The 141,587-nt window shown below is 35.9% G+C and overlaps 1 protein-coding gene across 1 annotated transcript; it reads right to left on the reverse strand.

Annotated features, from left to right (window-relative positions):
* Positions 1-43,333: 43,333 nt before the first annotated feature.
* Positions 43,334-119,804, reverse strand: LOC126850226 (chaoptin-like). Its single transcript, XM_050592978.1, is given in 8 exon segments — positions 43,334-45,371; positions 45,840-46,183; positions 47,198-49,677; positions 49,679-50,288; positions 50,901-51,210; positions 112,810-113,128; positions 113,301-113,446; positions 119,616-119,804. Coding segments are annotated over 5 exon segments (4,233 nt in total). The 5' UTR covers positions 51,157-51,210; positions 112,810-113,128; positions 113,301-113,446; positions 119,616-119,804; the 3' UTR covers positions 43,334-44,828.
* Positions 119,805-141,587: the final 21,783 nt, after the last annotated feature.

Raw genomic sequence — 141,587 nt, forward strand, 5'->3', positions numbered from 1 at the left:
CGCGCTCAACTTCGGATATATCATTCGCGACTACTTATCGTGATTGGTGTGGCGAAGCTGAAGATTCGCGCGATCAGACCCTCTCGTAATTCTTTGGTCAGCGCATTTGCAGGATTATCTAGAGCAATGTCCGACGGTGGTTTTTCGGCGAACACGAGAGGTGTGTCTTTCTCTCGATCGCGGGATTCCTGCCCGCGAGAAATATAGGGTTTGCTTTCGGTTGCGTGGCACGGTAAACGATAACTTAATCGATGAAGACATTTACCTCCGTCGGCCGCTGGACGTGGATTAAGCGCGCGGCCGGACGCCGTATATCTCCCGAAACGCGCAGCGCAGCTCCGGAACAAAGAAGAAATGAAATTCAGTAATACGTACTGGTCAGAGTGCACGTACATACCGGGTAGAAAGGACGAGTTTAGCGAGAGAAAGAAACTGGCGCCGATCTTTGCGTACTTACGCGTGCAAATCAAATTCGAGCTAGTCCCCGCTTCGCGAACAATTGATTTACGGTGTTTTGAAAAATCTTAATCTCTTAGGATTCTTCCTAGACGCCGAGAATTACCGATGAGCAATCTCCTTTCTTCGGACTTTAACAAAATTATTGCACCGAATACCTTCTTAATCATAAGCAAAGTCACTCAAGCATTTTGCGAACGCTGGAAAATATTCTTTTGATGTAGTATTGCTTATGTATTCACTTTGTTCGTATTCTCTTCAAGATGTTGAACGATATAAATTATTATTAATATAATTGATATTGCTTTTTTTGTATATCAATCAATATATTAATGGGATAAAAGGCCAGTCTCTTTTTCTCTCGCAATCCACATTTAGATGTCTATAATTGCATCCGATTATTGTATATATTTACAAAATAAGTAAAATATACAGGAAGGTATATACCTTTCTATTTGCTTTGAGATTAATTAAAAATAATTATTAATATCTTTTTATGTAACATAATATATATAAAATAAGTACTTATACATTATGCAAAAGTTATTTTTGCAAGATAAAAGAGAAAATAATTTCAATAGTTCGTCTAAAATAAGATCAGCTCAACAGAATTTATTGAAAAGAAATTAAAATGCGGAAGACTCTTTTACATCAAGCGAGATTAAATTTGCGTTATCTCTGATTAAAGGTCTATCGTAATATCTACCATTGCAGATACAACTTATAAGCGGAGAATGAACGGTGACACAAATAAATAAAATGATATGTAAAAAATAATATAATTAGCCGCTTAATATTTTGCAAATTTGATATGAGAGAAACACGAGACAAAGATTATGTACATATTTAACGATAAACGCGTAATTGGCTTTGCAAAAGCACAAAAGCACGACGATCGGAAAATAGCAACTGGAACGCATAGATTCTGCGAGAATAAAACGCATTTATTCTGCAATAAATTTGCGAAGTGCAAATCGCCTAAAGCTAGCGACAATGTCAACACGGCGCTAGCTAGTAAAGTTAAACCAATCATTTCAAAGTTATAACTATGTTTCAGAACGAGGCGGCGAGGCGTAGTGATCTTTCTTGCTTTATCGATAGATTTTTGATGATCCTTTTACTTTATTGGAAAATCGATACTCGTTAGCGCTTATCATAATTATAGTTGGGGCTGCTTTGAAACATGAGCACGATTCGTGAAACGACGCACAGTATATCTGACTATTATTGTCTTAGTGATTTCGCGAAAGTTCTCTTAAAATTGTTCGTATAACTTTAAGGGATTTCTTAATACCCTGCACATCGCTGTCTACAATCGCGTCTTAAGAAAAGAAGAAGGAAAAATAAGATTATATAAATTTAAATATATTATATAAATCCAATTACACAGCGTGATAATCATGAATACAATAACAATATTATCTTTAACTTTGAGGTATTAATTATGTTACACAAACGAACTCTGAGAAATTCAAGAATGATCTTTTACGAGGCGTAGAATGGAATACACAATCGCGGACGCAATCTGAATTTCTATCAATGTTTTCAATTCTTTAAATTTTTTTCATTGTTTATTTTTAGAAATTGTTTTTAATATTGTATAATATTTTAGTGGTTAATAACAAATCCAATTAAATTTTTATTATGTACGAGCAGCCCGGATTTCTTTTTCGTCTTCTACAACAATTCGCCATTGTCCACCTGACTTTGATACTAGCGTCGTAGCGAGGAACGTGATAGAGGAACTTGAACACAGAAGTATCTCCGGAACGAATTCATTTGTCACGATTCGCCGACGTAACACGATGTATATACGCGTATCACCGGAAAACCAGGGCGCTGTATCAAAGTGTAACAAAGCAGAAGTAGGATGAGGAGGCCGTAACCTCGGTCGTATACACGTAAAACGCGGGTCATATAACGGGGGCATTGCCGAAAGCGAAGATACATTTTGCCAGCGTATCGAAGATGTTGGTCGAGAAACAATGCAGCATACCTGGAACAATGTGTTTTATTCTCGGATGCGTCTATTATCTTTGGAGAGGAAAGAAGGTAGGAAAATGGGGAGCTTTTGAAAAAGCCCGTTTTTGCTCGATTCTTCCCGGGTTTGACATAAGCTTTAATGCAAATTGCCCGTTGAGACATAGCATTATTCTGCGAGGCATATTCGCAAAAAAGAAGTATAATACAGCTATGTAAATCGTAGTACTATGATAATGATTATGTAAGAAAATAGTTAAATAAATTATCATTATAAAAAAAGAAGTATATACACAATCCGAATAAACATTCAATCAAAGCATCTAAATAAATTGCTTTTATAAGAAAAATAAAATAAAATCGATTTCGAAAAATACTATACCAAGATTACATTGTAATATTTTTATTTTGTCTTAATTTTGATGGACTTAGTATGCAAAAATATCTCTAGAATAATCACTGGCTTGTACTCGAAAAATGTCGAGATTATTCATAGAAATTTTTCGGGCTGCTTTTTCATCCGCGTTCGCCCCTCCGCTCTATGTGATAATGTAACATATGTCTGTGTCAGGTAATTATGTTTCCAACCGAAGTTTTTACAACTCCGTAGTGGAGTGCCTGCCATGTTGACGTTGCAAAGAGGCTGAAAAATACGATATATGCATTAATTTGTTTGCTGAATTTTTCCGGACTAAAAATCCTACTGTTTTGGCGAAATATTTTATTTTAGGCAACCATGTAGCATATTAAATATTTATGAATATTTATTGAATATTTATGATAGATCACCTAAGTTATGTTGCAAAGTATTGGTTTGATTTAGCTTGAAAGGGCGATATGATGATTAAGGCTGATATGATATTATGTTAAATATAATTTACATTAATCACTATTACACATATTAATTATCAGCCCAATTTAATATTATATTTAAATAGTATAAATAGAGTATAGATTAATGCTAGTATCGCATTGATTAAAATTGAGATTATTCGTATAAAACTATTTTACAGGTTATTCAATATAACAATAAAAATTATATTTACATACGTTAAACATATATTTGTTTAATAACTGTAATAAGCATTACCTTGTTCATGTAATGTTTGCATTTAATTCATTAGTCTCATGTATGTATGCCGTCTATTGAAGATGAATCCGATGTATAAGTCTGCCTTGATTTAGCTATGAATTTAGATTGAAAAATTTGCCGACTACTCGTTATTACACTTTTTATTTTCGCTATCCCGTTACGTAGCTTCGTTATCGTACACTGCGTGGCTCTGGTAATCTATTCTCGCGAAAACAGAAAGGAGAGAAACGAGTGTCCGGCACAACTAATATTTTATCATATTTCACTTGCAGATTACGACGCCGCGGAAAAATGACAAACGCACATATCGATTTTCGCACTGGCTGATAATCCTGACCTACATAACGCCACTGCATCATTTGTCTTTTATCTGCTACAAATCCTCATAAAGATTTATTAGTGACAGCGGAATATAGTATCCCCAAATGGACGAGAGGTTGAGTAATGGTTTCGTTGCACGCGTGTATTATAAGCATGGCTAATGCATTCTTTTTCGCGCTCCGTTGTGGGATTTGCCTGGGCCAACGTCAAAACAACTTATATCATTAACCTCCTGAGACATTTCACGTTATCATACACATGATATACATGATTTTTTTAATTTCCCGCACGCTCAAATTCAGAGGTAGACGCGAAATGTAATTTACACCCCAGCGATTTCAAACGGAGAAGAATGTGTGAGGTTGTTTATTAAATATTCTGATTTTTGCTAATGAACGTATTTCTCATATACGTACGATTGATTTAATAAAAATAATTTTACGGAGCTTCCTCTAATGTATCGCTCATTCATGTGCTCAAATTGAATGTTAAAAACCATTATTACAGCTGCGCGAATTCGCAGCATGCGCAAGGGAGAGTTAATTCGAAATCTTCCTGCCCCTTATGCACTCTCCATAAATTCCATGTAGCGCGCCTTACTAAGGCAAGAACAATAACCCCGAGTTATCCCGATAATTATCGGGAAGGATCTTATTATTGATTTATCATTTGATAATTACTATAAGTTCTAGGTGCAATATTCATATACATATATCACGCAATAATCACATATTCCTGCAACGATAGATTTTTTCCATTGTCGAGTTTGGTGTTGAAATACGAAACCGTATACTTTGAGGGTTGATGTCATTTTGAACTGGGAATCGAATCGTGCTTACATCACGATTGTGGTAGTTATACAATTCGATAACATGCGAAGGGGCGTTAATCTCCGCGAGAGAATCCTTTAGCGACATGTCCCATAAGGCCGGTTTCACACGGGTTGCACGTCGGATCACAAAGAGTCTTAACACAAACGCGCCGTTACCAGTGAAAGAAGAACCTCCTATATGGAGGCTTTTACACTAAACATTTCGAGTCGTTCGTGAAAAGGAACATCTAAGTGACATCCTAATGGTATTAGGATATAGTCTAGTAGTTTTTTTGTAAGCGCTTATTTTTCTTTTCATTTATTGTTAGGATAGATTTGTTGAACTGTATTAAATTTTCCTGTCAGCATATTTATATTCTTCAATTTTTTCGACGAATTAAATATGCTGTTTTATCTTGTATTTTATTGTATATCATCTTTAGAGAAAATATTTTTAATTCAATTTTAAAACAGGATGTTTCTAATTTATCTAAATTTACATATAATTAAATTTTTTCAAATTCGCTTTTTGCGAAAAATAAAAAGCTGCCCAAATAGTTTATCGAGTAAAGAGAACATTAATAAATTGATGGTTTGCTTATTTCGAGAATTTTTTAAGCCAGTTAATATCACCGTTTACAAACGAGATAGAGTTGAAAACCGCTGGTGAAACCAATGATTCGTATGAAACTGGCTTAAATTGGTCTAGGAACGTGATGCTCCAGCGACGCTCCATGACGCTCATAATTGCGTCCGTCGGGGATAATCCCAGGCGTCGATGGATAATCAAGAGAACCGCCCCCATATACGATTATCGTCGATCGCGTGGATTTTCGCGGGGGTACGGCTGAGTACCGCGAGCGCAAAGGGTGAAGGAGATTATTATTTTAATAGGGGCTTAATTTGGCGGGCGTACAAAGCGGCCGCGCCGAATCGGCGAACGATCAGTTACGGAGCGTCGATAGCAGTGCGCCAGCCCAAATATATATTCGAAATATATCCTCCTCCGTCGGACAAATACATACACACGTACGCATATACAACCCTCGTCTCTAACGCGCGCACTACACAATCTCTCGCACGCCAGTCGAAACGGTCCATTGTGCGGACGTTCGCCCCGTCCGTTATTGCCGACTCGCATACCCTCGTTCGAACTGTTTCCCCCTTCTCACCCTCCCTTATCACGCGTCGCTTGCGAGGGGGTGTACACACGTCTCCGCGTATATATACGCTTGTCATCCGCGATTTACTCGCGCGCGACGATGGCTCGGGGGCGATTATACTATACGACGGGAAAAGAGCGCGTTTCGATAAAGCGGATAATGAATCGAGAAGCAGCATCTTTCTTTTTTTTTTCGTTTCTCTCTCTTTTTCTCCATATAGCTTGAGTTCCGCAGAGCGCTTGAAGGAAATATTTCTCGCGTGAGTGGGAGGAAACTATCAACAATGAAGCTCGTTTTGCTCGTGGCCGAAGCCGCGGGGGGCTTAACGCGCTCGGCGTGCTACATGCATTACTCGCGAATTAATTATCGCGGAGAGATGGAGATATTCTTCGTATTTTCGGCATTGTGTTGCTAGTTGGAATCATAATCATTATATGTATATTTTGTATGCTAATTGGACAGATTTTATATACAAGGAGTGAATGAAAATACATTTATTTATATCTCGTGAATATGAGCTTTTTAATAATGTTGCAATTTATGGCGCTTATTGTGCGATCTGGAATACGTATGGAGAAAATAAACTGCATTATATTAATGTAAAAAGTTTATATAATATAATAATATACGTATTCTATTTCTCGACAAATGAAAATCCGTATAAATGATAAAAACGGAGAATTCTTTTTGTAAGAGACATATTCTAAAAGATAAAGCTAACGATTATAATTCCTTGCAATGTTATTTAAGCAGGCAAGCAAAAATAATATTTTTTTATCAAACGCAAAATTGTTTGACGCTGTCATAAAATAACAGTTAAAGTCTGATTTTTAAAAAAATTTTTATCAAGGTATTTTTTTTCCTCGTCGACTTTGACAAACACGCATATTACGCGTTGGACCTAACAATAAGTGAATTTGCGAAAATATAGACGTTTATGCATCAACGCGAGGAGACGCGATCGTTGAAATTGAAATTTGTTTGTTATAAAAGTTTGTTGTCATGTTACAATATAGCAGCCGTGCTCCTCGTGACGTTTTATAACTTTAACCGCATGAAAACGAGATAAAAAGACGAATATCCTATTTCGCAGTTTGAGTTCGCTTTTTGGTGAAACACTATTCATGTTTGGATAAAAGCGCAATTATTGTTTATAATATTGATATTGCTGACAGCTCTATATTGTTGACTCTATACTATGTGTGCGCTATGTATATTTCATGCATGTGTATTACGCGTATCTGTATGTCGAAATAAATTTACATCGATAAAATTAAAAGCTTCGCGAAGTGTGCAACTCAATGAATATATGTCACTGCTAATAAATCTATGCAATGTCAATATAGTGTCATTATAAAAATAACGATAGAAGCAGATTTTACTGATCTGATGATGATTCGAGAATTCATCAAAATTTAAATTTAGTCTCACGTGGAAATGATTGAAATGTCTTTAGCAAGTTTGCAGATTAAATTCGAAGCTTCTTACATCTTTAAGCCTTTACTAGCCCTGAATTCTAAAGGACTTCGGAGTGGTTTGCCGTATCCAAAGTCGACCTTTTTTAGAGCGCTTGCAAATCCGGCCGATAAATTCGCTCCCAAAAGTCGATCGTGCGACGGATAACTTTCCCGGACGGAAAGAGTTGCGGCAGCGATTATCCTGAAACGGGTCCACGTGGCGTACTTGTGCGTACGTGCGCGGATGTGAAGCGATCCTCAGAGGATAATACGTTTGTGCACACAGGATGCTTTTTTGCACGTATATACAAACTTCATTATTAATACCGGTCTCTCGTATAGTCGTTTATGCTTATCGTAGACTTGTGTCCTGTTTCTGGAACGAAGAGATTTCTTCCGGCAATGGAATAAATGCATTTCCCGTTTTTAAGTTTAATAAACGACAATGTTCGCTGATTTTGTCGAATATCTCGAAATTCTGGCATAATATTCGAAGAATAAGCATTAAGACGAGGAGAACCGAAGGAGATTAAATAATTCAAAAGAGCGAAGGGGAGGATGCACCGAAATACAAGCTCGCGCTAATTTTAATAACGGAGATTTTCAAGCAGTTATTAACGAATTCGCTGAGTACGTCTTGTTAGAGATGATAATGGAGGGCGAGAAAGAGGGCGGATGGGGTGAGGGCAAAGCAGATAAGCAGAAAGGTATGGGGTGGCGTGGAATGAATGAAGAGGTTGTGGATGGTTATAATTCATCCGACTTCATCGTCCGACGAGGTAAATGTGGCGCTAACCGAATTGAGACGGGGATATTCTATTGTGCCGAGACTGACAATCGATTTAGATTGTTTTGTGTACCCTTAGCTTCTTATATTCAAGAGATCGCAATATGTATGTGTATAGAGATTTGTCAATATGCGGTGCAATGGCGTCGTTAACACGACTTGGAGTTGCAAGTCGAACGCGAATCGCGAAAGAGTAGAGCCCCGTGTGACTTTTACAACATTGATCGTTGCAAATTTTTCCGTTAAATAAATAAATGTCCCTTCATTATGATAATCGCATGCAACATAAATATATACATCTAATATTTTGCTTACAAATAAATATATGCGAATTTTTGTTACTAATATCAAGTAGCATTTGTTAATTGCAAATGAATTAAATTATCAAATATTACGTATGTATTTCCAGCGTAGAGATAAAAAATTTTTATTTTCAGGAATTAAAGATATAAAGGATCTGTTTGCATTCTGTATTTGTGAAGCGGTTATCGAGTTGAATAGATTTTAATTTACAAAATTTACGTTGCATTCTCACAAATTCGAATTAATTTAAAAAAGCTTATAAATTCAAACGTTTTTAAATTAATTTTATATTTGGAGTATGTGATTGAAAACGCACATAAAACAAAATTGCAATGCAATTAAATGCGTGAACGATTTTAATGTAACATCATAAAATTTGTTGGAAAATCAGTTGTTCGTGTATTCATTTATCGATGGGAATGGCAAATATTTTCTCTTTAGAAGAACATCTTTATATTGTCTTTAGACTACAGAATTCTAATAATTGTTTTTCAAGTTTTGCATTATTAATCGTATTTTAACTTAATTAATTTTAATTAAATAAGAAAGAAGGAATGCAAAAATATAAAGCGGAATAAATAAGTGGTGAGTATAATAAGAAATCGTTTATTTGTTTTCTCAACTTTAAGATATGTTGCTGTTATTTGCAAGCTAATACCTTCTATTTCCCTCGTAACGATCGTATCGTAAGATGTCATAGTGTACCGAAAAAGAGTGGCACTAATGGTTAAATGTGGTCTAACTGCCGCTTGGTTCGTTAGTTGTTGGTCGTTCCGGTGAAAATCTGGCCGTTTATTGCACCCTCTTAGACGCAACGAACCTGAACCAGACTGCAACGCTTGGAGGGAGGAAGAAGGAGAAAACTTTCTTTTATTTCTATTAGCCGTCGAAAGTTCCCCGATTCAGCTACGATAGCGGCGACCTCCGCCAACACTTCCACATAGCTTGTTTCGTTGCTTTTTTATTTTCGGTTCGAGAGGCGGACGTCCGGAGGAAATAAGAGAGCCATACTCGTACGTCAGGGGCAATTAATCCTATTAACCGTGAAGAAATTATTTAAACTGCCATCGATGATCGCACACGCACGTACATACTTAAATATTTTATTCTATTTTTATTATACTATTAAATATTTCAAACTTTTAAATTTATTTTTTTTTTTAACATGGTAAGAATAATAATTTAATTGAGATAATTTTATCTCAATTAGACAACTGGCCTAGGCAATAGAAAAATGACTGATTTGCATTTTATGTCTTCGAAATTTTTTGATAGTATATTTCATTATCGGAGATATTGAAAATTATATATATATATATATTTATTTCAAAATTTGAATAAAATAAAATAAGTTTGAAGATATATACATATATGTATATGTACAGAGAAAGGGAGATATGCCTACACAGGACATTCTCATTTGAAATAAAAAGGAAGGAAAGTTCTTCTCTTACAATTTATCGCAAGTGTAAAGATATTTAAGGCATCGCGAAATTTATGTTGAAACATGCAAATTTTCTGGAGGAAGTTAGTCACGTCGCGCACTATCCCTGAAGCACTATCGATTCCTTCGATTTCAGAACACATAGTTCCCTCAAATATAAAGCCTCGTGCATCCAATAGAATAATGCCATATTTACATTCCGTCTGGAAAACTTGATTCCATCGGATATGCCCCGTCTAACTTCACGTGCGCTACGCTTGTTCTCACGTATGAATTCGCGAATCTGTCATCGTCGCTGACGACGCCATGTACTTCTTCCGTTCTTCGTTGGCACTACGAACGTGCCTTTAAAGTACGACCCAGATTCATGAGATATAAAATTGTCGCAAAGCGGTTGGCTTTTCGATTCAATGAACATGGAAAATCAGAGTTTCCCCGACTTCGTTATTCGTGATGAATTTGTGCGGAGAAAAATGACAAAGCAAACCGATATATATATTTATTGTATGATACTTTATTATTCTATGATTCCAATGTATAATTTAATTATTTACAGATTCATATATAGAATGTTTCAAATATCGTTTTTCCACCTACATATGAGATTAATGATTTTATGTCACGATGTCTTATAATTTTTAATATTCATTAAAGTTTATACTAACACATAAACATCTGTATAATTAAGTTTAACTGAAGTTTCTGTTACATTGTAAAATTATATAAATTACAATTATATCAATAATTACAAAAGTAAGATATAATAAAGATATAAAAAAATAATAATTATTATATTTTACTATAAATTTGATGTTTAACCGTCAATAATTACGAATAGCTCATAGCTCTAAAAATTTTACAAAAAAATATTTTTGTATTAAAAAAAGAGAAAATGTGTTCTGCAAGAATCTGATGCGTTTGCATGTAACATGACAATGGATGCAATGCGTAAATATACCACTATAAATCCGCAGTGAAAAAAAAAAAAAACATAATGTTTCCTGTCAAAGTTTCAGTGCCTTTCGCATCACAAATTCCAACCCATGCTGAAAACAGCTTCCGTAATCCCCGAAGAGTAATTCGGATTTATACTTCCGCGCAGTGCCCTGCGTCCTGTGCGCAAAAACGCTCAACTTTTCCCTGCAGCTTTTTCAGATTCGCGGAGTTAAGAGGACACTGAAATATTGCAAAAGCCGCTCCTAGCGTGCATTGCAATAAGAGAAATAGTCGATAAGAAGCTTTTGGCCTAACTCGAAGTTTCAATAGCAATTCGCTCAGGCTATAGAGAAAGTTTGGCGTGAAAGTTTTCGACAAACCGTAATTTACTAAGTCAAAAACGCGGAGGTAGAAAGTGGAAACTCCTTATCGAAGGCACATAATTGCTCGAAAAATGTTTCGCGGCGGAAACTTTATACCATTGTTTCGAGAGAAATAATATTACATCACCATTTATATTGAATATGTAAAATTCAAAAAATTAATTTTATCTGCGAAATTCAAAATTAAGAATTTCAAGAGTATTTCAAAATATGTAAAAATTAAATACATGGTGAGACGCCGCGAGAGTGTAATTAGAAATTTATCTGGAGATGAATGTTTCTGCTTTGATTACAAAGAAATTTGTAAAAACTGTAGGCTATAACTGTATAAGTCTTATTTTGTCTGAAATGTCACAAATATATATATAAAGCTCTCTCTATTGTCTTTCATAATTACTTATTTTTTTTTTTTAAACTAGCTTTCTCCTATTATCCCAACGAGCAGTGTTCCGGTGATTGCGCTAACAAAATTCTGGACGCGGCTTGCATTAAAGATGCAAAAATCCACAGCGCTTTGCTAGAATTTGCCGAGCAGATCTCTATTCTGATATTCACACGACGTGAGATTCCTAACCGAGATTCGAGTCTACGGTAGATTAATGGCGACTCTCATCCTCACGCATGCCGCTGGGCAGAGCTCCTGAGAATCCGTATCCTCTTTATATATGCATGTACGGTGCATCCGTATGTGTATAGGCGCGTGCAAGCGCATATCTGTAACATACAGCTGTCGGTCCGTGAATATCGATGAAAAGTCTAAGAAAAAAAAATTTTCGAATTTTCTGTATCAATGTCGTAAATATCTGCATTTTGCGTCGATTGTTAATAACAAGTTATTCAATCCATTCTTGTTGGTTCTCCTCTTCCATGCGGAAACCTTCTGTCTCGTGGCTATCCCCGAAATCCGTCGACAATTCTTGCGGTTCTCATCTGCCAGTGTGGGATGTGAGTATCTCCTGTTCCCTCTCTCTCTCTCTCTCTCTCTTTTCCTTTCATCCTCCTTCGTTCTGCTCTATCATGTCGCAGACACTCTCACGCATTACCAACAATAAGACGAATCCCTCGTGGTGTCGTGCAATCTCCGCAAAACACGCGCAACCGTCAGTGAGCATGGACCAACTTCATTGTAATTTCTTACACACGCTGCAATATAGGAAACGAATATTTAATTCTTCATTATTGTGCTTTCAAACAAAGCGAATTTGCCGCAGTACTTCCTAGCGTACGCCAGAAGAAACAAAATTTCAACGTATTTGACATGTTATTTGAAATCGTATATCTAATATGATAAAATTTATTAATTTTTGTTTTGTTAAATTAAATACTTTAATTAACACGTTCTATTCTAAGGATTAATTGTACGAGAATTGTATTATTTTTATATCGACAAGATATTTTAGTTTGAAATTTTCCTAGAAAAACTAAAATTCTTATTTTTTTTTAAATTCGTGTCATATTATTTGTTAGACATATTTATGTTTTTAACATCGAATTTGAAAGAAGTAATACAATTGTTTTTGTATCAAGATACGTTAGAAACATATAGTATACAGTTATCTTTTGCTAAGAACAAGACGCAACGTTGCCTTTCTTACGTACATATCGAGCATATGTCATCCGAAATGTCAGGCGGCAGGTAAACATTTTATGAGGAAAATTACGGGTTATCCGTTTATGTTACACGGCGTATCCGCTAGATCAAGCATCGTCGTATTAAGGTAGTTTCTGTTTAGGGAAACGGATGGTAGGATGCGGCGAGGTTAATTGCAACCAACAGCGAAGCCACGAGACATGTACGGAGGCGGACGTGAGAGACACGTGGCACGGAAATACGTGGCGTCTTCATAATCCGGCGTCGCCTCCGGTCGTAAGATGCGAAACGTTTTGGTCCCGTGATTCCGAGATAGGTGTCTAGAATTAGAATATACATTTGAAATGCCAGCTAATCTGATTTATTAAATAGTTAATTTAGACTTTCTTGCTTCATTTATTTGCAGTTTATTGATATGCAACGTATTTGTGGTATAAAATGCGCTCCAAAGTATACAAAGTTAAAGCATTATATTGTGTGAAATGCAAACTGTCTTATGTAATAAATGAATAATTTATGAAAAATTTATTTTTCTACATGAAGAAGAGACATCTCTGATAATTAAAAAAATTTTTCAATGTTATTAAATATTGTGACGCGACAAAATTGGAATATTCTGAACAAAGAGATTATCTCTACACGCTCAGATATATTGTTATACAGAAAATAATACATGAATAAATAAAACAAAATATACGATTACTTCGGAGAATCGCAAATTGAATTGCGATTATATTTCTCATTGTCGTTGTCATCGCATTTGTCAAAAACAAATGCGATGCTTTTCGTGAAATTCATTTCGCGCACTTCAAAGGCATTTGAAGTATAATGCATTGAATTTTACTTGTCATTGTATTTCCATTGTATTCAACCTACATCAAATCATCATGCAAAGATATTAACGTGAGATGCGACCGCAATACGTTTCATCCGCATGGGTGATAGGTGGATGAAACGTAAAGTTCATCGCTTCGTTCATTTACAGGAGACCGCATAAAGTTGACGAAATATACGGATTTCGCGGCTGCGCGTACAAAACAAGACCAACTTCGACCCGACATCGAGTCGTGTAGCTTGCGGCCTTTCGTAGTACACGAACTACCGAAGCAGGACATTTCTCTTTTTGAATTTCCATGGTTAAGTATGTACCTTGTTAGTTCACGTAAATTTGGACCTCTATTTAATCGCGAATTTGAAATTAAGCTAACGTATGCTAAATGTTCCACATAACATGGAACAGTTTAATTATGTCATCGTATGTTTGAGGACACGTAAATAATATTGGGGAGTTCAGTAGCCTTCAAAATAAATTTTGACAATTTGATTTGACATATGTCAGATGTATAAATGATATTTAAATTAATTGTATTTTAAGTTAATAAAAAATGTTGTGTTAATAAAAAATAAAAATTCTATCGGCTAAAGTTCATGCACCGTTGAAGCAAACGCGATCTTTTTAAGACATTTTTCTTTCCATGTTTATGCAAGCATATAACATTTACATATATTGATGAAAATTTAATATTACATAAAAAAATGTTATATAACCGGAACGATAAATGACTGGTAAAACGAATAGTTCTTTTTTCCGTCGTAGCTATCTGTTACACATCTGTTGTAATTAGAAAATAGTTGCTCGAGCAACGCAAGGAATTATGACGAGGAACAACGATGTACTACCACTCGCGGTCTGCGAAACACTGCCCGTGCATCACTTTAATAGACAGTATCAAGATGCATCTAACGATATGCCGCATTGTATCTTGTTGATGCATTAACTATGAGATATTGCCGGGAACGCGAGACCTGTCTCTCTTGCGTACCGTCCTTATAAGGTTTCATGTGGTTTATCTACAGCAGAAATCTTGTTTGAGTTTCACACAAAGCATAAGCAATCATCATCTACGATTTTAGTGTTTATCGCTTTAAATTTCAAGCAGTTCGCCATTTTAAACGTACGATACAGAAACTTTTTTATATTCCATAATTTAAACAAATTACCATCTAATTAAGAGCTGAAGTTATACAGCAACTTTTTCTCGTTTATATTGGATTTTATATTAAGTAAATTTTTTTAAATTGTCACATTTCTTGCGCAATCATGCTGAATTATTTAATCGTTATATTGTTCATCTTTAGTCAGATTGCTTTTGACCACTTATAAAATATTACGTTCCATTTTTTTTCTCTTTCGCGGTTTGTTTATTTGTCGAAACACATTTTTCTTTTTTTTTTTAAATCGCCGCATCACGTGTTTCGCGATATACAAGTGTTATTTTCTCATTGCCACACATTTGATCCTTGATACACGCGAAGGAGTATTATAAGAACTGTGGAAAACGTTTTCCACGAAATGGGAACTGCGCGAGTGGTAGTTAAATAAATGGGATCGCGGATGGTCGCCTCGAAAATCGGGCTGGACTCTTCAAACGCTGTATAGGGAGCGAAGTGACACTGGAGGCGTCTTGCGGCGAATACCCCTTCCCCCGTTGTGAGAGCTTAGGGCGAAGTGGCTTGCCCTAAAACACGTGGCGTTCTCATCGCCAAAGGACCGTTGAGTTCTTATTTATCTGGGTTGCGTCCTCACCATCGTCATCCCGGAGAGTCTCGCTCTTGAAGGACCCTAGTTTTCATCTTGGCGGTTCACCTTCTTCCCAAATTCAACCCCGCTGCTTCTCGATACGTGCTCCACATGATCAATGAGTCCTGGAAAACGTGGTAGTTTACCTCCCTCTTCTTGGAACCCGTCCAAGTTGCTAGTTACATATTTATCGTGGTATTGTGCATCGACTTTCGGCTGCCTTTTTTGCCGCGCGACAAGTTTATGGAAATTTTCTGATACGTCTTAAAGTTTGTCGATATATCACTTTAATATCGTGATATTATGTCGATAGATAAATATTTGCACACCATTAAATTAAATTGACGTAAAAACAATTTTTGATCAATTATTACGAGACGCAGAGGTGTAGAGTTCAAGACGCAACTCGAGAAACAGGAGGAGGAAACTACCGCAGAAATGTGCCACTGAAAACTATCAAGGGTGTACTTACCGTAAATTCTGCCCCGCGTATGAAATAGGATTCACAACTTGGTGAGCATACGCGACGTTGAGAAATTGGTCGCGTAGGTTACGAGCATAAAACGCGCGAAACAATGTCCCGTACCTGCAACGGTCGCCGATTCAACGCTTTAGTGCCACGTCGTAAAAGATATTGATATTCCTTACCGGTAAAGCGGATATACATGTAATGGACGGAAGTGTCGAGGTAAGTGCGCGACGGTGCCAAGAAGAGGTGATTCCGTTCTGTTTCACATCGCTCGCAAACAGGAATAACACTCTATCTCCGCGAACACAAAATTGATACCATTCCTCCGTGTTTCTTTTTCTCTCTGCTCTTTCTGATACCGATTTCAGTACCATATCGTCGTTATGTATTACGAAATCGATATGGTAGAGGCAGTTATGTTTCATATATATTGATATGTTGCACAGAGAAAAATGTTTCACTCTTCGAAACAAGTAATGTATATTAATATATCGCAGAATACACGAGTGACTATTCGATACCTGGAGGGAAAGAAAAAATATTTCATATACGTATAAATATAACATTTTTTTTCCTCTTGTCAAATCATCGAATGATATCAGTTGCCGATATTCTTCTTTTAAAATATCGATATAATTTTATGAAAGAAGATTTATTTTTCATAAAGCTGCGCAAAAAATATACATATTTTTATACAATTTATTAAATACATGTTATATTTTTCGCTCTAATCTGATTTTTTCACGCACCATATTAATTAATTCATGCACATTTCATCTCAATGAATATTTCAGTCTTTTGAAAAAAAAAATATTAAGATATAATCCTACAAAATTTAATTTACGTAACAATGTAATCAAAGATCTTTATGCTGGAGCGTGAAATTTTATGATTCTCATATTCCATTAAAAAGGACATTTTTAGTAGATATAAAGACGAGCGCATGTGCGCGTATATCTCCTTTAATTTAAAATATGCATTTAATGATAAAATATCTTCAGGCGCGTGAGAAGAAAAAGTTCTTCGTCGTCATCTCACGGAAGTTATTTCATCTTTTCTCAGGAAGAATCGTAAAAAGATGGCTTCCTATTGAAGAGCGCGACGCAAGAGAGACAATGTATTTACGTTCGCGACAGATGTTTCATTTATACTGCCTCTTTTTTCCTGCAATTACAATTTCGCGGAATCAAATTCACATCTCGAAAACGTACGTCTCTTAGCCTCTGAAAAAACACTCCCGGGATGAGTGTGTAGAGCAATCTCTCTCTGTTCAGTATGAAATAATATTCCGAAGGAAAATCGGTAACAGGTTGTTGAATGAGCAATTCGGGATATTACTTTGCTTTTCGGGCTATTCTTTTTTTTTTTTTGACAACGCCAGATAGAGCGATTCTTTCGCTGAGCTTGCGCGGGAAGCAACATAGGAGTATGAATCGATTATATTCTAAAATAAATACGGTTTATCGGTCAGTGCTTTCTGTAAATCGTTTATCTTAGATTTATTCGCGACGTTCGGAGATTTGCTGGTGACGCCCTTACCAAGCGCACCGGCTCGACAGCACGATTAATCCGAGAATTCCGATCGATCCGTTCTCTGTAACGTATAATGGCACGTACACGAGAGAGAAATTTGCCTTCTGTTTGGTTCTTAATCTTGCCATTTATATAAAATTGTTGTTTATCAAGATTTCAAAATTAAAAATTGTTTTTTGTATAATCAATTTTAACAATAAATAAGAAGATTAAAATTAATTAATATTTTTTACGTACACTTTTAAAATGAGCAACAATAAAATATGTACATACAAATACATATATGTTTTACATAGAATTGAATTTTGGAGTGTCAAACAAATTATTCGTTATTGCGTTATTGATTTTAGAATTTTATTCGACACACCAGACGCGATGTATTGACGGTGCGAGATTCGATTAGAAAGCTCCAGTACAGCTAGCTGTCTATCGGGCTTCGGCCTTAGGCGAACATCAAGATTTGTCGTTGCTTATACCGAGGATTGTGATGTACATTGCGGTTGTAACGGTCAGTCGCCCTCGAATTACTTTGCCGCAGATTTATCCCCGATTCACCGAGATTCACTCTAATCACGCATCGCCACGGGCCTTGTTACAGGGCGCGGTATCGCGGATGTGGTTTACGATCGTTCCTCGCAGATTTAGCCCTCCCGGCCTGGCCAGCGGCCGGCCCTTAATTTACGAGCTGCGTGCAGCCCGCGGAAGAGCCAGACGTTGCTTGCCGCGCAACGATTGTTCGACTAACGATCGTGGCCAATGGGGGTGCGATGGATACATCCCGGATCTTTGAAAGCGTCATTAACGTGTTTTCTTACGTTCGCTTCAGTCTCGGCCTCGAGATATAATCGAAAAACACGAATGAACTAAAAAAGGGATGTTAAGCGCAGTCGTTCATCGCCTTCACTGCATCTTTTTTGAAAGACAACATGAAACGTGCGCTTTGCGCGCGCCATTTATTTCTTTTATACTTTTTAATGACACTATTAACCCTTTGATACACATAACTGTCAAAATATAATGACAGCTGCTCACGAAGTAAGTGCAATGACGGAACCAATATTATTATATTATATTTCTTCTGCTTTTCTTTTTCTTCTTAATCGATCTATAATTTAAAATATGACTTAATATTTCGCATATATATATATATATATATATATATATATATATATATATATATATATATATATATTTTATAGTACGTAAAATATTTCGACAATGAATTAACAATACCTAACATGGTATTCGGCCTTGGCGGCATAAACATTGGCGCGCTATTGTTTATTTTTATAACTTTGTTATTATTTATACGGAGACACTTGAATAGAATTGTAGTGGGGCAAGACGTTCAAATTCCTTTCCTATGTGTTATCATTTGCACGGCGAAACTCAAGCAATAAAGTAATAGAGCACGCGACACTCCGTCAAATTTCTTTACTAAATAGGATCGTGACAAGTATCGGAAAATAATTTGATATGATAAATATTAATTATCTTTTACATCTTAAATAATACGTCATTATATCGCAATGATAAATCTCGCGTATTTCGTGCGTGATATACATATAATCAAGAAGTGATAGGAATTAAAATTGTATAAATTATTAATTTATCACGATCTTTCTACTTCTTTATAAGCAACAATTATTTCGTTAAAAATACTTAAAGTTTAATTAAATTTCGTCCGGCTGCTTTTTTTGTTTGACTTTTCGATTTAAATATATGATTCGGATTAAGAAAGCATAATAAAACAGTCGAATCGAGGATCAAAGTAATTAACATAACGATAAGCTGCGTGATATATTAATCGTTTATTAAATAATTGATCTATAATTGAAAATATTTGTATAATGTATTATTCCGCTTGTATATACGTCATAGTACACAAACATATTTTCGGCTGCGTCAATAACATAGTGTTTGGCCTTGATGATGTAAACATTAGCGCGCTATTGTTAAAGTGATACGACTTACAATCTTGTTTATCATTCATATAGCGGCGTATAAAGTAGTGGTGTTCCGAATTTCTTTTTTAAACGCGATCGCAACAGATATTAAAATATAATTTGCTATGATTATTATAATTAACGATTAATTAACTTTTAAAAATAACAAATAAAAAAATAATAATTTAATAATAGAAATAGCATACTCTTATGAGTGGCGCATGATTTTGGCATCGTGTAAAAATAAAAAATTTTATTCTTTGTGTTCTTTTTTACTTGTTGCATATTCGACATATCGTAATTAACTGTGTTTTCGCGAGTGAATGTGATAACAACAAGAGATGAACAAGAGAAGAAAAGGAGATACTAGAAAGATCCGACGATGAATGGAGCAGAGGTATGTGTGATAAATAATTTATTACTATTTATTATATATTAATTTCAAAATATACATTGCACAGTTTTTTTTTCTTCGTTTCTTTAATGGTGTATGAGATTCAATCTAAATTATTGTATAATTTCAAGCATTTGTTTTTTCAAAACATATCTACATCACATCTCTTTTAATCAAGAGAAAAGAGGGATGCGATATAGATAATCTCTCAATTATAAAATAAATATATTCCAAATTATATACTAAAAAAAATCCAAATTAAATATTATTTTACAAAATTATATACATATAACTCTCCTTGGGCATAACCTTGACGGGGTGGGAGAGTTTAAGTACCTGAACGAATTCATAGATATTATAGATGTAAATGTAGATTGTAGATTGTAAACAGATCCGTTGCCTCAAAATGGATGGGCTAGATTAAATAAAATCAAGTAACTTTTAATAATTTTTTCTGATATATATTAAAATATATTACACAGATATAATTCAAAGTATGAATTTAAAAAAATTTGAAAAGAATATAAAATATTTTTTTCAATTGATAAATTTTAATTCATATATTTAATGAAAAAGGTGCTAGCAATTTTATTAATTATATAAAATAATAATAACGTATTTTTGTATTGCGCCAATTTTATCTTAATTTTTCATAGCTCATCCATCTATATTATATAAAACTTTATTTTAATTGATGTAAAGCCAAATTATCGATCTTTTAAATTATATAAGACACATAAATGTATTATTAATTTTCTCTTAATATAAACTATTATTATTATTATTATAAATAATATATATTACATATAATATTATTATAAATAATATTACATATTATAATAAGGTTATATATTATTATTTCAATCAATTAATTGTGATTGATAACTTGGCATTATATTAATTAAAGTTATATTAAAATGCATATAACGAACTGTCGTAATGTCTTACGACCATAAATGAGCATAAAATTATGCTCATGCACCGGCGATGATAATTAGCCGGCAACGGAAGGAATTTTTCTCCTTCATTGACCTCCGATAGATGTTGAATTTCTGGTCAGATGTCGCCAGAATCAATATTGCCAGAATCAAGAAAGGTAGGTCCAACTGGCCCAACGGAAGTTACAAAGAGTTACTTAACATATGATGCATTTTATCAAGATACACGAGTAGGGCACGCGATTAGGACACCCCCTCCAAAATTTTGGTGATCCCTTCTAATTCCCGCTGGCTTCGCTAGCAAAAGTAGAGTTATTGAAACTATTAGAACTATCTTAATTTAAAATAGTCATTTAGTTCTTTAAGATTCTTAAGGAATTAAATGCTTATTAGAAATTGAAAACATACTAAAAAATTATTAAAATATTAGCAAAAGAAAAGAATAAAATATAAATAATATAAAATTTAAATTTATTTTTAAGCAAATTTTTAAAATTAAATTAAAACTATTTTTTAGAGATAAATAAATAAATAATAAATAAATAAATAAAATTAATTTTTATATAAAATAAAAAGAATGCAAATTAATTATAAAAAAATTAAAATTAAAAATTATTAATTTTTCTACAATTTAAATTAAAAATTAAGATTTTAATTGTTAGAAATTTATATACGTTTGTATATGTATACGTATCTATATGTAATGTGTGTACTCTGTATATACTAGAAGAAATAGAAACCTGGCGCGTTGTGTTGCCAAATGGAATGATCGAACACCGATAATCTAATTCGCAACGGTTTCGTTCTCGAAGAACAAATCACAATCTGACAGAAATTTCTCCCTTCTGTTCCGGAAAATCCAACGTCATACGGTTTGTTAATTGACGAACGAGAGTTGAACGAGTTTTTCCTGTGTACGCCACGTACGTGGATTGCATAACGCCAAATTCCCTTGGCAAATTCGATTACAATGTTTTGTGAATCAAGGTAGTCGACGAAAAAAGTCGCGTTATTCTCATGATATTCGCCAAGCACAAAGCACGCGGAAGTCAATATGTAGAGGAGTTGTTTGACATATGTATATACAGGAAGTTGCCTATCGAAACCTCCATTGCATGCCCTTGCATGCGGTAGGTACGATTTCTATCCGAGGAGATCCGGGCACAGCTCGAACTACCCGTTTTATGTACGTCGGCTATGAATTACGCCCGAAACTTTTTCCACATTAAATCTGGTCCCGTCCGGCATCGTGACAAAAATATTTCCCGGTACACGAAAAGATTAATTCCCGCTGGTGCGGTCGTCACTTTTATTTCGCCGTGTTTTGCCCGTGTGTTTTGCTCGCTCATTGAATTAAATGCGCGGGGGGGAATCGCGTTTAATTCTTGACGTCGTCGCCTCTCAGCAACGTATGCATATGGTACACGCTTTTTCTTCCGGGAAACGCACGCGCGCATTTCCCGGCGATGTCTGATTCGCTCATCGCTCCGACACATTCCGTTCCCCTCGCCCTTTTCCTCTTCTACTACTCTTCGTAACATACGAACATTACTCTCAATGATTCTCGCATCTCCACAAAGCGTCCCCCAATTCTAGGCTGCCCGCGCGGCCGCCGTAGATCTCTTTCGCGGATTTTCCGCCACGACGAGGGGGAGGAAGGGACGTGTGTCGCGCGCGATAAAACTCTTGCGACCGCGTGCCGGACATGCGAGAGCATTTTAATCGCGTTATTCCATTTTCATCTTTTTCTCACACACGCCCGCCGCTCTCGTAATTCAGACATTTGGCGTGTGCACTCGCGTAGATACGTGCGAGTACGTGCCGGTGAAAAGTTTATCGTACAGAGAGAACCGTGACGATTAAAGCGTCGGAAGCTGCGATGCTTGGACATAGGACTTCATCGGAAAAAAAAAACAAACAAAAATGTTTCAAAAAATCGTTTGTTATAACATTCTTATTTTTTGAAAGTTTGCGTGCAAAAGTTATATCGCGATTTGTTGATCAAATAAAATTAAACATTAATATCCACTTAAAATTATTGTTTTTACATTTAAAGAAAAAAAAATACGTCTACTTTCACATAAGATACAATTCATATAATAAAGGATAGCGAATTTGATTAATTAAATGGATTGCTACTAACGAGAGTTAATTAATCAATTTGGCACTTTTAACAATTTCTAATGCCTTCGCGAAAGAACGAAAAACATCTTTTAATGAAAGACTAAAGACTACTATTCTTTTCGTGATAATATGTATTTTTCCAAATAATTGGGATGAATCCAATTTCTTCAATGACTATGTAATCGCGAACCAAATGGGACGGCTCTAAGGCGGAAAAATAAGTCGACAGTTTAACGATCGTGGATGCTTTATTTAAAAAATACGAGAGTCATTTCACGATACGTAAAGACCAGAGAAGAACTAACCTACCCAAGATAGCATGAATGTCTAGAAAATATATTATCTGACTAACGGGAATGTTTGTTATAGCGTATATGACACTGCACTTCTTCTTCGTTATTATTTCAACGTAAATTTAAAGTTATAATATCCGGAATGTAAAGTAGAAAAATATCAAATTATATAAATAATACTGTGTTAAATTATCAACTTTTTTAATGCCTTTGGCAGAGTTAAGCGTTTTCTACAATACAGAAAGTATCACGAACAAGATTTGATATGCTCAGCAGCTGATATTATAAAAAAAATTATGACACTCGTACAAAGCATAATTATAAAAAAAGAAAAATACTAATTTCATGAATATTTGTTATTTAATAGAAGCCCACGTGTAATACCGAATATTTCGAATAGTAACATTCGAATATTATCGTGAGATGTGACTACACAAGCGCACGTTCAAATTTATTGAAGCTTTGTTGGCTCATAGGACAGGATCTCATACGTCCGCTTTTTTATTCACATCGCGGAGCAGTGGGGCGCGTTTTCCATATGTAATACAGCGACGATACTTTTCAGTTCTGAAAAAATAATTTCTTTATTACACGAGAGACAGGCGACGTTTGCGATCGATTGGTCATGCAAAGCGGAAACGATTGTGAAATGTGTTTGCAGCGAGAACTGATGTTTCTCTCTCGTGTGCTCGAATTAAGATATAAATATGTAAAATATTTGAAACACTTTTTTGATATAACTTTTTCATTTAAAATATAGAAAAGAATAGATTTCAAATTTATTTAAATATCTTTGTTTCTTTTTCTATTATTTGAACACGATTTTTTTATCAAAAAAATTTTCAATTATAAATAACAGGCAAGTATTTCAATTAAATATATGCGCAAACTAAAGAAAGATCATCCTGATGTATAGAAGAGTGATAATTTTATTTTAATCAACCAACTTTAAACCGTAGTTAAAGTCGTTTCTATCTGGTTTCATTGTCAGCGAATCAGATTGCATCGACAGAATTAAGATTCAAGTACTTGTTTTAATCTATCCTATGTGACCCATATCGTGTTCCTCTCTCTCTTGACGGTAATGGAACTAGTCGGACTAACCGGAAATACAAATTGCTTCTTGATTGTTAAATGTAATCCTGCGGCGATTTGTTAATCAGTCGAAGAACATTCGTTGAATCGAGCGCAACGACCCATCTTAATATTCTAATTTGCTTTCGCTGATTTTACACCAAGTATTATTTGCCCGTTTGTAGTAATGCATTCGGCCGACCGATAAACGGTTTGACGTTTCTGGGAGCGTGCGCGTCTAATCAAAGTGCGTGTCCGTTCGCGCTCCGACATCGGCGCGAATATTCGGAACCGATTATGGTGGTTAGCTTAATTGCATCGACGTAATTTCTCGACTGGCTTGCGGGCTAGGGGCTCGCCGGTTTTGGGGTTGGCATTAACGTATGCTACTCGAAACAGGCCGACACGACGGCGGTTGTCGATCGTTCGATAATCAGCGCGATATATATAGCGGCGCACACGCACAGGTGCGTTTGGCCGAGATGCAAACGGGAGCGATCGATTGAAAAATGTTGTGGACGATCAAACGGTAAAACGCCTATTTGGCAATTATCGATCCGAATGTAAGTGCTTTGAGCGATACTATCATGGAATTTTACGAATTAAAGTTTAACATATGTTTTAAAAGAATAAAACAAGATAAGATAGGATAAAATAAAATAAGATGAGATAAATTAGGAATAGAATAAGAAAATAAGAATAGAATAAAGAAAAAAATAAAATAAGACAAGATAAGGTAAGAAAAATTATGTATAGAGTAATTATTTTTTGTTGAAACAAAGAATGGACACATTAGACATAATGAGTATCGCTATCGTGTAAAATAAATTTTTATAAAATAAAATCTAGGTGTCTGATAAATTTTAGAAACGTTATCATCTTTGAAAAAATGGTTTCTCCGTGTGTTTTCGGTGTTCGAACAAATGGAGCCATAAATAATTGCTACGCGATTTGTCCACGACTTTGTTAGCTTTCGATTCGCGAATTTCTCGATATTATCTCATGGTAAATCGAGAGTGTTCTGCGAACGCGTCGAGGTGCGAACTTTGACCGTTAATATTATCTTCGGTTCAGGGGTAACTTTGGGAGTTTGGTCTTTTGAGCAATAACCGATCTCACGGGTGCAAGATAATTTCCGCGCAAGCTTCCGACGTAATTGAACCAGCGTTTCAGTAATTGAACCTCGGCCGTGCAACTAAAAGCCAGTTAATAATCGCCGCTTTAACGAAGAGACGTGTCCTCTTTACGTGGCGCGAGAGATTATAGACTCGACGGGCAACCATAAGGGAGGTCGTGTCGACGTCAAATCGCTTCCTAGCCGCATACAAAATTGTATTAACGAGGTTACGCGAAATGAAATGAAATCTCATATCGTGATTTTGCGCGTTTTACGGTTGAAATAAAAGAATATATTTTGATGGCACAGGAGAATAGGCGACGAGTCGCCGATGACGGGTCGGCAATGTGCGGCTTATGCAATAAATTGCACTTTAATCCGCTCGCGTCGCTTGCTCGATAAATCGGGACTCTTCCAAATTACTTTTCCAATTAACAGCCGCGTTTTATGTTGCATTTGTCGATAATCAATCTCTCGTATATCTGTGTACTTTCCCTCTATGTCCGTCGCAGCAGAATGTGTTTGCGTGTTGATGTATCCGCTGGTACGGCGGGCTTTGCTCGTTGAGCGTATTTGGTCGTGTGTATCTCGATGCGTGTTCCGATTGCTTGCTCCGCAAATCGGCTTGTACCTATGTATCCTGGAATACGTATAGACCGGTTGTTTACGATACCGCACGCGCGCGCGTTCGCTTTTAATAATTATATTAATAATTATTATGCTCTTTAATCTGCACGAATATTCATTTCACGAAAATAACGCAATAACGCTAATTAATACATCCGAATGTTTCGCAATTACTTTCTATCGAGAACAGGAAGAGAGAGAAAGAGAGAGAGAGAGAGAGAGAGAGAGAGCACACCGTGTCGTAATTTCTTATTCCATCTATTTTGTATCAAAAATTGAATATCCGATAATTGCATCTCTATATAAAAGGGACATTTTAATTTACGAACAATGATGATCTATTCTCAGTATCTCATTCCGATCCATTCCCTTTGACATTAATTATTCCTAGTGAATTTGATCAGTCACGTTACTCCGATAATCTGATGCGTGATCTCCGAATACAAAGGCGCTTCCTGGAGATAAATGGCTTTGTGACGATGAAAGCGCGTGTCGACGCGCTTCTTGAGAGAACATTGTCATTGAAATACCGTGATCTGTCTTTCTTCTTCATGCGCATCGCGTCCAAGAAGCTACGGAATTTAGATGGAAAGCCAAATCAACTGATACCGCCATGTATTTTGCATGCTACGCGACGTGATCTTACTACAATACTTTGTAGAAGATGTTGCACGCATCAGATTTCGACACAGAATCGATCTTCACGAAGATTCCTTCCTGCTCTCATCTAATGCATCAATCGCTATGTGTTGTTTTTAGTTTAAATTGTTGAAGCATTACTCACTTTCTGAGACAAAAGAGGTATTATAAATGGAATTATATAATATAAAATCTTATTATAAATATAAAATCTTGATAAAAATATAAATTAAAAGCCAAAAAGAATTGATAAACCAAATGTATATATGGTATTTTCTTACAATATATAAAAAAAATCTAAAAATATCTACGAGTTTATTTTTTAAATAAAATATGCTCCATAAAAAATTTTGCGAAAAAGATTGTATGAAATAAGGAAAACTATTTTATTATTAATAATAATAGATTAATAATAATAATAAGATTGCATTGTCAACATTTCATTCTTCTTTATAACTGGAACAGAAAAATTTTTAGCTGAGGAGATTCATTCATTTTTTCTATCGATTTTATGTTCATTTTTCGTTCTCATATGGATACAATATGCGAACCAGGGGAGAGTGCAGTAGTATAGCAGTAAATGAGACGTTAACCGCTTTGCGCAGGTGTGTTTTTTCCAATATCCTTTTTCGCGGGGCCTTGCCGGCGATTCACGTTCGAGCGCCTGGGTGTTCTTTAAATATCGCCCGGGTATTCCGAGGTGAATTACGATTTGCTTTGGCAAATGATGGAGCGGCAAACGTATGCTAAGGTAAAGGAAGAGCGGCTCGGCTACGACGACGACGTAGAAATCGAGCTTACACGATATCGTAAGGCGATTTCCTAGACGCTCGCCTCGCAATATAAGTACCTATAATGCTCCGAAACGCGGAGCAAGCGAAACCATCTCATCGTTTATTCGCTATCGCCGCTCATTCTGCCTATAAACAACAGTCTTAACGGTTATCGGAAGATTGCTAAACCGCTTTAAAAATACTAATAACGATGTCGATCTAAGAAAATTCCGCGTATCTTCAAGATCGCGGATTAACTTTAATAGCATCGCGTAACGTTCAGGGCAATAAGTACCGTACCGGTTGGAATACGTAAAGTTGGAGCAACGATCGATTTTATTTGCGTACAGTTTTACCGAAATGTTCGGAAAGAAATAATCGAAGAGAGAGCGAAAAGCTCTCTTATTTTATCAAAAATAACTCTTAATGTAAACGATTAAAATGTTTGCGTTTGCTTGTATTCCTGCCATCTCGGTTCTTGACTATTGTTTGTTCTCGACTACTTAAGATACTATCTGCTGGCAGAGAGGAGGAAGCGCTAAGGTACATAGACGAGCGACAGAAATAACTTTTCGCCAGGTTAACGGATGTTGCTGTTCGGAAGTCAAGATGTTAGAAGGATGCAAGAGAGGTTGTGACGGTAGATGATCCAGCTTAAAGTGTATTTTCTAGACAACGTGCGCAAAAGTAAAGAGAATTGTTATTCTTTCTTTTGCACAATTAAATTAAGACGTAAAATCTGCAGAGATGATATAACCCACGTTAGATTTAAAAGATTAGAAAGAATACGATTGCGATCATAAATTTTCGCATCTCATCATCGTATTTTTGTCCGGTCGAATGTTCGTCTCTCGATTAAATTGACCATGAAAATTGAGAAAGACTCAGGGTTAGATCCAAGTTTCTCGAAAATAAAGGAGAAAGTAAGATTAGAGAAACGAAATATAGATTCCGTGGATTACTAACAATAACATACTCGTAGCTAGTGGTAGAGATGAAACTTACTTCCGTCGGTGTGTAGGAGCTGTATCTTCGTGGAGCGTGTCTCCATAATAAGATCCGAGTTTAAAAGAAGCTTTGAATGTACAGGCGTTATGGATAAAGCAATGTAAAACAGATAATACTAATAAAAGATCATAGTTAATAATGATTCAAGTTAAATTGCACAAACAATGATATTTCATACTATCGTATTACAAACAATTTGCGACGAATTTACATGCGGATTTTTTCAGAAATTCTTGACATTAGTTTTGCGATGAAAGTAACGCTAAACTATATTTTTACTTCAATATTTTATATATATATATATATATATATATATATATATATATATATATATGCAAGTTATATACAATCAAGCTACGCCTAAAGCGAGTGTCCTCGGTTCGCCGCGTTTGCTTTCATCTATAGATTCTTTGACAAATTTGACATCCATTTTTCCCTAGCAAATTCGATTGTAGCCATCTTTTCACATATGGGTTTTATAAAAAATCATCTTTCTGGTTTTACAAAAAATCCTTTGTCTCGCTAATTGTTTTTATCTTGCATCTCTTTATCATCTCATCTATTGTAAAACCATCACTATGAAATTAATTTTTACGACAATTCAATTTTTATATACTTTTATGTTCCCGTACAAGATAAGCATGAGACTTTATATTTTTGCCTGTCAGCTTTAAATTTTTATTTCTTCTCCCGCTTTTTTCGAAAAATTGTATATAACGTATAGCCGGAGAGTTTTTTTTTATAATTTAAAATATACGTTTATTTAATTTTAATAAAAAAGGCATAATAATCGAAATATTATTCGTGAAATTATAAGCGAATTTGCGTATCGCTTCGCAATGCTCAGAGCCGAATTCTAGGAGTAATTCAATCTCGGTAATGAGAAACCGGTTGAGAGGGTCGAAAATTGATTCTCTCTTGCATCTCGTATAGCCTCGCGATGATGTTTCATAGCGCATAGCGCGCATCGGTTTTGGCCTCCTCTTGTCGATAAACCCTATCAGACGCAGGTGATGAAAGCTCGGTTCACCTCGCGCTGTTCGTCGCGTTGCGATCCCACCACAATTTACATGCGTGTATACCCGCACGCACACAACAAGAACGCGTCATAAATCCGGCTGGGCAGCGACAGCGTTCGCCGTTAGTAATTAACCGTTCGTTGACTGTCGAGTTCTTCTCTGACTGGATACGGGATCGGATCGATACGTCTCCTCAATACGTTCGCGCTCGAAGAAACCGGATGGCAAACGCGCGCGCGAAGAGAGACGCCGATTGATGGATTTGATCATTGCGAGATTAGCGAGTGACGAATTGTTATTTGTCCTCGACGCGCTCTCGGGAGAGAGCGAAGCGCGCTTATATTCAGTCTGTCGATAATTAATTCCTCTCGAAGGTGAGCCTGACTAATCGTTTGGCCTTAGAGGCAGGCAGCTTTCCCGAGACAGCTCGGTCGACGCAGCTGCTTGGGGGCATGTTTCGAGAGTGCACGCGGATTCTAGATTCGAAGAATCCAATTAATGCCGCGTATAACGACGATAAATATCGTCATAGATCAATATGATGTATCGCGCTTATCATCCTCCGATTTAATTTATGTTTGTAGCAACTGATGATTTTAAGTACAGTGATGAACGATACAGCTAAGAGAAAATGGACGAATATCAAATTGATGTTACGTTGAATTCAGAATTAATTTAATAAATATTATTTACATAAATATTTTTGCTTTTTTATTTGCATACAATTCAGTTTTCAACTAATTAAAGCGTTTAAGAATCAGTGGCTAACTCTAATGATAATATTTGATAAATATGACAAGTGTACACGGAAACGTATGTATGATGTATGTAACATGTTTCGAATTTGTTTGACAGATCGTCTGACGGATAAGTGCAACCACAAATTTGAAATTCTAAATATTGCACCAGAGAGACCAGTATGTGTGCAATCGATCATTCGTAACAAGTTTTCTGCTAGGATATATCCTATTCGGAATGCTTTTACAACACTTTGCATATCTCTATTGCAATACGTAATCGTATTGCAAATCGTAACTGCGTGGTATGAGAAGTAATCTCAATATCACATATCCAAGAAATATTGCATGGCTATTAATATTTCGTGCGAAAATGCCACTTATACATTTTAACGTAATAAAGATCAAAATATACATTAAAAATTGATTTTGATAAAAAACTTGAAAGTTACCGCGTGTGTGTGTGTGTATGTATGTGTTTCTATATTAATTTATAAATAATTATGACGGCAAACTTCTCCGTAGTTTCATTATTCACGCTTATATTATATTGTTAATAAGAAGTTACATAAAAAAGCACGACGATGCATGACATTGAACAATCAAATATTGGCGAGGACGTACGCGGGAAAAGTGGCCGCAATTTACGCACGCGTAATCCGGAGGGAGGGAAAAAGCGTTCTAAAAAAAAACAAAAAATTCTTATCCGATATTCAATTTTCAGCCGGCCACAGAGTGTCGACGTCAGCTCTTATTTGCCGAAGTTGTAATGTAAAGCACCCAATATTTGCCGGATATGTGCGTCGGTGCCTGTTTCTACTCGGTGGCAAGGAATATCGCGCCAGTGCGCCGGATAAAAATAAAGCGTAACCGACAGGGCAAACGGGGTATTGGTGGAGAAGCGACGCGACGGTGTACACAACGAAATTATTGCTTTCCAGTTTCGCGGCATCGGGAGAGTCTCCCCTCCTTTCCTCCCCGATGGAGAATGAGAGTAGCGCGAAGAGAATTGAGGACGAAAAAGAAAAAAAAAAAAAAGAAGAAAAAAAAAATACGCGAGAATTATACGACAGTAGTGGTTCGGTGGTGCAGATACGGTGAGGATGTCGATGCAGCCTCTCTGTCAGTCGATCGGTTTTTTCCACCTGATAAAGTTTAACCAATTAACGTCCGCCGATTAAGTCACTTCGCGGCCACGATAGTGCCGGGGAAAGACATCGAGAGTTTCGGCTTATTTGTACACATCTGCTGGCGGGATCGGGAATTGGCTCGGATTTATCGAACTGTGCCGAGGCGAAACGTCGACGAAGGGAAATGGAGAAACGTCGCGCCGTTTGTAACCGCTTGCGGCTTTATTTACTACGGGCTTGTTTAGCGAAGCGTAGTTATAGCTATTGGAATATATTATCATCTGTGAATACGCGACATTCTAGTTAGATACGTGTGTCAATAATGTTTAGTATGCGACTTGCTTAAAATGCACGAGGACATGGCGCGTTGTGAATTTTCTCGGGATTGCAGAACGTTGCGACTGGTTACCGTACCACTATATGGCCAGCCTTGTTATAATAAGTAATATTATTATTTCGTGCTTTTATCTTGTAACCGATTATATGAACTAAATTAGTGAAAATGTTGTTGAGTAAAGTAGTGACAAGATTTCACGGAAGATCAGTATTTCACTGATCTTTAGTGAAAACACTCGCACTTTGCTCTTTGGTAATTATATGCTCTACCCTTTATTCAGTCACTTTTGTTAAAGTTTGTATACAATTATGTGGAGAATAGGAGCTTGCTATCTTATATACAACCTCTCAATGTTAAATACATCAAAATTCCTCCTTCTCTCGAGTCCTTTGTAGTTAGAAACTATTTACGTTTCGACATTTTTGCTAAGGCAAAATTATCTCTATTTTCGACAAAAAATACCACCGTGCACTTTTTACCGAATATCTCATGTTATTGTATATGATATTGTATTTTGATAAAAAAATTTTCTATTCTCTAGGCAGATAAGTTTCAATTTGATATTTCATCGAAATAAGAGACAAATGAGAGAGAAATGTAATGGGCAATAACTTTAACTTAAATTCAGTTGTGCTACAAGTATATTCATTTTTCAATTTTCAATTTTTTAATACATACATTTACAATTGAATACGTTTGTAATTGAAAAATGTTTAATATAGTACATACGTTAAAAATGTATGTTCCGGGCCGTTTGTTAATCTTCAGCATGAATTTAATGAGCCTTCCTTTTTGATTATTAATTTTAATTTGAAATTTGGCTGCAGCAACAAATATTGTGTATGTCAAATTTTAAAACTTCAATGTAATCTTTATATATTTATATAATACATACACTTATACATATTTATATCTGGGAGAACAATCGTCACAGGGATTCACAGACATTATTCAGGCGAAATGTTTCATCGTGTCAGTTCTTTCCTTGTGCCGATAGAAATATATTCCTTCATTATATTTCTAGTTGAGCATAGTCGATCGTCGACTCTATTTGCTTGAATCTCTGCACTACAGTTGGCTGCCATCGCCGTTTCGACCCAGATTTTGAAATTCCTTCAGTTACTTGCCCCGACTTTCGACGTTTCAAGCATAGAAGCGAGGTGGAAACGAGTTTATGGCGAATGGGATAGAAAAGAGCAGACATGTTCGAACCGATGGAAATATTTATGCCAGAAATTTTCCTCGGAATAACGGCTCGATTCTCGCGTTTATATAAATTTGGCCCTCGGTTTCTCGGTGTCTTGGATTTTCTGCAGAGTTTTCGGGACTGCGCTGCAAAAAAAGCCCGAGTAAAAGGTCGAGTTCGGCGATAAACTTATGCATTTTCTTACACTTTTCTTTCCTTACCGACCGCATTGTTTTTGCTATTTTACGTTCTACCCTCGGCTCGCTATCGACCTAACGCGTCACGTCTCGGGGGCATTCATAAATAAATATTAAATTTTCCGCAAATACAATTTTATAAATATAACCGCGTAATAATTTTTAAATTAGAATGTAATTAATATATGGATATTGTATAATTTTATAACGCGTTCTATTCTCGGGCTTGCTATCGATTACGCATCTCGGGGGCATTCATAAATAAATATTAAATTTTCAGCAAATACAATTTTATAAATATGAACGCGTAATAATTTTCAAATTAGAATGCATGTATAATTAAAATATGGATATTGTATAGTTTTATAACGCATTCCGAATAGACTGCGCATTGTGGAGACTTAAAGTATAAAATATTTCATTCACAAGTTACACAAATATCAATTCGGGCGTCAGTTTGGAAGTCTGTAGTCTGTCTCGCAAGAAAGCTCAGACTTCATACTCTGCGGAAAAGCCGCGAATGTCAGGTTCTCATTTAGGTATTCGTTTTGAAGTCTCCGCGAAGTTGGCCGGCACTCGAGGATCTAAGACACCTAATTTTGAAACTTCTCGCGTTACTTATGGCCGCCTGCCCATGTAATTTGTCGAGCTGCTGCAGAAAATTTATGAACAAAGCGCGGCTCTCAAATAACGAACTCCCGGAGCATCCACGTTATTCATGTGTTTCTTCTTTATTAATTCCCTTAATTTAAGTCTTCTTGAGCATTGTTTCTCTTCATAGTACCTTCATATTCAAAGAGAAGTAGCTCTTTTTATTATCAAAATTTTTTTAATCACGTATACTATTTAATCATGTATAGACTAGCTTTTCTAGAATAGATTGCATTGTTTTTTTTCTATTATATCTCATTATATATACTAATTATAAATTATAATTTGTTAAATGATGAAACAGCAAACAAGCATCTTTACTTAATTATGCGATAGCGTTCGAAATACAAGTGTCTAATTAATTTAAATGTTGCCTCGATCGTCTAATCCCGCACGTGCAGAGAACACAAGGTCGACGTAATAAATACAGACGCGTCGAAACGGTCGGATAATCCTCTCCGATCTCTGCCAGTTCTGTCTGACTTGTTAGTCTTATGAGAAGACGAGATTTACCTTTGTTCCATCACATTTTGTCGGTAATTTCGGTAGTAACGTTGCCGTTAAGCCTCATTATAATTTCACCGGGGCGTATTCCGACCACACCGTGTTACCGCGCCATATAGGAGTATTAAGGTAATGAGAGTTTTCCCACTCCCTGTATCCGTACCTTCGATATGCACGAGACCACGTTAAAGTGCAATTTTCCATTTCGAGGTAATGATTTGGTTCGCGAAAGCGCACACGATAAAGATCTGAGAGATTATAAGATAAAATTTCTTCGCTGAAAATCGCAGGCGCGTTCATGTTTGTTGTTCTATAAAATTATGTATCGTATAAGTAATTTGAGAGTTACGTACGTATATGTTATTCGCAAACATGATTATTTCACGATCGCGTCGACGTATTCGTATATAGAGATGTAGGAAATTTTGATCATTTGCTAAGTGATAATAGAAACAATCATATTGCAAATTCTCGCATTATTGTATTCAGAGTGAGCGTTTGATTGTGTTGGAACATTACAATACCGATACATATAGTATTGTGCGTTTGTTTAGATTGGACACCTCATAGGAGAATGGCGGCCATTATGCGTTAAACATTGGCGATAATTGATTGAGATTGACAAATTTAGTTGTATCAAATCTAGCGATTTGACGCTGTTCCTTTTGTAAGCTATCGACGATCGCAATTAATAATATATTTCTTCGCAAAAATACACTTCTTCGTCTTACATACGATTTTTCTCGTTGCATTACCTTTCGGCGATGGAAATGCGCGCTCGAGGAGTAAACTGCAGAGATATTTTCAAAGGCGGAACGCGCCGGCAGGCATTTACGATCAAGAAACGAAACAGGCATGTGTCGTTTTACGTAATCTCGCGACAGTGAGATTCGCTTTGTGCGACGCACAAAGCCACCGGCGCCATTTCGCCGAATGCCCGACTTTGTATGCATGTCTATTTCCCGAATACGTCGTTACGGAGCCGGAAACGTTTGTTCGAGGCTCATTGAATTTCCCGTATTTGCGAAGTTTTGTATACGCGATGCTGAAAGTAGAATATCGACGAATGTTTCGCGAATGCTTAAATGTGTTTAGTTTCCGATAACCACACGTCGGGGACGCCCTTATGCGCATGTTATTGCAAATATGCGATGCGAATATGTAATTATATGAGCTTGAATGCAGTTTTATATAAAGTTTAATAAAACGTATTGCTTATTTCGGTCAAAAAATAATGCAACAAGATAAAACTAAATATAAAAAAATTGATCTAGATTATATATCGATAAGAATTTATCTTTCACTTATTTTTTAATTCAATATTATATTAACGCACATATAGTATTGATTTTAGATTTAATTTCTAAGATGTTTGAGTTTGAAAGATCATGAAATTATATATGACTATCAAATTCAATTGATAACTATCTCTTGATACGGGATATACGCTGAATATATTTTCTAGCATGATAAGTAAAAGAGCACATAATGATAAAATAATTAATAGAATTAATAAAGCTGCTTTACAATTCCGTTTGATATGCGCGAATTTCGGAAGATGAGAGGAGAAAAGATTGGATCTGGAAAGAAGAGATGAAGACGTGATACTCATTATAATATTACCGGATAATCTCATACCCATTTCATACTAATCGATCCCTATCATTCTCGGATCTAAAAGTTAAAATCCAAAAATTAGAGCTGAGCTCCATAATCATAGATCGGAATTGCTTTGGGCGCCTGTTAGAGATTCTTCGAGAAGAAGATTTGCTTAGATCGCGCAAACAATGCTTCCAATCGCACATTTTTTTATGTATTTTTCACCTATTTACTTTGCTACTATATTATTATTATTTTTTTTACTTTAGATATACATATATATGCATATATTGCGGCATATATATATATATATAGAGTGACGTAAAAGCATACTATAAAATATTACGGCGGTTATGATTGAATGGCATATTGACGTACCTTTTGTAAATGAAACAGGACGGAGACGGGTTGCACGAGTATCACTCGTAAATTGTCAAAGCACGATCGCAGCTGCTGTCGAGGCAAAAGTTCTGAGAAAGAAAAGTCCGTCAATCGATCGTGCTTCATTGTGCGAAGCCCCGACCATTTTTCTCTACGGAACTGGGACGAGAGATCCGAGTTTTAGATACCACTCCGGGGGCGTCTCATAAGCGTCTGTGTATTCTCAGATACTCGTACGCTCGACGCCCACGCGTCTATCTAACAAAAAGTTCCTGATAAAATTCATATATTCCTCACAACATGGAGGGAAATATATATGCATATTGTGACTGACTTCCGCGCGCGTGGTGAAATATATGAATCACTTTTCGCTTTTTTCCGGTGACCCCGCGACATTTCTTTATGTATCTTCCGTTCGATTTTCCATGGTTACTAGCGAATCGCGCGCGTACATGTTTTTGCACAATCACTGTCATTCAGATCAGCATTTCAACGGAAATCATTGGTATTGTTACCGCATGGGAGCGATGTATATTTTTGGGATGCCCGTGCCGCGAGCGCTTATGAAAATGGATTAAATGTACTCCACGCATACGTAAAATTATTTGCTCTCCATGCTGATGATTTCATTGTTGTATTTCGCAAATACTTGTGAAAGCGACGAGGAGAATTACATTAAAGAATATCTCGTTGATTTAATAACTGATGAATTTTTTTTTAATCATTCCTTTATTTGCGTTTGCACTTTTACTTCAAAGGTCGATATATTATTGATAAGAAGTTGAGTCGCATTAGAACTTGAAACGCATTAACAGTAGAATAAAAACCTTATTAATAATATATTATTATACATCAAATAAAATGAATTTATTTTGCATGCTTATCTCTGATGAGATACATTTTAATTTATGGATGAGTATAAAGTCCAAGTGCGTGCAATATTCAAATATTATTTTCAGAATTACTAAATCCGTCGATGCTCTTCTGCGCTATAAACGTATGAAATATAACACTCTAAAATATAAGTTATTATTGTAATTACGGGATACAACGATATGTCCCTATATGCCTTCTATATATGAATCGGGAAAGAGGAGAAAGCTGATAAACTCGCGTATATGAATTGTATTTTATACTAGCATGATAATGGCGATTTTGAGAGCTTTACCGACAAAATTACGACGGTCGAAAATGTTATTATGCGCTTTGAATATGCACTACTGGTAATGCGGCATCCCTTTTCTCTCTCTCGTTGTCGAAATAAGCCGGGCCCGGTGATATATTAGTACCGCATAATAGAGTTACTGGTAATGAATGGCCGTAGAACGCCTCATTTTTGTTGGTTTTCGTGGTGAATGCAGTCATTGTGACATACGAAAATGTCAATCACCTATGTAAATTGTACAAGCGGGACCATCACGTGCTGTATGTTAAATTATATCCGATATTATCACGAGTCATCGCGATTAAAATTAGACGCGAATTTATATGAAAATTTATAAATAGAAATTTTGAATATTAATAATTTTTAGTAAAATAATTATATTATTAATAATTGTATTATCATTAATCTTATTAGATATGTACAATTCGCGTATATATCCTTTCTAATCAATTCCGTTATGAAGTTTGTCGCCATAAAATATCAACGATTATTTAATTCACGATGCGTAATGATAACACACGAATTCAAAGTGGTCTGAGTGTCGGCATAAATTTCACTTCGGAAAATATTTGATCTTCCGTGCGCTGCGCGCGTCCGCTGCGCGAAGCGAACTCATTTTCCAACATATAGCGAATAAATATTAATTATCCGTTATCGGACAAGCCATATATGGTGCGCTGGTTCATTCGATTTTATGAAAATATTATATGCCGGATTAATTTGCATTGACGATGCGTACCCACGCGCGCGATGTTGGAGATCGCGCGTAGTTTCTAATAAATTAAAGCATGAATTTGAAAAGCTAATCATTCTCCATTCATCTTTCTAGCTATATGAATCGATTTAATCTTTTGATATATTTGATATATCCTTTCGTAATATTTTCACACACAATCCTTCTTTTCTGTTAAATACTCTATTCATTGCATTATATTTCTATTATGAATATTGAAATTTATTTGTTAAATAAATATTGTCGCATAATTCATATTTAGTGCAATTAATTCTATTTTATATTATATTTTGCAAAATTTTTCAAATATACATGTGTAATAAATATTAAAAATATATTTACAAAGTCTCTTATAAAAATTTAGTGTAATTGAAAAAAATAAAAGTGGTATATTCGAGAATAAAGGAGGATTGAGCGCATTATATGTATTATGCGCGTTCAAAAAATTACGATCACGCCATTTGTCAAATGTAAGCTCTGCTCGAACATTTCATTTTCACGCCGTTATTCCTAATTTTATGGCATTATTCGTTTGGTACATTCACGATTGCATGTTTGCGCCGATTCCTTGATGATAAGTTAGATTTATGTAGAACTGATTGTTACTTCTCGCCAAATGAGTGTTTTCAATTGGCATCTTCCTTCTGGTCCCCATTCTCGTTTCCACGACCACTTTTCAGGTATCGGATAAAGAGAATGGAATCATTCCAAATCAGATTACAGCATGTGCTTGAACATTTAAAACGTTTTTGATCATTCTTCATCGAGAATCGTGGCGCAGACATTTCCCGATGTGAGAGAGAAACGGGCAAGAAAACGCAATCCGAGGAAACGTATCGCCGATCGATATCACAGTAGAATTTTCTCGAAAAGTAATATCTATGAAATCTTTATACACGAAGCGAATCTCGTGCCCAAATAGAAACATTCAATTTAAAACAAAAACTATATATAAAACTATAAATGTTTTATATAATATAAATTGTACAAATATGATAGAAACCGCATTTTTTAAACATCTTCACTAGTTTTTACATAATTTTTTTGTTACACTTTGCAGTAGCAAATTTATAAATATTGCAATTAGCCGAGCCAAGTGTTAGAAATATAAAACTTTTGCATTTAAATGTAATATTAATTTTATAGAAAATGAAACATGAAAGCAATATAAGTTGAAAATGCTACTAATTAAATTATTCGAGCGTAAGAAATGCGTTCATTTAAGTTCTGAAAGGAAACTTGCCAAGTGCTGCGAAACCTTTCTTTACGTTTCTGATTATTGTAGAAATTTTACTTGTTCTTTCGCTGTATATTTTTTGAATTCTATTCTACTAATAATAAAAAAACTCTACATATAAAAATATAAACGTTAACATTTCTAATTGTTAGAAAAGAACTCGCTGATTCTTTTTTACACAACGACGTAGATTTAAGTTATGTAAAAAGTAAGTTGTTCTGTTAATTGGCAAAGCAAAAATTGCGACTATTTCAATTTACGCTTGGTAGAGAATATTCTAAGAATGCAATTTGTAGCCACTATATGGTGAATTTTGCAGTAACCTCGGAAAATTACGCAACAAAGTATATGTAGATACATTGCAGGCTACCTTCTTTTCGCACAAAGTGCTGTACATATATTATACATGCACGCGAGAGGAAGAGAATATTTTATTAATTAATTTTATATTATTTCTGCAAATTTTCTCTCGAACAAAAAGCATTGTAGCTAGTCGTTAGATGTTTGCGATATATGCACAAACATGTTCCCTTTAATTACACGCCAAAGGTTTATTTACATATATGTATGCAAATTTTGTATTACACAAAAATACGTGTTCTGTTTTTATTTCTTGAGAAATAAATAGAGCGTTTTCGATCAATCTAATATTGGCACAAAGCGCAATGGCACAATATCGATACTTATATCGATTTTATTTTGTAAAATCATAACTATAATTTTTTATGAATCCGATATTTTAATCGCAAGAAAAATAAAAAAAATGTCAGCGAATATAAAATTTTCGTGAAATTATGACGTTTTTTTACTGTCAGCGTAGGAAAATACTGGCGCAATTAATGTCGATGCCATACGTGATGCAAGCGCGAGTTCAAAACTATAATATTGGTCGGACGTTTAATCGATCGATATTTGCTCTTTGACGCCGCCAGACATGCACTAATCCAACAATAATGCGACGCTATGAACCTATACAATCCGTCGCGTTTATCTCAATAAATATAGTCCCCTCGCTGTGTAGGCTGTCGCGAACAGACTGCGCCCATAGATAGTTATTTCTCTTCTCTAGATATTGCGCCGTAAAATGGTGTACACTTACGTGTCGTAGTGAATTGGTGGACTTGATAAATGTTTTTTACGGCCTGGAATGGTAGTTTTATACGAAGCTGCTGTATCAACTATTGTACCGTTATAAACGCTATCTCGCGCAATCAATCATTTTTTTTTCGTAAAAAGAGAAAAATAACTAAGAAAAAAATGTATATATTTTTAATATATTTATTAAAATATATTTATATTAATTATATTATATACTATATATTTATTATATTATATTATATTATAATTATATTTTTAAATGATTAATAAATGATAAAGATCAATTGGACCTTTATTATTCATTAATTGATTTTATTATTTGAGCCTTTTTAAATTTTGTTTGAGTATTTTATTTTATATTTTTTAAATAATTTTTAATAATTTAAAATAAATTTCTTCAATTTTAATATATTTATTTAATTTCTAATCAAGGAAATATTTTATTGCATTCTTTCTTCGAGAGCTTTTAATTCAATCCTCGTGGAGCTATCAAAAAGACATACTCTGGCATTTCATGTGAATGCCTGCCGCGTAATGCGCTATCATATGTCCGCTCTCATTCAGCTGCCAACTGTTGCGACGAGAATCTCACGCGGAAGTATCTTTTGGGTGTACTATGTCAGGTGAAAAGCGGCGAGGAGAAATACGATCGAAGACGAGTGAGGGCGTTAAGGGATAAAACGGGGGGGGGAGGGGAGGGGGAGAAGGAGAGAAGAAGAGGAAAGGGAGGAGGAAGATTTCACGGCATGCATAATTTCTCAGTCCACGACTGCGTCTTCCCGTTACAATGAGCCGCCTTGTTCGAGCGTATTATCAGCGTGTACGTGTACAATACAACGCGGGGAAAGCGTTCGAGAGTTTGTATAGGAGCGCAAGCTTTGCTACGATACACAAGGAAGAGGGTTGTATAGACACCAGGCTCCAATACAATTGCTTTTACGCCAAGTTTTCCCGGTATAAGGTATAGGCTATGCCAACTACCAACCCTGCGTCATGGCGCTCATAGCGGATATCCGCGAGCCATCCTACCACGATATAGTTACGGTCTAACGGCGTACCTTATTAATAGTTGCACTTGGAAACTGCAACGCTCGTTGCATAGCGTCCCGTTTGCGCAGCGAAAGATTAACAATATGTGCGCGGGAGTTTCTGCCGCGCTCAGGCAGAAGAACCCTCGACCGCAGAGCTGTTTGTCATGAGAAGAGATGCTTCCGAAACAAAACACCGCTGCCGTTCAGTTGTAAACTGACATTCCGGTTCATTAACGCCCAATGTATTTTCGTATCGCATATCGGTGAAAAAGCAATTGCTTTTGGCATTCGAGAGGTATTATTTATTTGTTCGTTGAGTTATATCTATATAATTTTTTTTGGCCATTCAAAAAGACTCATAGCTCTTTACTGTTTTCTTCATATATATTTATTTCCATTTCCCTGTATGAAATATTAATTGTAAAATATTACTCGGAATAAATTATATAATTAAATGGGACAAACATTATTGATAAGAATATAATTTTCATTGAGTACTTGTTATGAAACGTAGAATAGGTAGTCTAGAAGCAGAGAAAAAATTTTGTCATTGTGTGAAGGACCGGTGCATTATTAAAACAGCGTAAGATTTCATGCAAATTTTACGCTGACGTAAAAGTGTTTACGCGTTAGATTTTGTTGATGAGATCGCTGAATATGATTATGAAATAAGCGAAGCTTCGGGCGATCGCGACACATATTTACGTGCCATTTTACATTGAGATAAATTACAGACACACGACAGTTAGACGAAACTCCCAGAATTAATTAGAGTTCATAATATCGCCGCCGTTTCGCCATGCCTTTATAGCGTTTGATGTATCGCATCGACCTTTCTCGTGCTTCTTCTTGTTGTATTTTCATCAAATTTACTCAGTGATCTTACTTCAAACTTCTCGCGATACTTTAATGCTTCAATATCGACGTTGTCAACATTGCTATTCCGATACGACTATATTTAATTAAAGAGTCTCGGAATTCCTAGTATTTGTTATACACGTTATCTATTCGATTTATAATTATTGAATATAAGATAAATTAACCTATAAGTATTTTTTCCATTCTTTTAATTAATATTTAACGCGTTATAGAAATGTTATATTGAAAAGATAATGTAAATCTCTTTTTTTATTTTATGTGGATTATCCACATAAAATAAAAAAAGAGATTTACATTATCTTTTCAATATAACATTTCTATAACGCGTTAAATATTAATTAAAAGAATATATTTACGATAAGAACACATTATTTGTCGAAATAAAAGAGTTATTAATATTCATACATATATATATATATATGTATATACTAATTTAAAAAATTATTATATAATACATGCAAGAGATTAAATCGACAATTGAATGGAAAAAATACTCAGAAAGATATATATTTATACATTATATATATATATATCTATATAAATGTTAAATCTCCCGATAAAAATTTTTCGCGTATATGATAACAGTTTTTAAAATGATTTTTAATATTTACTTACCTGCTCCGCTACACCGGATCAAACACGATATCTCTGATGCAAAACAGCTGTAAAACAAACTTGCGTATCGAAGCGTGTATTATTAGAATAGATATCTCCTTGTAATTTCTACAGCTTCTCTTCTGACATATCAGATCGAAACTGATTGACGCTTAGGGATAGACCCAAGTTAATTACGTAGAAATCTACGTAAACCACGGCCGCGTTCTAAGCTGTCCGGTCTAAGCTGTCATTATAATTAATTAATTAGTCGTATGAGATGACTTAACGGATTGCCGGAGATACGCTAGGAAATTCCATTTAACTAGAATAACGGCTGAATCATAAACTAGATGCTCTGCATGTAGTTTTGGCACAAAACGAATAAGTAATCGCGCAATAAAAATGATTAGTGTGCGCGCGTACGGAGAGGAGAAAGAAATTAAAGATAATTTTTATAAAACAGATGAAAACTTCTTACTTTTGCCATTATCACTGTTATCCTGCGTTAGTGGTTTCGTAGCAATTACGAAGCATTGAAATAAAAATTAATTACTGTTAGTCAGTTTGTTAATGCGAGTTGGGGAAGTTGCATGAAAAAACAATAGAAACAATTGATTTACAGCCTTACTTTTATTAACCGAAAGCCTAAACTATAATAGAGAATGCTAATATGTATATATCTTCTATCTATATACAATAAACCGATTTTTCACGATATTTGATACACAATTAACATTTGGCAACTTGGAATCAATTATTTCTTTCTTTTATTTTTGTTTGGCAGGAATCACACTTAGTCTTCCACAATTCAAGAATTCGAATGTACTCTTTCGAGTGTCGCAAATCTGCCTCGTAACGTGATATTATCAAAATCGAGGAGGCTAAATCACAATCGTTCGCAAAATCTTCTCTATCGCGATATTTTAAGGACGACGATGTGAGCTTCTTACGCAAATCCGCGTTCTTCCTTAATTACATTAGTGCTGATCATTAGAACTATCGATACGAATAAGTATAATATTGCTTACGCAGCACTATAAAGAATTTCATGGATACATATCTGTATCGTTATGCCGCGATGTGTGTCTTGCGTTATTTACAAAAAAGAAAAAATAAAATGTGTGTCGTGCCATGTACGATACGAGTAGATGGGTCTCGGAAATACGAAGGAAATTTCAAAAGGTTAAAAAATCAGTCTTCTCGTACGAGAGATTCGAAGTTTCGAGGGGGAGAGAGTTGATACGTCGTTGTTCTATTTTTGGTAAAGCGGCGGAATCACTCGCCTTTAACAGCCGGTTTTCATGATACGCGCCGTAAAAAAAGATCCTCTTTGTGAATATTCCTCTTGGTAAAAAAAACTCTTGTGCCGAATTGCTAATTTATCGCACGCGTTTGATTCTCTTGCGGGAGGAATTCTCGGAATTTTCACGTTCTTCCAGTCTTTTGGTACAAGGTTTAGACGCACCTAAATCGCGCATCGACGCTCGCCGATGTATAACGAATTAATGTATGATAACGAATTTACGCTCGCGAAGGCGTTCTCGCAGTAGAAATCGCGCTGTTTAACGAAAGCTTTGTATTCACGTTCTTTTTTGCTTTGTCGTATTTCTCTCTTCGTACAATGAGCATAGTCACGAGTGTGATTTGATGAGATAGTACAAAAATTCCTCTACATTACTGACATATATATATATATATATCGTTGTCGATTAAAAAAATTTTACCAATTGGCGCAGTTCTGTCTTTTGATCATTTGCTACAAAAAGTCGGATATTATGTGTGTGTCAGTGTCTTACCTAGATTATGTACGCCAAATAAAAGAGATTACGTCGATCGGCCGTCGTGACGGCCGGAATAAAGTTATCACGATCATCGCACATCGTTCCACGATGTAACCGATATAATCGACGGTTTCCCATATGATTACTCGAAACGATTATGGTGCTAATAGTTTGAAGGCCCGATGCCACACACGGTCGTCTTGTTTCTTGTCACGTCTCTCTTCCGCTCGCGCGATTATTAGCTGTAGATACTGGTGCAAGTCGACACGGTTTTCAGCTCAATGTCATGTTGAGCGGTCTCTTTACGAGACTCCTTCGCCTTTTGCTACGAGCCGAGAGGCGGCGGCCCGATGTTGCTAATGAAACTCGGACACGCGTTCTCTGCCCTGTCACCGCTCTGTAAGGAGAAGTGCCTGTAAGACATGTACTCTGGTGGATTCGAGGACAATGGCTGATCTCGCTTAATCGTCGCGCGTTGCTTCTTCATCTTCATGTAACCCAGAACGGAAATCAGCACCACGAAAACGACGAAGCCCATACAGCTGCCTACGATCAGGCCTAGTCGTCTCGTGAGGATACTCGCCAGACTGCCTCTATCGCTCACCGTACCATCGCCCACTATCGAATCAGGCGCGTCCAAAGTTCTGACCTCGGTGCACCGGCTCGTAGGTGAATTCACCATCACGGGCAGCGAGGATCCTTCGATCACGTCGTCGTGTGTGGCATTCCATTGCCAGGAACCGATGTCCTCCGGTATCGGCGTACCCCAGCTGCCTAAGCCGAGTACGCAAATCAGGTATCGCGTATCGGACGCCAACTTTGTCAATCTTACCGAACGTGCCTTTGGATCCAGCAGTTTACCTCGTACCTGAAACGCCGGTGAAAACGGGCATCTTGTTATCAACATGCGCGCGGTTTCTTATCCGAGGCTTGAATAAATAAGAAATGGACGTTTGACGAAATAATGCAGTGAGTTTTAGTTTCAAAAATTACTTTTTTTTATGTGAAAATATATATGTATGTGTGTGTGTGTGTGTGTGTGTACGTAAAATTTTGTTCTTTTTTTATATTAAAAAATATAAATAATTAAATTATATTAAAAAATATAAATAAATTAGACTAAAAAAGAATATAAACTACAAATTTTTAAAATGTCGGAAAAAATTTATAATATAATAATTTCATTAATCACAAATTATTTAAAATAATAAGCAGAATCAAATTTTATATGCAATTTACTAGAGAATATTTAATTTCTAAATGGTTATCGCTGAGCAACCCATACTTTTTTCTACGTAAAATTTCTACTTTTCTCGCACAATTATAAAAATCTTACCTCATCGACATTGTCCAAGGCATGATATGCCACTTGGTATCCATGGAGGCCGGAATGATTTCTGCTTTGCCACGATACCAGAACGGAAAAGGGCTGGATGTCCTGAATTGCGAGTTTCAAGACCAGCGGAGCGGAACAAAAGGCGTGGGGGTCAAGATCGAGGAAGACGAGACCCCGCAGCTCGGGCGGCTGTTCGCATCTTAACAAACCGCCCTCGACGTCACCGACTCCGACGCCATTTCTTCCGCGGCTACGACCTCCACCGACTCCACTCACCAATTTCTGATGGTCCCTCAACCATTCCCACAACTCTTGCGATTCGCAGCCACAGTGTAAGGGGTTCTCTGTTAATAACACCATTTCGCTTTTATTGCATTCGTCAAGATTGAATTAAAAAGCGAATTTCATAAGTATATGTACACCCACAAAAATATCATTAATTATTAATTAAGCTCGAATTAAGCTTATGTAAAAATATACATATTCGAGAGAATTTAATAAGTTGTTATAATATTAAAATATTCACAAAAAGAGCTTTTTATATATATATATATTATAAGAAGAATTTTCTATATATTATTATTCCATTTAACTATAAAGCAGAATGTCGTACTCTCTTTTACTGGAAATTTAATCCATAATTAAAATCTCACATATAATAAATATAAATATAAATTTCTTCTCTCGCGTATGCTGTAACCAGTAACTGATTAAAATTAATGACAAATCTTATGCATCAGCTATTAAATCAACAATTAAAATTTATAATTCCAATTCTCTCAATACTTAATGATTTGCATAAAATATATCTGCGCGATTCATGAATAAATAAATTAAATGATATTTTATCATTGTGTTGAGATTATACTTTTCCGTAAATTTGGTTGAAGGGAAAGAATATATTTTTTTTTACTGTGATATTTGCTTTAAATAAGTTTCCGAGAAATTTTAAGATGCGATAGTTTAGTTTGCAGATACCATTAGAAGTCAAAATTAGATAGAGTTATATAATAAAGTTATATAATAATAAAATTAGATAGAGCAAACTTGTTTAATTGTTCTAGTATTGAATATTGATTCTAGATGATAATAAGTGATCGGCGATTAGTTTTCGAGTAGTAGTAACGTCATTCGGATCGATAGTCGTCGTATGTACGAGAAAACTCTCTCTCTCTCTCTCTCATATATACACACACGCACACACACACACACACACACACACATACACACACACTCTTTGTCTTTGTTCGCTTATATTCAAATTCAGCGGTTTTTATCGTTGCTCTCAAGAAAAAAGGCAAGGCGTTCATGCAAGCGCAAAATTAATTATAAATACTAGACGTGTCTTAGCAGCTCACCTTCAGCTCTCAGGCTTCTTATTTGCGTCTCAAGTGGCCTGAAAGCGTTCAGTGGCAAATTCTCCAAGTAATTTCTACTCAAGTCAAGTAGACGTAGCTTCTTCAGGGGTCTAAATGCCTCGCTGGAGATGGCGTTTATCCAGTTACCGTAAAGATGCAGCTCGACCAGGCTAATTAAATTCTTGAACGTCACTTTGCCGACGATGCCGATCTGATTGTAGGACAGGTCCAGTATTTGAAGTGATTTGAGATCTTCCGGGAACTCCTCGAGCTCTTTCAGACGGTTATGCGTTAAATTGAGTATGCGCAAGTGTTCCATACCCTGAAGCCTCTCCTTTGGCAGGATTTCTAGACTGTTCATGCCGAGATGGAGAGTGAGTAGATTCGGCAGGCTTCGAAAAGCGCCCGGTGATACTCGAAGAATGCAATTCTGCCCTAAATAAAGATGCAACAATGCCGGGAAGGCCTCGAAATCTTGCGAGGTTACTATACTGAGATTCGTGCCGGATATGTGCACTTCCTGAAGTATAGGATACATTGCCTCCGATGGCAGATCGTGGATTTTATTTAAAGGATTTCGAGTGAGATTTAGCCATGCAAGACCGGGCAGGTTCTGACCCGAGAGAGCCACCGCGGGTATTTGCCGAAATTTATTTTCCGATAGATCGACTCTTCGCAACAAAGACGAATGCGAGAAGAAATTCGCCGGTAGCGCATTTAAATTATTGTTACTGAGATCCACGGATATCAAACGTGATAAATTGGCCATCGCAAAGCCCGACATTGTTTCGATTTTATTGTGACTCAGATCCAGTTCTCTCAGATGCTTTAAGCTGGCGAAACTGGCCACATCGACGTTGATAACTTCGTTGGTGGACAGTGTGAGAATTTCGAGATTAAGGGCACTCGATAGCGCCGAGTATGGAATGTCTTGGAATCGATTGTGATCCAGACGTATTTCTCGCAACGATAGCAATTTGTCAAAGATGCCCGGTGGCAGAGTACGCAGATGATTACGATTTAAATGTAAACGGGCGAGATTCAGATTCAGCAGAAAGATAATCTCCGGCAGCTGGCTTATTTGCGAATCGTCCAGTAATAGCTCTTGTAGAGCCGGCAGCCCATTGAAACACTGTTCCGTGATCTGACTGAAATTATTGCCGGATGCCGCCAATGTCCGAAGACTGGGGATATGCAAATGCAATAGCGCCGACGCTGTGAGAAAATTGTCGTCCAAATTAAGATCGAACAAGTTATTGAGTCCGCGAAAGGCGCCATTTTCAATCATGGTTATTGAGCAGTTCTTCAAATTCAACGTTCTGATTGGCAGATCCTCTTGAAAAATTGCATCTTGTAAAACGGTGAGATAATTGTTCGCCAGATCCAGTACTTTGAGTTTCTTGAGCGCCGTCAACGCGAAAGGATCGAGCCTTCTCAAACCGTTATTCTGTAGATATAGTTCCTCGAGTTCATGCAGTTCTGAAAATGTCCTTGCCGTTACGTGACTCAGCTTGTTCATGCTGAGCTCGAGGAATTTCAAAGCCTGCATCGGTTGAAAGGCGGCGTCCTCGATTCTGGATATAGAATTGTTCGTCAGATAAAGACGCTCCACTAAAAGGAGATCTCTGAAGAGGGGCGCTTGGAGATGTGTTAACTTGTTGTGACCAAGCCACATGATTCTGACGGACGCTTGGCCGCGCAGAGAATCGTTATGCAGCACCGCCAGGCCATTGCTATCCAATTGAATGGACACCAAAGAGCTTCCGCCGGAAGATGACTCCGAGGCGGATAGCTGAAAGACGTCGCCAAGCATAGTCAATTGATTGCCCTGTAGATTAACGTGCTGTAGACTATTCAGCGTTCTTAGCGCGCCCGTCTCCATGGCAGTGATGGCGTTGTTTTGCAAATGGAGCTCGAGGAGCGCCGGAAGCGGTGTGAAAACGCCACGCTTCACTTCCGTTATATGATTATCCTGTAACCGCAGCTCGCGCAGCTGATGCAGCTTGACAAAGGTGCCCGGTTGTAACTCGCGAATCTTGTTACCATCCAGAGAGAGCGACGAGAGGTTCTCGCAGTGCTCGAGGAATTCCCGCGGCACCTTCTCGATGTAGTTATTACTCAGATGCAATTGGGCCAGCTGCGTGAGACTCGTGAGACCCTTGGCGTCGATCCTTCGAATGGCGTTCTGCTGCAGATACACCACTGCAAGACTGACGCTGCCGGCGAACGCATCTCCCGGGATCTCAAGAATATTGTTTTCCGCCAGATAAAGTTCCCTCAGCTCGGGTAGTCTCGCAAATACACCGCCGATGTAGTGAATGTGGTTATGACTGAGCTCGATCGTGCGCAGCCGTTCGTTTCCCTTAAATGTTGCCACGTCGAGGAAAACAATTTTATTGTGACTCAAGTCGATCGATTCTAGATCCTTCAACGATACGAAGGCGTCCTTGTGAATACTCTCGATGGAGTTGTAGTAGAGATAGAGTGTGAAGGATCCGACAGGGCCTGAAGCAATCTTCGGTCAGTTTCTCAAAATTGTTGCTGCTCAGATCGAGAATCAGCAGGGAGCTAAGAAGGCTGTAACCGTCGTCGGGTAGTTCCGATATCTCGTTCCACGCAAGCCTGAGCGAAACCAGGCTCTCGAGTCTTCTCATGGGAGCCATTGGAAACAGCTTCAACTTGTTTTCGGCTAGATCCAGATCGCTCAGACTGTCTTCGAGACCCGCAAATGCGTATTCGGAAATTTTCGATATTTGATTACCCTTCAGGGTCAACTTCATTAGCTTCAAACCGTAAAAGCAGTAGGACGATAGATCTTGTATCAAATTCGTCTCGAGGTCTAGAGCAGCGAGTTTCCGTAATTCGGCCAATGACTTTTGAGGTACGTGAGGTAAGCGACCGGAAACTAGTGCCAAAGATTCCAGGCTATCCTTCAGATTCGTGAAGGCGCCCTCGCTTACTTCCCGTAAGGATGAATGCGATATCTGAAGATGCCTGATTTGCGATCCGGGCGGAAAAGCGTCTTCTCTCAGTTCCTCGATGCTCTTGTCAAGCTCGTAAACGCTCAATGACTGCACCATCGTGCCCGTACCTGCAAATGGTCGTAAAGGGCACGACCATTAATTTGAGACTATAACATGGACTTTGAGTTTGACAGTAGTGGCTAATTGCACATTTCATTAGTTTTATGAGACGTTTTGAAGAAAATAATTTTCTCTTAACCCTGTTGTTCACTTTACATTAAAACTAAAAATAAAAATGTTGTAAAAAAACATGCGCGCATTTTTCATGTAAATATTAAATGAAGTGTGACGAGTAAATTTAAAGCGCGCAATCGATGTAGCCGATATTTTTATGGATACTGTTCAATGTATTTTCAATCGCAATTTTTAATTTACTCTATATTATAAAAGTTATTTTGTAGCAATTATGCGATATTAAAATATGCATTTTGAGAGAAATTTAATTTTATATCTCGATTTTTTTAGACTTTTTCTCTTTTGTGCTTTAACAAAAAAAATATATCAAAACTCATATGATTGAAATATATTGTACATTTATTATTATTTATAATATTTCATCAGATAGACGAAATATTATACGAATGTTATACGAATTCTCGGTATGTGCCTCGTTTATTCTTGTTTTAAACACATTTAACGAGATTAAAATCTCTTGATTCCTAAATATTGCTTATACTTACCGCTTATACTTAACACGCTTTGTAATGTGGTTCTTAGAGTTTCTTCCGTAGCGCCAGCGCATTCTAGAAAGAGACCGTCTTCAAAGTTATAGCAAGGACAGCCCGGAATTGTCTCCGACGGCGGACATTCGGCTATCTGAGCTAAGGCTTTAAATATAACAAAATTCTGTATTAACAGAATTTGGAGGATCATTCTCGCGATCCACTGATTTATAGCGCGAGAATGCTCTCTCCGTCGTTGCGGATCTCGCGTCATCCTATCGTCACATCCGTAATCCCGTTTTTCGCCTGACAGATTGCAAGGAGCTTCCTGAAATTGAATAAAAAAAAATTTAAACTAGCAAATTTGCGATATATTACATTCAATAAAATTTTCAAAAATTCGATAAAGTTTTTTCTAACACATTTACATCTAATGACGCAAACACAATGTTCTATAAATTGCAAATTAAAACATTGTAATTTATTTGATTTTCATTATATATTATAAGAGATTTTCATAAATAATATATTTTAGTTTATCTCATCAAGAAAACTGCATCAGTAATTTTTTCTCGTTTATTTTATAGACGTTACGATTTTCACTCTCCTCTTAAATTGATCAAAATCATATTTTTTTATCAATTACTGTTATGTCATTTTTATAATCGTATCAAATAATAAATTATATCATTATAGCTTTGGTAAAATTTTTCCTATTTCACTGACAAATATTTACGGCTGCCTTTGCCATGAGAGATTCTTGTCTGAATAAATCTACGAGTAAAGTTAAACTTCGTCTGCCAGGCACTATGCAGCGCATGTTGAAGTATGTTTACGAAAAAGTACGGCCGAGCTCTCGAGAATAGTGCGAATAGCTTCCTTGAATAACAAAGAGTCCACGTTTCGCTAAAACGGAGTTGCATACGAATACACGAGGACATAAAAATTATTTGACTCTATTATAAGAAAAAATTGTGTTTGTAATTTCGTGAGACATTCTTTTTTTCGTTAGCAAACAAAAATTTCTCTCTCTTTTATTAGAACAACTTTTATATAATATATTTCTGTGTACATATAATATATATGCGAGAAAATGTATATTATAAAAATATACATTAAAGATAAAAAAACTGGATCTTATAAAAGCTTTACAGAAAAAGTCTCTAATGTGTATAATTGCTGATAATGAATTTAACATGACGATTGTATGTACACAAGTATAATGTTTTTAATTTGAGTTCATCTACCACAAGAGAATATTATTGAAATAGTCATTGGTGACAATACCGCTTGTCAAATCATACTAACAAGTTTTTATCTCGATGACGTTCCATTTTGATATATTTTATGAATTGTCATCTATGTGAAGCGCGTTTCCTCAGTATAATCATATTTTTTTCTCAATGAATATTAAATTTTGATTTCCTAACATTTAAGAGAAAATATATCAAAATTACACAACATTATATTTTCATTGTAAAAATATTTTATAATAAACGCGGCTTTTTATAGCTTTAAATATGATACATAAATATGTCATGCAGACATATACAAAGTTCTTTGCGCGTAATCGAGCGGCGGCAATAGTCGGTTCAGAAATCTGTATCACAAAGACGTCTAGACCGAATCGATTTTTCGCAAGTACCAAGCCGCGATATCGGGCCATTCACACTCAACTGAATCGACGAATGCCTCTTCCTTCTGACCCCGCTGGAGAATCGCGGCATGAGAAGCCTCAATAGCGGCACATCATTCTCATCTACATTTACATTTGCGCTACTGTAGAGCGACGATATCGTATAACGCCTTTACGATCGGGCGATAAAACACACAGTAGCGTATCACGAGATGCGAGCGAGCCAAAGGCTTTGAATTCGAATCCAGCAAGGCGCGGGTGCGTGCCTTGCCGGAGAGCACTCGGAGGAGATCCTTGAAAGGATCTTTCACGAAATACGATTAACGAACTCTCAAAAGAACTTGATGTGCGAATTAGACCTTATATAATCTAGTTATATACAACCTAGATCCGCTGTAAAATATTGTAGAAATTTCTTTTATCAGTTCGATATTCATTTCAAAGGAGATATTCCTTATGAAGAAAAAAAAGAATTTTTTTCTTCATAAGGATATTGGAACATTAAAACGATATTGCAAAGCAAATAGCAATTCCGCTATTACACACATAAACGTATGTACATTAACGCGTAAAGACGTCGTGACAGCAAGGTAAATGAATCCCTGACTTGGAGGGTAATAGTATCGGATCCCTTCTCTGTTTGCAATTGAGCAAAGGAGTCAACGTACTCTGATTATTTCGCAGCGAGCGATTAAGGGCGGATTCACTTGGAATTCAAGAAACGTTTTCAATTTAAACATTAATCTTCGTAGAGAGAAATGCCGGTTCAGCATTATATCGGAATCCCAAAGCTATCTTTCTCCTTAAGTATTTCGATCGAGTGACTGGGCAAACTTGGCGCGCCCGATATATGTATATATCGATTCTTCTATTCGCTCTACTGATCTCGAGGAATATGTTGTTCGTAGGACATACACCGCATTCCTGGCACGATCGCCATAAACGCTCCGTGCTCTAGGAATCTGGTGTACGATGCGCCATTAGTAAACTAAGATATCGCGGTTACGTGAAGCTCTTCGATTTGGATTATTGGCACCTGGTATTGATAGAATTAAGCCGCGGCGACAAATGGATTAGCGGACGATCAATTTTAGCAACGATGGACGGCGCTTGACACGTAACGGCATTTATGGAGATGAATGTTCAGTACTCTATCACTGTTACTATCTATAAGACTGACGTATAATTGACGTATAATTGCAAAATTCCAATTATATTTATTGATATTTGTCTTTATTCCGCATGCATATTCTTATATCGATATTTTAAAAATATTTTTATTTTAATAAGATTTAATTGTAAACTTAATAAAAAAAGAAAAAAATTTTCATTATCTCGTATGTTCGACAATTATCGATTGGCACCTTTGAAAGTTTTATTAAAAGATATGAATGTGCGCGAACAAAGAGTTTGTCTAATCGGACAAGAGGTTCAAAGCACGCTCTTCTGTGAAATCGATGCGATAGAGGATTATAACTTGTGAAAAGAAAGAAAGTAGTTGAGAATTCAGTGGAAAATGCGCTTTACGAGACATACATCGTTTCGATCTAAGTGTACGGTTATATACGTACTTCTCGAGAGCGTACTCAGTGCTTCATGCAACACCACTGGTAATAAAGCGCGAAAACGTTTCTCCGCCGTGTTTTAACGCGATGAAAACAGTCGACGCGCACTTCTGCCTGAGGAAAAACGAAACGTGTCTCTTTCAGCACGTCTATTTCCTCGTCAGAATCTCTCGCCTTTCCCGAAAGAAATTTCAGCAATAGAATTAAAAGGTTTACGCGTGCTAAAAACGTCTCCCTTTTTCGTCTCTTCCTGATTTCTTTTGTTAAATTATTTATTTGCTATTCTGTCATGTTTGATGACAGAGAGTGACAGAGAGAATGACAGAGAGTGAACATTTCCGATAAACATATAAATGCATTAAAATGAAATATAGAACATAATTGTTTCAAAAATAATTTTTTTTAATAATTTTATTAAAGATTCAAACTCACATGAAAATTTTGTGAAATATTGTATTCTCTACAAAAAAAAAAAAAAAGAAAAAATATGATAGTAACTTAATTATTTATATTTTTATTTTTAAGCAATTAAACTTTTTTACTATATAAATCTTTTTTCCACAAATGTTAATTCTAATTTTTACAATCTTATAATTATAATTTTTTGATAAAGAGGATATTGTTTACAAATGATATATATCATAATAATCTAAACTTTCGCATATTTACATTTATTTATTCGCATGTTTGAATAATTCATCTCATCGCCATGTTAAGCATAGTCAACAGTTTCTGAATTTCGTGATATACATCAAATCGATTTAGGAACAACAACATGTTGTAATTTCGAAACTACTATTTTGACAAGGTAATGGTGTCTTGCTTTCCCAATAGCCAGGTATTTATACAACACGACTTGTGAACTTCATGGTTCAATTAGCAGTCGCTCTTTTCGACACACCGTGTCAACAACATGTATGCGCATGCATATTAATTACTTGACGAAGAGCTTTGATATCCTGTAGTTACACTATGATCAATTACTGTGAGGCTTGCTCTCTCATTAGTAATTCTGATGTATAATAATAAAATTCTGATGTATAATAATATTACTAGAATGAACGTTGAACAAGAAAATCATTGCATTGATTTGCATATATATATGTATATATAAAATCAATTAATTCCAAATTTATTTAGTTTATTCCAAGTAATTCACACATTTAATCAATTTTAAGTATTTGAGCAATGCCGCGTCGCGATATTAATTCGAATGTTTATGATTCTCTGTTTCTACGTCATTTAAGGCAAGGGGCGATTAATTTTCTGCATACTCCGGCAGTGTCAGTCGAAACTGAACTCAGCCCTGTTTTTACGATTTATAACGGCTATTGTATCGCGCTTCCCGTCGTAAACTGCGCATAATTTCAAGAATACGCCACTATGATTGCCGTATATAAAACCACGATATACGATATGCAGATAGGCAGTATCGTAAAAGCGATGCACTAGTACTCGCGATACGCTTTTTTCTCGTGACTTCCTCGTGAATGCTGTGACTGCGTCTTGAAAGATTATCTACCCCTTCCTGTAGTAACTTCCCCATGTGCGGTACGATTTATCCGGGCCACGCGGTATTTTGTGCACTCGCGAAACTCATACGTCACATATTACATTTGGTGGTTAAATGTACTGTGAATCTAGTTCGTTTATCAGAGCATTCGAAACGATTTGATTGTAAATCGCGCACGCAAAATTCACTTTGGAAAATCTTCTGTCGTGTAACTACATGTGCGTGTACGTATACACATATGAGCGTTTCTCATTTTCTTAATATCGGAATTAGAAATTAAATAAAATGTATTGGAAAAGTAATATAACGCGTGAAAGAACACGGAACGACAATGGAAAATAATAAAATTAATGAGCGATATCGGAAATAAATTATCTGATGGATTTATTGGGAGACTACATCGCGACAACTGCTTATCCGATCGGAATTATGATAGAAATCTGTGTAATGCATAGGCACGAATAACGCTTTACATGGGGTATTAAGGTCAGACGGGCACGTTTGCTGGGACAATGCGATAACAACCCTCGTTAAGTTTGATTAGCACTAACACAATCATTCTGGCAGTTAAATTTACTATGTATATGTCATTAGATTTGCCTTAATTGCAATTATGTTTTCATTGTAGTGCAATTACGATTTAATTTTACCCTGTATTAACTTTTAACGTCGTCCTTCGATTAATTAATTTCCACGCCGTTCAATTGCGTCTTCTTTCCTATAATATTCATCTTTGATCAATTAAATCTCCATACAATATAACTATATATTTTTTATTATATAATTTCTAAAAAAATGTGTATAAAGAATTATTTAGAAAAAAATTAATGAACTCAGAAAATTTAATAAAAACTCAAAATCTATTGTGGCATAAATAACCAGGAAAAACGTCCAGTCAGTACGATCACTGGAATCGCGCAGGTAAAAAAGATTTATTTTTATTACCAAAAGCAAAAACCCAAATAAAATCGAAAGACTGATGTTGGTAAAGTGAAAAAAACGAAGCATCGATATATGAAAAATTTATCGCTAGCCACATAATTTTCTTAGAAAAGAGAGCAAAAGAGAAAGAGAGAGAGAGAGAGAGAGAAAAATTTCTTAGAATGGTTTTATTTTTATCTTTTCTTGTTTATAATGATACTGAATTTATACCGATAATAGAGTATGACTCTTTACTGAAGTATATTTTCTTTGTGCATGATAAATGATAAGGCATTGCCTCAGGAATGTTATATAGAATATCTTTTCAGTCATTGTAGCAGAAAACTTACTCGTGTATCTCAATATATTTTACATATTTTATATATCACACATATTTATCTATGGGATATATCTTGAAATAAATTTGACTTTGAGAAAAAACAATCACACTTTAATCTAACATTATTTTCTTTATCTACATTATTTATATTATTTATAAATAAATCTCAATCAATAAATCACTAACAATTAAAGATTTCAATCGGCGTTTACAAGAATTGTGCAAGAAATTCAATAAATCCTATTAAAAATAATTGCGTAATTAATGTCAGATTAAACACGAATTTAAAGCGAAGATTATAAAATATATATATATATATATATATATCTGTCAGAATCACTTATCGAACAAATACAGTTTAAAATAGAGAAATGATTTAGTCGAAGCGCACATCACGTTTATTTTGTCAGACGAACGCACTTTCTTTAAAATGGTTGATCTCCCTGCAGGATCTCTTTCGCTCACAGAATCCGACTGCTTGCGGATATTGCTTCTCTGTGCATCGCCTTTTAACTGGTTTACCTTGTTCCTTCGCGAGAGGAAAGCAAAGCCGGGTTTGCTAGCATCGAAGAAGCTACCAATTTCCGCAGCGCCTATCCTCTTTCCAAGGTTTTCACTTCGAGGATCTCTGTTAGAAGTGGCTGCGAAGAATCTCTGAAACTGGTGGGTTAAGTGAATTCGAGGTGTCCTGATTTGGATTACCACCTTCCAATTTTGCCGTCCTCGATAGTTAACGGGGGCACGAAATTTGCTTTAGATCTAGGACCGCGATCGCCCCGAGATTTGCGTGATTCGAGAAAGGCAAAGTCTATCTAACTTTGCATTATCAGCCAGGCTTACGCGGTTTGATCTTGAAAAGAAGATCGCGCGTTCGCGGAGAATTCCACCTAGAGCTTCTCTTCTGCCACTCGATCGCTCTAGAATCGAAAGCACTTATCCTTTCATGAATAATTTGTGTTTTGAGATAATGGAATCCCGCGAAATGCTTTGCACGTAAAATGCTCTATTTTAATAGAATATTTTGTAATATCGCTTTTTGCGGCTTTATTATAGTCTGTTATATGTAGTCGAATTTGCCACAAATGTTTTATCGTATTTTTTTATTATCGTGATTTTTATTATCATGACACGAAAACTAATGAGATTATTGCAATGACTATTTGATATATATGCATTGATTATACACTCATAAAAATAACGTGTATGTATTCATAATTATTATAAATAAATTTTACATTAATTTGAGTTATTAGACAAATTATTAATTATCATTAATGTAATCCTTATATTAAGGGTTAACGTCAAGTAATATGGGACGAACTTTAGAAGTTTAGTTGCGGCTTTCAAGCTGACGCGAACATCGCCAAGACAATGTCTTATGTTACATATTCATCGTAGGCGTAGTTTTAAACAAGTTCTGATCTGTTCGTTCCAAAATTATGCTGAAAATGCGTTACGATATTCTGCGCATGACTCAGTATATAAATTCATACATTATTTATACGACGTGACATTGAATTTTGACGATCTTTATTGTTAGCGATTATTAACTAACTACAAATATTTTTTTAAAATGTGGGTGCATGTAAACGTTTGTTTTTAATTTCATGCGTGCGAATAAAAATGCCCGCTAAAACGATAAATGATAGTTGAGTTATTTTTCTGATACGAAAAGATAATAAAAGTCATTGCATGAAACTTGGCTTGAAGAGATTCTTGCCGGTCGAATTAATCGAGACGAGAATACGTTTCTCTTGTTTCTTCTACCCGAGAACGCGGCATTCGTCTGGAATACTTGGATTTAAAGGACCCCAGACAAGTGTAAACGTGATTTGAATATTTCAAGCGTCAATAGCAAGGGCCGAGAAGTTTTCAGCGTATCTGACATACTATGAATTATTTTCAGCATCGTTGAGTCTATTGAAATAATCTGAATTCGAATTTACATAACTGAAATATTTGTCAAATTATTTCATTTTGCGCAAATATACTGTGATAACTGATTGTAATAAATAATTGAAATGATTATAATTTTCGTATATTATAATTTTATCTATAAAATTTTGTACACTTATTATACAGAAAGTAAATTTTTTAAGATTTTTTATGCCATCATCGTCTTTCTCTCTTTTTCTTTACGATTGCGCGTCAGTATCAGAACTAGTTCTGACCGGAAATATATATGAACTTTTCGCATACAGAACAGAAAGCCATTCGATATCCGCTGTGCAGTTTGACATAATCAACTTTAAAAGACGTAGCGATTCGGCGGTGAATCGATTCTGCCATCGCGTCGAATAGCAAATATGTTCGTTATGTCACATGAGCTCGGGCGATGCGTCGTAATTCTCGGACAGAAACGATCAGTTCTTGCGGAAACAAATGTGAGATATTCCAGCGAGAAGCGAGAGCCTCGATCAACGAAACTGCTGCGTCTCGGGCATTCGTTGCGTTGCAAAGAGGAGAGAGCATGGGACGGACAGGAGAGAAGGAGCAGGACGGCGAAGAAGACCCCGGGTCCTCTCTCCGCAGGATTCCGCGAGTATTGGCACATACGTAATCTCCTTTCGGCCTCGTTTCCGGAAATCGCTGATCTTCCAGGGAGCATTCCTTCCTACGTTCCGGTCGCCTAACCCGGCGACGGGGATCCTTACGTGGAATAGTTTCGCGACGCTCCGGCGAGATAGCTTCCGAAAATTTACTGCCCTCGTCGTACGTGCAGTAACTTAGGGGAAGGTCTGGGAAGACACATTCACAGGGAAAACGCAGGGTGGAAGCAGGGGAAACATACTCCCCGTCGCGTCGATTTAAAGTTGAAGAGGCCCTCCCCACCCTCCTCGATTCCGGGGCGACGACTCCTCCCGGAATTTCCGGCGAGATGTCGTTTCTCTTTATCGTATCCATCCGCAGATATAAATGCATGTCCCGTAGTTTACGTTACACGTATAACGTAGAAACACAAGCATAAGCATCGGCTTGTCATGCATTTTACGGAATATATTTTAAGCTGCTTCAAAGAGAGATCAAAAATATTCAAAAATTTTAAATAATGATTATATTATTCTAATACATAAGATTTCATTTATATTCTATTCGTGGCAATGATTATTCGCAATTTTTCATTATGCACTTTGCTATAATCTTTGGCAATATTTATTTTTAATAAGAAAATAATCATCAAAAGAGAAAAACCAAACATACAAAATATAAAGAATTCGAAAAATATAGGACAAAATATTTATATCAATTTTCCGTAACTGACTAATGACATTTTCGATTCGCAAATAGGATGATCTTTTGTACAATTGTCCGATAAAGTATTAATAAATTTTCCGAGGATTTTTCGAATGCATAAAAAGTGGGCTGACATGTGGATTTATCCCATGTAAGCTTCCGAGAGTCTCATCCGGCGTTACCACCGATAACTTGCGCGTTGCAGGATGAATCTATCACGATACGTGCGTGCCCGTACATACTTTCGCGCTCGAAAATCGCTAGCGAGGTGAGAGTGATTCCTAGATCGATGAACGGAAGTAGCAGACTGCACCCCTCTAACTGCCGATCGGACGGTGTCTAGAGCCTCGGCAGAGCGGGGTTACTCGAGCAAGATTACGGCCGAATGACTATCGGCTTGTGATAAATTCTCACGAGTTTAAAGGATACCGTAATGGATTTGGGTTATATATCTTCTCCGAGACCCGGGAAAGAGAGCAAAGTGCCGTGTGCGCGAGTAGAACGAATCGCCGTAGCGTATCGTCTCGTGTCAGACCATTCTCGATTCCGGATATTTCGCGGTACGCGAATCAGGCGATCGGGGAAATTTTTGCGACATACCGTTCGAGAGCAAAATTCCCTGTTCGCTTATCGCAAGTTCGAAAGTGTTCTTTTGCGAAAACTTTTCAAAATCTCGTTCTCCCCTGGAGTTGAAAGGGTCTTTCTTGGTGACCGAGCGAAAGAGCTGCATAGCAATTAAATGGAACGTATCACAGCTCTTTTCGTTATTACAGTGACGGAGTTAGCGAGAGTTACGTCATAATGTGCAGAGAAAAATACTTGCAGAATGTATATTTTAAACTTTATCACCATATAAAATGGATAAAAAATATAAAATTATATATATGTATTTATAATGTTGTGCAATGCTACACGTTAATGAAACTGTAAAATATTCACGTGAAATTTGCGTCGACTCTATTTTATAAATATATATTTTTAAATGAAAAATATTCTGATGATATAATTTAGTTTTTTTTGGTTAAAATTGATAAAATACATCGTTGATATGTAAATCTCTTTTAAAATTATCAAGGATACTACGTGTATTGAATTTGTTATCGCTGTATCATCATATACATATATATATCGCCTTCATTAGATTTATCAATCTGTCAGATTGCGAACATAAAGTTGTTAGACGTTCGACAATTAAGCTCTCGGCAAAAATGATATTACTCGTGCTTAATTGCATCCGCTCATTATGTGAGAAATAATTCACGATTGCAGGCAAGATCAATCGATCGTCTCATTAAAATAGTGCTCATATTACAATCGCAATTATCACGGCCGAAAACCAAGAGATCTATCGAGTCTTCATTCGCAGCTGCCTAGATCGCGTTTGCCTCGAAATAGCTCTCTTTCAAGTTCTTTATCCTTGCAAGAGGACAAAGAATTCTCGCGGATGGCTTAAAGTACGATATAGTACAAAGAAGTCAAAGCCGTTCAGCATTTTCAAGGAAATATCGTTTGGAAGGCGCAAGTGGACTTTGCCGAGAAACCATCACTATCAAGAGCACAAAAAAAAAAAAAAATAGAAAAATCTTACGGAATAGACAGTGAATGTGACATATGTACGATTAAGAAGGTAAATATCGATTTACGTTCACTTCGAGACATATCCGATGTGTCTCGATGCTGGGATTCAGATTCAATATCGCACATAATATCGGAAATCGCATATTCTCGAAAGCACATTTATTACCATTTTATTTTATTTTTTTTTTTTTGCGAAAATTTAAACTGCATCTCATGTGTCATGCTAAATATATTTTGCAAATATATTTTGTGATATGCTCGACCTAGAATCCTCGAACATGTTTGTATATAGCCGATGGAGCATTATACGCACGGTGCGAGATGTGGTTATGGAAATATTATTTTAATTAACACACCGCATATCGCGCGCATATTTCTTCTTCCTTTTGCGCCACGGGTGCTCGTCCCATTTCGTCGCGTTCCTCGGTTATGATCCATTGGTCGTAACTCCGCCTCGGACTGGCGGATTTAAGAGATTTCATGCATCGTCAGATATCAAGCCCGTATAATATTATTATCGACGTCGTTATAATTAAAACGCGAAGAAATTAACTTTGGCTCGTTCATCATCGCCGCCAGTTTTCACTCTTTGCACTTTTCTCCTCGATCCTCTTCTCCTTCGTTCAGCCTTTCTTTTTATCTCCACTTTGCTATATTCTTTACTTCCTTTCCCTTCGTTTTCTGGCATTTCTATCCGGCTTTATGAGCCTCCGCGAACTCTCTGGCACTCTTTAATTTCTTTTGCTCTCAAGTTCTACGAGCGCTTATTTCCACTCTTTCCAGCAGTTTTATCTGTGATTCTGAAATCTGAATTAACACTTCATTTCGATACCAGCCGCGAAGATTCTCAATGATCGTAATGAAAAATTGAACGAGAGATCCGTAAGAAATAGCGGGAGGAGTTGTTGGGCGTGAATAAACGTTGGAGATACGCACGTGAATCGATTTTTCCGCGCAAGAAGCGAGTATAGAGGTGGTTTTTAAAAAAAGTACCAAAGGATATGAAGGAAAGAATGAGAGGAAGAAAAAGAAAAAGTCTGTATATATGCCTGTATGTGTGAGGGAAAGAAAAGAGGGTCGACACGTCGATAAACGAGGTAAAATAGAGAACCCGGTGCAATCTTTCGATTTACTGCGACCGAGTGATTCCATTGAAGCAGCACAGGTGCCGACGATGGATCGAGTGGGCAGTAACGCCGAGAGTGAAATAATTTTCATGACGCGAAAATAAATTTAGCCCCCATAGAACGGTATGGGCATTCATTTACATCACCCGAATGCAATGAAAGCGCAAATTTGCTCCCGCACGCCGCACCAAATTGCCGCGTAATTTTTTTTTCCTGGCAACCACGCGCGTACAAATAAAACCAATTGTAGGATGGAGTTGAGATAAATCGTAATTCATAGTGAAAGTTAAGCAAAACTCTCGTAAATCACAGTTCTTATCGTGTAATGAGAAAAAATTCTTAGAGATATGAAATATTATTAAAGTAATACACTAACGAGGATCAGAGCAATATTATGTTGCATCTTTTTATCGATTATCCTATACGCAATTTAGAAAGTTATTAAATATTTTATTTTTAATATTGCTTAATTTTATTTTCACGCATTAGTATAATTAGTATAATTGTTGAAATATATCAGATACTTTGGAGTTATACAACGCAAATTAATAAAAGAATGAAAATTACAATTAATTTTGCAAATATATATTATTTATGTGAAAATATGTAGAGATTTATAAAACTTCGTTATCTCAATAATTCTGCTTAATATTACGGCATAGTTATGTATTGTATAATATTTAAGATAATTAGCTAGTTGGTTGGATGCATCTAAACTCTCAGCGCATTTATGATTGACACAAAAGCCGAACGTAGACTAATAAAGTTGATTAACAGAGATATTATCAAAAGCTGAGCTGCTTTTGTGACGGCCAAGAGCAGAGCATTTCATGAATAAATGATGACAATTATTACAAATATTGTTTGCGATTATTTTACAAGCTGTACGCGCAGTATATTACACGATTCCATTTTATCCCTTCCCACCTCCATTCTCTGATAATTTAAATTTCGATAAAAATGATATTATTACATTTCATAATTGAGCTTGCAGTGCGAAATGTAGCCATATTTTTGCTTTGCTCATTTACCTGTAATATCGTTGGACGATGATCAGATATTCGTTCATGCATGTACGAGTTGAAAATGAGAGATCAAGGCGTGAATATCGTTACTTCGGCCGTGAATTTATTCATGAAAGTATCCTTGTTTCGACACTAATACTCCTATTGCGCTGAAGCCTTCGTTCCTCAAAAGAGAATAAAGGATAATTGCATACAAAATGCTGCGATGGTTAATTTCACCTTTTTCGAGTTCTCGTTAATGTTAAATTGCCGATCCGTTACTTTTTAGCCCTTTTAGTCCTTATTAACAATGAAAGGACTTTAACAATCGTATACATTAAAAAAAAAATAAGATCAAAGTGCATTTTTACTTTTGTTTAATCAAGCAATGGCAGATATCACATAGCTTGAAATAGATTGTGAAAATTGACATTCAAAAATGAATCTTATGTTTCCTGAATTAAATGAAGACGAGATGTCTTAAGTTAATATTATTATGTGACAAGTATCAATATTATGTTAAAGCAGAGAATTTACTTTCAACAATAAATGAAGAAAAAATTTTATTTTATATATTTGCATACTTAAAATTAAATTCGTGAAGATCTTTGAATTTTTAATCTTATTTATATAAAGTGAAATTTACTATTATTTGAATATCTTTGTTAGCAAAAAAATCTATTCTAAATTTGTTAAGAATTTATTATATTTAAAAGGAACTAGGGGAAATCTGCGACATTCTGTATAAAGAGCAAACTGTGGATTATTCAACATGGTCGTATCACAGTCGCTCGAGCGGAAACTGTGCAGCTACCTTGCAGATGATAACAGCCTCACGTCCGATCTCATCTCGCGAAGCTTGTATATCGCGGTTTACTTTTCCCTTAGCTTGCGTAAAGTTTTCGCTTTATTTCAACGCGATCCACTAGTTTCCGCGTTATTATTTTTTTTTTTTCGTTCTTCACATACATTAATCCAAGCTCTTGCGCGTACAAATTGAAAATATCATACGTCAAATTCGTTTATTAATATAAGATAAATGTGTTAAAATAATCGTAAAATGTATATTTTATATTATATAAATCCCAATTTATGTACATAGAATAACTACGTACACAAAATGTATTACACGATTGTCGGTAATTTAATATTTTACTGTTGTTAATTTAATAACAGAATTAATATGATGAGACTCCAAACGCGAATATTATCGATTCAATTTTCATCAATTAAGACCATGTTATTTTTTATGTATATTCTCAGATTTTAATAATACCGATCGCATTAACTTAGCTCTGTATTTATCATTTCTATATTTATTTATTATTTCTGTAAATTTGTAATTGATCAAATATATATTTTTGAACTTTTATGGTACTATTATGGTCAACAAAATAATTGGCTTATGCTATTTTATATATATATATTCTATCTTGACGATGTCATTATAAAAATAGATAGATTTAAATGAGATATTGATAAATAAATGGTTAAAATCGATGTCTATTAGACGTGAAAAATGGGGAAACCAACAAGTCCCGTTGTTCGAAATAAAAACGCACTTCAGCTCGCTCAATGGGCACGTCATTTGTCACACGACAACGACGCTTTCGTTATAGAACGCCATGCGGCGGGTGCTCATACCGAAATTACATCGTCTCGTAAGTGACGGGCCGCGCGTTTCTAACGCCTCGCAGGTTCGACGTCCCGTATATCCACACTGATGTATTGCAATTTGCAACACACGTGCGGAGGTCGTGTCAGCGTACAACAATGGATACATCAGGCACGGTGACGACTTGCCGTCCGGAAGCTGTATACAGCCGCCGGCTGTGACGAAGCTCCAATGGTCCCGAACCATTCAATTGACATCCCGAGGGATCGGTAAATCAATCACGGGAGTATTAATAAGGACGCGGATGCTCCTGCGAGGCTATTCTCCTATCTACACCCTTACCAGTTTAGATACGGCATTAGATAAGGATTGCGTGCAATCACGTTCGCGTGTTTGGCTCGATCGTACGTATTGTTGCGCTTCGCACTTGTTAAGATTAATTAACCTTTTACAATTGCGTACAAGATCCATGTATAGCGTGTGTCGTTGCCCTCAAACTTGCGAGAAATGAAGAGTTCTTGGTCTTTGTCAAGGATACGTCGCGATGATACGACTTCCCTCTCTTTATAGCTCACGTTTATAAGACGATCTATCCTTCGTTTATAACGCGCTACCAAAAGAGATAAAGAAGATTGTAAATATACTTTCAAGGCAAACATTATATTAAGTAAACGTTCTTACAAGATGAGCGAATAGAAAAGTTTCAGTGGTTTGGAGGGCGCGGACGTCATTGAAATTCAATGAACATCAAAACGAAGTAATGTGCTACTTCGTTATGTCACAGTTACGCTGTAACGTGACGTTTGCCCGGGTCGTACTCTGGGCTTCTCCGGTTTACGACGCGCGGTATCATTTATGTCGGTACCAATCTACGTTGCGCTCCATAACGGGCTCGCGTTCGCGAAATCGTTACTCCCATCGGTTGCGAATAAACTGCTTCGAACCGGGCTGCAACTCGGGTGGACGAGCGTCATTAACTCTACACTCGCATACCTCTATATTACACACCAGACTGCCCGCGCGCAGTCGACTCCCCGTCAGACTTTCTTACGACACATACGCGATTGTGAGACTGGCGTTGGCATTGTAAACTGCCATTTGTAATATACGTGAACTCGTGGATATGATAAAATAGCATTGTGCTGATACGATCGCACACTGGCTACAAATAAATGGCTCTCTTACTTGGCTTGATTACTCTACGGTTTCTCTTTCTTGTATGGTATATGACAGTTCAACATCGTATTTTATCGGCTAAATAATCGCGCGTGTGTATTTGTGCGTGCGCCTTTAAAGTCTCCATGTGTTTGCTTGAGAAATTTATATATTTAAAATAACGCACTAGCATCGTTTATCTTCTTTGATGCGCTAGATATATTTATCTTACATTCAAGATTGTTGGAATGATATATAGGCGAATAAATGGATAAATTAGCATTCCGCAAATAACACAGGTTATTTTAATTGGGAGAACTAGAAAGAATTACGTTCTTCGTTCAGCATGACACTCAAATACCGGAAGGACGCAATGGACGCGATTAATCGCATTGAATTATAGCTGTGCGGTGCGGTTACGGTTCGTCGCAAATCTTCAATTGCTTCTGTCGATCGTATGCGATTCACTTAATAGAAACGCTCAAAATATTCTGCTGTTGTTTGAAAGCAAAATTGTCTATCTATCCAAAGCGATAAAAGTGAAATTGAGATTTTTATAATGTTGCGCGAAATATTCTTTTGTAAGAGCATTTTACGCGAGAATGTAATGTGAATGTGCGTTGGGCGCAAGAGTTATCTTCGCAAATTCGCACGTGACGATCCAGCGATCCCCGGGGCGCTTTGCTCGCCGTTTATATTTTTGCTTGGCAATGGTACTGCGTGAGCGGTATAAATCCTCGGCGACGTTTGAATGCTATAAATTAAAAAGTATCTGCGCGACAAATCTAGAAAAAGGCGAAAAAATTTGTTCTCCAGCACACACGCACGCACACACACACGCATACATACATACATATCGTGTCTCACACAAAAATATTAAATCTTGCTCTTCTGGGAAATAAGTCCAACAGAAATATATTGCATTAAGTTGGAGATTTTTTTCAACTACCTCGTTAAATGTTTCGTTTTTATTTTATTTTTCATGTAACTCTATTAATTTAAATAACTTTACTTTTGCACAAGCGTATCTTTCCATATTACATTTTGTCACTTTATATATGTATATATATATATATATATATATATATATATATATATATAATACATATAATGCAGATTATAAAAATTCACATGCTCGCACAATAAACGCAATATACATTTGGGAAGTGCGTCAGTTTAGAATCCGATCTAATTCGCGTTTAACCCTTCACATAGGAGCAATCTTATCCTACGTTCACTTGTTCTTTTTCTTTACAGACTTCCGAGGTCTTTCGCTCATCTGAGATGATTGAAATGCTTTCTATCAAGTTCCTTCGATGCAGTAAACGTACCGTGTCACATTTTGCAACGTCTACTCACGTTTCTTACTTAAAATTTTTACTGGCGCGCAAGATCCAATCCGACAACACGCGCGAGAGAATCTAATCCGAAAAATAGCGTGCCGCTATATGATAAGCTTTCTTTATATCCGCGCCTATTTTACGTCGCACGGCTTCGTTTCTGATGCTTTCAGAAACGCTGTTATTCATTCAAGTTCTATCGCTTCGCGAGAAATACGTTTCAAGTGTATGAAAGAAACCAGTATACGTAAGAGCAAGATGCGAAAAATTCACGATATTCTATATATTCTTTACTTTTATTCGGCATTGTATATATTTCAATTTTTATCAAATATATTTATATTTTATTATAGATTATTATATATATAATCGCCGTTTGTGACCGCGTGTAACGTTCTTCTTCTAATGTTGCGTTGATAATATTTTTCCTTCTATACTCCTTTTTTTAATATACACAAAGGATCGCTGGTTCAACACGACGGGAGGGACGATCGAAATTACTGAGGTGAGAAATAGCAAAGTCGAAGATGGAATATTTTGCCGGCGAACGATATCTGTCGAAGGACATAAGTCGCCTTGTACGTCGCGCGCAAAGGGGCTTTCATTATTACTCTTCCAGACGATGGAGAAAATTTTCCGCGAGACGAGGAAGGGAGGGGAGGGCGAATGGAGAGAGGAAGAGGAGGGGAGGGGAAACGAGAGAGGAAAAGGTCTCATCGAAAACCTAATACGATGGTAATCAGGGGTGAGTCTGCTTGGGTTCTTCGAGGTTACCAGTTTTCCATCCGCCGTCGAGAGAAGATCCGATCCAGCCTCCTCCCCCTTCTCTTTTACTCTCCTATCCGCCAGTTGCCAGGCATTGAAAATTTATTGAACTCTCCCAGCCACCTCCACCTTCCGGGATTCTCCTTCCCCCGGCCTCATCGCCCATTTCTCTCACCCCCCCCCCTGATTCTCTCTTGACTTGATCGGAGACAGGCTTTTCGATATCTTAATAATCCGCCTATTCGACTGTCACCGGGGGTCGGTATGATTTCGCGAATCTATAGCCTCGTTGACGTACGAAGAATAGACGGTGCTTGTCATCGCCGTACGTCATCAATGGAACCTTCATGAGCTAAGCTCACTCAAGGGACTTTTATGCTGCCGTTATGTTCGACATTTCGCTCGTAATGCCAAATTGGAATTGTCGTACTGCTGGTGGCTTTCAGGAATGATTCAGGTTTAATGGATCATCTCACATAATCCGCGAAAACTTGTTATTAAGGGCGAAAAATATTTTATAATAACGTATATACATAAATACATATCCACGTGTGCACGTGAGGAATAAAATGTTTTTTATGATGGAGTCGTAAATTTTCGTGAAGGAATCTTTGTCAACGATACATTTTTCAACAATAATGCTATATAACAAGCATTAACACATTGTTAGATGTAATTTTTTAATATCATGTCTGTTTTTCTGTTATTCGCGTAATAATATGTGTATTTTATATTATATATTATAAGAAAATGCATTTAGTTATTTTAATTGGAAAAAAAGATCAATGCAGAAATTGCATCACAGCGCAATCAAGTAGACAGGTATTACAATGACATTTTTAAATTATTAACATCATATATAAAAATTCTTTTTCATCGACAATTTATATGTGATATCTTTCCAGTTTGCGTATCTAATTTTCGAGCAGACATGGCAAAACTCGTACACGTAACATATACATATAAATCCTCCATTTCTGCATCTTCCTATAATTCCACATGAATATATCACAGAATTTAGGATCCATCTATACTTGGAACATATTATCGGAACAAATTATCTTGATTCGTATTATCTGCCATAAAGAAAGCGATTTACTGTACTTTCCGAACAACCAGATATATACGAGCAGTCGTGGATATTCGTTAGCTCGGAATCGGACAACCAGAAAAGATATCGGAGGCGCTGCATTTCTCCGCGAATGAAAACGATTCGCGACTCCTAACGAGTTTAGCAAAGTGAATCTGATAAACGAATTCGTTCAAGTACGAAACGATCGCCGACTTTGGCCAAGTTTTTCCCGAAAGCGTCTCCTGTGAAAAATAACCCGTATTTCTTCGACAAACGCGAATATCTATCGCGCAGAAATATCTGATTTTCGCGCGTGTGCATCTTGTCTCGTGTCGCAAACGTCTCGCGTATTTCGAATTTGCACCCCCTTTTGCTCGGCGCTCAAGTAATGCTCTCTCTCTCTCTCTCTCTCTCCCTTTGTGCGATTCTTTATCTACTTTCTTATGTTAAATTCATGACTCGGCAGCGGCGGCTGTTCCCGTCTTCGCTCCCGCTGGAATTCTCGCGCGGAATGCGTGCGGCAAGTCGTCTGACTCGCAATATGCGTAGAATGCACTTCGTTCTCGGCGCGAGCAAGTCGTCGAGATGCACGAGAATCGTCGAGTTGTTCATGTAGACGCGAAATGATGGATATTTTCCAAGAGAGACGATTGTCGCGGCAATGCTTTAAACGAGTTACTCCACAGAGATTATTATGCTGTTTTCTTCTCTCTCTCACTCTTTCTCTCTCTCTCTCTCTCTCTCTTTCACTCTATTCATAATTTCGAATTTGTGTAATTAATTACAGACTAATTAAATTTACAGCAAATTTTAATATTATGGAGAAAATATCATCCGCGGTTTAATAATATTTGTTAAATTTTTGCTTATATTGTTTTATTAGTCCATGGTAAATTCGGCTAACATTTCATAATAACATTGAAAAATCGAGAATAAAATTAAAATTCTTTTCTTCTCAATTAAATGTGAGTTTAATTTAATTACATTGCATGAAACGCTGTTCGACGATCTCTGCAATTAACGAATGCTAACGATCTCATTACTCTTCATCATCATAAAATTTCTGATAAAGTCCAAGTGAAATAATTAAAGCTAAATAAAATGGGTCAATAAAAAATTATATTTATAAAACGATAGAAAATTGATAATTATTAAAGAATAATAAATGATCATCTTTAATATTATGTATTAAAAATTTTAAAATTCAACTTTTTCGTTATTCCATTTGAGATTTTTTTCTTTGAGAAGAGCCGCTCATATCTTCGGAAGGCTTATTTCGGGAGAGATGCATGCGGTAAATATCAAAAATTCGTCTCCTTACTCTTTTGACTTTTTTACACATTCCCGTGTAGTATTTCACGGGAATATCGTCGATATTGCGAAAGATGCATTGCGTAATCACGTTTCTGGAATTTCCGTGGTTAATACAGATTCCTCGGCTTTTCGTTGACATTGTAATGCAGAAGTGCATCTGCATAACGTGGGGAATACAATGCGCAATAGCGACGCGTAAGCTTGGGTGCGGGTAATGAAATAGCGCATTGCACCGTGGTAATGACGGCTCCCAAGACGCTTACCATCCATGATAACGATGTAGAAAAGACGAAACGAACGTTTCGTGCCTTCATTGCAAGGCGCAAAGAAAGACCATTGTGCAGCGAACCGCAATCTCGATTAGACCGCGGACCTTTTTAATTTGATTTAATCGTCGCCAATGAAAAGCGAATGCAAATAGCGGACCGTCTCTTTTCCTCAATCGATTTGATATATGTCGTACAATTCGATGAAACGATTAATCAAGCTATGAAGTAGACACAAGCAAAAAAGTACATCGCTACTTTTTAATTAATTACTATAATATACATATCAATCGCGTTCGAATCAATATATATTTTAAAATATAATACTTTACTTACTAATAAAAAATTATATTTTTCTCTCTCTCTCTTTTTAGAGGTAACATAATAATGACAGTTGAATTTTAAAATGAATAAATCGATTTTCTCGAGCGATGAATTACTTTAAAAATAATTTCTTTTCATTAATATGGATAAAATGTTTTCAATTATATATCAAAAGTATTTTTTTTTTAAGAATTCTTAAAGATTTCTAACGATTAAAAAATTTATAAATAATAGCTAAAAAGGTTTAATTGGACATATTTATCTATTTAATATTTACACAGTCAATCTTATAAATCGCGACAGATTTTACAGGCAACGCCGTTATTAATTTAAGTTGGATAAATTGGTTTTTTTTCAGATATATGTCAAGAGCACTCCTGTAAGAGTACTCCCTTTTAGAAATCTGGCAAGTTCGCATTTACATGTACTTGCACGGCTATACAAATATTTACATAAGAGTCAATGCGATTATTGTGAATGAAGTTAAATGGGTTTACGGAGAGAAAATTATATATAAGGTATTTCTTACAATATTTGCACTGCCCACATCGTATACGGACTGTGGACAATAAATTCTAGATGAAAAACTTATTTTCTCGGTATATTTACGAAATCGTGTCACATCTATAAAAATGAAAATTTTGAAAAAAATAAAATCATCATTAAAATAAATATACGGCTAGTCTAAGAAAAATGTTAATGCATTTTTGACAACAAAAATATCGGTTGCGTTTGCTAAAGTATAAAAATGAAAATGTTTGCCAAATAGATATAAAAACACACGCACAAAGATTCATAGATTCCAGAAAAAACAATGAATCTTTACGAATTTACGAATCTTCTTCATATTAATGAGATACGAATCTTAATTATATATTATTATTCTAAAAAATTCATTTGATAAGACTTATTGTCAAATAGCGCGACCATATAATTTATAATGAATTTGTAACGGTATGTTATAATACTAACAATCACACACGTAATTATACAGATATATTGCGTTAAATTGGCATAGCTGTAATCAGCTCTCTTGTGCATTGAATGTATAGTTATGAGTGATGAAAGCTACAAAAACTTTGGATATGTTTGTTTGTAAAAGCTGAATATTGGGTGATGTATATTATCGCTAATTACGATGCCACGTGCTATCTTGCTGGGTTTGAAAGCTGTTGTAATTATATTCTACATATGCGAAGTTTATAATCTAACGACAAACATATGTATTTCAATGAAAATACGATTTGTACGATCCATAAATTAACAAGATGAAAACTGTAGAATAAAATAGTTAAACACACATATAGTCTTTTTAACAATAAGATTTTTTTTAAACAGTTTAATTTTTTTAAAATAGCTTATTAAAAAGTTAATTAAGCAAGTTAATATAATGTTTAATAAAATATAAATGAGAGAAATTTTAAATACGATAGATATTAAATTTTAAAAAGTCTTTGCATTGGTTTTTCCCCAAAGTTTAATTTATTTCTTGCCCGCTAATTTTTCTCATATTATTCTTAGAAAAAGAATGTAATTTTCATCAAGATAAATTGATGAAATTGAAGAAAATGTCAATTGAATATTCAATGATAACGAAATTTATGGCATCTCTTAAAAATATGCTGCATTTTATACCTCAATCTGAAATCAGATGGAAACGCACGCGGACTAAATAATCGCGAACTCGCATCCGCGTAATCGTAAGTATTCGTCGCGTGCAGTTTCCGCGTTCTCAGTCATCGCGTTATCTGAAATGTCCTCCGACAACCTGCATAAATTTGCCGGTATGTTTTCAGCTCGCTGCGCAATTTACTCGAGGCTCTGTTTGCGCCGCCGTTCCTGATTCCTAACTCCAAAACTGCAGCGGGGCGACGCTACCGACGACTTTGCTACGCCGGTCACGCCGATCGCCGGAGTTTCTCATTACGATTCCGTTAGCGTCAGCAATTGCAGTAAGTTGCAGCCGGTCGAGCATATATCGTGTTACTTTATTGCTGTTTGGCCGCCGGCCGTGCTGCCACTATTTTCAAATTTTCGTTAACTGCCTCGTCATGTCACTAACATTGCAGCGACTTACGATCATAAACGGATGTAATATTTTTGTACTTTCGTTCACATATCCGTTTTACGATTCGATTTAGAATCGAAATTGAACGGCTGAGTAATTCTCGATTTATGTCTCGCGATGACATTTATTAAATTGACAATGTTTCTTTATTTACAATTTTAAAATGTTTGCAATTTTTTACGAGAAAAAACTAAGAAATATATAGATACACAACTTTTACGTTTATAATATGAATACGTAAATAATTAATAACATAAATGAAAGAAGAAAGAATTGAAATAAAATTCAGTATATCGCGCTTTAAGAGATTCATATCTTACGCTAGTAAGAGTTTTATCAAACCCCGCGAGAAGAACATTTTCTTGTCGAGCGGGTGCGCTTTTGCGAAGCAGACGCTCGAAAAATTCGTGACAATCAAGGGAGATATTTGTACATGTCGTCATTTTTACTTTCTATTCGTTAATATGACAAATAGGGCTCGGATATTCGTGCTCTAAACCGGCTCACCGCCGGCTGCGCCGGAAACAAATGGAAACCGGAAAAAAAGAGCTCCTCGCTCTTTCGGCTCTACCCCTTCTCTCGCTTTACCATTTCTTGCCACCAACGAACTGCTAAACGAGTCGTTAGTGCTGATTTTTTACATGGCACTGTCCTTTTAACGCGCGGATACCCGAGCCTTAAATTTATACGAGCGTATAAATCAAGGAGATTTCCTAATTTATTTACGCCAACGAAGAGAAAGGAGAATAACTTTCGAATGTTTTAAAAGTGTCTCATCGCGATATTTAATTGATATACGAATTGGATATACCGCATTTTATATTTCGCCGAGAAAGTGTTTCTGTATTTGACCCAAAATTTGCATTTTCTCCTGTTTAAATTTTGACAAAGAATTTTAAAAATTCAATTTTCTGAAACATCGCTGTCAGAAACTCCAGAAAATAACTTACAGAGCTGCGTCTCTGTTTGCAATAATTTTACTGAGAAAAGCAGCGAGAAAATGCGTAAGAAAGCTGCGATTATCGATTCATCAGCTGTCTTTTTGAATATCAAAAAAATCGATATATTGGAGGATAATAAAATATAAAATGTAAAACGAGTAGTAATATTATGAACATTTAAACTATAACATTTAAACTAGAAAAATAAATAAATCATTCTTATTTTTATAATGAGAACAATTAAAAATAATGTTGTCTACAATCTTGCTTACGGAAACACATATTTTTAAATAATTTAATATCTAATATCTAATATTTTTATAATAAATGCATACATTTTTTCAATATTAAAAAGAAAAAAAATATACGCGTAAATTTGATACAAATTTAGGGCGCTTTTCATTTTGTAGGACGGAATATTTTAACTGAATAAAAGAAAAAAAATTCATTTTGTGTAATCTCGTACACGCATTATTATATTTGATAATACGTTACAAATATTTTCTCGTTGCAATAAATCATATAAGTATAAAGAGGATATTATTCAGCGTATTATTTTAATGGAATTTACGGCTTCAAAAAGCTTTCCGTAACAAGTAGCATCGATTGTTGAGAGTTTCTCGCTGTGCACCGGGATACCGCTCGATATATCACGGCAGAACGGAATTTCACGAAATTGCTTACCGCCTTTTACAATGTCTACAATCCCTGCTCGATGCAGCTAGTCGAATTGTGGCTCCAATTCTATAGACATTACAGACGGACGTAGGAAACTGTATTTTCGTGTATTTTCAAAGCAAACTTGGAACAAATTTGCTGCAATTGAATTTTCTTCTCTTGGAGACCCGTAGAATAATTCGCATAAAAGTTATTCAAAGTTGCGCGTAATATGATGAAGGCAAAACAATAATACAATAGAGTATGATTGTAGAGTAAATTTTGTGACACAAAATCATATATTATATTACAAATAAAATTAATCATTCAAAGAGAATATATTTTAAATGAAATGAAAGGGTCTAAATTCAGTATTATATTGCGTTTTCACTTTATAAAACATTTATGACATTGACGTTGTTTCGCTATACCATCGAAGGAAAAGTTGGCTACTCTGTTGGCGAGCGCGTAAGATTATTCTGAATATGATCATGCGAGAACGTAACAGTTTTTTGATATATCAGCGCGCACACACAGCGGATTTTCCATATAGATTTTTTTATAAGACCTGAAATATAATCTCTGTCCATTAGGATATTTTTTTCGTATATTTCGCATCAGCGTACTTTTCACATTTGCAGCTCCCTCACGATTTCATCCCGTTCTATGAATCTCTTTCCGCACAGCTGGGAGTATAATTTGCTTCCGACCTTTCGTGTTCGCATGCACGAGTGACGTACGGGCGGCGAGCAATGAAAATGCCTTCTACCAAGTGTATTGTTCTTGTGATTCGTAATGATGCCCCCGAGCTTGCAGATGTTGTTCCGAGCTCTTTACAGCGATCGACATGAAAAATTAGAAAGAACCGAGAGAAAGCATCGTAGCGGGTATTATCATTTCTCCCGTGCATTGACACTCCGTCGACGTAGAACTAAAATTAATGTCACATAGAAAAAAAAAATTGTCTCTGATTCACAAAAGATTTGTGAAATACTCTAACGATATATTCTACTTGTCTGGATGAAAGTGAAAGAGTATGAAAGTAATTTCCTTAAAACACATCGGAAAATCGCTACCATTTAGAAACCACGCTTTACGGCGTACCCTCCACCGAATCAGTGTCATTGAACGAATTGCCGCGCCCGATTGCTCGCCTCCGGCTGATCAGGAAGCCCATTTGTCGAGTAATATATTATTCGGAGTGGCCACATCAATCAACCCATTTACAAGCCGCTCGGCTTCTCATTGAAATTTATGTAAAGATCGATCGTAAGAAAAGTTGAGAAATGCCATACAGGAAATAATTTAATTTGTATTAACGAAATGGCGCGCGCACATTGTAAAATGCACACGCAACAATAAATAAAATAATATCAAATATAAAAGATCAAAATTATTATCTCTATAATATTAACGAAAAATTACGATTTATATTTAAAAATCGTTTATTCCCACGTTTCAATATAATACATAATTAAGAATCAATTTGTCCGAAGGGCAAAGAATAAAATTGAAACAATATCGTTTATTTACTGCGGGCTCATTCCTACCGTAGTCCTGTTTTCTCGTCTAATTTTTGGTTTCGCTTGTGATTGCATCGATTATGTATGTAGTTCAAAATATTATCTCGCCATACATAATTGATTCAAACGATACGTAATTAATTAACGAGCTAGTCGTGGTATCAGGTAATATTCGTCCGTTAATTCCTTGCTACATCCTACGAGTGCACGTATGTTGGTAATATTCAATATGATTCTGTTTCTCCTCTTACGATCTGCGTTTGTAAGCGCGTTGAATTAGTAGCAGCTGAATTGCGAATTTTGGAGAGTTTCTCATGGCTCGCGTAATAATATTTTATTAAAACACATGCCAGAGCATGTGATATATGCGCTTGTATGTATTGTTGTGCCTTGATTCTATAATAAGATTTTATTCTCTCATACAGGTATTATAAAACTCATATCAAAGAATGTAAAGGCGTTTAATCACAAAAATAATTTATCTATATGATATCTGTATTTTATATAAAAAATAATTTATGTATAAAATTAAATATAAATTCTTTTATATAATTCAAATATAATTTTTATCATATAATATAAAATACATCCAAATACATTTCTTTGATACAAAATAAATTTCAGTTTAAGATATAGGCATAAGATAATATTTTACTGAAATAAAAAATGAAAAAATACAGAAACCAAAATAACTACATCTTCCTCTACAAATGTATTAAAAAAATATATATGATATAATTTGAGTATATACATACGTAAATATTAGAGACATATGCATGTATATATCTGCATACAAATTTATTTATTTGTTTTTTACTAAACACTTGATTGAATTGAAAATCCAATTAAAGTAATCTGATTTGAAAACCAGGTTGGGTAATTAATTTCCAGGCATGCATTTTGTTGCCAAAAAGTTTTATATATGAATAATTTTATATGAATATAAACTATAAAACATGCTGCCCATTGTTTTATTTTATTTTATTTTTTTTTAATATAATGGGGAACCTTATATTTTTAATGCAAGTGCATTAAAATTGCAAATAAAATTTTATTTTTTGCGAAAAATGTTCTGGGGGAGAGTTTGCTATAAATTTATCGTGCGCCAATCAATATGTTAATTGCACATTATTGCAATTTGTCACATAGAAGTTGATATATTAAAGTCGTAAAAGTGACCATAACGTGAGTATAATTACAATGGGTGGTTCAAAACTGTCCTTCCACTTTTATGAACAAAATTATTCTGCTACGATCTGAAAATTTGGTGATGGACAATTATATTAATTGAGATTAATTGAGCGATGATTATCGCGTAAATGACTCTCATTTACCGATTTAAATACTTGTAATAATACAAATTGAAATAATAAATAAAATTTAAAAAAAAATTAAGTATAATAAACAATCACATTTATGATTTTTGTTTCTTTGTTATAAAAAAATTGCTGGAAATTATATTTTCATATTAAAATTTTATTATATATATATATATATATATATATATATATATATATATATATATATATATATAATTTATCTTTATATTAATGAAGAAAAGAGAAGTAGTTTTTTGAATATGAGATATAATAATAACAATATTGTGTGCGTATATGTGTGAGTATTGTGTGCGTATATGTGTGAGTATTGAATGACCAGCTTTTTGAACAAAGCTATGACTGTGGTTCGAAATATGGATACTCTGTAACTGGTCGAATTTTTTTTTCCACAAAAAAATGATCATTCTTCATTTGAAAGTGCTCCGGAAAAAAACTGCTTCAAAAAGCTATACTCCCTCTCTATTAATTCAAGCGAAATATATAGCAAGCCGACTGCAAAAGGTTATATAGCGATTAAAGTGTCAAAGCATGCGACATAAAGCCTGTGATGATAGACGGTGTTTTTAATTTAAAATATTTTTCTGGTGTGTTTATTTTAGAAACGCTTCAATGTCAAAACACACTATACATATATACACACACACACACATGTACATAATAATTTTGCCACATTCAAAAGCCCAGAAGGCATAAACTGTTTATAGTGTTTCTCTCCGATAGCTATATCGTGATAATTATTTCATTCCCCGTTAAATGAGAATTTATCGAAGTGTCATCAGCATAGTTCCTATACTTGACAATATATTAACGACATCGTTTATAGGCGATTGTACATGACACGTCAATTTGGCACTCGTAGGTTAGTGAATAATTAATTACATGCCTTATGAAAGTATTTCTGATACATTGAAGTATTTATGAATGATTGGATATTTGGTTCTGTTCAACAAAATGATTCTGTCTTATTAACAAAACAAATTTAACTAAAGTAGAAAAAGAAAACGGAAAATTATTTCTATTAAATTAAATAATAATAAATTTAAATTATTGCCAAATTATTCGAATAAAGTGGGATTAATTGTCGTTTTTGTTATATTAGGGTTGATACAAGTATTTTAGAAGAATATGAGACGGAAAGGAAAAGAAAATAATATGTGCGTAAATGCTCTTGCATTCATCAGCTATTTTACTTATTCGCATTCAGCGCTAGCTGCAGTTTCTCACTTGCATTATATAACATTGAGATGCGGCATTACTTTATGGTCATCTTATTCATCCCCTGCGCGGAGATTACTGTTGTTATATATTGCAATTATAACCATAACTACCATATTATAACTATCACTAACACTATAATTATTTTTTTACAGACTGTATGTTATATGTGCAAATAAAGATGCTGTTTTTTCTTGAGTTTTTGAACGTTAAGATTTTCTACAACTGCATACAAATTATTTAAATCACTTTATTAATCAGTTTATTTTCGAATTTTTTTCGATTAGAATTTCTCGATTAAAATTATTAATAATTTATTCATTTATTTATTTGTTTTTAAACGAGAAAGAAATCTTTCTAATATAAAATAGAAATAAAATGTAATTACAATTTCAACATCAACAAAAAACTTAGATACTGAGAGAAAATGAGAAAAGATAGATGTAACAAGTTACAAAAAATAAAAAAAGTAAAATAGAAGTAAAAATAAAATAAAGTAAGATAAAATAGAATAAGGAAAGTCTAACGAAGACAAAGAAATAATGTTCGTTTAAAAGAGCTAAGAGAGGTTTGGAAGAAATTCATATAAGTAATCAAATAAAGTTACGACAAATATAAAGATATATTTTAGAAATATTAATGTAATGGATTTTTCTATTTCCGTCTTTGCGAACATCTCAGTAAACTCTATACGTATGAGGAAAATATTGAAAGCATCGACATTTTACTCTAATTGCAGATGCTGCGCAAATAAAGCGTGGCGAGGCGAGCTTAACCGACGATTCGAGCAAAATACGTCGATAAACCGACTAGTGTTCCCGAACGCATCTCTCGCAAATGAAGCCATTGACGCTTTTTGCCATGAAGAGCACGAAGAAGCGCCACCATCTATTTTTTATTCGTGACTCGCCCACAATCTCTTTTCTCTCTCTCTCTCCTCCTCTCCTCCCGCTCCTGAAAAAAAAAAAACGCAATTTAATTCCGCCGCGTAGGTGAGAGCAGTTCGATTAGTATTCCACGCATCGCGTCACGGGTTCTGATCGTCGGGGATGCCCTTCCGTCCCGCACACCTTGTCGCGATGTCTTTTCTCCCCTTTCTACGTTCCCACCCGCCACAAACGGAAATCGAAATTCACCGTGGAAAAAAGTCGAGGATCCGTTTCTTACCCTATTTCATAACTCCGGCTTGCAATTTTTCCATGGAAATCCCAAGCACGTTGATCGAGGATTACTTTCGAGAGCCTTCCGCTCGTTTGTTCCTCCGAGACAACAAGCAGCGAGGGTGCACAGAATTATTACACCGATCTTCCGCGGGCGGTCGCCGCGGTGGGCTGCTTCGCAGCAGGTCTGCTCTTTATCCCCCGGTGCTTTGGGTAGGACAAAGTGTCGTGGAGTACCGCCGGCATTAATAGGCCACGAGCAAGTGACTTATGCAAAGTTTGACCAAGTTAGCGCGCAACAATATGCCTCTTCATCGTCTCACACTCTGACATTCTCTCTGTCTCTATCCCGCATTTCTCATAAATCGAGAAAGCGATAAACTGAATAAATCTCTCCAGAGAACACTTTGGGAGAAAGAGAGAGAGAGAGAGAGAGAGAGGGGGAGGGAGGAGTGAAATAACCGCAGCATCCTCAAAACTTCCGTCCGTCGATATTGTATCTCTGTTCACTGGACGATGGGTCGGATTGTGCGAGATGAATTAAGCGCGCTTGTGCGTACGCGATTCGTGTTTCGCGCGGAGGATGCACGGCTATAAAGGTCAGGTCATATTTTAGTTCTCGCATTGTACTGACGGAATTGTAAAGGAAATAAATTATCGCACCCAGGAGTATCGCGGGCCGCCGTTTCCTCGCCGCAATGTAACGAGCTCGCGCAGACTCCGTCGATAGGGACCGAGCACGATGCTGGAGGACACGACGGGATTACGCCCCTTGACGCTAAAGTTGTCGACGATCCTGGATAAACAGTTTGCGATAATAGCGCGAGCAGTTTAACCATTCGCGGTGCATCATCAAGTTATTCCGAGCATAAAGTTTTGTAAATTAAAGATTGAAAATTACAAGTGGAGCGCGAAAAAGTTTATAACTGCTGGATAATTATAAAAGATTTTATTGCTTAAGGAACGGCATGAGTAATATAAAAAAGTTTTTCATAAAAGTACGAAGAAATTATTCCTTCAATTGCTCTTTTATATATATCATAAAATATAATTTATTAAATAATTTACTTTAATATCTTTTTCCTTTCATCGTCTTCGAAGTTAGAAAAACAGATACGCTAAATATTTGATATTTGAAACAACAAAAAATAAAATTATAATGCTCAATCATTTTTTAATCATTAGTTATTAAAGCGATAATTTTCTTTTTTAAAATATCATCTTCTTAGTTGTATTTTAGCCGCTGTGGAAAAAGTTAATAGCCAGATTTTAAAAAAGAAAAGCAGTAAATAATCATATACTTCATAGCAAAAAAAGTTTTTAACTTGTATATATTTTCCATTAGTTCCTATAGGTAAAAAGTTCGTTCGTTCGTTCGTGTAACAATTACACGAGCGTCGATATTACTTAGGAGAAAAGAAAAAAACATTGCCTTTGATCTTGCTTTTAATCTGCCAATATCAATTACCGTTTTTTTTGCGTCATCACATCGGTAAGTTCAAAAGGAAAATTGAAAGAATCTTGGACATGATGCGGCCGCAGTCCGTTTTTTTTTCTATCCGATAAGAATTTCTAATTTCGCGAGTATTACTCGAAATTATCAGAGCGCTCGGATGATTTTTTAGGATTCTCGATAACTCCGTAAAATGCGACGAAAGGGGATTAATTCGAGTGGCGGAACCGCATGATGTATTCGTCACATTTGGGGGTTACACGCGGCCGGAAAATGCGGCATCTGTGCCGCGCAAAATTGGATTTGATTTGTGCAGCTTTTCTGATATTTACTCCATTAATATTTTGTTCTTTTGAGAGTTCGTTTGCAAAAAAAAAAAGAGAAGAATATAACGCAAAATATAATGATTTGATACAATCATCGAATATAATTTTACTTGACCCACAGTTCATTTTTTGTGCGATTTTAGCGCGAGCGGATTCATTATGTTCTCGATAAAATTTTTCTTTGAATTCTGGAACTAGAGTTACTACACTCGCACGAATCGACCGTGTTTTAAAATTTAAATGACACAATCGTATACGTTCTATCGACGGTTCTTGTAACAAAGGGTTTTGCTCGATCATTTCGAAAATATACGAGACAGGTTGATGCATTGCATAACCGGTGCATGTCCGACGTTCCCTATATTTTATATTACGCGCGCGCGACGAAAACTGTTGCGCAATACCCGGCAACGGATAAAACGCTGTTCGTAACGTGCCAATAGCGATTGCACAACTTTCGAAGAATTGTCGATTTGAAAATGCAAAACGACAGATAGAAATTTAGCTCACAGATATTACAAGTGTCACGTTTGCCAAAGTTCTTCTTCTATGAATAAAAAAGCGGGAATCAAATATTTTTTTACATAATACATTCATATCCAGGAATTTTTATAGATTTTTTAGTTTTACAAAATGTATAGAAAAATATTAGCCAATTTTTTTTTTTTAATAAAAACTTGACGCTTCACATTTAATCAAAATTGTTTAATATTTTACTGGAAATATTTTTGTAAAAATTCGTCTCACTAATTCTGCGAAAATCCATTTGAAATAATAGAATGGATAAAATTTAAAAGAATATGTAAAATTTAATTAACGATTTCAAGTTCTAATTCATGAAAATTTGTATGTGTTAGCTGAACGATCTTCTGAAATTTCTCACAATGTTGTCACCGTGTGTGTCGCGAATTTGTTATAATGACTCTCGCGAACATTTCCCGTTAATGAAACCGCGCTTTAACGCCATTCGTGTCCTAATGGGGCACAAGCTCCGTCGTCTCCTCTCACGCAAACCGAGAATAATAATCTGCCTCCGGAGATGGGACCCAGGGCGCACGTTCCTCTCTCTTGTCCCTTCCAAAAGTGTTGCCGCGACACGTCTGGCGTCGAAGACGAAACCTTTCTGTCTCTTCCTCTCTCTCTCTCTCTCTTTCTTTTGCGTTAGCCGTACATTTTTCGTCACGTATATTTAGTGCGAATTTCTCGACAGTTTCTCGCGTCCGTGCTCACAGAGATTTCCCCGCGGCGATAAGCCGCGCGAATCTCTCACAAAGCCGTTTTTCATCGTGCGTGTACTATATCTGTCGCACGTCCGAACGTATTGAAGTGGTGAACGGTTATGACAGACGATTCAATATGGTCCAAAGCCGCCATTCCGGCCTCTATCTTCGCGGATGAGCTGCAACGAAAATATTAACAAAATACTCCACCGCACGATCGCCGATATCGATTCCTCCATTTCGCAGAGCGCTAAATTGAAAACCTCGTGGCAGAGCGCATGGCGCATTCAAAAATCAATGTTTCGCAGTTTCAACGGGATCATGCAGTTATATGTAGTAATATTATTTTTCAAACGTTTAAAGATCTTTCATGTATTATCAGTATGAATATCATTAAATCAACTGTTCGTTAATATTTCAAGCATATTACTATATATAATTATTATTGCTATATTTAATTAAATAATAATTTATTAAATATATACACAATTTATAAAAAAAATTTAGATTACACAAAAGAATAGAATATATTAGAATAGAATTTTGATATTAGGTTAAACTAAAATTGGAAAAAGGAAAAACCTACGAAATAATAGGAAAAAAGACCTCAAATTTTGTTATATTATGAATAATTTTATAAATAATAAACATTATAATAAATAAAATAGGTTATAAATAATATTAAATAATATAAAAAAATTGCTTAAATATTATAAACTATAATCATGTGCAGAGCTGATTATCTTACTCTCATATTCTATTACCAATCATCACATTTTTGCATAATTTTTACACCGCACAGAAGCAGCGGAGAAAACTTACTAACCGTTTATTTTCAGACAATATCACATTAATTTTCGTAATAAACGAACGTAGCAGCTCGCGTAGAGACTCGTGAATTTCCTGGCATAGAAGCTTTACGTCAGTATGGACGCAGCGTTTAATTTCTCGACCATGTCTTAATCGTCTCTCCCTTCCGGCAGCTACTTTTGCGCGCGAACGCAGACGGAAAATTAGGACTTAAATTTTCGCGCGGGCATACGAACGAGAGCGAGGTAAAGGAAGAAGAAGTCGTAGAGTTAATTAGTACAGAAAGCGCAATATCGTTTTTCTCTGCCCCGCCTTTCTTCAAAATAGCGATTTCGAACAGGAGTTCGGCTGTAGAGTTTTTCCTCGAGCGCGTTGCGTATGATAATTTATAATTTATAAGCATAAGGATCCGGTGCGTTTCTGCCCTGCCTTTTTCATTATTTTCTCAGCGGTTCGAATTAAATTATATCGCGAGATGAAAGTCTTTTACCGTAAAAACTAATATGCACATTGTGCGCTCATTATATGATTTCAATGACTTGAGACTCATGTGTATCAAGTTTCTAGAAATAAGATTAAAGCAATTTTTTTAATCAGATCGAAATATTAATGTCACTATGCACACGCATTGTTGGAATAATAATGCACGAATAGAATGTAGTGGCAATTTAAAAAATATCTCAAATTAAATAGACAATTAATCGCGTCGCAACTTTATTGTACACATATTACAATATCGAATATAATTCAGCCATTATTATGTTATTTTACCTCCTTTCCTCTTCCAATTTATTATATTGCATATGTAACGACATTTTCATCTATTCATTTGCGCATAATACATAATGGAACGTGCAATGTGAAAGAAGGAATGTGATACTGCAGAGTGAAACAGGGATTATAATGATACTGGCGCGATCTCGATAAATCTCTGATCAATTTTGACATTAATTCAATATTAGTAATGGCTAGTCCGCGTTATTTTCGTGCAACATATCGAAAATGAATTACGCGTTACGCTCGCAAATTCTAATCTCCCGTGTGTTCAACGTATTAAAATATAATTTCTATATAATACCACATGCGCATTGATCGAGTACAGCCCATAAAATGATAACCCGTTCGTTCACGAATTATATCAAATTTATTCGATGGAATTGAGATTTAAAGTGTGCACACAATCGATCGCAATCCCGATTATCAGCGGCAGATCCAACCTTTTTCGAGAGTCCTCTTTTGCGAATTTTTGGTCCGTTAACAATTTGTCACTACGCGCGATCGAGCCCGTTAATAGCTTTCAATCGCGAATGTAATCATTGTTTATTTCCTTTGATTTCTACATAATTGGACCGTGACATTAAACAACGATGCTAACATTGAGCTTGGATTATACCGAAGCTGATTCCGAATTATAAAGGAGGCCAGAAAATATTTCTAATAACGTTACTAATATATTTCCGGGCATTTCTATCTGTGTAATTTGAAAAATTTGCTTTATTTGCGTCGCACAATAAAAGACTTTTTTAGTAGTCCCTATACTATGTGTCGACAAGCGAGTGATAGAAAGTGTAAAACTAGAGTTTGCGTGCGTACGGAATGAATCATTTCCGATAAGCGAAAAATTCCGAACGGCAAATTGCGAATTTGTTGGCAAAATTCTTTGCAAAATGCCGTTTATTGTTCGGATGTTCGCGTAACTTAATGTTTTGATTTGATGCGTTTATTCGAATTATTATTTTAATAAAATTCTCTCTTTTTCTCTCTCTTTCGTAATTGTGATATTACGTCTGGTAGAATAATTTTATTATTTTCAAAAGCTATACAATATTATCACGATAAAATGTAGATAAAATTCGATATTGTAGAGACTATGTGTGGCATTGGAAAATTGCGAAAATAACTTAGGCAGTTGCGGTATTATTTGCACGCATGACTAGCCTCGAGGGAAATTATGTGTTCTCTCGTAACGTCATGCATGTTTGTGTGTGTGTTAAATATATCGATAATAGCGACGGTATAGAAAATTGTTTCACGTATTATAGATTATTCTAATATTATAGTTCATTATCTTCTCTCTAATTAAAATATTATGTAATATTGTAAAATATTACATAATATTTATATATATATATGTATATATATATATATATATATATATATATATATATTAATAATAACAATATTTATTATATCTTATAATCACATACACAGATTAATACATGCTAGAGAAATAATGTATTACACCTACCATTATTAATACAACCATAAATTTGTTATATATTCATATTCATTAAATATCTTGCAGAATTTTAGAGCGAAAAAAAGGGGGACGAAATTTTAACAACATTTCTCGTTCCAATTCCGCTTAAAATATACACGAATGTACAGATCAAAACTCGGGTTATCGCGGCAATTAAAAGCGTTCAAACAAAACTCGAATTACAATATATATGAAAGCAAACATTGTTGCATCATATACATTCGTGACAAAATATTTTTAGAATTTTTTTTATATATTCTACATATCCGATGTATGCACAAATTTTATATAACAAAATTCGATTGCATAATGCATAAGGAATAAATGTAATCCAATGGATTTCTGTCAGTTTGGTTTAATCCCGCGAATAATTCGGATAGATCAGATCGAACTGCAATCTATCCTGCGATCTTAAGCCCATATATACCATATGCCCTTTATATACATAGTGTTCGTAAAGCGCGGCACTCGGAATGTCGCGTTAGAGAATTGCCGAATGCTACAAATGGAGATCTGCACAGAGTGATTCACGAGAGGACATGGACATCTCTGGACCAGCACGCGCAGATTGTGCCGTTGCATACATCGCATTCAGACGTTTCTAATGCGGCGTTCCGGGCGGACATTTTGTGAACGCTCATTCTGATGAAGCCCGAGGTTTTGTTCGACACAGAAGGCTTTATACGGAAATGAAAAATTTTCTTGCAATGAATATTTATATAAAAGTTTGAACTGACATGATACAGCACATACAGAGGCTGCTGTCTCTATCTGTAAATCTTCTAATTAGTCTCAATTTAATTTCTGGTAATGTGATAATTTTTTCATGGAATTTTTTTTTTTTTTTTTTCTTTTGCTTGGCCTTTTAATTTTCGAAAATTTTCCTCCCTCTACCTTCCTTCTCTCAGCTTTTGTAAGATTGTTTGAGATAACAAAATTTGTCACGAGATGAAAGCGATAATGACTTTAACAACACATTTCAAGAGCGAGCTTGGAGAGAACGGTAATTCGAGACGCTCTTTGTAAATTCGAAACTAGATTCATTATGATAACGTGTCGGCCATATACCGGTACTTCAAATGCAAACTCGTACTGCTTTGAACTTTCTCTAAAGTGTACTAATATACGATACACAACCGCTGTGAGAATCTATCGATTTTATGCATGCGCTTACGTAGCAATAAATCTCATACGCAGTTTTTAAGATTCTAATAAAGCGCCTTTGAATGATATGATCTTTTGCATTTTTATGTAGTCGTAAACCAAGTACGCATCGTTGTATGTATTCAAATAACGCGAGTACGAGCATACTTATGAAAATTTTTTTTATAACACAGACTCAGGTGACTGCGTGCGATATTTGTTGAAAGAGGATCATAGTACGAACATATATCTTGAATGCAGTTGCGTGCCATTGTCTGTTTGCAGCGGGTATTGCATTGTATATTTGCCCGCGCGCTGCTAAAAGCACTCGCGATAAATTTTGCGGTACAGGATATCTAGAATCCGGCGGAATTTATAGCAATGTAAAAATCCAGATATCTGATTTTTTTTTACAAAATTATGGACTACGCGATAGCGAGTTACACGGCGCGCAAGAGCTGCAAATAACGTGCAGGAGGATGAGTCTAATTAGTGCGTCGTAACACAAATGTTTATCTGCCTGTTTTAATTAATGATGCGCCCGCATATTATTCTCCGTATAGTTATGCTTCAGACGTGCGCGGCTTTAGTTTCCTGAAATAACGTTCGCTTTTCTATAATAATCGTGTTTGAGCAATTTTTCTAAGAATTTCTCCCTCCATTGCGAATTTTCTTTTCTTTTCTTCTCGTAGAAAATATAATATGAAACAATTTAATCCGAGAGAAATATTTTTTTGCGTTACCTATTTATGTATAACAAATATATAATTGTATAAATGTAAATATATAAATGTATAATATATAAAAAACGGCAGAGAAACGTAACTTTGCATAAAGAGGCTCAAAGTTATCGCCTTTAATCTCCTTCTGACAGTTATGGAAAATGTTTGCTATCTCCTAGAAAGAAGCTGTGTCCATTGTTCGTCTATAAATTGATTATTAAACCATAGATTATTTTATTATATCGCTCTATTGCATCATCAGATTGTTATACGATTTTCAATGCTCTAGACACACATAACGGCTTACACGGCACTTCCTTAGGATAAGCATTCTGGATCGCGCACATCTATCAATATAGGAAATATTATGCATTGAATGCAGCCGCCGCTGTCCAGAAAGGAGGAACGAAGAGAATGCACAATAGATAGCGCGCGAATTCCTGGGAAAATCGATGAGGTACCTTTCAAAGCGATCGTCCGCAAATTACTTGAAGCTCATTGTGACTCGAAATTGATGAGGTCGTAGACGCACGCGCGCGCATACACACACACACACACACATACATCTGGCGCGCGTGCGGGAACGAGCGGAATAACGAGAACGACGATTGGTCGAGTTGTCGGAAAAAAGTGCAACGGAAGAGAGGCTGACGAGCAGGAAGTTTGCGGGCATTAAGTTTTTGCATCGTCGGGGCGAAATACGAAGAAAGTCGTTCCTCTCGTCGTATCTGCGCGTTTCTCCTCCTACCCTCCCCACCCTTCTCGCGCGAGAGTCTGTCTTATCATCAATGAAGGGTTGTACGCCCGCCGGCATATAACGATATGCCGTTAATAGAAGACGCGATATCTGATGGAGGGAGTTCGTTAATTATGCTTGTATGTAGTCGTGCTCTCGCGGAAATACCCGATAAAACGCCGGCCAAGAGACGAGAAATAATTAGTGCCCGCTCGTTTCTTGAACGAGGGTCTCTAAGCAGGGGAGAGACTTAATACGAGTTTTAACAACACCTAACAAAGTAATAAACGTGAAGGACGAAAGCCGCTTGTGCCCGCGTTCGCTTAATCGATGACTCTCCGTAATTGACGTGTAAACAGCCAGACAGATTGCGGTAAAAAATGTAACATTATATTAAAAACTTTATTAAAATTTTTATTAATACTCTTTATGGCTTTTCTTACTTTTTAGTCAAAATCTCCTATCATCATTTATTTAAAAATATATTTCGCTAATGGATATTTCTCTCTTTATGAAGCGACAAAGAAACGTCAAAGAAATATTTAACAAGAAATTTTATCATCATCTGTTTTCGAATAGTGAAGTACAAGGCGCAGTGAAACAGCGAACAGCACATGCAGCACGAACGTTTACAGCAACATGGCAAAAGTTAACGTCAGCGATGTTAAATCTTTAAGGTATAGTTCTCTCTATATACATATATGGCTTCTAGTTTTCGCTCTCTGTCTATTTTGTTATACGTCAAGCCACGTTTCACACTAGAAATTTCATTTCCTCTAATCTTAAGACGAGAAACTTGTTTGATAATGAAATTAATATGTCGTGCAAGATCTCGCGAAAAGTATAATTATATTTTAACATGTAATATCTGTAAATGTATATTTTTTTTCTCTAAATCACGTATATAAAGCTCCAATATTATCGTAAAAATATGTAAATCTATAATTACAGGAAATATTGAATAAAATATGTGTTCCAATTGTATATGAATTGCAAATACGTGACATAAAAATATGTTTGTACATGTATATTAAATACACATATATAAAGTTTAAAAACAAAAACGTAAAAATGATGTATATACTTTGTTATATAAATTCGAGAGATGTGTTTTTCTAAAATGTAAAATATTTTTGTGCTGTTATGGAAATATTCCTATCGCAAATATGCTTTCGAAGATAGAACGTACGCGCAAAAGTAGTACACTTGCGACGGAGGAACTACATTTGATCATTTCTCTTTGATCACGAATCGAACGAGAGCAGGGATAACTAAAGGAGCTCGCGTTCATGATTGCGGTCTGATGCTGACAAACGACTGCAGTTGCGGATCGCTGGAATGTAAGCAGCGATGCAAGAGAGAAACGCATGCGTGCAACATTGTGTTTGATGTGCGTTTCTCATCCGGGCACGTACATTGCTTATGCGCCTACAAGATGCAAAGCAAACACAGCAGATAACGTATAAACGCCACTTCATTATCGTATTTGATCGTGCAAAGTCGCCACATCGGTAGATTGATTAACGTTGCGATGTCCGCACACAATAACCGCAACGTACGCTTCATTTTTATTTTCCTAGTTTCCAAAATTTAATTGCATTCACACAAAAACCAAATGAAATTCGCAATACATTGAGTGTAAATTTAACAGACATTTTGAGAAAAATAAATGCCAAAAATTTGAAAAAATATCTTCTTCATTTCAATAGCTAAAGTTTTCTCAAACTATTCTTCAATTATTATCTATTACATCAAACTTAATACATTTTACATAGCAATCGTTAGCTCTTGTGTTCTACTATTTTTTTTCTGCCTTTTTTTACATCATCTTCTCAAAAGACTGTTCCATAATTTAATTCCAATAAACTGTGGATGGTTTAGTAGCATTGCCTTTGCCTTGCTTGAAACTTTTAACGAGATGTAATTACTTTTATGAAAGGAATACTCTCTTTGTCTCTTCTTTCGTTAACGCGCGAATTGAGGAAACCTTTAAAATTTTATATCTATAAATTTTTAAGTCATTTTTGTTTAATAATACTGTAGTATTTGGTCGACCAAAATTTTTAGTTTTTGATAATTATATTGTGTTGTTATATATATATATATACTTTTATTTACCATCATTTGATTAATCACACATTTTTCTAAAATTGAATCTGATATAGATTTAATTTCACGATGCATTAAATAAAAAGCGCTGTAATATCGATTGAAGAAATCCGACATTAGTGATCAATAATCGCACGAGAGCTTTGCATAGTGGCCTTCACATATCGCGTATACATAGAGGCAGCGATCCCCGATACAAAGACTCGATCCGTCTCAACTGTTCGGACAAAGGGACCACACGAGCCTGATATAACATTGCTTCCGTGTCAGGATATAGATTATTCGGTATCATAGATTATTATGAGTGGCGTAAAGTCAATTTCGCAACATGATATCGCGATAAAAAAAGAGGAAAGCAGAAGAATCAGAAATGTATCCGTGAATCTATTAACCGTCTCTTGCTACGAATTGGCGGCATTCATAAAACGAATTGATTATACATTAAATCCTCTTTTGTACCCCCCCTCGCTTCCCCTTTTGTTTCGCTTGTCAGTTTCTATCATCATGGCGCGTTGTAGCCTTCCAACATCAATATCGCTCGTACTCGTGTTAAATGATAATGAGTACATCGCCATCGGCTTTGATTGCTTCACCGGAGTATATTTTCTCGCGTTAAAAAAATTTATGAGCAGAGGTGTAAGAGCGTTTAATGCAGAACGTAGAGAAGGAATGTATTCCATGCGAGAATATATAAATTATTCGTATACAACGCATCGTGTTGTGAAGTTTTTTGTCATTTGTAGCTAGAGAGCAAAGTTTTCAAGTACAGCTTTTTACGTTTCATATCAACAGAAAATAATAGCATTAGCGTTTTCAAGGAGAGATTTTTCAAATACAAAGCTTTCTCTCCGAGGCGCCGTATTTTAAATTTGAAACGTAATAGAAAAATAATAAAAGAGAAGGCTATACAAGTGTTTTATGATGACGAGTCGTAGTCGTTCTTATCTTCAGATGTATTCTGAACAGCCAATCTTGTTAAACACATTTCGAACTGAATGATGTGTTGAACGATGTGAGGGAAAAACGGAATCCCTGTCGAAGGGCTTCTCGTTGAGAGTCGGGAAGATAATCCGCTTTTGACGTTGCGGCAAGCTCCTGCTCACCCTCTTATGCCGCAAATTAATATCGTCCACAACAGATTCACGGATATTTGCCATAACGACGAGCTCGATTTCGATCTACAATGCAAGTAATTTCCAGCAGGGTATATCCCCTTTGAATTATTTTTTCGCGGCAAAGCATGCTGTAATCTTAAAATATCGCGCCAACGATAACTCATTCGTCAAAGAACGCTCTCATCGAAGCAATCCTCATTCAAACTACTATTTCCTCGCGTCTTTCGCCATTATTTTCTCTGCACTTATCCTTCTGCTCGTTGGCTCGTATGCTTGACTACTTCGTCAAAAATCTACGCGCAGCTCGCGCAAACCTTTGTGGTTTCTTGCTCTTTCGAAACTTTCGCTCGGTACTGTGCAATGTCAGAGTGCTTCGTGAAATAAACGTGACGCCGGGAGAAAGAGAATTTTGTTTGAAAACTCTCGCGAAAACGTGTACCGAGAAATTTATGCGGATTTTAAATCCGCTTATGCCTCGCGAGGTATGTCGCTTCTGCCGGGCTCGGCTTCGATCTCGCGAGTTTTGCAGCCGCTCGTTATGCGTGTCCCCGAGTTTTGAAAAACTTTTCAATGTCGTTTCCCAACTCCATGCCGCGAGGACATTTTTGCTTAAAAGCGTCAGGTTAGGTTTAAAAGAGAGACTACGCTTGACGGAAAGACGTATCATATCCGATTATATAATTCTATAACGTGCGCGCTTCGATACTTGATTTATACCTCGGCTTGGAGTACTTTCGCCTATGAAACGGCGCGTCCTGATAATTTTGCAGTCTAACGCGTCGATAAACGACGGAGCTTAATCTCCGTCGCTTGTGATAAATGATTTCACGCTTCTGAAAGTACACAACTTAAGGCTGTTACAACCCGTGAGAAATTCGATGGATGGCGCGCGTGTTTACGTTGTCAACATTATATAATCCTGACACTGCTAGTGCATCACTTTGGACGCTTATTTCGCTTGAATGCGTAGGAAAAGAAGGGTTTTTTTTAAAAGTGTTTTAAAAGCTCGCCTCTTTTTCAGTTTAATATATTATATTGTATATTTTTGTATATTATTATATATTTATGTATATTTTCTAAAAATATATTTATTGTATATAAAAAGAGATATTAATAAATGTATAGTAATATATTTGAAAAACTTGATTCGCATTAAAATTATATCTATAATGTAGCTGGAATTTATTAATAATTTATGTATATTTTATTAGAATAATGCAGTTTTCTATAACATGTTTTTATAAAGGCCTAACGATAAATGAAAATGGAAAACAAAATGACGAAAGTAAGATGTACGTAACATGCATTTTGTTTATAAGAAAGAGAATTCATTAATGATACAAGATATACCTTGTACGCGTCTATGAAACAGTATTAAGACTCGAATGTTAGGAGCGCAACCGGACTCTCCTGAATAAAATATGATGGATCTAACCGACATTAAATCCTCTTATATGAAGATCTAAAGCAAAGTAGATAAGTACACGTATTTTCCCTTGTAATAAGAATTCATTGTCAGGAGAGTTGATTAATACAGGTACTAAAAAAAGTTCTGGCACACTAAAGCGCTTCCAAGAATAATGTAAGAATGAATATATATGAGCAAAAAGATACAGTAGATGTATATCTCCTTTTGGTCTTGTAAAATTCTTTCGTGCTACATACAAATGTTCGCTTTTCATCGCTCGCGCGCAAAATCAAATGCAAAAGATGAGTTATATGAACGACGGATCTTATCTGAGAACTATTTTGTACTTATTCGCGATATAGCACATATAATTGTCCCAATATAATATCTGATTTTGAAAAAAACTAGCCATAGTCGATATCGCGCGACAATATCGCGGTTTGAAAAAGAGCGATTTAAACGCGTAATTACGATGCGCGAGACATTTTTCCGTGTCAATGTGATATTGAATATCTCCAACGTCGCGAAATGATGGATCGGCTGGGGAACGGAAAAAATTGTAAAAATTGATTTTTTTAAGATGTACACACAATTTTTCATTTTTATTCTTTACGCGTACCATATACGTAGCTATAACGCTAAATGCATTTTTATTGAATTACATGTCAATAATGACAGATCATGACAGATCTTTTATTAATCTAGAATATTTTATGTTATGAATAGAAAATTTTTAGTTAATTAATTATTTATTTTTTAGAATAAATTTTTAGAATTTCGTTAATGAAAGTATTACTAATATCTTTTAAACAGTAAGCGGTTGAAAATAATGAATTTTTTACCAAAAATTTCAGGAAAATACAAATAGATGGAAGGAAACTGTACTTGTCACTAAATTTCAAGCGAATTTAACTCGTAATTGAAGTCTTGAATTAATTATACAAACATTTTTATGTTTAAAAATTAGATGTATGAGTTACTGGATCCATGCGTAAATATTTAATTTTGTTAACGAAAAGTAATTTATTAAAAAATTTAGAGTAAAAATTTTACACATGTGTTACGTTGTATTTATATTATCTAACAATGAAAAAACATTTCTCGCGCAAGTATAAATTATTTTAATTTTCTTGGTTAGAGCTTTTAGCAGCAGCAGTAGATGCATCAATTTAGTTAATGATGAATCATCACTGATATGTATGCATTACGTATGCATCATATGCTGGCCGCGCAATTGCAAATCTCTTTGACCTAAATCTCTAATCTCTCTATTACATCGTCCTATTCTCGTTACAGAACGCATGTAAAATGTTTCCACTTCAGAGGACGTATCGAAGACGCAAGTTTTCAAAAAGGATGAAAAATTGCGATGCAGTCGAATTGTTGCTTGCTCGTTTTAGACTTTTGGCGCGATAAACATGACATTATCTGTCAGTGTAATGAGAGGTGCGCGCGTGGAGGCGAGCACGCGCTGTTTAAACTAAGATACGATGACACTCTTGTTGGGTCCGTTAGCGATGATGACGGAGTGCAGTGCCCTCCGGTCGCATCGTCTCCGTCGTCGTCGTCGTTTCGCTGGGCGCGGCCATCTCGTCTCGCCTGAGGAGATATTCATAGAAGAGGAACTTCAGGGAACTTACGGGCTATTCGTGGTTTCCCATAAATGCGCGGGAGAGTACGGGACGGGTGGAAGGGACGAGGTAAGGGCCGATGGAGGAAGCGTCGCATATTTTTAACCGGCGGCTCGCAAAAAGTCGACGTATTTATAGAAACGGTTAGCAGCCGGCACGGTTAGCATGGCATTGCGTTTCTTGTATTCCCTTTGTTTTGTCTACCGATGGCGAACGGTAATGCTCTTACGTGTCGGGTGCGCGCAAGGTGCGGACCGTTACGAGAGACATAATGTTAGATCCACCCCGGGTAACGGTTTGGCACTCTTATGGGTATTCATGCAACGTGTTCTCATGTGCCGACTAACGTATGCGAGGACGATCTGAACATATTATTTGCATAATGCGTAAGCGATGTCTGTTTCCGATTACTGGGTATTGTCTGAGGTACCGTACGTGGAATTTTCTTCGTGCGGGATCTTACTGATAACTTCCGCTTAAGGTCTACATAGCGATACATACATCTGCGAACGCGTGACATGGGAATTAAGATTATATGCAAATCAGTCATACATACGTCAATTCTATCTCATACGATATAAGAATATAAGATTACTTTGATAAAGTCTTATATAAAATATTATTATTCAATATTTCTCTTTCTCTCTCTCTCTCTCTCTCTCTCTCTCTATCTTTCTACGTATTTATATATTTTTTTAAACATTTCTTCGGAGCGCATGCGTGTTCTTTTCATTAATTTGATTACCGCTTTGAGTAGATATTCTTCACGTATCTATAATGCATAGAAACTCGCCCAAGTTCTCCTAGATATTCTCTTGACTGTACCATGAAGCCTCAAAAGGCTCATTTACATTTTAGTTAACGCATAAACTTTGCATGAGAAACGAAATGGAGTTTGCGTATCTCCATTAAATCAGTGTACCTTTTTCTGTATCTTCAATCGCGGATGAATGGTAATCAACGTAAAAAGCGTAACTTTATATAATATGTTCATGCAAATGAGATAGTAATTAACAAATATTTTAGATAAGAGCGAGAGAATATTCAATTTTTTTTTTATAATATACGGATACTTAAAATTTAAGATATACCGCTGTGTGAATTATATGATGTGCATTTTGCAATGTCTCTTCTCTTATAAATAAAAAGAGCAAAGTTCGCAACGTGGTTAAAGCATATGGCAGAAGCCACTCGAGTCACGTACTAAGTTTTTCGCAAGCGTCCATTAGCTCGGGGCGTAAGAAAACAAAGATAATTATTAAAGGGCATTTCATTAATTCGTTCGGTTAATTGTCTTTATCGACGTAGCAAGCGGCCTTAATAACCCAAGACATTCCGCTTTCTTTGGCGGCTGGAAGGCAGCCACTTGGAAAATAAACAAGAAATTTGGCGTTATATGTGCTGCCTCCTCTCTCGCGATACGGCCTGCGCACTTTACGAGTACTTATGAACACTTTACGCAAGAAACAACACGATATGACACGCGTACGTGCATGCCAGCACTCTAAAGTAGTACGAGATGTCCTATATAAGAGAGAGAATATTACTTAACATGTGTGCACATGTGGTTTATATCGGACATCATAGTCAATAAAAGGAAGTGATGCGAAATCATTTATGCATCGCGATTTCAAATTGTATCTCGTGAACTAGAGAGCCAAAAAAGATCAAGTAAAAAGAGCAACGAGATTAATAATAAATTTTAAGTCTATATTAAAAGATATGTGTTTAAAGCATATTCTTAAATTCTATAAATTTTATTCTCTCTTTTTCTATTTTTTTCCTTCTATCTACTTTTTCCAGGATGATATCAATCGTGTAGAAACAAAATATTTCCTTTTCGATTAAACGATTATTCTGAGATTTATTTTATTAGGATAATTATCGTACACATCTTTAATCATTTTGATTGAATAAGTTATTGAGCATGTAAAAACATAATTCGCACATCTTTTTTGGACGAAACTGATGGCGTAAACCATCACATTTTTCTAATCCTCGCAGTAATCGTGCAATTTCCGCCGACGACGTATTCTTTCACCCAAATTACCTCGGCGTCTGTAGATCCTCCGGCGAATCGCGCTCCGGGACATTAAGGACCGGCGGGGTCGTAAAAATCAATTTGCACGAGCCACGACGTCGCGGTGGCAATCAATTCGGCAAATTCGACAATCTTATTTGCCGGATTCGCGCGCCAAGGTAACGACATCGGCACGCTTCGAGAAGCGCGTGTAACGGAGGCTGTTCGCTAGAGTATTAAATTGGCTGATGCGTTCTGCCACTTCCGCGGCGTCGTCTCAGCTTTCGCAATTTTAAACCCGATGGATGGATCCCCGCGTTTCCTCGATCCCCGAATCTACTACGCAATCCGCCGAGATCCGCCGCGTGAGACTCGCGACCACCCTGATCCGTTCTTGCCCGCCGAATCAATTTCCGCACGAAGTCCCATTAACGATCGGATATGTATGTGTGTGTGTGTGTGCGAACGCTCGGGTGTGTGTTAGAATAAGCGAGGATAAGAGCGTTGTGGATTGCGTGCGGGTGCTTTTCCCCAAAGTTCTCCTCTTCCGACGACCCTCCTCCGTGCGAATTTATTCGCACGAACGCCCGGCACGTCGCCGAGGAATTGCATTAATCGACGGAGCAGGCACTTCGAGGCGACCGAGCTACCGCTTTATAAATGGCGGTAACTATCGTTTAAGTCGGGATTTACAACCAAACCCGAATCTAAGCCCAGATGTATCGCGCTACGGTGGCGTATTCGGCGACGCGTTTCCCTCGATGTATCGATATCTTATCAATCTAAATTCACGAAGCGCGAAGAACTTGATGATTATATTATTGATGATAGTTATTATTATCGAATATTATTTTTAAAAAATTATAAATGAGATAATTTTTATTTTATTCTCATAAATTCAAATTTATTAAAGAGTGTTTTGTCGATATCTTGAGTTCATAAATTTACTATTTTCTGTGTAAAAAAAATATATATATATATATATATATATATATATTAGCATTAAAAAAATACGTTTTAATTAAATATTTATATTAACGTTTCTCAAAACATATGCGGAATCGTAGTAAATGGGATATAGCTATATGATTCCGATGGCGAAACCTGATGCTTTGAGCTTATGCCACCTTCGCGATGGGATTGCAGCCAGAACCGATGAAAACGCTCGAGCGAAAACTTGTTGCACGCTCGATCATACATACCGATGTGAGCGTGTTCGAAATTTAATCCTCAAACGGGCAATGCACTCGCATGAAGAATATTGTGCGATTCTCGCGACCGAACAACGCCCATGAAAACACTTTAGTTTTGAATGCGCCTTTCGTTGCACAAGCGATTACAATAGAATTGGAAATATATCTCAATATTTATATAAAAGACTGACACGGTAATATCGGATTGCGTGCGAGCGTATCGGTATTATTCCACGGATCTGTTTCAAGATAGAGTTAGATTTAGTGTGTAGATTTGAGAGGGTGTTTTACGTTATTTTTTTCACGCTTGACCAATTCTTTCTTTTTTTGGATCATCGTGACGTAGCTTTGATTGTGACTAATCATTGATTACAATTGAAATAAGAGATCATTTCGATGTATATCGGGCCTGCTCTCAATAAATTAAAAATTTTGTTTTACTTGATAAAATGCTTGAATAAAATTATTTCCTTAACAATCGCACAATAGTGACTAACTCTAAAATATTTCGTGAGATAAAGCAGGTTTTTCTCGAAATACTGTGCTTGCTTATGTCCTTTTTTCAACTATTGTGTATGCACATCATTTCAAATATTATAAAAAATACAATACAGATATTTGTATTTTTTAAATCTGGGAATTAACATATTTTTGTTTTCAAAAATCCGTTAATATGATGGTACATTTGTATTACCGTATAAAGATCTTGAAAAATGTAGATTTTTCTAAACTAATGCGTTACATTACGCTTTAAATCTAGTTAGTCTCAAATCGCCCTTGCTAAGCCCGTTCTCGTTGCCGTTTCATTCGCCAGTACATTTTTAACGAAGTTGGCTTACTACTTTTTTTCGCGATACTATATCCGCTTACGGCTCGGCATTTCCGTCAGGGCTTAATCAGGTTTAAGCACAGGTTTTATCCGCAAACGGCCACGACCTGCTCTTTAAATTCAGAGCAAGCTTAACGTTTAAGCTTCTCCTGTGAAACACCAGGGCTAAATAAAAAATCCCTTCAATATAATAATTTATTAAGTAAAAAGATCGGCATTATTAATTTCTATCAAATATCGCAAAATTTATAAAACATAGAATTTGTATCTTTTTGTGCGATTTTATAAATTATTAAAAATTTTATTGATTTTTGATAAACAAACTCTTAGATATATATAGAAATTAAAGTTAAATGATTTATAAACACCTTATTACGCATCATATTTTTGTAATCGTAGTAACAGTATGTTATTTGTATGCTTATTAAAGAAATATCGAGAAAATATTCTGCTGGAAATGTTATGAGAGGAAGAACGCGCGACTATTGAGACATCTTGATATACTATTTTACAACCTATTTATTTTGCAACCTACTGCAACAAATATATCTTTGTGCGTTAAACTAGGATTGTTATGCAACTTTTTGCATAATTTAATATGACACCGTGAACTCTTTAAATAAAAGATACTCTTCTTTTAGTTCAACTGTGACTATAATATTTTGTTAGCTTGCATGTTTTTTATCACGATTTTGCATAATACAATGTAGAATTTTGCGACAACAAAGAATAACGATCTCGAATATTAAATATAAAATAAAGGTTTGTATCATTATCGTACGGCAAAATCGTAGCGAGTGTGAAAATAAAAGTAAAGGAGAGATAACGATGAATAACATCTTTTTCCGGCCAAAGTTCAGAGTGGCTTTTTGTGTTTCGAACGAGTACGACCATTATGTTCTGTCATGCATGCAGCAGGTTTTTTTGCAGCGTGCGAACAGAGGAATCGATCCGCGGGGATCACCCAATACGTAATATATGCTTCCAACATTTTGTTTGTTTAAATTAAAATATCGGGTTCGTCTGTCGTACAAATCATATATGCACAAAAATTGGAGTCGTCAAGGAACATGTGTGTGTGTGTGTGTGTTTGTGTGTGTTTTCCATACAATTTTTTTCTCTTACATAAGTTATATCTAATAAACTATCTCTCTCTCTCTCTCTCTCTCTCTCTAGACTCCTCTCTTGGAGTCACAGCACACTGTTGTCACTAATCCCTCCGGGATTAAATTTCCCGTGGAACTCGGAAGCGCGGAAAAATTCTAAGAGAGAATCGAAAGATAAAGAAAAAGAAAGAGAAAAATAAATGTGGAAACCATGACGAGGCGATGTAAATATAAGAGAAAATTTCTAGTACTGTGAAAACAATCTTTTTCCCACGGAACGAGAGACCGGCGATTGAAATATCCGCAAGATGCTAATAACGTCGGTTATACAAACGCTTCACGTGTAATTAAAAACTAACATAGAATTATATGCGTAGATCTACGTATGTGTACACACACCCACACATGCATACGCGCCGATCTATGGAACGCGCTTCACGTAGAGTGTATCTCCCTTGAATTCGTGTGTATCGAAATAATCTTCAACTCCTCCTCCATCTTCTAGGATGAAACGTAATTATAGCTTAAGCCAGTGTTAGAGCTACGCGTATAACATCCGTGAGGAAAGTATAAACCACTTTGTAATTATTGCAATATCTTTAATATAGCTTACGTTAAAAAAAAAAAAAATCAAAATATATTACAAATCTTTTTGATTGCCATTCAAGTACAACAAAAGAATGTTAGCTTTTTCGTATAATAATCACAAGAAATCTCTTAATAACCAGAATGCCAACTGATAAAGGCAACGAATAAGCTGTAATAGTCTTTAAATTCAGCATCTTTAGACTAAATGATACCAAATGAATTTGCCGTTAGACGAGAATCGCATCACGAACAAATGTGGACGAAGACATTTTCGAGTGTGTTTATCGTTTGTCGCAAATTAAATGTTCGGCCGCGCGGACAGAGATCGCGTGCGTTCCCGTCGTTGCATTTCAGTTAACTGCTGTTAACTGCGTCAGTCGGCGAAAGTAACGCCAGCGAGCAAAATACCGTAATTAGAGCGATAATTGTAAGAGCGAGGGGCGCATGAGGGCAGGATGATGGTCGCGGTGGTGGCGGCAGTGATAGTGGTCGCTGGAAACAACGGTGAGGGGGAGGGGGGAAGGGGGGGGAGGAGGTAACAGCGGATAGGGTAGAATCAACCCGGAGCAATCATGGTAATTACTCGAGTATGTTCATCACACGACGCGGCAGTATCTATCTACGTGGAAGGCGCGCCTAGGAGCGGTTAGATTTCGTCTCGGGCCATTGCTTCCCTTAGCCTACTTTGCCTCGCCGTCAGTTCACGAAACGATAAATCGAGCATTACGTACACCGTCGAGGTTAATCGTCGCGAATCCTGAGCCGATTCAACGGCGAGATTACGCATGTAAGACGCCAAATCGAGGACGCCGGAGGTCGTCGGATCGACTCGGATTCTCGACTCCGAGAAATATCCTACGTAATACATAAATCGTACGTGAAATACATAAATACAAGGAATTAAATTAATTACATTTTCATTTATCCCTCCCTGTATGTTGTACGAATTTCGCGTGCGTTATTTAAGTAATACAGGTTACACGCAGAGGAGATGTAGATACGAAGTAACGAAGTATAATGTAATAATGTGCGACGTTCGCACCGTGTAATATAATGTCCCATATGCGCATATTAATGTAAATTCTGTGTAAACACGATGCCGATATAACCGAGAGTGTATTTGCGGCAGTTTCGATCTGAAACACTGATAATTTCAACAATTACAAACAGCGTGCTTTATATATTTCCATAAATGTATGTATGACTAACGCATAAATGTACGTATAAATATCTAAAAAAATTAAAAAAAAAAAAGAAAATCCTCTTTTGCATTGCAGAGACGAATGTTAGTATTCGCGTTTGTTGTCTCTTTGAAAAGCAGTTAGTTGCATCGGATTTCTAATTACAGCGTCCTTGGCAAGGACGCACAAGCGTTTACATAAATACGCGCCACAAATCGCCTCTCTATTACAAGAGTAACATAATTGTGAAACGAGTTCTCACTTGAATGACATTCCACCGAGATATCATAGCGCGCGAGTCATTCTATTACTTTTTCATTCTATCTCGAAGCTCTATTTGATTTTCGTTTTAATGCAGGTAGCAGCGCGACGACAAATTGGATTTCCTCATATTCCCTTTACTTCTCCGTGTTTTCTCCGTGTCTTCATAACAGAGTTCACATCTGCATGTATAATATTGCCGGCACAAAGAACGCGAAACCACTGCCCCGTCTTTATTTCCGTAGCAACTCGCCCGCATCTTTTTGCGTGCACACACACACAAGGCGATACGGTGTGTTTTCAGTTTTATGTAATTTTAGAATCGTTGAACTCTCCCCACATATTATCTCATTGTTCTCACCTGTATCTCACCTGTAATAAGCGCATCTTATATTAGATGTTACATAGAACACAAATTTAAAATCAACTTACGGACATGATATGATTTTATATAAAACATATAATTCTCTCTCTTCTTGAAATAACAATTCTTTTTTCTTTTATTTTGCTTATTTTTTATATAATGATAATATATAAATCATCTTCCTTATATTTAGATAAAGAAGATTAAAATTTAAATTATTGTAAAGTAGAGTGATATCAAAGAGAATAGGAGAGAGAAACGCATTCTCGTCAACGCATTGCTATCATATATGCTCTAATCTCAGTCGCGACATTGTACATTACATATTCATCAACCTCGCGTCCATTAGTTCATTAACTGCGCGACGTACTCGTGTGATGGAACTATGTAAATCTGAGATTATTAAATCGTTATCTATTATTTTATCATCTACTCAAATCGATTAGAGATGCCAATAATAGCATCCAATATCGTTTATACATTTCTCCGCATTCATCAATCTTTTTATTTTAATTTCGTATCTTTATGTATAGACGATACGTATAATTGCACAATGTTTTATCTTGCACATTTTATCTAACTTGTTGAACAATCACCATTCACATTATTTGCTTTAATAAGTTAACATAATGAATACGAGGTACCTCGCTCCGCTTCTCGTTATCGTTAACATTGCTGCTATTAGTATTACAAGAACAATATCATTAAGTTAATGGTTTATGGCGTTCATTCCACCTAATATAAGTCACGTACTTTTATTGCAGTTTAGAATTAGTTTAAGTATGTAAAGAGTATTATGTAGTACATTGTACTGTGCAACGATACGTCCGTGCGCCAACTTCTATCGATGAAGCGCGTTCGTAGTAGTTTTATAACGAGTCTTCATTAAGGATGAATCGAACGTTCTTGCGAACCATAACATGTTACTTCGACATTCATCTGGAAATTGACAGGTTTGAAAAGTACTGCGAGCCAGCATCGACATACGTACGAGTTTAAGAGGAAATGTCCATCGCGTACGAGCAATCAGAATGATGGGATCAAGCGAATGAAAAAATTGTATCTGTAATTGAAGGATATGAAGTGCGCATCCTGGTATTATATCATTTATAAAGAAATCACCGAGCCGATTGTCGCGAAGATAAAACTTGACATTGATATTAATTGAGCGGCAGTATTATGTAAATAATTGAATATTAGAATATTTTTATATTTTATATATTATATTTTTATTATTTTATATATTTTTATATATATATATATATATATATATATATATATATTATTATTTTATATATTATATTTTATGTTTCCCTTCCCTTCTTTCCTCAAAATGGAACAATTATATGTACTATTATTAATATTAATATAATAATATTTTGAGATTTTTAATAAATTTGTTCACGTAATAATATATTTTGAATTCTTTTATAGATTTTATTATATTTTATATAGGATAGCCATATAAATTGAGAGAAGTAATGAGAAAAATTTGTGAATACTTAAACAATATATTGAACACAATATATATATATATATATATATATATATATATATATATATATATTATGATGCAATAATTTATAAACTTTTAATTTAAATATTCAAAGAATCACAACGTAATGTAAAATTGCAACCTCTAGTACACCGTCGCGATGCATTAAAAAATTCTGTTGTACTGCATTGAATATATTAATTTATAATTATCGACCACTTCGTTACGAGCTTGTAATTAATTTGTCATTTTGCATCAAAACATTGACAGTCTGTTTGCATTCCTCTCGACATGTTAATTCGTGTACATATTTTTTTCATTCGATGTTTTTTACATAACTTTGCAAAAATCGTTGGTTGTTAAAAAAAAAATCCTAAATCTTTCTTGACATTGCAAAAAAATATTTGTGACATTTCTAAAAACTAGGCTCTATCCGTGTATGAAAGTGGAATAGACAAATCGCATCAATCGAACGAAACTCAGGCGCTCGCGCTGTACAACTTCAAATATTGCCCGCGCTAATAGAAACTACGCAGTGTCAATACCGAAATGTCCATTGTGTTATGCAAATAATCGCACAAGCCATTCGAGCGAACAGGGCGGGCGTAGAAATTCGAGGCTAAACCCGTTGACCCGTAGCGCGATGCGTATTTAGCGCATCATATAACATTCATACGAAGAGGAGAGATATCATGACAAATGTGTTAATGTGGCTTTTTTGTAATTGTCGTTCAAATACCAATGCTTTTGTTAATTGTATAAAATAAAAAGTTACAATAAATGCGATAGCCTTCTATAATATAATGAATTATTCGCAAAAGCATTTCAGACAGAATAAATATCATTTCGTAAGCCTTAATAATAAAGCTTGCAAGCATTTCTAGTGCAGGAAAATTTATGTTCATCCCAATTAAAAGTTATCTGAAGCATTCTCGCAGAGATATCCTCTTCAGAATCACTGAGACGGACTGTCGCTTCTCAGTTCATGAAGAGAAATACAGATAGTCTAAATTTATTTAAATGCCGCTTACGATAAACGTTGTAAAAGCTGTTATGAATGGAATGTAATTTGCAGAAAAGCAGCAAAAGGCTTACAATCTCAAGCGCAACTGTTACATTTCCATTCAGCTCTTTAAATATTTCGTAATTGTCAAGTCGCTTTGATCGATTCAATCGAGAATGACTTGTCTTCGAGAGATGTTTACGAAAGAAATAATATGAGAGATAAATTAAGTTAATGACTTATATAAAGAATAATGATCTTTTTAAATTATCAAATTTTGTTACTCGAAATAAAAGCGATATCGTTAAAAATAAACTCCAAAGCGTAAAAATCAAGTTTGATACTTCTTTGCCGTTGCTTTTAACGAATTGTAAAATATAATTTACGGACAAGTATGTGATCCAATATTAAGGGCCAATTTTAACAGCGTTTCTACCATTGTTCAAGATAGAAACGCTGACGATGCCATTGTACGCACTCCGGCGAGATGCCGGCTCGTAAAATGCAAGCTCAAGCGTGCACCGATCGTACGTGTGTGCGCATACACAAACGAGCATCTGTCACATCGGCGCGCAGATGCAACCGTGAAGCTACTTCCCGGGAACACAAAGGTCCTAAGAGAAAAAAATCTCTGTAGGATAGACGAGCCGAGGTCAGCTAAAGCTTACGACTTTGGGAACTCGCTGGCAGTTTTCCAAAGCTTCTTCGAGCCAATCGACCATTCTGATAGCCTACAAAACACACGGCAATCTCTCGATATATTCACTGGGTCTTTTGGACATTTGAAACATTGCGTCCGATGCGATTAATCAGGATCAATAGAAGAAACGCGAAATTATAGTGTGCTAGAGATCATCGATATTATGAAGAATGATTCTGGAATTTTTTTTCTCTTTAGAGTAACAAAATAAATATATTTTTAATATTCAATTATACATATATATTACATGTATAAACATTTTTCTAAAAATTTCAATGAATGTATAAGCATTTATCTTGAAAATCTTTAGAACAATTTTTATACAAAAAAAAATAGTAAAAACATGTATTTTGCGAATAATTTAACGATACTTAATATGTTAGATTACTAGATAAAAAGACTAGAAAAAAAAGACAAATCTTTGTGAGACAAAGAAATGAGAAAAAATTCTATCGTTTTGTGAGATTATACATTGCAGAATGTTATGCATACAAAATTGAGATGTGTAATTTCCTATACATCGATTTTTCCATTGCGCAAATGAATGATACTCTGTATACGTGCACGTATACGAATATTCCATTCGACGCGCGTACAGTTACTCTCATAATTATTGCAAATCTAATTGAAGTTAAATTTTAATGCGAATTTATCAACACGATTTCTTGACCGAGCGTGGCTCGCAACGGCGATAATTCGCACGCTGAAAATCGATCTCCGGCCGGAATATCGGTCGTTGATTAACAGTAGAGTGGACGCTAAATTACACGGCACCGATCCAAAACGTAGCGGCAGGTATGCGACAATTGCATCGCTCGCGCAGTGATTTCTAGCGTGTCTCCATACAGGTATCTGCCGATGTGAGGGTGGCCTTATGCCTCGTCCATCTCTTATCCCCGGTGTTCCTAGCCATCGCGTGGTCGCCTTTTCCGTAAGTTATCACGCACGCCATTTGATTAACACAGCCGAGAGTGCGGACGGCGTGGTTTCGGCATGCTGCACGTGACATTACGGGTATACCATCCATTATTCTCTCCTCTCTTCACCCTTCACTTCGTGAATTCTCTCAGTGTCGCGCTTAAATAGATTGACGCGCCCGCGCGCGCAGCCCCGCCCCGCAGTCTTCTCGTACGTATTTCCTTCCGCGCTACTAAATCATCATCAGGTTGCCGGCGATAGTGTTACTTAGCATGCTGCTTACAGCAGTCACCTCAAATTATATCGTATGTCGAGTTATTGAATTTCCAATTATTCACGCATTCGGTTAGTGAAAATTCGTGACATCTTTATCAAACGTGACACTGACGCGATACGCGATCTGACAATGAGATAATCGAACGCGTAAGACAGTTTCCGGCACAATATTCTGTATTAAACTTATCATGCTGACATCTTACCTAGTTAGTTCCGTCTAGTTTTTAAAAAGAACCCTTTTATATCTACGATAAAATTGTTTTCAGTCAAGAAAACTTTGTAATACGAAGTAAACAGCTCAACAATCTTGATATACAATATCGAGGTTGATATATAATATCACTGAAAGTTTTGACGGATGTCACTTGCAATATATTACACTATTTTCTATAAAACAATTCTCTCTCATATATTTTTTAAAATTGTACAATTTTCAGAAAGCGTATTCAAGCATCTCTTTTTCTTTGTAGCTTCTAAGATGTCTCAGAGTCAGATGAAGACTATCCTCTTTATCTATAGTTATTTGTTATATCATTTATCTGGCCTATTCGCCAATGTCACATATAGGTATAGGAATAATGACATAAACGGAGAGGACAAAGAGAGAAAAAAAAGATAAGAGGCGTCTCGAAAAATAACGAAGTACCTGCGAGAAGCAGAGAAAGTAAACGACCTTTGGCGCTTGCGGCGGCGCTCTTTTGATTTTGATGGATCGCCCTTTTCTCCCTAGCTTTCTTTCTTCCTTCGGAACTTCCTTCCTTCCTTTATCCCGTGCAAGCTCGCGAGTGTGAAGTAAATACTTTGGCTGACGATGATGGACGCAAAATCGTTAAAGTTTACGAAATCGTTAAGTTTTTAAATCTAGAATTGACTAAGAAATATAAAAAAAAAAACTCTTTCCATATCAATGATCGAACAAGTGTTTTGTGTTTATATTTCAATTTTATTCTTCACATATAATTTGATTCATGTATAACATTAATTACAAACTTAAGAATAATTACATGATTTTTATTTATATATTATCCTATATTCTATATTAATATAGGAACACCATTTTATATTGCTTTTTAATTCATAAATTTAAATAATAAGCAAAATATATTTTATTGAATCTTCCTCTCTCAAACGGATATTTTTGTATTATCGAGAAGAAATATTTGACAGAGTTGCCAAGTAATCGTGTTTAATTGAAATACAGATAAACAGATATTTATGCTCACTCGTCCTTTACCATTAACTGTATCAACAGAAATTTATAATAATTAATGATATATTTTATCGCAAGGTTTAATAACATTAAACAGAAGAATAGAATTAATTTAAATAGTATGATAATTGCGTGAAAATAATTTCAACGATTATTTAAATAGCTAAATTATATCGGTAAAATGAAATAACGTAACATGCACGATAAATGTTACAAATATAATTTATGCAAAAGTTCCTTTTCTTTCACAAACAGATAATATAGATAATTCTTTTTATTAATACAATAATCATAATTGTCACATTTTATTATTGAACAAACTTTGACTGCTAAGAAGAGATATCGATTGCTCGGAAAATATAATGTGTAAGTAACATTTGACACATAATTAGTTTAATAAAATCATAAAGAGAATAAATATTGCGCGGAAACAAGTAATGTTTGTTTAATATGTTGACATCATTGATTAATGATATTGGATTATCTCTTTTCGTTTAAAACGGAGTATTGTAGACTTTTGTTTTCTGCTTACATAATTAATCTTCTGCAATAAAGACTAATTATTTTGATACAGATATTTAATTAGAACGTAGTTAACTAGATTTAACGTAGAAACATGTGTGTGAAAGAATGATAGAACTGGAATTAGACTTTCATTTTTTTTTTATTTCTCCGCAAAATTATTAAAAAAAAAGCTTATCTATAAATTGTCTACATTAGAGAAATAAAGAAGGAGAAAGATAAAATTTTCATCGCAATCCAATCACTTTACACATCAAGTACACATTTCAAATTACAAGCGTGCACCTAATATGAATGTATGTATATCTATAACGCGCCCAAATGAGATTTGCGATATTGAATATTGATATTGCGATAATAATAGTTTATGGCTCAGATATCTCATGTGCAATATTACATAGTCTCAAGCACGCAGTCTATAAACTAGTCGGCACAGTCAGATCTAATTTGTTACACGATCACTCAGCTCCACCCAGCTCCATTTAATCGAACTGACAACTGAGTCAGCTGTCGCGAATTAATTTGCCTTGCAGGTGTCAACGGCAGACCGGCAGCCATCGTTGTTTTGACGATTTATTGGAAGTATTCTCAATTATTTCTCAGACTCTTTCATTACAAATCTGCATTCTTTTAAGAAAGATTGTTTTTATCGTGGCGAAAAAGAGGAATTTATATATAAAATTCATACATAATATAAATTTTATAATACAAATTGCATATGTTTAACGGAGAGATGTGAAAGACCAAATCGTAACATTAAAATATTATATATAATAGTGAATATAATACACACATTATTATTTTACAGATGTATTATTCTGGAATTTGAGACCAAGTATAATACAGTCACAGAAACACTGTCGCTTCGCCACTATTACATCGCGCAGAATTCTAATAATCTCGTCGGTTATTCCGCTTAACAAATGAATAGAGTCGTTCTCATTATCTTCCGCGTGCAGTTTCGAGAAAATCACTTCCACGCAATTTCGTAACAATCTGAGTTGCGGTATTCAGAAGTGAGCTTTCCGGTATTGCTTTAATGACATTCTTTGGTGGCCAACTGTTCGCGAGAATTGCTGAAGGGGAAAACACAAATCGGACGAGAGTCAATCTAGAAAAGATTCTTGTTCGTCCTGCGTCGACAATCGTCGACAGAGAAAGAGAGAGAGAAAGAGAGAGAGAGAGGGAGAGGGAGAGGGAGAGTGGCACTTTAAAGGGTTGTCTAGGCGCATTCTATGGTGGCCACAAATATTACGGTCCAAGTAGCGGATCCGCCCTTGTGAAAGTGCAAGTCGAATTTGCGGTCGGGATTTGCTCGTCAGATCGCGGCTTTCGTGTCGGTTAGACCGAGCGGATACCGCAGAGCAGACATTCTGTACATTCCGAAACTGTAATATTGCACTTGTTGTCTGAAGCGGCACATCGAAATTAATTATGCAGTGGAAGGGATGCACAGTTCTATAGTGACACACGGATATCTAAAAATTATTAAACGTAAAATCTTGAATTTTTCAAATTTAAAGACCGAGATTACTGTGAATATTTCCAAATTTTGACTAAGCACAATTTTGACTACACTTTCGATTAATTTTAACTGCTTTAAGCTAAATATCTTTAACATATTTCTATGAAAATATGTAAAATATGTAAAAATAACATTACTCTATAATAATATAAAAAATTGTTTTGATGCCTTTTTTATTGTCCTTTTTTTTATTCTGAAATATTTCTTTGTAATTAAAAAAAATGCATTTTGATAGAGAAGCAACTGGTGCGCAAATTTTTGATATTAAGTATTATGTATGTAACATGTTGAGATTGTATTCATATATGAATATACTAAAAATATTACTCCGAAGTAATTACGCTCTGAATTGTCGCATTAATTAAAGTCATGGATTACATGGAGGATAATATCATGTTTACGTATATATTGTAAAAATCCTCTGCAAGATTTTAATTACAGTAAAATTGCATCGTGCGGCGTAACGCAGTTTCGCTGTTAAAAGAGAATTATGGCTAAAGTATAAATGGCCATTGTTGTTTTATATAATATTATAGTTTCTGTCATGTCTAATATTTACAAGCAATATTGTTTTTAAATGACAGTAATGCCGTGTTAAGAAAGCAGATGGTACGTCACATAATTAGAACACATTTTTATGAGAAAACATTTGTGGTTGTACAATATTGCATTATATTTTTGTGTCACCGATGCAGTACCCGGCCATATTTTTTTTGTTGACTTACATTTATTTGGTGAAACAGTTTTAACGCGTAGGACGCGTATGCGACACGTACCTACTTCACCCCATATGACACGCAATATCTTTTACGCGGCGACATATTAACGACTATAAGGTTGCGAAAGCGTATTTTCTAGAAAATAACGATGAAACTGACTAAAAAAAAGAGAGAGAAAGAGAGGCAAAAGTACAGTCGCCTTTGTGAAACCCAATTTAAAAATCGATTCGGTTCGCGTAATATTTGTACGCGAATGTACTGCGATTAAAATTATTGTTGATGATATTAATTGTCGGATCAAAGAATAGAAATGTTTTATTCGTATAGATCAAGCCCAGTAAAAATATGGGAAATCGAAGCGTATATTCTTATTGCAAGCGTGAAAAATGATTCTAAATTGCCGCGTTAATGTTGGCAAATCTATCATTGCAAAGATGCAATTATATGATTTAAATACGAATCTTTTTGTCATTACGTACAAAAGTCGCGATTGATAAGAAAGACAAATTGCTTTATGATTTATGTGCGCGCTTATCTGAGGCATTTTAATAATATCTGAATTAATTTTTATTAGATCTTAAATTTTAACGGAAATTCTTAAAGAAAGCATGTACCTTCACACACACATACGTGTGTGTTAATATTTTATAAGATATTTCATTTAAAATAGAAAAAAGGAGTTAATAGTCATTCCTGTAACAATATTCATAAAAATTCTTTAAAAGTTCTTGCTCAAAAGTTTTAAGTAGTTTGTGTCAAAAACCGCTGTCGGACAGATTATTAAAGTTATGACACATTCTGCACTCAGCTGATTTTTACGCGCTACTTATAAGCACCATATGGAAGTTGATAAAAAGTTGTGTAAGAACTATACATAAACACTCCTCTTTAGAGGAACAAACATTTTAATTAAAAATTTCTTGTATACCTTTGTATACCTTCTTCTTTTTATTGCAAGTAGCTGTAATGCTGCAAGATTGTAATTATGGAGAATGAAATTAATGTTACAGCTATTGTTATACTGTATATAAGAAAATTTCCTCAATTTTTTTCTTCTATATGTTCCAATATAATTTTACGTATTTAACATATATGTATTATATAACGTATAAGTATTATAAATTTTCGCAGATTTTTCATTCGGATAGAAAAAATTACATTTCCAGTTTTCTTATAAGTAGTTTCTTATAGTATTATTCATATGCAAATTTGATTGTATATACTTATGTTTACGTGATTATTTTTTGTCTTTCAATTTTATTTTCTCGAATTCAGATATTTAAATTCAGCACAAACTCAGAATCTTTATATATCCAATAAGTTTGATCAAGAAATCATGCAAGAAATTCCAATTCCTTACATAAATAAACAAGGAATAAACAGAATCGTTGTTCAAAAATTAATAACTTACTTGTGCATACGAATCGTAACGTTGGAGTCGGTTTGCCAAGCCAAGTCAAGTTACGTCACGATGATCCACGCCGACACGATTCCTAATCTTCCCTCACACTTCGGCACTGCTAAGTCACACGTGCACATGCACGTCGAGATGAATCGTACCTCGACGTGCCATCACTCTTCTGTTTCCTCCGTCGACAATTACCCCATTCGGCCGGCACGATCACGTCAAATTATCGCGTCGCGTAAGACACTCTCGTTGTCGACCTCTCAGCAACTCCGGACGTACGAGCGATTTTTAACGAGACCAAGACAAGTCCATCTCGACGACACTCGAAAACACAAGAACACACTCTCAGGTCCTTCGGTTTACGCTTTCGGTTTACGGCGTCGCCACGAATGTGTGCATTTCCGTCAACGAGGATTAAGGGATATCGGTGTGTTGTCACGAGACTGTCACCGTATATGTCAGTCGTTGTAACGCCCACTATGACAGGTACTTACTGCGGATACATCTGTTGTGTTTGGAGAGTTTGTGTGATAAGCGCTCTCAAGTATTTCTGCAAACCGCCGGTAGTCTTATTCACTTATTCCGGGTATCAAGGAGTATCAATCGGTAGATTGATCCTGTTTCCGTGTATTTAGCCACGCTAGCAATAAATTGATTATTGATGTACTATATGGCACTTTTGTTAATTGTGCTGTCATTTATTGCTAGCAGAAATGCGTAGGGTGAGATATCGAACGAGCAATTATATCGAGTAGGGGGAATAAAAATTTATTAATTTGAAATATTTTTTGAATCATTAAACGGACATCGTACATTATTAATTGCAGTTTATTTTAAAAACAAGTATCCTTGCAATAATCCTATAATCAATTGTATGTATAAAAAAAACATATTTTTCTTACTGATAAGAATTTAAAAAATTTTTACGATTATATTTAAAATAATTTCGAATAATTTTAAACAGGAAAAAATAAAAAATTCTTTTAAGACAATAATATCGTAAAAGATTTTGTGAGTAATTTTCTTATAATAATGCAATAGCGTTTATCAAACCTTATAAATTAATATGTATTTCTTCCTTTATTTTGCACAGATGAAATTTTTTTGAAAAAACTAAACTTTCTACAGCAACAACACACATTTGCTCTTGCCTGCCATTCAATATTAACTGTACAAGAGAACAGCTTTTGCTTTTCCCTTCTTTTTACTTTGGGATCGTACTCATCGAAACGGCGACGAAAAAAAGCTCATGATCCAGCGCGAAAACGAGCTTTTGAGAGGAATAGAAAGAGAGAGAGAGAGAGAGAGAGAGAGAGAGAGAGAGAGAGAGAGAGAGAGAGAGAGAGAGAGAAAATAAAGTATAGGAACGAAAGAAAAAGGAAGGAAAAGAGCAAACCATTAATTTGCGTGGGGCGCCTTACAACCGCATCTCCCACGTTGCAGGAGGGAATTTTCGGTGCGGTAAGCGAGAGAGCCTCGTGTACTCTGTTAATTGCCGCTGGTCGCTAATTGAAGTTCATGCGATGCTCGGGCCGGACTTTTCGGTCACGGATTCTCCCAGCAGTCTGCGGAAGCTACGCCACGTCGGAAACAGTCGGCCGTTATCATACGGCGCCGCCGCAGAGCGGTTCGTATACCGTGTTGGCTACTTCGTTACGCGATTGTCTGCGGCAAACTGCGCGCATTTACATGGGGCGCGAATTATACGCGGTGCATACGGACGCGGCCGACAAAGCGCGGGGAAACTCGTCAGGGATCCCCTTGCATTACCTCGATTGTGCAAATCGCGCACACATATATACGCGCGCACAAAAGTCCAAGAGCCTTGAAAAGTTATTTTCGTCGAAAATAACCGTGTGTTCTTTCCATTCCGTTTATACAACCGTTCTGAGACAATCGTGATGGAATGCGTATGCATTCTTCGATTTCCAGAATGTGTATTGGTCAATGTTATTAAAAGCCAGTTAGGTATAAACTTACGTAAAAGGTATAACGGTATAGATGAATCCTGCGTACCGAGAATGTGTATATTAAAATTGTATGAAATAAGCTTCTAAAATAAAAGTTTCTCATACAAAAGTTTAATATACACTTAGCCGTTAAAATAAATAAATCTCTTGAATATTTTTTTAAGATAAGCTTTTCAATATCTCATAAAATATTTAAATAATATTAATACCCCAAAATATTTTGTAAAAATTTGTTTTGAAATTATTTTTTAAAAGCCAGAGAGAGATGTCAATTTTTTTTATTGATTTTGTCTTTTAGTATTGATTTCGATTAAAATACAATAATATATTTTTACGTATATAATAGGTAATACATACATGATTAAAATGCTCGAATTCAATTGCAATTAAAACCATCAAAGCGATAACACTGAAAGCTTAAGAGAGATCCCGCCGTTTGAATATTCGCGATCATAGCATGAATTTGCATTGTGGCGGATTATACGCAATTCATATGTGTATATATTGATAAGGGAAAGGGAAAATTCGTCAGAGCGTTCCTCTTTGCATGATTCATGGTTGAGTAGTATGTTTGTATAAACAGAACTATGGTTGCTCAGCGCGAGCATATCGGGTCTATTCACAAATTCATAAAATCGTGGAGTTGATGCGCCATGAGTTCTATCCGCTTTAATTTCAAATTTTTGTCAATTTATGAATATATATATATATATTCATAAACAAAATCGTTACATTAATTGGCATTTCGCTTAATAAAAATGCATATAACGTTGCACTCTATATCCGCATGCAATAAAAGAGAAAAATACAAATAATCTGTAAATTTTTGAAAAAAACAGATCATTGAAATAATGTCAAAAGGGTAAACTATGTATAAATTCTTACGATGTATTCGTTATATTTTATAAAATATTTTGATAGAGATATTTCATTTGGCAAATAATGCTTTATTATCCTTTTATATTTTTGTCTCATTTCATCTCATTGTCAGACTATAACACGCGCTTTATTTTACGAAAACGGGAAAAATTATCATGAAAAATTGACCATGCGAAAATACGATCAACCATGCATAACGATTTATTTTATGTGTACGTAATGTATATAGTTATATTTATTTCATATATTCATAATGCGGTTGATACCCAATAAAATGTATAGGTGCTTGGTAATACTCGACATTAACGCGAGACAAAATAATGCACTTCCGGCAATCGACGATCTGATCGAAACTATAAAACTGCGCTCGAGAGGGACCGCCTGCATACTTCGTCGGTCCTTTACGACTTCATTAAGGCGCCGTTACGAGCTAGATACCGGGGAGCGAACAAAGTATGCGCTTATATAGTATAGCCTTACGATAAACCGCGTCGATTTATGAACATTGCGCGGAGTTTAACGGCCCTTACTAATTTTTCGCTTTCGAGACGTATCGTCGACGTTTCATCAAGCCGATAGGCAAATCGATTTAGCAAGCGAGCGAGGGATAATGGTTCGCGGAGAGCGCAGCGATATCAAGATTTTAATTTGTTAGACGCGACTATCGGATGCGATGTCAGATTCGGTATAAAGTTGAAGCTGAACTTCAGAAAGCTTGTAGCGAGCAGTATCGGCAAACTATTATCTCCCTTCAAGATATATAGATATATACGTAAGAATGCGTATTTATATTTTAATATGATAATAATTACTAAATAATTATTAAAAACATAGAATTATACATTTACTATACGTGTAGTGAATAATATATTATAAAAAAATTTTAAAACTTATTCGCTTATAATATTTATCGTAAAATCCGCTTATATGCCATATATGCTTGTATTAAAAATCAGATTGCACCAGAGTCTACACGTATCAGCGTGTATCAGCTATGATTACATTAACAATTTATTTAAACTGGAATCTGAGATTTATATTTAAATATTCGGAATTGTAATATTCTTGAAGTTACGTCGTTTAACTAGACATGTAAGCGCAAATAAATTTATATATTAATTAAAATTTCAAAATAAATGATTACATAAAATTTATATTTTTTTTTTTTTCAGTAAATTTAAAATGTAGCTTTATACAAAATTAAATTACAAACTGTTAAGTTTTCGCAAGATATACTGTAAAATCCAAACTTTTATAAGTTTAATATTGTAAAAACTTTCGTTAAGAAATATTAATATTTATTATTTTTCATCGCAATAAGATTCATAATCACAATAGAATATATATTGTGTATGCATTAAAATTAAATACCATATATCGTTTAATTACTAATGCAATTATCCGATATTTTTATTTAAACTTGACAAATATGTTGATATAATAATGCAAATTGATATGTACCGTCTCTTTATAACATATTATTACGCAAACAAAAAAAAATGATTTGTAAATCTCAACTTTCAAGCCAATAATATTTTATTTACTATATATTATTTCACATATTTGTATAAAAAAATATTAATATTGGCCTGAAGAACGATATGTTTCAATTTAGTTTCGTCAATGCCTTGTTTAAGAGGATTAAGGTTACTGTAACAGCAGTGTCCTTAATCACCGAATAACCTAGGTTCAAGTTCAACTACGTCATAATGACGTGCGATGCTTTCCACGAGAAAGATAAACGTCAGTGCGTTGACAATGCAAACAGTGTGCATCAATGTTTATGATATAGGTACGTAAATTTAACAACGACAGGGACTTCACTGTAATGAGGGCGAAACATGTCAAAATATTGATATTCGTACAATGGCAACTGAAGCAGTGAGATCAGACATCACACATACATACACATACAGATTCTACTCCATTTTCCTAGCACTCACTTTCAGAATATTCAATCGCTATTTTTAATAAATAGATAGATATAATAATGATAAAATATATAAATACGCGTAACATTCAATGTTAAAATAATCTAAATTAGTGGTAATTGAGCTTGATAGCAAACGCAGTTATATTAAACGCGACAAACATTTTTTCGCGATTGTGAAATAATTCTGAATTTAGTGGCGAGAGTATGTGTGATATGTAAAAAAAAATCTTTTCTTTAAAATGAGAAAAATGTGAGTATCGTGAGTATTTTATGCATAATAATTTCGCTTAAAATAAGAGAAATGTGTAGCGAGTATTTTATGCATAATAGTGTATATCCCTGTACTTTCTACATTAAAAGAAGTTTTTGTGTATGTCGAAAAAGCGAAACGTCAGGCGAATATTCGTTTGAATATGTTTAATACTGCAAGTTTAATATTGCAAAAGCAAATATTTTTAGTCGGATCCGATATGCATTTCGATGCTTCATTTCAAAATGTAGCTCGGTCATATTTTGCGTGCTGTCGTCATATTTAAGTTCTCTTTTTGACTCTGCATTTTTTTTTTCTATAACGATACACGAAGATCGTTCGCCGTGCGTTGCGATGTACTATGCAAACAATGCGTATGCATATTTATATGCTACTGTAGGTATCGCACCGATAAAATCGCCGTTATAATAGGAATGGGGTTGGCAAAATATTTGAATACTGTTTTAGCAATAGCGCGTGTCTCGCACGCCCGGATTTTATGAATGCCGGGACTGATTAAAGTTTTTACGACGCTCTCTAATTCCAGAACTTCCTCTAGCCAGACCTAGTAGGGTAGGGACTGTCGTAAGTTTATCTTGTCGATTCACACGCGAGTCGCCGTATAATTGGAGTCAACGATACAGGATGTCTTTATCGTGACAGAACCCGGGAACCCGCGCTTTAATTTTTCACCTTATCAGGCCGATTAATGCGTGACGTATATACATCGACATATATACAATCGTACACAATTCAAGCGATTGTGTTGAAAGGCGTGATACCCACGAAATCCCGGGTGTTAAAGTAAGCTCGCAATCAACACGAAATTATAGATCGTAATGCACGAAAGTTATGCGAATCGTCACGACTCATTCATGAAACTTTGAATTTTTTTATGCAATTTTATCGAGCTATTTTGACAGAAACATTCTTACGATACTTTTGTGTGTCTTTTACTTAAATAATCTATACTATACATTGCTTCTGTCAAACTTTTTTGTCAGAGATAATTATATTCTGTTAAATGTATGTTTTGTGCAGATATAATTAATTTGAAATTATATGTTAGCATAAAATTATTAATATACTTTGTTATAGTTTTTGAGTCTGCCCTCTTTAATATACGTGCGTTTTATATTCTTGATGCTGACTTGCCGAATAGACTTGAAGCTCTATGTAATCTCTACTTAGTGAAATCTAGTCACATCTTACTCTATTGTACCTCCATTTGTGGTGAACTTTGCCTTTCTTCGCGCAACCCGATGCAATATCCATTTCCATTAAAACTTATGGTGAAAGAAATTTAGCTTTCTTGCGTGTATAAACTTTAATGACGCATAGTAAAAAAGAGATGAGATGGCGTCATTTACGTATTCATAATTCCAAATTCATAATTGTATTACGATTGGTTTTTCAAGAATTTTTAGGATGTAAATACGCAAACATCATTATGCAATAATAATACACTTTTATATATATAGTGAAACATACAGGAAGAATTTTTCTTTTTGACAGAAAAAATAAATGTCCAAACAAATAATTAGAATAAAGTCGTGACATGTCAATTTCTCTCTCTCTCTCTCTCTCTCTCTCTCTCTTTTGCTCTCTTCTCCCTCATCCATCGACTTTAATTTCGCAGCAGCAGAAGCGGCCGCCGTTCAGTTCAGCCGCGAAAATTCTGTTATTGCTTTGTTATTCTCGCGTTCGAGTTAACGAGAAAGCCTGTCGTTACCGATCATCCCTTCACTCTGCGGATAATTCTCATTCAAGAACTCACACAGAAATTTATTCCGCATTCCGACGAGGCGCACTGCATCCTGGCGAGTCGGAGCAAATGCAAGCGATCGCCGGATATCGTACACACGTCGCGTGATATATACGCACGCACGCACGCACGCACGCACGCACGAGGATCGCCCTGTGACACCGATGCCACGCGCGGCATACGTTTATTTCCGTCTACGGAAACGTGACACCCGCTGCACACTCGGGAGCTGTGAACCCGTCGCTCTTATTCAAGAGTCGCCGGCGGACTGCGAGCTCACACCATGTCGAGATATGGGAGTGGTGGAAGCGTGGGAGACGCGGGACCGAGAGGGATGTAGGTACTGCGTTCGACGGGTGGGAGAGAGAGTCGACCCTGAGTAAAGGGGATGGAGAGAGCGAGAGCGAGATGCAAGGTGAGGAAGAGAGAAAGAATGAGAGGGAGAGTGCGACGATGCGAGGGAACGAAGATGGATGCAGTTAGTGAGAAGGTGGACCAGACGGAGAAAGAGCGAAAGCATCGCGTTCGGGAATGTGAGAAAGAGAGGGCACGAGAAACGACAAACGAAGAAAGAGCGATCGGCGGGCAAAGGATGACAAAGAAACGCGAATACCCAAAGTACCTGGGAGAAGAGGAGAAAAAAAAGGACGGAAATAGGAACAAGAAAGGGATGAGAGGAGAAAACATGACTCGAGAGAGATGGAGAATGGACAAGGACGATCGTTCGGATAACTGCAAGAGAGAGAGAGAGAGAGAGAGAGAAAGAAAGTTGGTGAACGTGCGGTAAACCTCTCTACATCCCTTCCCGTCCCTTCTCTCTCTCTCTCTATATTTCTTACCCCTTTCTCTATGCAACCCTTCTCTACTTCTTCCATTCTTCCATTCGCGCTCGCTTTCTCTTGCGTTCCATTCTTCTCGCGCGTATCTGACAGTTTGCACCCTCCGCTTCCTGCACCTTATATGCGCCATTTTTTTCTCCACCGAGACTCGCTCTTTAGACGCATTTCGCGATCATTTCTCGGCTCGCCTTCACACGAGTCTCGGCCCATCCTTCTTATTTTATGCGCCTCTTCAACGGTAATATGCTCGGGCGCGCATAGACTACCGCGTGAACGCAAAAGGATTATTTGTATCATGGAACGTCGCGATTATCGCCGGAAGACGTCTTTTGAAAGAAGCTCGTGCATTCTTTGATTGCGCTTACGTCGCGTAAAATTTAGAGCTATGATGAATTTTATGCAGAAATTGGAGACTTCTGAAAAAATATATATATATATATATATGAATGTTTATTCTTAGAAAAAGCTGTTAATCAGAAAATTTTAATCAAGAGTAATTACATAATTTGGCTTGATATTTTATCGTCCCAAATATAATTTATTTTTTAGCAAAAAAAGTATCATAAAATATTTTTTATTTTTACAAAATCGTGCTTATGATAAAAAAAAAACAATATTATTTAATTTATACTTTATATTTATATGTATTAATTTATATTATATTTTTTCGCACTTCCCTAATTTTGAAAATTTGTTTGCATATAGATTATTAGATAAGAGACTTTAAACAATCAGATTAGATCCTAGAACTTTAAACATTTTTATCCGCTCTTGTGAATCCGCTCTTGTGCTACATTCACTTAATTATCGTGTTTTGTAGCAATATTTCCATGAAAACAATGCAAATATCCTGCACTGTAGTACTGCAGTCATATTGTATGCTTCAAATCGTGAGTGGATAAATTGTCTGCCTCTTGATATTTCAGTACAATATTAAGAGTGTAATTCTCGCGCAAGTCAATAACCGTTGGTAAATGGCAATTAAAACTATGATCGTTTCTCTATGCTTCTCCTTTCTCTCTCTTTCTATCTTTTTTTTATACAAAGTATTATAATATAATTATATACTTTAAAATATAAATATAAATCTTTTTTTTTTATTAGAAAAATTGCAGCAATAATTTACTAGCACTTTAAAATAATTATTTATTTTATTAATTTTTTATTAATTTAATTTTATTAATTTTATTATTTTGATTTATTTTTTTATATTGTTTTTTATTTACTTTTTTTTTATTATCATATTTTTATAGCGTAAAGATCGAAGGTGTTAGTATAATACATATCAAATATTAAAAAATAAATATTTTGTTTATCTTGTAGAAAATAATTTTTTGTTAATAAAATAAATAGATTTTTATCTACATTTAATTTTTAATTACATACGAAAATAAATCGAAACAAAAATTGTTTCTCGAAAGAGATATTCATTCAAATTGTTTGGAAATTTGATAGTTTTTTTTTCTTAGAATAAAGAATTTTTATTCACAATAAGATTATTGCTATATATATAATTATTGCTATATAATTCGCTGTTACGCAACTGATGAGTGTGTGGGAGAAAGTATCGATTTTACTGTACTTTACTTATCTGACGAATAAATAATAAAATTTTTAACAGCTGTTCAATAGCTTTGAAAATTTTAAAGAAATTTATGAATTAGAATGCTTTTGAAATCATGATCTACGATAATCTTTTGAGAATCAATTATTATCAAAGTGCATGTTATTCCTAATATTAATAATTTATAGTTTATATACTTGTAAGCGCAAAATTATAATCACGTTTGAATCTATTGATAAATCTTGCGTATATTAAAATGAAAATAATTAGAAACATTAAAAAATGGAAAAGATAAAAAACTTATAGAAATAATAAATATCATTAAGGAAGAATAGAAAAAAGCGCGCGTAAGAAATCACTTTGATTATCTTTTATACATTTTTTCGGATCACAATTTATTTTTCCGTAGTTCATAGAAACGATCAATGTGCAATCGTGAAACGACTTATGTGAAATATCTCATGAAATTCGATAACGCAGATTGAGTTTTCCACTCAACACGCCAACTTGGCTCGGTTCATGAGGGTAGTTCAAAGTGGGCCAACAAGAATGGACGATATTACGAAAAACCTTTTAAAAGACATACAAGTTCAGTTTCAAGATTTGGAAAGCAACAACGCTCTGTCTACTGTAGATATATTGCGTAAGAAAAATAACCATTGATAATATTATATTTTGATTGAAGGTTTTTAATTCGGATTCTAAAATAATATTAATCTTCTTCTCAGTTTAAAAAAGTTTTCTCGATAAAGGTTTATTTGAATCCTATGAAATATTTATTATGGTTCCGAATAAGAGACAAGCATTTTGATTAAATTCTATTCAGTTTGTCAAAGTGATAAACTATTACACGCCCAAATGTTAATTTTAACCACCATAATTTTAGCCATTCATAATTATTTTATTAGATCAAACTTAATTGAAGATTCGTTTTTAAACATTTCTATTAAACACAGTTTTATAAAATTCCATCTTAGCAAGGCTTGGAAATGGTAACTGAAATTTTTCGAAACGATGTTTTAGATCTGATTTTAATCCTAATGAATCTAATAAAAACTTTCCACGTTATTCTATAATGTTGTTCGCGATCAGTAGATCCTCTCAATTTCGAGACTTTTAATTTCTTTAGTCCACTAGTATACTCGCGCTTTATTCTCTCTTAATCTCTGTTAGCTTTAATAATAGAAAGATAAACGGAATTAAAAGTGTTAATTAGAAAATAAAGTATCAAAGATATTCTGAGAAAAAAAGTCAGAAATGAAATGAGCTATTTGTTTAGGAAAATAGAAGCAAAATTAGAGCTAGATTGTTCTCTTAATTAAGCCAACTCTATAGGTAGCCTAGATTAAATAACTCAATTAGTAATGTAATAAAAAGACGAGAACTGGAAACATAATCCTCTATACCCAGGTGTTTTTTTTTAAAGTGTTTTACATTTGTGTGTGAATATTGATTTTCTTCGAATTACACAATATTTGTTTTCGGTTTGAGAGATTCTCCCCGTATCTTAATCTTTATTACACGGACGCGGCTTTGTTCGCGAGACGCTTTGTATTCCATACGCGTCGCGGTGTTATTATTCCAAAAATGTTCCGAGCATTTCAAACTCCTCCTTCCGCTTCAACCGCGACCGATAGAAAAATCCGACGCGGCCGATGCCCTCGAGATTTTTGGCTACCAACTCACCCATCTCGATACAAGGGTTTGCTCACATCGGGACGAATGAGGTGGAAGCTTTTAGGAAGCACTGCAGCAAGGCAGACACTTTCTGGCGTACGGAACATATATAGTGTATATATATGTATATACAGAGCCTCTCTCTATCTCTCCGTCGTGTAACCCGCCGACGTGGAAATACGCGCCGCGAACTATCAAAGACAAGAACGTCGGTGAGTTCCCGGGACGAATTTTCCGTGAAACGCGGGTTGACTGAAAAGCTCGGCTGAGATTAGGTCGGTGGCCAATTTCCGTACTCTCTTTCGACTCCCAACGTCTTTAGTGCCGAAAAGGAAATTCGTATTGCAGGCGTTTAAGTTTGAAGAGGATTCTAACATCTTTAGTCGATATTAGAGGGATATTAATATCAATGATGCATATTTCGCGTACATTTGGAAAATGTAAATAAATCTTCATAAATATTATAGAGGATTTATCAATTCCATTAATATGTTAATACAACATTTGTTATATTAATCCTAAATTGCAAATAATATATAGCTGAAATTATCAAAGCATCGATGAAAGCTAATGATAATGATTATTATTCTACGTCCCTATAAAATAGTCAATCGTATTGGCAACAATACATGTATGATGTATGTATCACGCGTATTTGTATTACTAAAAATAATAATGAAAGGACGAAAAGAATTTTACCCATTGGATTATATCGCCATATAAATATAAAATATTGTGGACGAAATTTCTTTTCGGTTAAAGAGCTCTTTATAAACCTTTTCCATAAGAAAATGCAATAACATCTTTGTCGTTGGTTTATATACCTTCGTTCGTTCGTTTATAGCTTATTTACGGCAACACAAAGATCGCTGATCTTTTTACAAAACGCTCTTTTGTGCTTCAACGTGACAGGATTGAGAACCGACGTAAAGCCGCAAACCATATAAAAATATTACATCGCGCTTGACACAATCAAGGAAATTACTGGCGCTGCGCGGGGCAGAGGAATCGTTCGAAAGTTACAAAAGCAAACATCCGTCGCCCCCGGGGATTGCACAGGCGGCATTTCACGCTTATCTCTCGCAGCAGTATTAAGCGACCCTGACTTTTTCCCGTCTTCGTGCCCATCGCAGTCACGTACGCGTCACGTACATACACGCAAAAACTTATGCCGCCGGGAGCGGCCACGGGCCGCTCATTCGGCCGGAAGTACCGGACATCGGGTGAAATACGATTGCACACAGGGCGAACGTACGGCGAATGGGAAGAATGGAAACGTGGATTCGCGGAATATCGGAGAGTTGTAAGGTGGAATGGGGGAAAGAGAGAGAGATGCATCTCTCGGCAGTCTCGCGCACATTTTCCCCTTCCCGCATTGTCTAACCCGGATATCACGGGTGGCTCGCACGGTTGTTATTTACGTCGGACGATGAATAACACAATGAACGAGAACATATATTAAACGTATCTATAAATCCGAAAGCTCTCGTGCGCGCGGCGTGACAATTCTCGCTAGGAGCGATGGGGAGCGATGGGGAGCGATGGGCGCGTCGACGTCGATGGTACAGCGAGAGGGTGCATTAAAAACGACCGTCGGAAAACGACGGAGAAACGGACGCGATAGTGTTCGGACCCAACGATCGTTTTCCACGTTTGCGTCCTTTCCGCGCGTTCACGACCATTTTCACACCAACGACAGACGCGTGCTGCATTGTTCGGGCCAGACAGCGCGCGCTCGCGCTCTTTTTTCTCCATTTTTCCTCACCTCTATATAATGTTTGATTCTCCTCGGAAAACAAGAGTAATGAAAGAATATGCGCGAAAGAAATAAGGATGGGGCGTCCGTAATCACTTGAGTATTCGTTCATTGACGTTAAAGTGAGAAAAGTAGAAAATCATGTTACACAGTTTTATCCAAAATGTACCATTAAATCGAATATATGCGTTAAAATGTATATAAAATCGATGAGAACATATCGTTACTATAAATTCTTTGCGATCAATCATTTAAAGTTAAATTGAATATAGCGATCTGAATAACTCGATTATACGTTTTTGAAATTACTGTGCTTTAAAATAAAATTTGAAATAAAAATCCGATTTGCCGATTTGATAACGCAAAAGAATTCAAAGTTGATAAACAATTTTAATAACAAAGTTAATAAACAATTATTAAGATGACACTTAAAAATATGAGGCTGATCTAACAGATCAATCAATTTATATTCATATGCAAGCTTGCTAACAAAGTTGCAGTTGCAGATCATTTTGAGATTATCCGTTCAATATCAAAATTTTGGCTGTGTCAACATTGTTGTAAATTCGATCCGCACAGTTTTATATGACCTTTTGGTCTCAGAATGATCCCGACAACACAACCAGTTGACATATGGAGATTCTATTGCCCCGACCGTCCTACATAACTATCGAGCCCCCAGTATCACCAGATACTGTTGTCGATAATTGCGAGCCATTGTAAACGTTGCGAACGTGCGAGGAAAGAGCAGCGATTGTTTAGCTCCATTTCGCAACCGTCAGTATGCAAAATCCTAGTGCGTACGTACTACAAAACGAATATTAACTCGCACAATATTTTCGCAAGCTACTTCATGAATGTATTTCACCGTTCGTTTAAATCAGACCGATGAAATTTCACCGATCTCATCCCTGTCGATCGTGTCTCGTAGGCAAACCACCCCGTTGAATATTGATGTAACACATTGTGTGTCGTGAAACGGAACGTCACGCCGAAAGCTCGCTCGTCATGATAAAAGAACGTGCCGATTTACATGTCCAATCCGTCGATTATGAGAATTGTTTTCCTGACTTTACACAATTAACTTTAATTTATCATTAATTTTAAAATTTATCAATAATTTTATATGCGGTTCCCAGATGATTTAATGACGCTCATAAATTAATTACAATAGACAGACATAAAAATGTCGTACATCTAAGGGAGCTTTGAGGGTCTTAAATAAAACCGGCATTAGACATATAAAAAGAATTATATGTGTTTCCTTCCCCTCCCTTGAATATAATTCATTTATTATATCACACAGAGTATCACCGCAAAAGAAGTCCATTTTCATTTCCCACCAACGGACAATGAAACGGACAATTACGTATAATGCTTGAAACACTAGAGGCAAGGTAACGACGCTACTCCGGAAGTAAGGGCGTCGTTACATTTTAATGCCATGTAGTCGTGTAAAGGCTTCTTTTATTCGGTAAGGAATCGGCCGCGTTGGTTGAAATGTAGAGAGCTTACCAAATGAGATAATAAACGACGCGGGTTATTACCCTTGTAACGGCGTGGTACGCGCCGAGTATCGGCAACCTCGGCCCTAGATCTCGTCTCGTTCCCGTAACATTATGATAGGTAACGACGTAGCAGGTCAAGAGCTCCGTGAAAAATTTCTTGCTAATGTACCGGTCATCTATCAAATACTATGTCGTAACGTGCGGGGATGATGCGCGAAGCTGTCATTTCAAGTAGGTCATGCTTTCGCGCGCGCGTCGTTTTACACGCGTAAAGCAAATTGCACGCCGCTGTAAAAACAGGCTGTTAACGGGAGATGACGTAAGATATTAAAGCATTAGAATTTCCTTCGTCGTTGAAAAGCTTGTTTAATTTTTCAACGACACCAATCATTGTTCGGACGCGCGTTTGTAAGAACGATAAGCACGACTTCGCTCTCGAGTTTAACGATACGTCGCATTCTTCCTGTCGTCGACTTCGCACGCTTTTATCGTCGTCTCACGTATCCTTTATCACGTTGCTACTTGTCTCGCGTATCGTACGAGATACTTTTCGTCGCTCCACCAGATTACCGAGTGGATCTTAAAAGTCCTGTGGCAGTTCGAGCCCCGTACTTCCTCTACTTTTGTAACAAAATCGTTTCGTGTGGAGTTTAATAACAAAGTCGGGAATAAAATTTCAAGAACTGTTACTTGCGGATAATCTCCTTTACTTGTCAGTCTCCAATTTCTATATGTAAATTCTTATAATTTATCCAGTTAGCTTTATATTTCGATAAATATAAGATAAAAGAGATAATTATTTCTTTTTAAGACTATGCTTCGTTTACAGTTTACGTATTTAAAAGCCTATTTTATTCTTTCACCCCAAAATAGCTTCACGCTTCGTCCTGTAAAGTAAAGGTCGATGCTACCCCTTCTGTATTTTATTTCTTCGCTCTATGTATATATAGGGTAACGTCGAATAATAAGCAGCCGAAAGCGCCGGCGTAATATTACGTCGGATCGTGTGGTAGATAACATGCTGGCTCCTCATTTGCCAAGTTCCTTTACTTAAACGGGTCGTCTCGCTCGAAGGGCGGCTTATCGTGGCCAACTACACCCGCTGTTTGAAATTTCCCGTACTCTCGTCGTTCGCAAAGCTAAGTTTCTAGCCGTTTCTAGCAAGCACACATCTGAGTTTCCTCGCGAATGCCAAGGATGCGATTGTACTTGCAAGAGCGAACGGATCGGTTAAGTGGCATTTACAGCAAACATCCAACAAGAGAAAATACCATTACTATATGAGAAATCTAGAAATATTTTCGACAGACAAAAGTTGACGACTCGCATCGAGGTCTCTTTGAAATTTTCAAAAAACGAACTTTATCGAGTGTTTAAATTTATTATTGTCGAATTTGTTGCAGAATGCAACGGTGCGTATATCTTTTAAAATAATAAATTAAAACAATACAAATATATCATGACGTTTATGTGTAAAATATTTTTATTCCATCCTATAAATAATATACGCGCGTGATTGTGCGAACAAAGTGTGGTTGTGTTTATATACCGCACAAACCGTGTAATTTATCGTTAAATGCATATATGCGCACGTATAGACAAGCTCATCGGAAGATGAGATCACATGCGATTACCTGCTGCATATCAAGCGCAATGCCTGGAAGCAATGATGCATTATACAAAGCTCTCCCTTTTCGCTTCTGTCGACAACATTGCGATACGCAAATAATACGTTCAGCGGTATAGTTTGTTAGAGATTAAATTCGATCGCATAATATTCCATTGCATAACATTTCATTGTATAATATTTGTAAATATCAATTTATTTGCCCGTATAAAGATTCTCTTACATAAGTATTCTCTGACTTTAGTTATTCAGTCGCATCTGAGAGATATCTCTATAAAATATTTTACATCATATTATGAGATTATGCAGAATGCATTTCAAGAGATCGTGCATAGCTGACCAAACAGCTGAGTAGTTTAAGTCAACAGAGCAAAGTTCTAAAGAGTATCTTGCTTGTGACTTACATTGTACATATTGATATCACGGCTTTTTCAAATAATCATTTTTATTCCATAAAATTGTATTGATTAATTTTAGCATAATACATAAATTCTATTGTGTTACACACTTAAACTGAATATTTTCTCTCTTTTACACGAAAAAAAAATATTTTGCTTTTTATATGTATAAGCAAATTATATCAAACTTTTATTAATAAAAATGTTGCATGTCTGCGAGTTATATTATATTATTAATACGAATTATTAATAAAAAATATCAAACAAGCATATCAAATATTCATTCACACATACATATATAGATTTCTGTAAATATCGCAAAGTTAAAGACCCTTGATACCGATGAAGATGCAAAGCAGCTACGCAATGCGTACTCATTGTATTCCCCGTTCTATGGTGCATTGTCACAAACGATCTCTCGGATTTCTCTGCCATTTTGCAATTCCGTTTGCGTATTACGAAGTTACGGATGCGCGTCGCTTCGAATCGGCCTCGGTTCGATAGTCGTCGTGTCCGGATAGCGTGCGAACTAACGATGAGCGAAACTGCGTTACAACTCGTCTATCCGTTCGCGGCCTTCGGTCGTTCATGCGTGCTCGCGAAGCCAGGACAAACGGCCGCTTTGTAAACGCGAATTTCACTCCGCACGGCCGATGGTTGACGCGGTTCCGGTGGTTTCTGTTCTGTCACGGTTACGCGCTTCCGTTCCGCGGCGCGATCGTTCGAGCCTCGCTGCGAGAATCGACGCGCGGCGTTTCGGGCTCGTCCTGACAGGACGAGCAGGATACGCGAAGCAGGGAGAAGGTCCGGGATGAATGACAGTAGATGGCTGTAAAACGGAGAAAAAGAAACAATTCGAGCGCCAATAGCTGCAGGTTTTTTACGAATGCGCCGAGTTACTTTGATAAGTTAATTGAAGCATTCACAATATATTTCGCATTTTTACGTCATCTTTATTATATGTACCGGCGTCCTGTTATATATATATATATATGATAGAGCTGCCCATATTCATCAAGTTTTTAATAATGGGCTGGATTTCAAATGTCTTTTTTACGCACAGTTTTTTCATTATGAACAAATAAACTTTAATAGTTTCAAGTTAAATACAAATTCATGATAAGAGTTTGCTTTTTCTATAATCTTTAATAATTTTCCACAAAATTTTAGATGATATAAAAATTAATTACAAAATATATTGTTGGTGAAATATTGAATAAAAACTTGAAAAAAAAAAATATAAGAATAATCACGAAATGAATAAGAAGAAATTTACGAGAGTGCAATCTACAATTAAATTCTTGATCTTCTATTATTAAAATTACTTGCGTAAATAAAATATTATATTATCTTTGTTATATATCTATTTTTGAAAAAAAATTTAAGAAAAATAATTGATTAACTGAAATATTGTGCCAACGATTATTTTTTTTAGTTTTTTTTTTGTCTGGCAAAGAAATTTATGATAAAAGTTTCATAGTAGTATACATGCTCATACCGCACAAAACTTTTTGTTCCATTTGCAGAAAAGCGAAATTAGTGGTCTACACTATTGTCTTATAGTTTGTAAAAAAATATAAGCATGAAAATATCTTGTCGAATTGTATGCAAGAAATAATATTAAGTATATAAGTAATATTAAATAAATATAATATATATACTGAGAAATGTATATTACATATATTCATAATTGCTTTGATAACGTTTTATATATTACAAGTATTCTCTTTGCTTTTCTACTTTATTAGCTATTTATTATCTATTTTTATTACATTCAGCTTCGTATAAAACATTCAGTTTAAGATATTCGACTATAAAAATGTCAAGAATTACTTTTTCGTTATCATGCAATTTATTTAAGAGAACTAAAAGGTTTTCTCTCATTATCAGTTAAGGCAAAGATCACAGATAGTCAGTCAGCTCCATAGCTACTTCACCAAAACTTATCGGACAGAAAATCGCGATTAAAAGGGTAAAGGATGGCGTGCAGTTATTCGCTCTGAATATCGCAAAGTCGAGGAGTTGATCCTCGTCGGTTTCTTCATAATAACTCTTTTGGCGTCTACAATTAGTGGTTAGTCCTGGTTGCTTGCACGCTGAGCACGTCTGCAAATGCTTCATAAAGCGTTGCACTCGGCCGAGGGGGAAGTTCCGTGTGCTCGAGGCATGCTCTATTCTTGTCCTTTCACGAATTGAGCCGAGGGGATTAAACGAGCGAAAGTAAGACGACGAACTGATGTTAGAAAAAAATTAAGCAATCTTTAAGACGAATTTTAGTAATTAAAGAATGACATCAGTTTTAAAAGCCTAATTTTCGGAAATAGTAAGTCAAAAGAAGCACACACAGTGATTGTATTTTTTAACAAAATCACTGCAGTTTTTCTAAAAATAAAATTTACATCGCATGACACATATCCCTCTTCTTCTCTTGATCCATTCTATTTATGCTGTATTATATCATCTAAACTACGGTCGCAAAAATATTGCCACTCCTCTCAACTGCAGATATTGCGATACAAAGTAAGATGAATGGTTAGTTGCTTTAACGTCGAAACAACGACGGCTTTTGACTTATACAGAATAAAATGTTAAAAGATTGACTGGCAACTGGCAGGCAAGTAATAAAATATCATTTAAAGTATATAAAAATTTAATTTAACTATTCTACACAGATTTTTTGAAAAATTATATATACGATTTTTCTAAAGAATATATTGTTCTCTATTTTTCTCATATGTATATACTTTGTTTTCTTATATCTCGGTGTCCTTATATATCTGTGTCTTTGAGTAAGATTGTCGATCTAAACCTTTCTATTTATCAACCAATCAACAATGACAACCTTCTTTTGATGGATGCAATATCGGAAATACCCGATCGTTCAAAGCTCACGCATATGTCATGCTCGCGATTACAAGATGAATCTTCTCCCGTTGTCTCGAGTGCTCGCGATTTTTATTCGAAGAAGCTCGTCACCCGCCGCAGGGTGGAAAATAATGAGACTGCGGATAAGATAGAAACAATCTCCGAAACAATCGTCATGGTGCCGAGTATCTCACGTTTCTTTTTCCGGAATAAATAATTGCGCGAGTGAAGATCGCGAACTGTCGTGACGCGACAACATCCTTAAATCTCTCGGATGCTATATCTCAATTCTTTAAAGCGTGCAAAAATCCGCATAAACGAAGCAGTCACCGTCGCGGAGCACGTCTCGCGGCTGTCGGGTTGACGCGATCTTCTCGCCGGTGTTAGAATGAATATGATTTCATATCGCTCACAATGCTGTTTAAACGAGAATTGTAGAGATGCTCGAATATATAAAAATGTAATTTTTTTAAAATATTCTTTTTTTAAATCTCTTGAAACACAAATTAATTATTTAATGCTAATCTTGCACATTGCAAGGTGATTTGAAAATTTATCCGCTACTTTCCGTATAAATTTTTTTCCATGTAATTGATTATAAAATGAGGAGCATCCTGTTAACGTGTCAACAATATTTACACTCTGTTTTTCCGGCGAAAAAAATTGATCGCGATCGTGAACATTCGTCAATCGATAAAAGATACATTACATTCGAAGCCGATCGAGGAAATATCGCGAACAAAGCTATCGGACGCACCGTCTGGCGTAGCGATCGTCTCTATATTTACGACATTCAATTTGGCAACGCGACGTTGTTGCAGAAACGAAGAAGGCTTGCGAAAGCTTCGTGCTACTTTACGAGGGAGTACGTGCGGTAAAGGAAGGGAAACGCCGGCAGTTTAAGTTTTGCTTTGCGAGCGTGCAAAAGGTGTCGAGCGTTGCGAAAAGCGTATAGGACGGATCAGGTATACGTCCCTTCCCCTCCGCATCACCTCAAATACCTTTGCGAATTTACGATTTTCGCCGTGCGCGGTATTTTCACGCCTCGTCGGATTTCTGCACCCTTATCTCGCGTCTGACGGAAGGCGTTGAAGTAACGGCAACTCTCGCTCTCGCCGAAAGATATTGGGTACGCTCGTCCGGAATCCGACCGTGGTAAAACTTGAAAGTGCAGCGCCGTTTTTACGAATGCGCATCGTATTTCGGTGCAGCCGGCACGGCAATCTGTCGGAATAATATCGGAAAATATCGCTTAACCGACGTGCTGCGCGAGAATTGAATCGAAAATAATCCCTCGTGTTTGTACCTTCAATTACGTACGGATTATTCATATCGTAGAATCAGAGGTGATTCACGGCGTTTGCAGAAAATATTCAGAAATATACTTTTTCCTAATTCAGCGCTTGTGAGATTAAAATAAATATTTTAATAAACGTATCACATTTATCATTTACTGAACGATATAGTTCTTTCTCGATTCTTGTCTTCGGATTCTTGATTAAAATGCTAATTGTTAAATTTTTGAAAAACCTTAATTTATCAGTCAAAATTAGCATATATTTTTTGTTGACGTAATCTTGTTGTTAACGTAATTCCTTATCTCTTACTGATTTTCCAAAGTGAAACGAGGTTCAGTGAACCATGTATTATCTACGTTACACAACCTTCGAAGCTATCCCATTGCAAAGTCCACTAGATCATCAACGGCGGTTCAATTTTCACAGCTACCCGCGATAATCGTTGTCGTCTTCGTACCGCGCCGTTACGAGATTGGATGTCTGCGCTATCTCCTACGTGGTAGAAAGAAGGAAGAGACTGTCGTCACCAGCCGGTCGGGCGAGCGAAATGAACTTTATCACACAGCTGGGATCTCCATTGGAAAACGTGTGCCCGCGCGCAAGAAAACCTCTACTCTCACCCTCGTTATCCCTCCGTCCCCCCCCCGTCGTCGTCTTGTCATCTTGGACGCTTCACTCCTTCGCTTTCGCCGACAACGAACCGCAACGGTCTTCAGCGCGTAGGGTCAGTCCGAGTAAAAATATTTATCAAGTGCGTAGCCGTGTTAACCGGCCACGGCAACGTTACTTCGCTGGAGAAGGTTGGATAGTATACTTGAATTCTGTAAAGTGCACTTAGTCGACAAGAGCTTTCTCTGCCGAGCGTGTCGGCGACTTCTCGAAATGACTCCTTTTCATTTCTGCTACGCCCTCCTCTCTCGACGAAAAACCTATTTTTCCCGCGATAGAACCCTTCACTCTCTCTCTTTCTCTCTCTTCTAGCAGGGAGGGACGGTACGAAAATAATCCAGGTGGAAACTATGATTTTTCAGAGATGATAGATTCAATTCACTATTCAGACAGCGAAAAGCGCGTCGAGAAAGAAAGACTTGTCTCTTTTTATCTTTGTCGTGATAATATCTCTGTCTTTGTACGCGCGTATGAATTAGAGAAACAACGACGATGCACGCTCGAAGAACTCTGGATCCAGTATCTAGTGACACAATGGCCTCGTACCGCTACGTCGATGTCGGTGATTTTTTTTTTTTATAACCGTCTATGCACGGGAAATGAATCAATACGTGTACGATGAAAGCGAAGAGACTGATACGTCGATGTGTCTGACCGTGACGGATCGTCGAGGATTCGATGCCAATCCAACAATATGACGACGAATTGTTGTCGTTCCCGACTGAGTTGTCTCATTTCGCAGATTGATTCGCGTATATGCCGGATATAAATGAATTTATTTAAAACTGCGAGATCTTTGACTAATTGTTTCGTAAAGAATCGAGAAATATTATTAATAATATAAAAAATATACAATATATTCTACAGATATTGTTTCCAATTTATTGCAATTTTAAATAATTTCTAAAGAAAGAATTAAAAAAATCAGATAAAAATATCGAAATAAAATAAACTTAAGAGAATAAATGATGTATAAGCGTTTCATTTAAATATAGATTTTGCTTTCGCATTGTTCATATAGAATGCTCTATGTTGCACTTGTAACATACGCAACATATTGTTTGTTCGAGCAGAGCGTATGTAACTTTCACGACGAAAGTGCATTAAACTAGACGCAATGTTACTACTATTGTTATCCGTTGTTGTCTGTTTAAAACGGTCAGTGTCGAGTCTGGAACCGAGGGAGTCGCGAGTCAGTTGACTATTCAACTTTCATGCAAATGCCCGTCGCCTTTAGTCGCAAATATTTCCAGCCCAAGACATCGTCTCCTAACCGAGTTATATATGCGCGCGTCCGTTTCGCGGACAATAAAAGCTTCGGGGTGAGGAAGAGACGGAGATAAAGCTAGTCCCGGGACGGAATTTACGCGAAATTCCGGATAGAAAATAGGACCGATATAAGTCACGGATATAAAGGTTAACCGAGACGGCTTTACCGGGGGAGAGACTGGCAAAGTCGTTACTATTACTTCTCCCAAGTCTCTACGTTTTAACTCGCGTGCAGTTTTCGGAGAACAAACCCGCCCCATCGCTCGCCAATGTACCTCTTCTTCGTCGCCATTCACTACCGCCAACTTCGTCTCGTCGTTCATCTCGCTGATGTGCGCTCTAGCCGGGCCGGAGCGATGGGGAGAAAGGCATGTGGCGACGAGGAAAAAGGGGATAATGCGAGTAAGAGATGGATGCAACGCGCCATTCCGGAAACTTTCGACCAGAAGTAGTCAGTTGAAGGTTTTTGTAAGACGGAAAGGAAAGCGCGGGCGAGTTGTATCCTCCCTCAGATTATCCGCCGTCCTCTTTCGTCATCCCCGTCGTCCTCGTCGTCGGTCGACTACGCGAAAATTCGGCACCGCTCCAGTTAACAATCGCGATTAAGATCCTTCCGCGGGCAACGTCGTCGTACGAGCTGCGGACATTAGCGGAGAGATTAACGTTCGCTACGCTCGTCGTTACGAGCGAGAGGAGGAACGTGGAAGCGAAGATCTCGTTTCCATGGGCGATAAACGAAGTATGCTTCAACGCGTCCGGATTTCATTCCCAGGAGGGAGACGACGACGGGTGTATTGGGATTGGGAAGAGAATGTTGGCCGTCGTGCGGTTAAGATGGTTTTAGGAAAAATAGAACGGTCCTTTACACCGATAACGGCGGCTGTTTTAATCGATTAATGTGTGTGCATTAGTCTGCAAATCGATATTTAATAGATTATCTTCATTTAGTGGAAACCTGATAGAAAAGATAATTTTAACAACTATAAATACTTTATAATCATTCATGTTTAAGTATTTAATATTCATAATGCAAATTTATGGAAGCACTGTTTTTTTATTGATTAAAAAGTCTTACTTCATTTAGTATAAAATAGACCAATTAAATATTCTATTAAATAATTTGATAAAATAATCATATTTATTGTTGTTATCAAAACTTTTATATAATTTAATATACTGTAAATTAAATTACTAATCTATCTCTTTCTACTTGCTTCTTAAATAAATAAATATGAATTTTATATTAATCTGTAATAATTTTAAAAGTTTTTGCAACGCAAACCTTAATTGAATTATAATTGACAGAAGCATAAATTATTTCTTGACACGTATACATTAAAGACATGAAATTTTCTCTACCAAGCTACACACAGCCGCATTATTCAAAAATTTCACTACTCTTCAATTCCAGGTTATATTAAAAATTCTCATCCGTATCAGAACGCACCAGGATTTCAAACTCATCACTGCCATTTGCAGTTTCTCTGTTTCACAAACGTTACTAATCACGAATTATTATTCATCCCCCAGGCTAGCCGCCAGCATAAACGACTTTATAGGACGGTACAAAATCCCGCGTTTTACAACATCCAATAAAATTTCTCGGCTACCGCAAATAAGTTTTTACGACATTCTTTTTGTGAAAAGAGGCAAACTAAATTTATGTTTACTTTCCTTTACACATAATTGAGAGAGAATGATCGAGGAAACTCATTTCGAAGATTAAATTAAATAACGGGTATATGTCTGCGCGATAAATCCGGATACGATTAAATGCGTGAAATAGAAATGATGGTGATAATTCGCCAAGATGGGTCTGGATAAGACACATTTGTGAAAAGGAGGAAAAGGCGGTTGGTTTATGCGCTTTTCGTGGCGTGAATGCGGTATGTGCGCGAAGAGGAATGTAACGTTCCCTACTTATGGTAGATAAGAGTTTTGTGAGGTTTTATATACGAATGATTCAACGTAAATGTAATGTCTGTATGCAGATATTCCCCGTAGTTTCTACATCTTAGCATGTGAATCGAAAAATAATCGTGTCGTTATAAAGAATTTACAAGATTTTGTTTGATATTTTAATGATATAATTAATAGTTAATAATATTAATCGTTTCCCTTCGATACGAATATTTTATGCGTCGTCGCATGATGAGGAAGAATCCTTTCTCACCTTCTGATGCATATTTAAAGATCCTCCTGAATTTACGCTGAATGTGTGAAGTAACGAGTAACTTCAATATTCATGAACGTTGGGCATTTGAATCTAACTTGGGCAAATCGAATGAATTTATGTCGAGAAACAAATGCGTGAAAAAGAAAAATGATAGAAATCTTCGAAATCTCGCTATTGTAAAGAGAAAGCGCAATCAATAAAATATTTGCATACGAATAAACTACATAAAATTGCGAGAATAAAAGAATATAATTCAATAGAAGGCAAATAAATTGCATTTTTCAAAACAATGTGTAATTAGTGAATCCGTTCAAAGTTCATCAGTAATATTTGTTTTAGCAGTAATTAAGAAAAAAATAACTATCTAACTAAATAGTGCTGCGCGTGTGTGTGTGGTGTGTGAGAACTCTTTTAAAAAAAATTCTTTCAAAAAATATTTTTAAAATACTCTGACATCAGTTTTGAACATAATTTATAATTTTTAATTTTTAATTTTTAATGTATCTTTAGTAAAACAGCTTCATAAATTATTTAATCAACAATATACTTTAAATTTAAAACATGCATGTTTATGCTCTTTATCGTTAAATTGCTAGAAAACTTGCTATAGAAAATTTGTGAAAAATTTACTGCTTACTTCAGAAAGAGTTATCGTTATTCACGAAATAATCGAGAAAACATCGGCGAATCTGAGAAAAAAGCGCGAAAAATAAGATAATAGGTAAATAGAAGATAATGTCAGCGACAATGCTGTACATAGCGATGTGATAAAAAGAAAATAAGAATCATATATTGTATCAAAGGTGGTCGAAAGAGAAATGTCTTCTGTTGGTTCGCGGACAGTGCAGTTTCAACGACGGATTGACATTCCATTTGAATAACGTTCAGTCTGTTTTCATCTTTTCCTTCGCGTCTTTCTTCTTAGACTTGCTCTTTCATGTGCTCGCATAATTTCCTCCTGACTTATCACATTTTTCTAAAGGCAGTCGTACGGAAAATCTCTTACTGAGGTGAACCTATTGTCATCGCAACGTCGTATTCTTCCATTTTACTCGTAAATAAAATGCAGCTAGCAAAATAATAGCCTAGTCGATATGTCGTATTCTCTGCGAAAACATACTAATTGCCTTCACTAAAACTTTCTGATTGAAAATGTCAATTTTCGCCAATATACGCCAGAAGAAAAATATTTGGTAAATTCTGTGATAGAAATGTTACGTGGGTTTTAATTTAGTTTTAATTTTTAAATAATTATTAAAGATAAATAACAAATAATATAAAATAATATCCATCATACTTGTTTATTAGATCTGCTTATCATAATTCTATTAAAAATTAGAACATACGTAGAATGAAATAAGTTTTAAGAGATGACTTTGTTGACACGAGAGCTACATACATGCAGATTAAATAATTTAAGTAATATTATTATATCCTCGCGACTAAGATATATTGTAATTTTCTCGCGTATAGTGGATGTAATCTATGACTCTGAAATATATAAAACGGATGAAGATTATGTATCGCGTACACGTTTTTGAACGTATCGTTATGGCCGATTGTGACAGCCGCTCCATTTTCATGCCATTCGTAACAGTTACGTGATACACGCCGCTACCAATTTTGATTTTGATTCGTGTGTATATTAATCTAGCGCGAAATAATAAACATGCAAATAAACGTAAAAAAGAAAAAATATATTTTATCATATGAAACATTTTTACAGCCTCATGGAAAAATGTTTTTATAAAACTGACCCAATGAGAACTGCTTGTGCGCAGTGTACGTTTTATTGCACTCTAATTATTCGTCACGTAATATAATTTTTCCGTAAATCATCCATAGCATTGCTGTAATCGCTGGACGTCAAATTTATTGATTGCATAGGCAATTTTCCAAACGAGTGTAGAGCGTCGCTGTATCATAAAACGCGACAGCTCGTTCGTTGAATAAACAAATGCACTCTGGCGTGCTATGACCTACTATCGTCGCACTACGAAATGTCGATTAAACATTGCTCTCGATTATCATCCCGCGTTTGTCGCAGCAAATTTACGTTAGCTTATTATAATGCTAATTCGTATAGGCCACGAATTCCGCGCGGAACTTTCTCGTGGCGATAAATTCTCGCTATGTCGCGCCTTTGTGTCTGCTGGGCTAAATTGAGTTTAACGCGCATCGCTTGCATCTCGCGATCGAACTATAATTATCCCCATCTAGGGCATATGGCATGCGAGCGACAAAAGACTTGAGAAAAACATGAAATATTCGATTTATCGATATCACATAATTTAGAGAAAATATTAAAATATTAATTTAATTAAAAAAAATATAAATATAAATATAAATATTTAATAAAAAAAAATTTCTCTGGAAAAGATATAAAAAACGCCAACTATATAAAAATTGTCCCGATTCACATTAATACCGGAAATATATAAGTTTAAAAAAATACAATATTAAGACATATTTATGTAATGTGTGATTGTATTCTATAGTAATATTTGAATCTATAATAAGATACTACAATTTCAATAGCATGTTATCTCTAAAAAAGTATAAATTATTCTAGATTTGACGAAATTATTAACACACATATTTACATTGTAACATTATAAATACATATTTTGACGTTCGAAATTTCATATATTTATTTGTATAAAATTCATTAAATGAGTTATATTATACGCACACATTCCTGAGAGAACTAACGGCCCTTTCACCTAAATGTAGAAAGCGAAATATGAGTTGAGATATGATGTCTAATGGCTAAAAACGACGTGCAAAATCTTGACCACAGCCGTGTGATATGCGCGGTTAATGAATTCAGATATTCCAACCGTACGTCAGAAATTTTGATAGTGAGTCTCGCGCGGCACGGCGCACGCTTAACACGCACGTCCGGCGTGTAATGACCCTCGAAACGTGTCGCTGTCAAACACGACTTGACCTCCGTCGAGTGGAGGGTGACGGTCGAGAGGATGTAACCGGCCTGGGGACGTGGACGTGATGCACGTGTGACATATGCAGCTACGTCCGCATTCGATATGAACCCGCGGCTGGTCGACCAATAATCACCGTGGCCGCGGCCTTATAATTGATTCAACACACGCGTTCGATCATCGATTTGCAATCAACACAACCCAGTCGTCCGCGAGTCTCCAAACTGCCGAGCAGTTTCCTCTAATCTGGCATTATCTAGCGCTCTGAATCATTTATTACTGCTATCCCGCGCAATAAGAAACCCGCAGTTCACATCGATGGAAATGATCGAACAAAATATATATTAATTTTAATTTTAGACTATGTATTATTAATTAAAAAATTAATTAAATGGAATATCATTCTTAATCTTAACTAATAATGTTGTTATTAATTATTTATCATTAATATTAATTCAATTAAAATTAATATTGTAATCTTGTTTAATTATTTAAGATTTTGTATTATAAATCGCTATATTAAATATTATAAATCATTATATTGAATATAACGAGAGAAAATCACAAGATGCTACAAAAATAAATGGCTTGCATATACCTTTCTTCTTTGATCGCTCAATAAGCCATGTATGCAGGTGCATATGTGTGTACGTATTTACGCGAAGCTTTTCCCGTCGCATTATAGACGAGGAAAGTTTAATTGCCTCGATAAGCCGTCCTGAATCGACAGTTTCGAAGCTATTCGTGCTTCGAGGTTCTTCGGAAACCTACGGAAAAGAAGAGTGCTTGAATTCTGTCAGTGGCAGCGTGTAGATTCCGCGAAACAACTTCCTCGGGGCTTTTTCCACGGTGAAGAAAACGGAAAAATGCCCCGACGTGAATTGCACTTTTGCGAGCAAGAGGCTCTATCGATATCGGCATTTCGTTTCGGGATCGCGTTGCGCGAAGATACGTGGGGCCGGCATGCGGTTGATGCTTTAATTTACGCGATGTTATCCGTCACGCGGATCGAAGAAGACGGGTGGTCGCGATGGAGATTTGCCATGCAAAGTAATTATTCTACGGGAACGGCGCGTAGAGAACAGCGGTGGTGAGCCGAACGAAAAAAAAAAGGTCCAAGAACTGCTGACGAGCGGCAAAAAACTGACTGCGAAAATCTGCGAATACCCCTTTCGACCCAGTGGGACGAGAAAAGAGGGAGCCTTCAATTTTCAAGCGAGATTTATGATGGCCGTTCGAGAAAATTGAACACGAGCCCGAGAATCTATAATCTACAGAAATGGATGCGCGCCGCGGTGAGATAATAATCTACAGTGGACTTTATGTTGCCGATCAATAATGGCCATCGGTGGTATTTATCCCCGGGGTACGAGGGCAAAGACGAACATTATATCAA

Source organism: Cataglyphis hispanica, chromosome 6, assembly GCF_021464435.1.
Source record: "Cataglyphis hispanica isolate Lineage 1 chromosome 6, ULB_Chis1_1.0, whole genome shotgun sequence".
NCBI classification, from domain to species: Eukaryota; Metazoa; Arthropoda; class Insecta; order Hymenoptera; family Formicidae; genus Cataglyphis; species Cataglyphis hispanica.